The sequence below is a fragment of the Cuculus canorus genome, chromosome 25 (assembly GCF_017976375.1).
Source record: "Cuculus canorus isolate bCucCan1 chromosome 25, bCucCan1.pri, whole genome shotgun sequence".
NCBI lineage: Eukaryota > Metazoa > Chordata > Aves > Cuculiformes > Cuculidae > Cuculus > Cuculus canorus.
Genome location: NC_071425.1, coordinates 4,578,252 through 4,709,561, shown reverse-complemented (window position 1 = coordinate 4,709,561; position 131,310 = coordinate 4,578,252). Strand labels below are relative to the sequence as shown.

Here is a 131,310-nt window from a genome sequence, read left to right as displayed (position 1 = left end):
TCTGTACTCGGCACTGGTGAGACCGCACCTCGAGTACTGTGTTCAGTTCTGGGCCCTCACCACAAGAAGGATGTTGAGGCTCTGGAGTGTGTCCAGAGAAGAGCAACGAAGCTGCTGAGGGGCTGGAGAACAAGGGTTACGAGGAGCGGCTGAGAGAGCTGGGGGTGTTCAGCCTGGAGAAGAGGAGGCTGAGGGGAGACCTTATTGCTCTCTACAACTGCCTGAAAGGAGGTTGTGGAGAGGAGGGAGCTGGGCTCTTCTCCCAAGTGACAGAGGACAGGACAAGGGGGAATGGCCTCAAGCTGCACCAGGGGAGGGTCAGACTGGATATCAGGAAAAGACTTTTCACAGCAAGGGTCATGGGGTGCTGGCAGAGGCTGCCCAGGGAGGGGGGAGTCACAATCCCTGGAGATTCTTAGAAGATGAGTAGATGAGGTGCTCAGGGATGTGGTTTAGTGTCAGATAGGAATGGTTGGACTCGATGATCCAAGAGGTCTTTTCCAACCTGGTGATTCTATGATTCTATGATTTTATCAGAGCTGCCACTGGGTGAGAACTCTTGTCCCGCCAATGAGCTGGGTGAGGCTCTGGGCAATTGTCTCTGACTTTTCTCTCCAAACCAAAAGAGTTCTGCTTTCCAGTGTCTTTGGGGCTTCTTAGCACTCTTGATCTGGGTTTGGTTTGGTTTGTTTTTCGTTTTTCTCTTAATTATTGCTTTAAAAACACCTTTTTAAACTGTTCCCAAGCAAGTTGAGGAGGAGAGCAAACCCCCAGCGGCCACGTTCCCTCCTCCAGGATCCTTTGCTGTCCCACACAAACTGTAGCTTAGGGGAGAGGTGACCTTCGCGAGCTCGGGGAGAAGGGACGAGCCGACAGCGAACGGCGGCAGCCGGGCACGCTCTAGGACCCTGCGGCGCGCCCTGCTCCCCGGCGGGGCGGGGCCTCGGAGCCTCCTGTTCCGCTGATTGGCAGCTCTCTGGGGGCGGGGCCAGCCCGCGAGCTGCAGGCGGGGGCGGGGCGGGTTGACTCGGCCCCTGTGATTGGCGAGGGGCCGGCCCCTCTGATTGGCGGGAGTGGCTGAGTCACTCTGTGATTGGCTGCCCTCAGGGGGCGGGGCGTCTTGGTTCGACTCTGTGATTGGCGGGAGCGGGTTGTCCCGCCCCTCTATTTGTGGAGGGCGGGGCGGCCCCTGTGATTGACAGGTGGGGCGGGAGGGGGGGTTGTCTCGGCCCCTCTGATTGGCTGGCGGGACGGGGCGGGTTGTTCTGGCTCCTGTGATTGGCGGGGGCGGGTTGGCTCGGCCCCTCTGATTGGCGGAGGGCGGGGCGGCCCCTGTGATTGACAAGTGGGGGTGGGAGGGGGTTGTCCCGGCGCCTCCGATTGGCGGAGGCGGGTGGCTCGGCCCTTCTGATTGGCGGACCCTGGTCCATCAGCCCTGTGATTGGTTGGCTTCAGGGGGCGGGGCGAGTTGTTCCCGCCCCTCTGACTGGCTGGGGCGGGCTGCGCCAACCCCTCTGATTGGCGGGCGGGGACGGGGCGGGTTGTCCCGGTCCCTGTGATTGGCATCGGTGGCAGCGGGTGCGCGGCGGCCGCCGAGCGGTTTGTTTTGCTCGCGGCCCGGGGGCGGCGGGGAGCGCCCGGCCCCGCCCGAGCCCCCCGCGCCGCGGCGGGACCGGAGCGCGGCCTCCGCCTCGCAGGAGGAGGGAGGAGGTGGTGGCGGCGGTGAGCCCTCCCCCTCGGCCCGGCCGCCATGGAGCCGCGGCGGTGACAGCCCCGACCCGCAGCGCCGCCGGCCCCGCGCCCGCCGACATGGGTGAGGGCCGCTCGGGGCGTGGAGAACGGGGAGGGGGTGAGACCCGCGGCTGGGCCCGGCTGGGGCCCCTGGGGCCGCTCGCTCTGCTCTGGGCCTCCAGGTCCGGGCTGCGACCCCTGGGCCTGGTGGCTCCGGTTTGAGGTCCCTGAGTCTGGTGGCTCCGGTCTGGGGTTCCCGGGTCTGGTTTGCAGCCTCTGGGTCTGTTTTGCGGGCTCTGGGCCCGGTCTGGGGCCCCTCAGGCCTCTTGCTCTGCTCTGGGCCTCCATGTGCAGACTGCGACCCCCGGATCCGGTGGCTCCGGTTTGCATCCTGAGGGCCCCGTGGCTCCGGTCTGGGGTCCCTGAGTCTGGTGGCTCCAGATTGGGGACCCCGAGTCCAGGCTGCGTCTCACGGATCTGTTTAGCAGTCAGTGGCTGCAGTTTGCGGCCTCAGAGCTCTGTGGCTCTGATCTCGGGCCCTCGAATCCGGTCGCTCCGGTCTGCGGCCCCGGGTTCGGTTTGAGGTCCCTGGGTCTCGTGGCTCCGATCTGCAGGCCCGGATCCGGTTTGCAGTCTCGGGGTGCGGTGGCTCCGGGCTGGAGTCCCCGGGTCTGATTTGTAGCCTCCAGGCCTGCGCTGCGGTCTCTGGGCCCGGTCTGCGACCCCCGGCTCTTGTTTGCAGCCTCAGGGTCCAGTGGCTCCGATCTGTGGCCCCGGGTCTGGTTTGTAGTCTCTAGGTCTGTTCTGCCGTCTCCGGGCCCGGCCTTGGGGCCCCGAATCCGGTCAGTTCGTCCGGTTTGCAGCCCCCGGGTCCAGTGCCTCCGGTTTGCAGCCTCGGGGTCTGATGGCTCCAGTCTGGGGTCCCCGGATCCGGTCGCTCCGGTCTGCGGCCCCAGGTCCGGTTTGCGGCCTCAGGGCCCGGTAGGCTCCGGTTTGAGGTCCCTGGGTTTGGTGGCTCTGGTCTGCAGCCCCGGGTCCGGTTTGCAGCCTTCAGGTTATGTGGCTCTGGTCTGTGATCCCCAGGTCTGATGTGTGGCCTCAGGGTCTGGTGGCTCCGGTCTGGGGTCCCTGGGTCCGGTTGCCCCAGTCTGCAGCCCTGAGTCTGGTTTGCAGCCTCCAAGCCAGGCCTGGGGTTGTAGGTCCATTCTGTGGTCTCTGGGCTCAGTCTGTGACCTCCGGGTCCGATCGCTCCGGTCTGTGATCCCCGGGTCTGATCACTCCAGTGTGCAGCCCTGAAGTCTGGTTTGCCCCCAGGTCTGGTGCTCCGGTCCACGGTCACACTGGGCCATGGGCAGCGCAGGTATCACCGGTGTCCCAGAGGATTCGGCTGAATTATCCCCCTGCTTCGGTACCACTGCCTGCCCACAGGCTTTGATTAAAATTGACCAGAATGAGGAACAGTGGAGCAGTGCAACTGGACAGGGAGTGGAGAGGGGCTTTGTTGCCTCCAGGAATCAGGGTGTTTGTTTTGAGATGGGAATTTATCTGCTTAAACTTAATTGGGAAAAACTCAGGTATTAATTGCATCTCGGGAGTCTATCAAAACAGAGGTTTTCTCTATGAAGCTTCAGTTGGATTCTCATTTGCTGTCTTTAGCCCAAACAGTTTCACACAAAAACAAGCAGAAGAGTTAGGGGAACTCTTTTTCAAGAGTACAACGTTGCTGTTGGAATCTGCTCTGCCTGAATTTGAATGATGAATTCCTTTGGACTGTATAAAGAACTGCTTATGGAGGAGGTTTTGTGTTACCTGGTTCCCCTTTCAGCTTAAAGAGAGGTCTCATGTACTGGAAGGAAAAACTCAATTTCTCTAAACCAGAACTTATTCGTGTTTCCATACTGGCAAGGGAATTACTCTGACTGTCGTAGTGCGGAGCTGCATTGTGCTCTGTGCTTCTGCTGTAACGTTTCTTCCCCACGTTGAGGGTAGTTTTCTAAGGGTGTCCTTCATTGTTTAGCTTGTATGCATAGTTAGTTCTTATATGGTAAATTCATAAACCATTGCAAATGTTGCTCAAAGCAAAAGTAAAGAGGCTTCATTTCCTTTGTACCCTGCTTTGATTTTGTAAATGCAAGAAATATATGCAGATCCATTAGTAGACTTCTCTTTATAAAAGAAGGGGGTAGCATTATTCCCTCTATCTCTTCCCTAAAGGAATCAGCCAGATGGTACATAGGCTTAAAAGAGTTGAGAAGGAAGAAGTTGGATTTCCACAGAAGTGTATTCCAACAGCAGTTCTCTGTAAACATGTGGGTGCAGAATCAAAAAGCACCGTTTCGTAGCCTGCTGTACCATAAAGTTGTACGCTTGTGGTGAAGTCGTGGTGGCTGACAGCTTGTGATGGGAGAGATCTTCGCTAATTGTTAGGCAGTCGTAATCAAATAGTCTAAATAATAATGGATAACAGGCTGTATCACATTGTGCTTATCTTTCGTCTCATTTTTTGTGAATTTGGCTGCAGGATCCGTGGGGTGGTCAGTGTAAGAGCTTGATGTTGCAGCGTGAACAGCGCTGAAGCCCACTGAGGACAGTTCTCTGGCCCTTTGTAGAGGGGCTGTCGCTGGGGGTTATTTCCTGACAGATCGCTCCTCAGCAGCATTTAAAACAAAATACTTGCTCTTAGTAAAATAGCTGTCTATCTGGGAAATAGAGGGGAGAGCGGTCTTTGGGCTGAGGGGTGTGTGGCAGGCCCAGCCGAAATGCTCGCTGCAGGCTCAGCTGCAGCCCAGTCTTTCCCTCGATCTGCTCTTTTTTCCTGCCTGTGTCACTTCCTTCCCTTGGCTCGCACACGCACCCAAGGCCGGGCTCGGAGCTCCCAGCTTTAGCAGGAATGACACCCCCGGTGCGCTGGGCAGGGGGAGCAGGGCCGAACCTACAGGTTAGGACCAGCTTCAATCCCAACCTTTGAGGTTTTAACCTGGAAGAGAGAAGAACAACTCTAAATGTATTTGGTCTGTAGAGAAGCTCTGATTTTTCTTTGAAGTCTGCAAACCAGGTCACTTGTGATGTCCAAAAACCTGCGCAGAAGAGTTTCAGGACCGCTAAGGCTGTGCCAGATACCCGGAGTCTTGTTTATGGCACCATGTGAAGGAGTCAAACTTTTTCAAAGCCTTTTCCAGAGCTTTAGAACAGATCCGGTTTGTCTTCCTGCCTTGTGAAATCCACTCGTTGCCCCTGGATCTGCTGATCCTTTGCTCAGGCAATTGGCTTTGCTGTTGTGGTGGTGGGTAACAAACACACACATACTTGTTCAGTTCTTTTTGAAACAAGCGTGGCATCATGTCTTCTATTATCACGCTATATAAAATAGCATCCTAGTTTATAGGGGTTTATAGACTTCCTGTTTTTACCAACGTGCAGATGCTTTTACTCTGAACTTGGTGATTTTTTTTTCAAAACCATTTCCATTTCTGCCACAGCAAATACACTGACTCGCTCAGACCTGTGTAATAAACCACGTATTAGCTGAAATAAATGCTTTATGTAGAGGAATAGCTTTCTCTGTAAGTAGCAGTTCCCCTTTATCGATGTTATAAAAATCCTTGAGTGTAGCTTTTAAAACATGAAAAGCATTTCCTGGACAACATCTTTCCCGCACAAAGCAGACCTGTGTTTCCCAGACCTTCTGGAGACCTAGCAAAAAGGGTCTCAGTGCGCTTCAAACTGCCTACTTTCCATTTGTAATACCTTTTTCATTGTGTGATAAACACGATGCTGCTGCACGTGCTTCTTTACAGGCAGCCTATGGACATCCTCTGTTTTCATGGAAAGTATGCATGCTTCTTAACATTAAATCCATCACAATGCTGTCCTAAGTGGAAACACTTTTTCCCTACACAAGCTCAGATCAATATTTGACATTAATGTTTTAAAAAGATACAATACTTCTTAGTTTCCTACCTGACCAACGCAGGGATGAATTGCAAAAAGGATATTTTGGCACTAGGGAGGCAATAGCTTTGTGTAAGTCTATTAAAAAATGTATACTCACATAAGATCCAAATTGACCTGAAGTTGTTCCATCTTTAGTAGTAGTTTGTGTGGTAGCCTTTAGTAGTACATTGTGTTCCTTTTTACATGGATGCAAGTAAGATTTCAGCCTTAGCGCTTGTCTGCAGAGGAAAGGAGTTTGCAATGAGGGTGAGATGGCCTGCACAGGATGTTTGCCAGGTGACACCATAAGAGTTTAATGTCTTAGCATAATGTAATTTCTCAAGTTGCCTTCACTAATAAATAATTCCATTGTGTAGCTGAGCCACAGTCTTCATTAAGAGGTGCAGAATTGTTTGGATGTGTGTCCCCTTTGCCCGCTCCCTCGTACAAATGATACTGAAAATCCTCTGACTTTAAATGCAGACTGGACTTTGGGATCCAACACCTCTAACTGCCATCACATTGTAACCAGTGATTTTTATTTTCAAGGCATGTGCCATGCTGTTTAGATGCAAATTCTTATTCTTTGATTGACTTGGTTTCTTGTGATGAGTGCTTCGTTATAAACTGCTTTCATAGCTGGTTTGCTTCTTGCCCAAAGGAACTCTGCCAAGACAAGCTCTTCTTCATCCCCTGGTATCTGGCCAAACCCCAGCTGCACTGTAGTGGAAAACTTGTATCCCAGGTCTTCGCAGTGTGCTTTGGGTGGCAGGCGCTCCGGGGATGTGCCAGTCCGTAGCTTGTAATATTTTGTTGTGCGAAGCTATAGTCTTTGTCTGCTGGGTGACTGAAAGGCTGTGCTTAATATCAAACAAGATTAAAGAATAAGAGTGAGCTGGAAACATTCCAGTGCGGTAAAAGGTTCCAACGTGTAAAGTTGGAAAATAAAAGCCGTGCTGTTGGCTACCTGGAGCTTTAACTCCATACACAACTGTTCTGTCACAGTTTCCTCCCACAAGGGGTTACTTAGTGCTGAGATAGATCCTAGCAGTTATTTCCTTTGGCTGATGTGCTTTTCAAAAAGCAACTTCTTGCTTTGGTTGCATTACTTATACACCTCGCTTCTTTTGCATGCAGCTGGAATTTCAAGGAATCCTCTCCCTTCTCCGCTGCCACAATGTCGTTATTGTCTCATTTGGCTTGTCTTGGACAGCAGAGATTTGGTGGGTTTTGATTTGGGGTTTTTTTTTAAGTAACTTTATTTTCTCTGCTCTGCTTGCCTTTTGTAAGACTTTTACTCCAATTAACACCTTCTGCAAATGCATCTGGAGATTTCTTTCTGTTCCCCTCTATCATCTGGCCTAGGCTTGGTGTTTCTTGTGTTTTAGTAGTGCATAGTAAAGTCTGTGATGGAAGAACCTCTGCTCTGATGTTTAGTACTGCCAGAAATTTAAACCAGACCTTCTGGGCAGAGACTATTGGTTGGACCAAAGTTAACTTTGGTGTGACTTTTGTCCTGATTGGGACTTTAAGATGTTGCCCCTTACTAATACAAATATTCCTCCCCTCTTTTTGCTTCTGAATTTTGGTAGCATTCACTCCCTGTGTGCTTTAGAAGCTGTATGTGTCCCACATCTGTCATCTTCAAGCATTGCGAAAATCGAGTTTGTTATTCAGACATTGATTAATTACAAGCCCAGTTTTCTGCATAAAACATAACTTCAGTGAGAGATACTCATGGACAAATGCGTAACACGAAACAAAGAGTCCCAATGAGCGCCTTTTACAGAGAAAGACAGATGTGAGAGAGTCCATCATTTACAGTACAGCAACTCTTCCCAGGATGACACTTCCAAATGTAAGCCATTATCCATCCCAGCCAGTGCCATGAGTCAGAAACAAATGTGAGCGATGCTGGGTTTTTAAAATCAAGTTTCAGTTCTCTACAAATCACCCTCAAGAAATGTTTATTTCAATTCAAGCACATCAAAGTAACAGATTTGAAGGACTTTGGGAAGAAAGGAAGCACCTAGCATACGGAGCACTGCGCTGTGGTCACTGGGCTGTGAAAGCATTGCTTTACCAGCTCCCATCGCTTCAAAAACTGCCAGTTGTCAAGAAAAAAACCCCAAACTTTACATCCAACACTGGTGCTTGAGTCCAACCAGGCTCTTTTAGAAAGGGCTGGTTCTTTGGGCATGTTCAGGGCTGATCTCATCCCTGCTTCAAACTGCCTGTGTAAATTATGCCTCAGTATCAGGAAGGACTTAGCAGGACATATTTGCTGAGGAAGCAACATGTTATTCCTAAATGAGTTGATATGAATATGAGCCCGCAGCCCAGCAATCCAGTAGGTGCCACCATCCAGGTGAAGGCATCTGATGCTGCTGTGTTACGGTGCTGAGGAGCAGAGCAGCTCTGCAGTTTCCAGTAGAACCAAACTTCCCCAGTCAACCTTCTTTCCCTTTTGCAGTTATCGATTAATTTTGAATCCGCCACAGCCCAGCTACTATGCATTTCTCACCTTTTTTTATCTCTTTGTTTTCTGGGCTTCGCACAAAGTTCTGCTAAATATTACATCTGTCCTCAAAGCTAACAAGCAATGGAGGGACGCTTTAAATTGGTTATGTAAGAAATCTTAGCTTGAGAAAGTAATTTTTAGTCAGTAGTGTGTAATAGAACTATTTCAATATGTGGGTTTTGTGTTCTTGCATTTGCAAGAAGCCTTGAATTGAACCTGCTGCGTTGTACTCAGACAGCAGACAGTGGTCTCAATGCTGTGCAATTTGGATCTGCTTGGTAAATCTTAAAGTCTCCTGAAACAGTTTGAACTTTGTTCTCCCAGCTTGTTTTGGGGGAAGGGAGGAATGCGTTGGGGAAATTGGTGCAAGTGGATTTGCATTCAGAGGTTTTCCAAGATGAGTCTTTGTCCAGATTTTCATTTTTCTTTCTGCTGGCCATGGTTTGTTCTGCTAGCAAGAATGAATTCTAAGTTAACAGGATATAAAATTGGAATGAACAGATTCTTCCTAGGTTTTCCTTGGCAAAAGCACATCAGTTTGCCCTTCCTAAATGACCTGTGATGATCTAGCAAATCTGTCCAAGTTGTACAGTTTGTTGTGAAGCGATTTGAACAGAACCAAGGGCCAGGGATATTTATGCTGAATTTTACTATGGCCGGATCCTTTTGTAACATTGGACAAGTGACTTAAAATTTATCCGCCTGTTTACTACTTGGTGATGTAAGGTTGACTATGAGCTTTTTAGGACTAAATGAAATTAGTATGTATTTGCAAAGATCCTAAAAAGGATTGTCTTTCTGTGAGCCCACGGAATACAAGTGCGGAGGTGTTACGGTTGGTACTCACCCATGCAACTTATTGCTGAAATTCTTGTGCATCGCAGATGAACAAGAGGCCTTGAAATCCATCATGAAGGACCTGGTAGCGCTCCAGATGAGCCGACGTCACAGGCTGACGGGGTATGATACCATGAAGAATAAAGACACCGCTCACTCCAACAAACAGGTAACAGGCATTTAGTGAGTACCTGGAATCACTACCTGGAGGTGGAAGGGACAGAGTAGGTTGGCAGCGGATATGCTGCCTCTGTTCTGGCTGGTGCTTCTGACTCCCAAAGCATCCCAGGTGGACGAGCTGTTCTTTTTTCAGGCTGTGCTGCCAATCTGGTAGCTATTTTATTTACTTCCCTTTACGGCCCAAGGAGGGTACGAGTTTGACAATCTGCAACATCTTGGTATTCTGCCTCCCTCCTACACATGGTTTTGATGTGGTTTGCTCTACGTAGATTAGCTAAAAAGTTTGCCGATTGGTTTTCTGGCTTTGTGATAGTATTACTGTTTCTTTTAAAATGACTTTATTTAATTTTTAAAGAAAAAACACAATGCCAGCAGTCCACCTGTCTTGGGCAGCCCTGCAATAACAAACCAGTGTGCCTCTGCAGTGGAAGAAAAAAAAATTCCGGTAAGAAAACTGGTTTTCTATTTAATATTAGCAATTATAAATTAAAAGCATGTTTTAAAGTCATGTGCAATAACCTTTATAAAAGTCATTTAAGCAGGTAGAGAAGGCCAGAAAAGCTGTTCTTTACTGACTATGTCATAATGTATAGCGGCATAATGCGCTTTTCATTGTAGTGGAAATAATGCTTACATTCAAAGCGGGGAACTGAGAAGCATAGTGATGAAAAGGAAACAAGTATTTCCATTTCTGATGGAAAAGGAGGCTGCTGCAGTTTAGAAGTGCATAAAGCAGCCTGCCGGAGAATGAGCTAATGCTGGTCTCATCTTTGTGTGACTCAGACTGCACATGGATACAGAATGAAGGTCCTGATAAAAGGTGGTTAAACTGAAGTTGATTCAAGAAGAACAATGAAGGAGATTGTCTGAAAGGACTGGCTTTAGCATAGCTGTAATCAACCTGGCTTCAGTGAAAAAGGAACCAGCTCTTTGCAGGTGTCTAAATAGAGGCAGCATCCTTCGCAGGGAGGGTTATTTGGAGTTATCTGTTTCTGTGTCACAGAGTGGAAAGAGAGAACCCTTGGGAATCAGATTTCCCAAAAGAAATACTTTAGTGAAGTGGTTGGGTCAATGCTTTGAAGTTTCTCTAGGTTCAATCTACATTGCTACAGACTTTAGGTTTTTTTAGAGAAAACTATTGCATTGGCTTTCAGGTAGAAAGACGGGATGGAGTAGTATTGCTCAGTGTCTGCTGCATATCATTTGAATGAAATTCTTGAATGCAAAAGCAACAATTTCAGTCAAGAATTCTTTGTTACTTTCTTGAAAAATTATATCAAGTTACTTACAGGCAGACTAATGTTAACCAGGGAACTTGCCTGTAACTCTTTCCAGTTATATCCTTATTACAGACTTAAGCTTTTTGGAGCAGGCTTTAAAGTTCATGTCTGTCTTTTCCTTAAGCTTTGTCTGCTCATACTTGTTCAACTGGGATCTGGGATTTCCTCGAATGTGCTGGACAAATCCGTAGGTGGAATAGTCCAAAATCCTTTTTGAAATCACTTTGAAACATAAATTCAGAGATGCCTTAAATCAGAACCTGTAGTCATTATTTATGATACCGCGTCACAGAACTGGAACGCTTAAACACCAAACTTGGATTTGATTTCTTATTCATCTCTTGGGGCAGTTTGTGAGTTGCTTTTAAAAGTGGTTTATATAGGCAATAGGTTTACTGCTTTCAAAGGAAAAAACACTCTATGTTAAACTCCTCGAGGTTCTCTCTGAAATGTGAACACTAAAATCACTTTTCTTAGACAGATGCAAACGGCTAGCATCTGATCTGTTTGGAAAAATCATCAGGAGACCAATGCCAAATTCCACGCCCCTTCCCTTTGTTACCATTACGTGTTTGAAAGCGTGCAATGCCATCGAGAAAGGTATTTTAGTTTGCTCAGGTACCAGCAGGCTCAGGCACGAAGAGCCCTGAAGATCTTTTAGGGTTGTCTGACTTCAACTAGCGAGACTTTGTCACTGAGCTGTTTTGTCACCTAAAACACATCTTGAGGCCACAAATTTAAACAGAAAAAATTAATTTATTTCAATTTAATCCAAACAGTCCTGTTTTGTTCCCTCAGACTGGGCTGCTTTATATAGCTCTCCTTCCCTGAAAATCCCTATTACAAAGGGATTGTTCCTCCATCCATTATCCCTAAGAAACAACTGTTTCATCAGTACTTGACTGGTGGAGATCCCTTATAGTTCATTATTCCTATACCATTTGTCGCATTTTTCCTTTAGTCTTTAGATAAGTTCTGTAGGATTTGCTTAATTTTGGTGTCATTCTAGAGTAAGCTCTTTCACTCCCCGCATCTGAGAAAACATCTTTGTTAAACCTAGATGTGAAGTACCTGCCTGCAGTTGGTTGTGGCTCTGACTGGGGAGCAGAGTTGTCACGATCGGTTCTGTACCGACAATGCTGTTGCAGGAATCCTGTGTGCTCACAGGGACTGCCTGGGTCCCTTTGAACTGCATTCTTCACCACTAGGCCTGCCAGATACTTCCTCTAGCTAAAGAGCGTTTCCTGGCCACGTTTTTTTGAAGTTCCTAGATGTATGATTGCCTATTGTCTAAGGCTTTCACAGATGGCTTAATCTATTCCAATCGCATAAATTGTGCAGCAGAAATTATGGAGTCTTATCAGAGCAAATTTTTCCCTTTTATTTTTATCTTTGTGACCTAAATTGGGATTTGAACTTTGATCTCCAGAGTTGAAAGTTCAGCGCGTTGACTCTTCCGTGCAACAGACCATCTTTTGAATTTACAGAGAAACGTGCAGGTGGTGCGGTCAGCACTCTGAACCATCGGACAGATATGGATGATGACCCCTTTGCACTTTAAAAGATGACACATCATTATTTGTTTGTCCTTTCATCGTTTGAGTTTCAGGGGCTGCATTTGTGCAAAAGCAGAGGTTTAGTCTGTGTCTTAAGAAAGTAGCACATTCCCTATATTTCTCTCTTTAATTTTATTTTTTTTTGCCTTAGAAGAAAACATGCTTGCTTTGAGAATGAATGCATGAAGAAAATCAGTTGGACTCGATTTCCTAAAATCCTAGAATGGTTTGGGTTGGAAGGGATGTTAAAGCCCATCCAGTTCCTGCCCCGTGCCGTGGCCAGGGACACCTCCCACTGGACCAGGCTGCTCAAGGCCCCGTCCAACCTGAATTTTCAATTTTCAATTTGAGATTTTTGGCATGCAGCATTACAGATGGATTAATTTTCCTTGTAGTTGATGTATGCTTCAGTGTCCTTTAAGTGACAATTAATAAAAATTACAGCTTAGTTTTTATCACTTCCCTTCTTTTTCTCCTTTAGCAATTTCTCCATTCCTTATGGTGCTTATGTCTTCACGTCAGACACTTGTTGTCCACAGTCGTCTTCAGCTTCCATGGAGGAAGTAATTGGACTTATGTTCTAGATTAGCCCTTGGAGGAGTTGATCCCTGCTGCAATCACAAATTGACTTGTTTTGACTTAAAATATCGCTATGACCTGTTTGTGTGCTGTTATGTATGCCAGAGTGTCATTGCAGACTAACCTTTCATTCTTTCTTCTGCAGAATGATGTAAGGATAAAGTTTGAATACAATGGAGAAAGACGGTAAGTCTGTCTTCACTTTTTTTGATTCTTTGCTTAGTAGAATAGTTTAGTTATTAGTAACATTAGGTTAAATGTTTTGTTGGCTTTACTTTCCTTGTTCCTGAATGAAAAACACACACTAAAGGCAACAGCAACCAGATCAGTCATAACTTGGTTATTTTTATGAATTTGTGTGTCATATAACACTTGGATTTATTTTCGTAATACCTATTTGTACGTAATTGCCGTTGTATGTCATCCAGGGGTACCTGAACAGGTTGGAGAAGTGGGGCTGTGAGAACCTCGTGAGGTTCAACAAGGCCAAGTGCAAGATCCTGCTCCTGGGTCAGGGCAATCCCTGATTTGAGTACGCAACGGGGGATGATGTGATTGAGAGCAGCCCTGCAGAGAAGGGCTTTGAGGGTGCTGAGGGACAAGAAGCTTGACATGAGCCGCAACGTGTGCTCGCAGCTCAGAAGGCCAATCACATCCTGGGCTGCATCAAAAGAAGCGTGGCCAGCAGGGCAAGGGAGAGGATTCTGCCCCCTCTGTTCCTCTCCTGGGAGACCCCAGCTGGATTATTGTGTCCAATTCTGGAATTCTCAAATTAAGAATGAGATGGAGCTGTTGGAATAGGTCCAGAGGAGGCTACAAGGATGATCCGAGGGCTGGAGCACCTCCCATCTGAGGACAGGCTGAGAGAGTTGGGGTTGTTCATCCTGTAGAAGAGAAGGCTCCGAGGAGACCTTATAGCGACCTTCCAGGACCTGAAGGGGCTACAAGAAGGCTGGGGAGGGGCTGTTCACAAAGGCTTGTGGGGATAGGACGAGGGGAAATGAGTATAAACTGGAGGGGGGCAAATTTAGGCCTGACATAAGGAAGAATTTCTTCACCATGAGAGCAGTGAGGCCCTGGCCCAGGTTGCCCAGGGAAGCTGTGGCTGCCCCGTCCCTGGAGGGGTTCAAGGCCAGGTTGGATGGGCCTTGGGCAGCCTGAGCCAGTGGGAGGTGTCCCTGCAGGGGGTTGGAACTGGATGATCTTTAAAGTCCCTTCCAGCCCAAACTATTCTATGATTCTGTATTAAAAAAGCTGTCCAGCCTGAAATAAATTCACTGATAGTCTTATTTCAGATATGTTTCCTGTTTCATGTAACTAAAACCAAATGAATCTGATGAATTTAGTGTCATTCTTTTCTAGTTTCTCACTTCCTGATGACCTCTCGCTAGCACTGTCCTGCTGGGACTGAGCAACAGATACAACAAACGGAGTTTTTTGCATTGGCCAAAGAGTTTCCTTGTGATTTCCTCTGATATTTAGTTTTGTCACCCTTTCTTTTATAAAAAACAGATTGAACTATATTAGCATTTTCAGGTTTTGTTGTTCCTGATGGGTAAAATTGCCTACATGTTTCTAAGTAGGTCTCAAAAAGCCTCTTGCCTGCCATGTAATTGAGAGAAGCTCTCAACGCTGTTATGGCTGTGTGAACATACAGAAAGGCTCCAATCTTCTTTGCAGCCTCTTTGAGGATGCTCTTGAGCCCTCGTTGAGGGGGAAAATGGGATCCTAGTGTTAGGTTCCAGTTTCCTTTTTCTGAAGACACTATTTGGATTGTAAGCATGAATTTATATGATACTCTTCACAGATGTCCTGTGGGAATCCTTTGGTTTCTCCCATCCCGGACAGTACTTTCAACATGAAATAGCTCGTGGGTTCATCATAAAATGCTGGTTTAATGTTGCTTGTACCACAGTAGAAGTTGTAGCTAGTGATCCTAACAGCCTGTTACTCGCAAGGGTTACTGGCTGAGCTGCTTAAGCTCCTCCTCAAGTACCTTTGTCAATTTAAAGAATTTTTTGCTAAAACAGAAAAGCAGAGGTGTTCTTTGTTAGTAAAGCAGGCAGTAGAGAATATTTTGTGAAGTCTTCCTCCAAAATGGAACTGTTTCTTCACCAACATCCTATGTGGTGAGTTCTGTTACTAAATCCCTGGCTTTTGGTGCTTGAAGAAAATTTTATGAGTAATCCTATCTGGCATCTCTTGGTGCCTTTGTCAGCCAGATCTTCTCAGCCCTCTGCTGTGTGAAAGGTGTTGTGTGCACCACAACAGAGCCACTGTGTGACATGGCACCATTTCTTGTGATACCATGTTAGGACAAGGTAATTTGGAAGCAAAATCTTGTCACTGCAGTCATATCATTTTGCATGTCTTCTCCCTGAGTGTGTTTAAGATGGCACGGAGCTCAGGGGAGAAGAAAGAGGTTTTTTTTCTGAAGTAACATTAAAATGAAAAGGTTGATTGTGTGTTAGTCTAATTATGCAGTTACGCTTGCCTGAATTCCCCATTCCCAAAGTGGTATGCAGTTACAGACAGCAAGCTTGCACCGAGAATGTAAGTGTGTGTGCTTGGTTTCAGAGGAGCTGCCAGATCTAACCACAAATATTTAAGGTGGTCAGGCAGGAATGGGCTCCTTAAACCCTGCAGTCCATGATTTTGTGTTAGAAGAGCTCACCGAGTTTTTAAACTAATAGAATTTGTGGCACCTGAGAACAACTCTGCTTTTTAATACATCGACTGTAGAATGGGAGCCTTTATAAGGGGCTTCGGCTCGACGGAGAGCTAAATTACATTTGTGTGGTGCCAGAGTACTGTGATTTCATGGATGGGTTTCTTAGTAATATGTAGAAAATGTTATTGTGGGCTCCTTTTTAACAAGGACAATTATTTCTGAAGAGCTGAATGTTGTAGGTCTGGTTGCAAGATGAACCCTTCCTGGGAAAGGGCTAAGGAAGCCAAGTAACACTGCAGCTATTTAAAACAAAAGCTGCCTATCGTGAAAGGATACAGAGTGCTGGCAAAGCAGGCAGGATGGACGTTTTGGAAACTAAACCTTCTATCCAAAGCACAGGTTCAGCACAAACTCCTGTGAGCTTCCCCAGAGGTGATTCAGGGTTTCACTGAGCTCAGAGATTTGCCACTGTGAGCAAGATAGGTCTTGAATTTCTGTGGTTCGTTCAGGTCTTCCTGTTTCTGCCTGATGGCAAAATTGTGAAGTGGTGTTAGTAAGCTTTTTGAGGCAATATTTCAGCTGTGAGTTGTTTAAAGGTGCAGTGGTGGGGTGAGCAGCTATGGAAATGGAGCAGTAGCTTTCAGGAGGATGGTGGCCGTCAGCTGTTTGTTTAACTTGCTCGTTGCGGAGATGCAGTGTGGTCGCGTGGCCCATGGAAGCAGGTGACAAGACGTCTCGTTGCAGGAGCCTGAAGGCAGGAACAACCAACAACCAACAACCTGGGCCTTGTGTGGCAGAGAGATGAAAAGTGGGTTTCTGAGCAGCAGACATCTTTGGTTTGCTAGAATAGTGGGTTGTAAACTATAGCTCAAACTATGGTTTGAATCCTCCAGTTCTTGACCCAGGATATTTTGCTGCCGATTCTTCTGAAGAGGGTGAAATTCATCCTTTTCCACAGCTGTCAAGGTAGCGCTTTCTGAGTACTTGACAGCTTCCTACAGAAGAATGTTCCACCAAAATAAACAGTTCTAGATGCTTTGCTGGAACTCCATATTACTACTTTCTCTAAAGCATTAGAGTTTCTATTCCAAAGTAGCCAAAACAGTAATGAAAACAAAGAAAAGTAGATTGCAATTTTCTGCACGTGCTGCAGGATTCTGCAGGGTTCCCTTAGGACGGCTGTGCCTGTTGCCATTTTGCAACCTTCCAGTACCTGGAAGGGGCTACAAGAAAGCTGGTGAGGGACTGTTCACAAAGGCTTGTACTGATAGGACAAGGGGGAACAGGGATAAACTGGAGAGGGCAGATTTAGACTGGACATAAGGAAGAATTTCTTCACCTTGAGAGTGGTGAGACACTGGCCCAGGTTGCCCAGGGAAGCTGTGGCTGCCCCATCCCTGGAGGGGTTCAAGGCCAGGTTGGATGGGCCTTGGGCAGCAGGAGGGTTGGAACTGAATGATCTTTAAGGTCCCTTCCAACCCAAACTATTCTATGATTCTATGATTTTGGAATTCTTGAGGCCATTTGTGAATGTTTCCTGGCGAGGAAACAGGTGAGCACTAGAACTGAGGTGTCCCAAGGTCTGGGCTCAGGGAGAGTGGTCGGAACCATTGACATCTGTGTCTATTTGATATGTCAGTCGATTGGTGAAGGTGCCCAGAGATGCCTTACATACGGAAATACTCATGAAAGAAGGAGTGAGAGTATGAGACTGACTTGCCTTGTATTCTGTTTTATACAAATATTCTGAATTATTGCAAGTCAACTGTGCCACTGCTGTTACAGCTGAAGCTGTGTTTAAGTTTTGAACTATTAGGTCTCTCTAATTAAAAATAAGCAAATTTTTTAAGTCAAGCAAGCAGTGAGCGACAAACAGTGGCACAGCTACGGTTAGATTTGACTTCAGCTCTTGAGAAAAGCTCCTGCTGTGTTGCAGAGGACTTGAAGGGTAACTGCAGAGACAGTGAAGTGAGCCTGTGATTCAGATGTTTGGAGATGTTTGAGCTGAGCAAGCAGTGAAGCTAATGTGTAGCTAACATCACAGACCACCTTTGGGAAAGAGGGTTTCAGATTCCTTTGCGTCCTCCTGCTGATGCCTTCCCTCTAGAGTTCAGGACTGACATTGCTATGGGAGTGTGTGTCAAAACCTTTTTCAACTGGAATGTGTTTTGGAAATTTTTAAGGAGCGAGTTGTGAGTTCAGATGTTGGAGTACTTAAACCAAATAATTTTTTGTTCTTTGGGCTTTCTGCAGCTTTCAGTTCAGCTCTCACTGAATGCATTTGTTTGCGTTTTGTGCGTGAGGCAGTATTCTTTAAGCCAAAGTGCATAGGAGATTTGTGTCCTGATAAGTGAAGGAAATGTATTTGGTAAAGGATACTTTTTTATCCAGGGACAAAAGGATTCTATTTGAAATCTTCAGTTGAATATTACATTTTGATAAACAATTTGGAAATGGACCAGAGATCAAGAATTCCTTGGTAAAATAATTAATATTAATTCAAATTGGAAAGGTTCACGACCTGCTTGAAGAGGAAAGTAGAACATTCAAATGTGTTTTCAGTGGTTCGGCCATCTAATTTGATTGCGTTGTCAAGTATAATTCTGAATTTAATCAGTGATTCTCTTTCGTTCCAGAATTATCCCATTTGTCCGCCCCGTGCGCTATGAAGACGTGCAACAGAAAGTGAAAACAGTCTTTGGCCAGCCACTGGACCTCCACTACATGAACAACGAGGTACTGAGCCTTGTTATCAGTGCTCAGAACATGGAACACTCTTTCTGGGTGACACCTCCTTTTCTCATCCCAAATTCCTTAAATTTAGTTTTCATTTTTTCCCTATAATATGAACGAGAGTTGAATCACTCTGCTCCAGAGGGAAACATGCTGATACCGACAAAACATCCCACTGACGTGCGTGTTGTACAAACATCAGTACCTTGCTTCCTTGTACCGGTATTGAATCATAGAATAGTTTGGTTTGGAAGGGACTTTAAAGATCATCCAGTTCCAACCCCGCTGCGATGGGCAGGGACACCTCCCACTGGATCAGGTGCTCCAAGCCCCATCCAACCTGGCCTTGAACACCTCCAGGGATGGGGCAGCCACAACTTCTGTGGGCAACCTGGGCCAGGGTCTCCCCACTCTCATGGTGAAGAAATTCTTCATCGTGTCTAGCCTAAATCTGCCCCTCTCCAGTTTATACCCGTTCCCTATCATCCTATCAGTACAAGCCTTTGTGACCAGTCCCTCCCCAGCTTCCTTGTAGTGCCTTTCACGTACTGGAAGGTCGCTATAGGATCTCCTCAGAGCCTTCTTTTCTTCAGGCTGAGAGAGACTCTTGGGAGAATCTTAAAGAAGTAACGAGGGGGAATGGTTTTAAGCTGAAAGAGGGGAGATTTAGATTAGGTATTATAAAGAAATATTTTGCTATGAGAGTGGTGAGGCCCTGGCCCAGGTTGCCCAGAGCGGTGGTGGCTGCCCCATCCCTGGAGGGGTTCAAGGCCAGGTTGGATGGGGCTTGGAGCAACCGGATCGAGTGGGAGGTGTCCCTGCCCAGAGCAGGGGATTGGAACTGGCTTTAAGGTTCCTTCCAACCCAAACTGTTCTATAATCCTATTCCAGCTGTTGAAAGCAGCCATTGCAAAGTAATGCATGTAGTTGGAGGACTGCAGGCAGTCCCAGTGTATTTTCTTCAGCCGCTTGGTAGCAGAGTTGGCATTGATGATTGCGTTTGCCCAGCAGCAGCCATCCAGCCCTTCATAACACATTTACCTCCTACTTGCTGCAGCGCTTCCTTCTTCTTGCCCAGCTGTTGGGTGAATGCGGAGGATTAGAGAGCAGAGGAGGCTCTCTGGTATGAGAGGCTGTGGGTGCTGTCATTGGTAAAAGAAAGTGATGTGGGGAATAGCAGTGATCTCTGAGGAACTTAATAGTCCCTGTTACTAATCTAAAGTGGTTTGTTGGCTTTCTCTTTCTGGATACGCTGGCTATTCCTTGGTTTTTTTGTTGTGGTGTTGCCCTCCCACCATTCGGTACTGCATCCCTAACGAGAGGGATGCAAATCCCCATTTGCCAGTAGGCGTTGGACAGAAACGGAAGGGATTCTTCAGTGTTACTAACATCTACATTTTGAGATGTAAGTGGGCTGTAGAACAGAGGGTGTCTGAGCATAATTTCATTTCAAGTTTTAAATTCTTTGATTCCCGTATGCAAAACCTTAATCTTTATCGTATTAGTCTCAATGAAGCCTGATTTTCACTCGATTGTTAGGTCTGGATTCATAGGCACTCTGAGACAATGTTCTTGTCAGGGAGTTGGGGGACTTGTCTCTGGCTTGTGCTTTGCAAAAATCAAATTCAGGTAGCAATTAATATTTTTGCTGATGGTGGCTTAGAGAAGTCTGTATGGGGTCAGCCATTACTCTGATGGTGTGGGAGGAAAACCTTGTTAAAAAGGACAGTAAGACAGCATTGTAAAGAAAATCAGTGGAATAATTGAGCAATCAGAATCTGATATTACGTTTCTTTTTTTGTACTGGTTGTTTAAATACCAATTGTGGAAGAAGACTTATTAATTCTGGTTTTTTTCTAATGGTTTTTTTTTCCTGCTCTTTATTTTGCAGCTATCTATTCCTTTGAAAAATCAAGATGACCTGGATAAAGCAGTAGATCTCTTAGACCGAAGCTCTAATGTGAAAAGCCTTAGAATATTATTGCTGTCTCAGGACAGAAACCATGTAGGTAACAACTTCTGTGACTGCATCAAAATTAAAGTTTTTACCCTTGTCTCTGAAATGCTGGTAGCCTTATCTGAGAGTAACAGGGATTAGTAAAATCCCTCTTCACAGATGCGAATGCATATGTTTATCCTCTTTGCTTTGGCTTAGCTATAGGTATCTCTTTTTTTTTCCCTCCCCTGGCTTCAGCAGCTGTTCAAGGACTAAACGATTGCAGCTTTTTAGACTGTGACATGAAGGCCATTTTATATCAAGTACCCGATGACTGTATTCAGAAACACATAATGAGTTTGGTTTGTAGAGTACTATTTCACCTTTGATTAATAGCATAGTGTTGAGAGTGCATGTAATTATCTTTAAGAAAGCACAGGTTGTCCTTGCAGACAAGCTATTAGCACTTTTTTTCCTGGGTGAGAAGCCTGAGGACTGCTCCCAGGGGTTTTTCAGTTCTGTAGCCTAATGCATTGAATCCGAACTTACTGTGTAGAAAATAAGTTGCTTTTAGCTAATACCAATGAATTCAGAGCTAAAATTAATTCAGTGTTTAGACTCAATGATCTTAAAGGTCTTTTCCAACCAAAACCATTCTATCATTCTATGAATTTGATTGTGTCTTGGATCGCTTCCCTGTGCCGCACGTGGCCATGGCAGTGAGTGTCAATGTAGTTTGCATTTTCAGTTGAAAAGATGATAATATGAGTCTTTAAGTCAAGCTCCCCAAGCTGCCTGGCTGGGGCAGTGACCTGAGCTGCCAGCTGAAAAGGGTAAAAAGTCAGGTTTCCCTTATTCCTGATCTGTGACTGGAAAACTTTGTTCACTCAACTAATGTCTTTTTTTCAAAATTAAGGTCATAGAGCTTTTCAAGCTGACATTGATAGCTTAGAGATTTTATTTGCAGATTACCAAATTCTCTTAAAGAGTGTAACAGAAAAAGCTGCTCTGTCTTGAAAGCTCTGTTGGTAGCAGCTTGTCAGTCTCGAATGTTCATCCCTATTCAGGTTCTGCAGGCTGTGAGCTCCAGCTCTTAAATAATCACACCTGTAAATCTTGGAGCTGTCAGGAGAACTTAAATATCCTTCTTGCTATTTTTGAATTTGATATTCTGTGTTAATAGAAACACAAAGACCTTCAGGAGTGTTAACAGCCCTTTCCCAAATGACTGGATGCCAAAGCTGGGAAGGTGTAGGAGGGGATGATGCTGTTCCTTGTCGTATGCCCTTTCCTCAAGCGTTTGTTACTGGCTGTTCTGAAGACAATACTTGGCAAGGCGGCCTTTGGTCTGACCTAGCGTAGTCAGACTTTGTTCTGTATTGTCAGGAAACAGTTTGTAAAAGGCGGCCTCAGCTTTTGGTATAACACAGTAAACCAATCCTCTTTTACAGCCCTCTATTAATTTCATTGTCTTCAGACTGCAAATAGATATTAAATGATCCTATTTAAACTTTGTGTAAGGCATCTGCAGCAAATCTCATCCCTGTACCAGCCAGTAGCCGGTACTGTGGCGTTGTCCTTTTATTAGGTGTTTTTTCCTCTTTTGCTCAAAGCAGAAACAAACAGCGAAGTCTTCAGTAAGTGCCACTATTTCCCCCCTCTCCTCCGACTTCCTCTTCAGCTCGGTGTTGCCTGACAGGAGAGCCCTACATGTGATAAAGCAAAAGCCCACAAGTCTGAAGGAGGTTTCTTGGCTGCATGATCTCATCCCACTGAGGGAGCGGGAAGCATTATTTTTCCTGAAGTACAGGATGCAGATTTTGTTTTGGTTGTGCTCTTTTCTTTTTCTGGGGATAGAAAGGTAATGCCGTGACTTTGGCACAAATATGTATATAATCCAAATTAACTTTACAGCAGTAGCTGTGTAACTGTTACTGAGAGCCTGTGTTTGTGAATAGCATTTATATTAATTTTCTTGTGCCTCTTTCTGTGGCTCATTTGTGCTTTCTTTTGTCAAGCAGCTCACTTCTGTTGTCATTCCTTTCTTTGTCTTTGGAAACTAATGGGGAGAACTGATAATGTTGAACACCTAGAGTATTAAAGCCAGACTGTCCACATAAAAGGTGTGACCTCTGCATCTTTTATTCAGCTCCCAAGAATAGAGTTTATGTAATTTAAATTCAACGTGGTAGAGTTTGTCCTTTAAATCAGACTCCCTCCATACTCTGTGCAAGCGTAAGTGCTTATTAAATGAACGAGTATTCAGTACTTTACTTTTTTGATTTTGTGGCCTCACACTTTGCTTACCAGTCACATTCAAATAGTTTTCAGAAGTCAGAGTTAATTTCCACGGGGAATCTTTGCTTCTGTTCGTGTCAATAAAATAAGTTAATAGTAGCTAAATTGTGTCACACACAAGAGGAGGGAGTATTATATCCTCTTGCAAAAGTGGGTACTTCAGAACAAGATGAAAATTTAATTAAAATTGAAGTGTTGAGCACCTGCATTGACATGCACAGGATTGCATTTGCATGGGGGAGGTTGACAGTTCACGATATTCCATATGTTGAGCCCTTAGTGTCCCATCCTCAGGTAACTGGTGTCCTGTTTGGTCCTCTGTTAAGAGGCCATATCCCCTCTATCATCCGTGGAGAGAGCATAGAGGTGTCAGCTGCCTGAAGCTGCAGTCTAGATATTCCCAAGTGGAGGCTGCGGTGAGCTTGCAGTCTCTCGTGGCCGAGCTGTGCGTAACTGCTGCACAAGGAGGGCAATAATTCTGTTGGGCAGCAGCTTGCTGCTCTGAATTGGAAAACCATCCTGCAGTTCCTTTTCCTACAAAGCATGCTGGAGTCATCCCTTCCATCTTTCTCAACGAACTGGGGAGAAGTCCTTTGACTGTAATTAGATCTGTAATTAGATTACGTTTGTGTACGTTCAAGGAAGGGTGAATAAAAGCAACTTAAGCAGCATTTGTCTTGGCATCTCCGAAGTCTTTGTGCTCTTAAGCTCTCTAGAAGTTTTTTTTCCACTTAGTCCAAATTGTCAATTTATGGTTTTAAAAATTGCCGGGAGTCAAATTGCTATCCAACTGCTTCTGAAAGAGTGGAGGGTTTGTAATTTACCTCTGTTGGCCAAGGAGGCTGGTAGAAATTGTAGGTTCTTCCATGGTCTGGTCTCAGAGAGTGACTTGAGCCTCTTCTTGTAGGTTGCTGCTAATGGAAGACAAACATCGAGACTTGTAAACCCTGCATTTCATTTGAGGCCGGAGGGGAGCATACTCTAGTTGTTTGACTCTTGTTTTACATAGCAATTGGGAAGCTTGCTCTCTTACTGCCTTCATTGTTTGTATTCTGTGAAGTTAATAAAACTTCAGACTCTGCAACTGTTTCACAGCTACTTTCCTGCTACTAAACATAATGATATTTTTGAAACTGTGGCCAGACTGCTTGAGCTCCTTAGTCTCATTGTTTATATATATATATTTTTTATTCTTTTTTTTTTTTTTCATTTTACCCAACAGACCAGTTCTTCACCCCATTCTGGACTGCCCAAACAAGTCAGGATTAAAACTTCCCAATCTGTGGGGGATGTGAACACGCCCTATCAGCAGCCAGAACCCAGAAGTAGGCATCTGTCTGTCAGTGAGTATTTTTGCCACTTCTCTTTGTCTTTGTTTTGTGAAAGGTATCTTTTGGGCTCTGGTTTTTACAGTATAGCTTTTATGAAAGCCATGAGAAATTGAAAGGTTATTCTAGGACAAGGCAGTTCATTTTCAAGAGCTCTTAATATGTTTACAATAGAATGTTTCAAAGTTCCTTACTAAGTTGTTGAACAGCTGAGGAGCGGCTAAAGGGGATGTCCTAAAGCCAGATTCGTTGAGGTTAGGAATTTGGAAAGCTTACGTGAGTCCGTTAAGCTTTTTATTTAGATTGGCAATTCCAGTTCATGAAAGCTAGGTTTGATTTTATTTCTTTTCCTCTTGGGCTTTGGAATCTGTCCTCACTCCTGTAATCAAGCATTTTACTAGTAGCAGAGGAATTGCCGCGGCCTATCTAAGGGGATGCCCAGAGAGGTGGTGGCTGCCTCATCCCCGGGAACATTCAAGGTCAGGTTAGATGAGGCTCTGAGCAACCTGATGCAGTGGAAGGTGTCCCTGCTCACTGCAGGGGGGTTGGAACTGGATGACCTTCATGGTCCCTTCCAATCCAAACCAGTCTATGATTTATTGTTCTAACCAGAGCCCTACATACAGAGTTCCCTAATCTTTTGCTCTCGTCATTACCAGGTGAGTAGAGCACAGGGCTGATACCACAGCCACACAAAAGAGAATGAGAAAAGTTGGAGTTATGTGTACCTTTGTCTCATTTCTTTTGTGGTTCTGTTCGCTTCATGAACTCAAGTTTGGTGGAAATGTCCATGTAAGACTCCTGTGGGCTTTATGACTTCTGTCTCTGGTATATTTGTCCGAGTCATCCCAATTTCTCTGTTATAACCCCCCCTATAACTATGCAGTACTATTCAACTCTGTCATTGAAGCAAGCTCAAAGGTGTTAACTTTTCATGTGAAAAACTAAAACCTATGAAACTGTTTCAAAGACTTATGGGTCCCAAAAAAAAATCTTTGGTTTAGAATGTGGCTGATTGGTGTGCAACTTGGAGCACTGGAAGAGCAGGAAGAAAGCGAGCAATTAATAGGCATCTGCAATGTGAAGACTGGAGCCTGAGATGGCATTCAGCGTAAAGGACTTTTCTTTAGAAGTGAGAAAGGCTAAATTTTGCTGGAAACAGAAGCAGAGGATGGCTGGTTACAACAGCTATTTTAGGGCTTGTCAGATCTCATGCTTCAGATGACAGGTGCTGCAAATCACAAGAGCGGTACTAAGAAAGTCAGAGTTGTCTTGTTTCCAAATTCTAAACCAACTCCCTCTGTGAGGAGAGGAGTGCTTCAGTTTAATTAACTGTACACTTGAGGCATAATCATTGCAGGATTTTAGATCAGTATTTGCAATGCAGTAGTAGTGTCAAATAGTAATTCCTATTAAACTAGAACAGTCTCCATATTGAGGGATCTAAACCAGAGTCAGATCTGTGGTATTCTGACCAAAGGTAGCTGGGGGAGAAAGCTCAGCAGAGAAGGACTTGAGAACTAAATCAGTAGTTCTCAATACTAGACTTGTCTAGCAAACCTGTTTGTCTCCTGTCTAGAGTCTGCTGATCCTCTTTTTATACAGTTTGCTCTTAGGAAGCAGCAAACAAACAAAGAAGTGCTGAAAGCTTGTGAAATATGTGACTGAAACTGAGATGAAGTTTTCCCATCTTTCTAGTTTGAAGTTAATATGCATAAAAAGAGTAACATTCCTCAGTCCTATAAAGACTGTTATCTATGCATGTCTAAACACTACATTTCACAGACAAATTCAATGCCGAAAAATATTTTATTTAAAAAAAAACCCTCTTTCTCCTTTATTGGTGTGCTGAGGTACCCAAATAATGACGCCAGAGTTAACAGACTGTACCAAGTATTTGTGGTGGGTAAGCTGTATAGTAAAAAGGGGCCCCTTCTGTATCCCAGTTGTACAGACTCTTTCCTCTTATCCCAGCTTGTGGGCACTTTCTGATAAGCCAGTCTTCCATCAATCAAGAAAACATAGGTTTTGTTTTCTGAACATGTCAAAGTTCCAGACGGTTAGATTATTAAGAGGTCCAGAAGAGTTCCAGTTCTGTCAGAGGTTTGATGGTAATTTGGCAATAGCTCGGCCTTGAATCAGTTCTTTCTTCCTTCTCTTCTCCTATCCTTGATTTGGAAAAGGAATGTACCTCTGTTTCCTAGAATTTCAGGCATAGAGACTTTCCTGTTCGTACCACATCATGCAATGCAAGTGGAAAGCAGCGTTCACCAAAGTTGTTTGCATGCAGGAGATAGATCTGTGTGTTCCCGTCTTCTGAAGTGGACGGGCCTCAAGCCTGCTGTCACCAATTCAGAGGAAGTAAAGATAACTTTTATTTAAAAAAAAAAAAGAAAAAAAAAGTAGCTAAGCAATCTGGCAGCGCTTGTGTTTTTTCCACTCACTTCCTTTGATATACATTGATTTAGTGCTGACTTCCTTTTCCTGCCCAGTGATGGTGGCCTTTTCACAATAGCGTCTGGGCCGATGCCAGCGGGACTTGGGCTCCCTTTGGCCAGCCGTGGCATTGGATCGGAAAGAGTGAAAGTGTGCTCCCGTGACTCCGTGCAGCCCCAAAGCACGCTCTCTTGTTTATCTCCACGCCAGTTGGCTCGTAATGTCACGTGAGCGCGCAGAGCTGCTTGGAAAATCAGGTGGTACCTCTAAGCAATAGGTTATCTCTTTTGCGTGTAATTCACTCTCTCCATGCACTCAAAGCCATGCTGGCATTGATTTTTTTTTAACTCTGCTGTCCTCTGAAAGGTGTGTGCACTAGTTTTCAGTTCACATCTGCCAGTATTTGCCTGCACTCTTTATTACTTCTGTAGAAAATATTTTCCTTGGGAGAGTATTTGCTGATCTTTACCCATCTTTCACAGCACCTGAATACACACAGTTAATTAAAGACAGCATTATGAAGAGCACAGCTTGAGACCTGATCTTAAAATGCTGTCTCTGACTTCATGGGTGACCTCGAGTGGGCTGACTAGACCACAGTGTTTCTTGGAGCTTGCAGTGTGTCTTGGTGGGACCTGCAGGTGGTTAGGTCACTGCAAAAAAGGATTTGGGATCTTCCTGTTTCCGAAGTATCTTCTTTGAGAGCTGCAAGGAAGGGGAGAAGTTTCTCTCTGTTGATAGCACAACAGAAACTCTGTAGGTAATGCTGTTAAGAGATGAGTAAAATGTTTTTCTCATCCTCTGCTCCCTAGATGTGCTCTCTGTCCATCTAGCTATGTCATCTAATTAACAGGAATTGCAGAAGTGGCCTCCATGTGTTTTCACCCAAATTGGTCATACAGTTGCATTTTTCACACAGTAAACCAGAAATTCGGGGGTTATTTACAAAGGTAACAACACTCCCAAGTGCTACTGCAATGGCTCAGTGTCGGTATAATTAGCTCACCTGATGATGACTAGCAGTGCTAGTGCTGTCATTTGGGGTAAATGATACTAGTTTAAGAAGGAAACTTATAATCAAGACAGAAGATTGGTTGTCCTGGCAAGTTTTTTCTTTAGTGGAGATTAGCAGAGAAGTGAAGTTCCTGCCCAAAAGCCCAATTCCTGGAGTCCTCTGCTTTTCCTGAGATACAGAAGTTACGCTTAGAAGGTTGAACAGGAGAGGTTAGAAATAAGTGGCTGCTCTGTTAAGAGTCTCACCAAAAATCTTGTAGCATCTAAATCAACAATATAGTTACTTGTGGAATGATTTACTTTTTCAACCTCCTGGTTCCATTTCTGTCCAGACTGTGAGGTTCACTCGAGTTGCTGTGATCGTTGAGGTCTGGTGTTAGATGTGAATATTTGTATTTTGTGTACAGGTTTGTGCTGTCTCATTTCAGTAAACATAAATACCAAGAATGTCCTCCTTTCTGGCCCAGGTTCCCAGAGCACAGGCCGAAGTTCACCACCTCCTGGGTACGTTCCAGAGAGGCAACAGCGCATTGCTCGGCAGGGTTCCTACACCAGCATAAATAGTGAAGGCGAATTCATCCCGGAAACCAGTGAACAGTGTGTAAGTATAAGCAGTAGTGTGAAAAAAAGTAAGTCCGCCTGTTAAGGAACTCACTGCTGCTCTCCAGGCCCTCTTTTTCATTCCAAAGTATTATAACTTTGGTTGTATTAGCGCCTGTAAGTGCTGCTTTGTTCCTTGAAATTACCCTTCTTGCTTGTGTGTAACTGTGTAAGTTCAAAGTCTTTGTTGGACTGCCAGAAGTAGTTACCACCTTGCTGGGCATTGTCTCTCCAGCTCTGACTGAGCAGTTTTGGTGTGGGTTACATCTGTACGCTCAGGTTTCCCATTAGCAGCTCCATGTGACCTTCTTGCTTATGAAACTGCACTCTCCATTCAAAAAAGTAGGAAGTAAGGCCAGAGGGCGACGTGCAGGTGGAGGCAGCAATGCCCAGCACCAGCAGAGACTCTGCTCCTGATCCCAAGCCAGTTGGGATCAAAATACCACATGAGGCTGAGTTAAACTTTCATTTTCACAGCAGAGCCCCTCACCACCTCAAGCAATGTCTCAAAGTTGGTACATCCTTAACAATTTCTGTGGCAGATAAAGGAAAAATGAATATTCTGAATAGCTTTAGCCTCTCTTCTTCATTTGGATGTCCTCCAAGCAATCAGTAGTGGACTCTCATCCTTTTGCAAAGCCACTTTCAGGCATTAGACTGAACTGAAACTACACACTGGAACAGATTGCCCAGGGAAATTGTGGCTGCCCCATCCCCGGAGGTGTTCAAGGCCAGGTTGGATGGGTCTTGGGCAGCCTGATCCAGTGGGAGGTGTCCCTGAACCGTGACAGGGGTGTGGGACTGGCTGGGCTTCCAACCCAGACCATTCTGTGGTTCTATAAACTGATGTTGCTCTGTGTTTTCTTCTGTGTTGCAGATGCTGGACCCTTTAAGCAGTGCTGAAAACTCGGTGTCAGGAAGCTGTCAATCCTTGGACAGGTCAGCAGACAGGTATAAATGTACAATCTGGTAGGAACTTAAGCGCTCAAATTGAAATGCCAGTTGTACTTATGCAAAAGAGTGTTTTCCATTTCATAGCTTTTATTTGAGAGTAATAGGAACTTACTTCCTACCTGTATCCCAATGTATTTCTTGGAGAGAGTTAACTGTGTGTTAAGGCTGTTTTATTTTCTGGCAAAACCATACATCAACAAATGGGTACTTCAGTAGCTCTAAGTTATAAATTCAGAGTTCTAAAGCATGCTGTCTATTTGCAGTCAGACAACATCTGGCTGCAGGGTATTTAAATATTTTAGACAAGGCTCTACTTGTTCATTTAAAAAAAAAAGAACAACAACCTATTCTAAAACCTCTTCTACAGAAATAGATCATTACACTGGATTCCTGTATCCTGCAGGATATAATATTAATTCCAAAGGTAAATGTGGAGCCCTTCTTTTGATGAAGAGTTTGTCGTAGTCTGATGCTCTAGATCTTTTTCTACCCTTTCTTTGCTGTTGGTGTTGCATGAGGTGTTCGTGGGCATCCGTAGGTCCTATTGACTTGAACAGCAACTGTGGCTTCCCAGCACCTGTAATGTTTGGCTTCCTTGTGTTTTTAAGATTCTTCCAAGCTGATTCCTGTAGGTAGCGTGTGCTTTTATGCCAGGCATTTGAGGTTTGGTTTTGTACCCATTTAATTCCTCTAGTTCATGGAATTAGAAGGAAGCACTTAGTTAACCTGTGTGTATGCCTGCATTCATTTATTTGGGGATGGAGACGTTGCTAAGTGGTTACCTGTCCTTCTTTCCCCTTTGCCTGCCCTAAGTTGAAGGTGGGCAAACAAAAAAGCCTTCCTAGTTACTCCTTGTAGGAGTAGGCGTCATCTGGGGAAGCTGTTGCCTTTTGTGTAGTAGAAAAGGAATCTCATTTGGAAGTCTGAACGCTGCATCAGACTCAGTCCGATTATACTGGTTAACTGAAAAAAAGTGCAATTAAAATGGCTTTGGCACAAAGGGGAGTTTGTGTAAATCTCTTAAGAGATGTTAAAGGCCTTCTGCCAAATGAGAGACTGTACGGCTTGACTGAGGAGCGCTGCTTATGGAGGAGAAGCACAAGGGATCAGCAATAAAGCATCGTTTGTGTTTATGCTCATCTGCTGCTGGTAGAGGGGAAAGCGCACAGAAGCATTCGTGAAAGGAACTCTTACCCCCCAGGGTAAACCTCCTGGGACAGTGATCCCCCTTCTCTGCTGCCCTGTGAGCAACGTGCTGCAAGCTGAACCCTGTTCTGCTCTTCCTCTTGGCCTTGATGTTAACCTTCTGCTTCAGATAACTGAAAGAAATACTGGATCTCAAACGAGAAGCTGCTAAATAAATGGCACAAACTGATCAGAAAGGATGACTGCCCACCCTGGGAAAAGGTGTGGTTAACTGGGGCTTAGCCTGACTTCGGCTTTGCAGATGTAGCATGGAATTATTACAGATTTGAGAGTCACCATCACTGATGTGCAAATACATGAGCTTGTATTAAAAGTCCTCGTAGCTCCAGTAGATAGCAAAACTTATTCTTGCCTTCTTTCTTTACTAGTCCTTCTTTTCGGAAGTCACGGATGTCAAGGGCACAAAGCTTTCCTGATAATAGACAAGAGTTCTCAGGTATGTCAGTGTCCAGTGTAAAGATCATTTGATCCAGACATTTTCTACTGTCTGCTGGCTACCCTCCATGCTTGCTGGGGTTGTATAAATAGAAGAACTGGGGATATGTTGACAGAAAAGCTATGAAGTTATTTATTACTCGCCTCTTCCTAAAAAAACTGCTGTTACAGGAAAATTTCATCATTATACTTCTTGAAGGAGCCTTACTTCTCTCTTTGCATCTCCTTCCAGACCGCGAGAATCAGATCTATGACAAAGCGGGGAAAGGTGGGACTTATCCTCGGCGCTACAACGTCTCCATGCAGCACAAAGACTACAACGATGGTGAGTTGTTTTCAAACCTTTGATTCCAGGCTTGAAAAAGAAGGTGCAGCAAGGGCAATCTCCAGGGGTGAGTGTAACTCCTAATTGAAGAGCCTAGAAGTGCCCTGGTCCTTGCAGTTAGTGCTGGGGTTAACGCTGCTGTGCATGTTGCCACGTTTTCATAGCACCCCATGGTGGCTGTTCACAATTCTTTGTTAGGTTTGCCCTTTCTGGGGGTGTCCAGGCTGATCAGTGACTGTGAGGTTTGAGCAGTGGACGTGGTTATTTGCCATGGTCATATATTGTGGATTCCTCCCTCAGGGATTCATTACGCTTTGCTAATTGACGATTCAAGACTTGCTTCTGGGTCTTTTCAATATACCAATGACTTCAAGAGTCACATCTCTGCTCGTCAGATGGCTTTATGCAAATTAATTTCTCAAAGCTTTATAAGAAGTGCAAGTTATCCTAACCTTCGCTTATGGTTTTTATTTGCTAGTCCAGGCACGTTATTTAGAAAGTCATCCTGTCTGTGCAGTTAGTTGTTAATGAGCCTCACAGGGTATGTGGGAGCCCATAAACCAAATTTTTGCCTTGGAAGGCAAGTTTAGATCCTGCAGTGCTACACTGAGACGGTTACAAAGTGTTCTCTCCCTTCTGCTTTGGGAATGATCCAAAGCCTTACTGAGCTCCAGCAGCATCAGCCCTGAGCTGTTACATTTTTGCATCTTGTCTGTTTGGCACTAGATTCTACTCCATGGGAACAGACCAGAACACATTTCTTCTCTCCTTTCTCTTCATTGCTCAACCTACAGTCATTACCTTCCACTTGTAAGCATGTTGGTTTAAAATTTCACTTTTTTTCCTCCAGGCCGGAGGACATTTCCCCGGATACGGCGTCACCAAGGGAATCTTTTCACCTTGGTTCCTTCAAGTCGTTCCTTAAGCACCAACGGAGAAAACCTGGGCCTGGCGTTGCAGTACCTGGACCCCCGGGGGCGGCTGCGGAGTGCTGACAGCGAAAATGCCCTTGGTGTGCAGGAGAGGAACATTCCCACCAAATGTAAGCAGTCAGCACCCTGGTGGTAATGGGAGAAAGGCCTCCTGAGGTTCTGGGCAAGAAAGGCTTTTAGAGGTGAACTCCAGACCCAGTATGTTACCAGAGCTGGATGTTAACAAGCTATTCAATACCAGATAATTACATGGCTGTGGTTTGAGATCAGTCTGTCTCACCTGTAAGACAGCTCCTCTTTTTCTTCTAAGAATATGTATAGAATCACAGAATGGTTTCAGTTGGAAAAGACCTCTAAAATCATCAAGTCCAACCACTGATCCAGCCCTGCTAAGTCTGTCACCAGACCATGTCCCCAAGTACAATATCTACTTGTCTTTTAACCCCTCCAGGGACAGTGACTGAACCACCTCCATGGACAACCCGTTTCAGTGCTTGACAATGCTTTCAGTAAAGAAATTCCTCCCTATATCCAACCTAAATCTCCCCTGGTGCCTCTTATGGTCATTTGCCCTTGTCCTGTCAGTGGCTACCAGGGAGAAGAGACCAACCCCCACCTCGCTGCAACCTCCTTTCAGGCCATTGTAGAGAGCGATGAAGTCTCCCCTCAGCCTCCTTTTCTGCAGACTAAACAACCCCAGCTCCCTCAGGCATTCCTCGTAAGGCTTGTGCTCTAAATCCTTCACCAGCCTTATTGCCCTTTTCTGGACATGTTCCAGCATCTAAATGTCCTTCTTGTAGTGAGACGCACAAAACTGAACCCAGGGTTCGAGATGCAGCCTCACCATCACTGAGTACAGGGGAAGGATCACTTCCTTAGACCTGCTGGCCACATTATTCCTGATGCAAGCCAGGATGCCTTTGCCTTCTTGGCTGCTTGGGCTACTGCTGGCTCATGTTCAGCCAGCGATCAGTCAATACCCTCAGGTCCTTCTCCTCCAGGCAGTTCTCCAGCCACTCCTCTCCGAGCCTGTGGCATTGTGTGGGGTTGTTGTGGCCCAAGCGCGGGACCTGGTAGTCGTCTTTCCTTTAGAAAGCATCGGAAGTGCAACTAAGAAGTGAAAAAAGCTGCAAGTTGATTGGATCTAGATGATATACAGGGTTCTTAAAGCAGTCAGACAAGCTTGTTTGTCTTCTTGGTATGTTTGTGTTTGTCATCAGGCTTGTGGGTTACAGTTATTTTACTAGGTAAGGTCTGTATTTATTTTATTTGCTCCTCAGCAGAAAGATTTACTTCCATATTATTAGCATCCTGGCATTGTTTTTTGGGCAAACTTTATATATAAAAAAAGAAATGGAGTGTAAATCATTACTGATGAACTTCAGTTATCCCATACAGTAATTTAAGGAGCAGAATGAAGACTTTAATGCGGCAGAGTAAGCAACGCACTAAAACACCAACTGGCACTAAATCTGATTAAATTAGACATAGCAAAGCTGGTCTCTCAGCTCTTCTGTATTTTCACACTGTCCAGATGGCTGGTTCCTGTCTTTGTTTTTAGAGTTTCTTGTTAAAAACGCTATAATTGGATGTATTGCACTGCACAAATCTGGTACTATTGTGTTCAAAGTCAGAGCTAAAGCACTGGTCTTTGAGTAATATGTTTTGGTATTGAGTGCAGTCTGGAAAACTGGACTCGGGTGTTTATCTCTGGGTCAGGAGACTGCTGCTTCTGCCATGGACTTGCCAGTGCAGTAGAACAATGAGAACTCTTAATTCCCTGCTGCCGTAGCCTGCTGGGGTACTGGAGGTGGCTGCTTCAGCTGGTTCTCGTGTATATTTTGGTTGGAGTCTGATTGTTCAACAGGTAAAGAAGATTCTTGCGCTGTGCTCACGCTATGACCCCAACCTTATCGGTTTCTAGTAGGGAATTATGACTTCTAATTTTTCTGCTGTAGAAATAGCCTTGCAGTGAAGTCCTTCCTGCAGGAGAAGGAACCCCAAACTAATCAATGGTTGGCAAAGAACTTGGAATGAATGTCCTTCGCGTTGTCCCAGAAGCTTAACAGTCATTCCCAGCTGGGTGGGATTGATTTAGCAAGGGTGGTTCAGCTCTTCTTCATCTGGTGCATGTAGTAACTAAGAATTGGAAGATGCTGTTTCATTGCTGCCTCATCTTGTGAGACAAGGATGTAGAATCCACACTGCTGATGAAATGAAATTTTATCAACCTCTTTGAATAACTTGTCAAATTAACTATGCAAAATGTTTCGCAGTCCCATGTTAGTGGGATGCCAGTCAGCAGGTCCCGAGAGTCTGAACGGCTGGGTCCTGTTCAGAGTTCTGGCACTAACTCTCTTCTCCTGGAAGAGTGCCTTGTGTCTTCTTCGTCAACTGCAAAGTATCTGTTTTGATCCCCGTATGATGGAGATGGATCTTTGAAAAGATCACCGTATCTTTAAACAGTATACTGAAAAGAGGAATTATTACTGTTCTTTTCTAGCACCGAGCGCTCCAATAAACTGGCGACGAGGAAAACTGCTGGGTCAGGGTGCCTTTGGTCGTGTGTATTTGTGCTATGATGTGGACACGGGCAGAGAGCTTGCAGCAAAGCAGGTCCAGTTTGACCCAGAGAGTCCTGAAACAAGCAAGGTAATTCTCTTTGCAGCTTCTCAAATTCACTATGCAGACTTTGAGATCTTGTAAAGTGCGTATGTCTGTCTGTCCTGAAAAGTTAGTATCTTATTTAGTTTGTATTAGGGTTTCGGATCATGTGGAGAGGAGTAAGAGTCACTTAAAAATTACTTTTCCCTATTATTAACTTCAGCCTGAAACTAAAATCTATTTTCTGGCTTCATTTTTGGCTCTCCCTTCTCAGCTTTTTGGTTTGTTGCCAGGTTCCTTGGGGAATACTAGACTGCCCTGTGTTCCTGGTTAGACATGGATGTGAATGAAACTAAAAAAAAAAAGAGGAGAACTTTTTTCTTATTACCTTTTTTCACACTTGCAAAACCCACTTTTTGGACTTATCTGGTAGGTCCTGTATCGGGTATTATAATTACCAGTTTCGGCTTCTGAATTCTTCCTGTCCTCCCAAAAAACTCAACCGTTGTACGTCAGTTAATCAAGAATGGTAATGTGACAACGTGTTAGGAATAGCGGAGATGGAAAGGGACACCTTGAAATTATTGGTTAACATCCTCTGGGCAGGGAGTTGTGTGCTATGTTCTTTGTTAGTGTTTTAACAATGTACCGGTTTCCCAATACTTTGTGCTGGAATAACTGATCCACAAAGATTTAACTATTCTGATTTTAGATGAGGTATTGGTGCCAAGATAAGGCCTAACTTGGTACGTTCTAAGTTATACCATGTCTCTGTTGAACATCAGACAGTAACTCTGAGCCAAGGAAGAAAAGGCTGGAATACATTTTGAAGGCACTGAAACTCCAAACCTTAAACTGTCACTTGGCCAAGAAGCAACTTCCTCTGGTTCCATGTGTCTCGGCAGCAGCCAGGTCCTTGCTCTTGAAGAGCTGCTTCCTCTCCCAAAGCAAGAGAAGGGAACCTGGCACCTTTGAGTGGCAGGAGTAGAGAAAGTTGAGACTAATCTTGGGTAAACCATCATTTTTCCATAAATGCTTGTTCTCTGGTACCTTTGATGTTCAGCCTGTTCATTCCCTGGCTTCAGCAAGAACCTGATACTTTTCCTGGGCAACAAACATCTCTGATTCAGTCGGAATTTGTTGGATAGCGTTTTTGCCTTTGCACTATGAAACCCTGTTGTCTGTAGCAGAAATAAGGCAGAGAATCATTTTCATGTGCATAGCTGCAGATTCTTTGAAGTAAATAAGAGAGGAAGCCCTTCCTAAGGTTGATTCAAGTAAAATCATCAGTGTAAATCAGAACAGGACTGGGTAACAAAAGAAGTCAACCTCTCTAACAAGTTGAGGTTCCTACAGAAAGGTTCCTAGCAATCCTGTAACTGTGTATTCAGAGCTTTTCATAGTCAAAACGCTCACTGCCTCACCTTAGTGGTGAGAGGCGAGTTATATCACATTTCAATCAACTTGGTTAAAGCCGTTCAGCTGGCGGAATCAAGAAACAAAGCTTTTCTGGTACTAAATCCTAATACAGTGATACCTTTTTTTCCTAACAATCAAAGCTTCTGCACCAGTATTTACCTGCTTATTATGCAGTAAGAATTAGTATGGAGTATTAGTGATGTTTGCCTTTCCCAAGAGGCAGGTGAGCCAATGCCAGGGGTGAGACATCTTCGGCATAGTAGTGGTTTCACCCTTCCAGTGACATGGACAGATTTATTAGGATGGAGTATTTCCTGGGGCTGGAACCTTATTTTCTCCTTCAACCTCCATAGGAAGTGAGTGCCCTGGAGTGTGAAATTCAGCTGCTGAAGAATCTCCAGCACGAACGGATTGTTCAGTATTACGGCTGCTTACGGGATCGAGCAGAGAAGACCTTGACCATCTTCATGGAGTACATGCCAGGGGTAAGAGCTGGCACGAGCAGCAAAGGGGCAGATCATACAGTGAGACAAGTGGTTTTGTTAGTTGGCTCTTGAGCTGTTGTGATTACCCCAACAATGTAATCTACTTTATGCCCTCTGAGGTGTGCCCCTTTTTTATATTGGCTTTATAGCCACCACTTTCTTTTTCTTTATGCCCAAACCACCTCTTTGGGGTTTTTCTTAGTAGCTTGTAATTGAAATATATTCTCTTCATTAGTCACTAACACCAGTTCTTTCCTTAAGACTAAATTTGTTCTAACAGATTACTTTAGAGGACTTGGGCCAACTCATAAATCAGGCTGACTGAATTAGCAGAGCCATGTAGTAAAACAAATCAGCCTAAAACTGACTCTGCGGGACTTTTGACCTGGACCAATCTGCAGAACTATTCCGTTGCTTATCTTCATAAGCAGTTGTACCATCACAGCTCAGAGATGGGGGAGGCAGAGAGAACCTCCTTAGGCTATTTTTGCCGTAAAGCATGTCTTTGCTTTTCTTAAAAGGGGCTTAATAGGGAAAGATGATCTGAGAGCCTCACAAAAAGGCTTTAGAAGAGGCCAGAATTCATTACTGTGCTGGCTGGGTGTATAACACAGTCACAGCTCGTGGGAATTCAGCACAGACCACAAGGTTTGTGGTTTGTCATTTCTTTACCAATCTGTTCTGCTTGGTTTTGGTGCAGGGGTCAGTAAAAGATCAGCTGAAGGCGTATGGTGCTCTCACGGAAAACGTAACTCGGAAATACACGCGTCAGATTCTCGAGGGAGTCTCGTACCTTCACAGCAACATGATTGTGCACAGGGACATAAAGGGTAAGATCAGCTGGTGCTTTATGTATAGGCCACGTGCTACAGGAACTCAGAAAAAGAAACTCAGTGTTGAGAATCCAGTATCCTGGCTGGGGCTTCTGAACATTGAACTTAATTATCTCTTTTTGGTCTTCCATCCCTGTGCAGGCCTTAGAGAAGGTTGTATTCTAGGCTGGGTAAGGGAAGCTGGGATGTTGTCTCTACAGGACTTAAACGCGTGGCAGCAAGGAAGCCTGGAAGTCTATAATTCTTAGAAGCACTCCTCTGTAACTCCTCTTTCTCTCACATCCTGGCAAAATGAGGCCAAGTTGCCACCTGGCTTCCACTGCCCGCCCAAGACACTCTTATTTCCCTGTGGATTGCCTTTCCTCTCTGCTTGGTCAAAGTGCCATTTCTCAGCTGGTAGGTGTACCAGTTGCCATAAGAGCTCCATGCCTGCTCCATGTAGAGCCTCTGGGATTAGTCCTTAATCTTTTTCCCAATATAACTCCATGGAGCCAGCCAGTCTCCTTAAGAGTTAATGTCAACAGACGTGGCAGGCATCACAGACTTTTCTGTGCTCTAGAGGGACCGGGAAGGTTGCTCACTGCAGGAAAAACATCCTCTTGTTCCTGCCTATAAATCTTCATTGCATCCCTTCTAGGCTGGCAAGGGGAAATGAGCTGCTGATTCTTGAATAACACCTTGTGTACTGCTCAAATGGTGCTTTTTCTTTACCAAATGATTTCTTACCTGGTGGGTTATTCACTGGTTTGCACCCATCTGAGCCAAACTGCTAACTTGCCTCCGCGATGACGGATGGGCAAACTGGTTATTCTGAATTCAGTAGTTCCAGTGGGGAAGTGAGTTGATAAAGCTGTCTCCCAGCTCAAGTGTGTTTGATTTGAGGGCCAAAGGATTTCACACAGGTGTGTACCAGATCATGGGAAGGGTTCTTGATCATATTTTGGATGAAGAATTGGCTTTGGTACCTGAGCCTTAGCTTGTGTCCACGTACAAAGTAAGCTCTTAAGTTTGCTTTTTTCCCTGGTGCTTCATGTTCAGAAACTCTGTCCAAGTAAAGTGGAGAAAGTCTTGTTTATTGTAGGCATTCAAAGAGGTTTAATTAGCTACATCTGTTACTCAGCTGACCAAAAAAATAATGGTTATGCTCACCAAAGCAGCATCCCGATAAAATCCTTTTCCACACAGCTCTGTGCTATCCAAGCCATTGGCCTGGGGGCCCTGCATAGGCTGGCTGAGCTGTTTACAGGCGGTGTAACAATGATGGTGCTGACTCAGCTCTCCTTTCCCTTCCCCCTTCACTTCCTTGTGTTTTCCCCTGAAGTTTTTCCCATTTGCAGCCATTAGCAATTGGCTTGTCTACAGCGTGAAATAAAGAAATGATGTTTAGCAGGTCACCTGAGGCTTAATGGGGGGAAGAGCCATACCATGAGCATGGGTATTTCTGGCTTGGAGAGCAGCTCCATAGGCTACGGATCCAACAGCTGCATTGCATGAAAACAGCTGTCTCAATTCTTTGGTTTTTGTCCAGGAGCCAATATTCTTCGTGACTCTGCTGGGAATGTGAAGCTTGGGGACTTTGGGGCCAGCAAACGGCTGCAGACAATCTGTATGTCTGGAACAGGCATCCGCTCTGTCACTGGCACACCATATTGGATGAGCCCGGAGGTGATCAGCGGAGAAGGCTATGGAAGAAAAGCAGACGTATGGTGAGGCTTTAACTTTCTGTCCGTACATTATTTTCCAGTTTTTCTGGAGCACAATAAGACCTATCCATTCTGTCATCCATATATCCAAAATAAGCTTGAAGTTTGAGGTGAACTCAAGGCATGACCTGCTGCTTGCTTTGTAATGTCAACACACAACTGCTCGTTTAGTTTTTCAGGAACAATTTCCACTCATTCCTCCCTCAAACTGATGGCTGATTGTCTGTTTTCTGACTTTTTCTGGTGTGAGGTTTCCATCCTTTTAATATTCCGTAGAAGAGGGAGTGAAGGTTGTTTAGGGAGCGTCCAAATGAGAGGTATGCTTATAACACCGTGGAAATGAAAGGGATAGTATTCAATTATGTTGACAAAGCTTTAAAGGAAAGATGCTCAAACCTGGAATAACACGAAAGATCCAGGTCAGATCAGAGGTGATCTGAAGTATGCATGAATGGAAACTGTAGCCATGCTATTATTGGCATAGCCAAGAAACAGCCTTTATTGGAAGGAAAAAGCAAAATGGTCTCGTGTCAAAACATTAGTTTTGGAGGCCTTAAAAAGGTGAAATTATAAAATTAATCTAAATGACAGCAACCAAAGGTGTGTTTGTGTCTCTGCAGTAGAGCAAAGGCCTACACTGGTTCCAGTAGGAGCAGTGAGCGGAAATATAGCTGAAATTTGTCTCATATACAACGAGTTAAGTTCTGCAGAGTCTCCCACTTGGGATGCTTGAGGAGAGAATGGAGAGCGTGCCCTTCCCCTGGGTTGATGCAGTTGTGGATTTCCTCTTGGTGCTGACATCGGCCCATTCCCCTCAAAGAGTTGCTACAGTTGGCTGGATTCCCGTTCCTACAATCCAAATCATTATTTAGCAGAGGGGGGACAGAATTTTCCAGTGCAGCGTTAGTCCCAGGGTGGATGCATATGGCCGAGAGGCTCAAACACGTAACAAATCCAGCCACCTGGCTTTCCGCCACTGCTGCAGGCCCCTCTCCAGTTTTCTTTTTCCTAAATAGCAGAATATGTGAGCTATTTGTTATTGCTGGAGTGACTTGACATGAAAAACATTCCTGCTGTTTGCTGAATATCTTAAAGAAACCGGATCTGCTTAAACGGTATAAATCAGTCTAAACAATAATATATCCCTGCTTGCTCTTGAGCAAACCCCCGGCACTTCAGCACACATGGTTTGCATTTTCTGTACTCTCTTCTAGTAAGTCTTAAATGGCTGGAAACCAGTGTAGAATTTTCACGTTGGATTTTAAACTTCGTCAAGAAGTCATTTCTTGCATATTCACTGGATTTAATCCCTTTCCTTCCTTGTCTTGGCAGTGGATGCAAGTCTGCCTCTGAAAATGTCTTTGCTTTGCTTTTCACTTCAAAAGAGGGTTTAGTTTAAAGGTAGAAAAGGCAGTTTTGCCTTTCTAATGGAACAGCGTGATCAAAACACAGGACTGGATATTAGAAGTTCACTAACTGCTTTTCCTTAATCTGTGGCCTGGAGGAAGCAATTAATCCTTTTTGAACAACACCCAATCACTGCAGAACTACAGAAACCCTGTGAAAGTATTAGTGTCACGTTTGCTTCAGAAAGGTGGCTCAGCCGTGTCCGTCCCCGTGATCACGTTCCTGCCTTGAAGCAGTCTGCAGAACCCCATCACCTTCCCTGGGAGTTCTGTCTTAACATCATGATCCATCTGCCCTGCCGGCTTTTTATCTTGCTGCCTTCTCAATTTCTAGCTGTTAAGGCTTTAATTATTTTTTAACCGTCTGCTATACTTGACTTCTAATGAAGTGAAGATATTAGGGGATTTTTTCCCCTGTGGGTGTTTTGGAGGCTGTGCACTGAGAAGGAATTTTGCCAAAATGGCTTTTTTAGGTCAACCAGCTCTGATTCACCAGACCTTGATTAAAAAGCATGTTTTTACCTTGCAGCACAGCAAGTGCTTTTGCGATGTAGCAGTACCAGAAGCACCTGAAATACCAGTGAGGTCAAACGGCTCCTTCAGCGACCTGTTGTCCCCTGTTGTTAATGCAAATGTTTACCGAGAGCAGAACTTGAGCAAAGGAGAGCTGGACAGATGGCACTGCTCTGTTCTCGGTGCAGCGAGAAACACGGTAGAAACCAGCCTCTGTGTCTCAGCGCTTTGCTGCTAGCCCGACAGTCAGAAAAGCAGCGACATTGGCATGTCCGGCTCCGAGTCTGTGCACATACGGGCCTTGCTGAGCACAAAGCCATTTTATAGTTCTTTTACAGAGCTGAGCTGTACCTTGACGTTGGCTGCTTGGAAATTCTCTCTCAACACTGTGCATGACTGTCTGCGGCAGTTCTCACTTCTTTTTTTATCTCTCTGTTTTTCCAGGAGTCTCGGTTGTACCGTTGTGGAAATGCTGACAGAGAAACCGCCCTGGGCAGAGTACGAAGCCATGGCTGCCATTTTCAAAATCGCCACCCAACCAACCAACCCCCAGCTCCCCTCTCACATATCAGAACATTGCCGGGACTTTCTAAAGCAGATCTTTGTGGAAGCCAGGCACAGACCTTCTGCTGAAGAGCTGCTCAGACATCACTTTGCACAGCTCCAGTACTGAATTACCTCCCTTGCTAGCAGCTCCTGCTGGGCTCTCCGTGCCCCGTCTGGTCTAGTTGCAACTGCCCGTTGTGGTGCTGCATCTTCAAAATGCCAACTCAGCCGTCCTAGTCCTTTGGGGAAATGATGCCAAGGAACCTAGGGTCTGCTCTTGTGCCTGATACCTTAGTTTGCTGGACTAATGTTTATTCCACCGACAGCTGTCCAAACAGAGCTACATTTTTGCCCTAATTACCTTGATGTGAAATTGCAGCTGGCTGCATGTGTTCTGCAGGCCCAGGAATGGGAATGGAAGTATCTTACTGGTTGGACATAGAAGAAATCTGAACCAAAGTGAGAACTGCAAGAGCTACTACACCTTTCAGAACAGAAACGTGCCACAGCCATCCAAACCAGCTCTCTACGTGTGGGTCACTGTTTTCCAGACTGCTAGGGCTTTAGAGGCATCTGTAGTACATGAATCCAGCAAAAAGCCATGTGTCATTGAGCATGTGCTCGCTCTATAATGATATATTTTTCTTCTTAAGTATTCAGCATCTGAAGGTGTTCAGAAAATATTGATTCAAAAGTATGTGAATAGTGTTATTTTATAATGAAACCCTGGATTTGGGGGTAGGGGTGAGGGAGGTCTTTCTTGCTAAATGTCAGGATAATCAGAAAAGTTTCGGCAGAATGCAATCACTCGAGAGCCTGAGATAAGGGCTCTTCCACTGATGTGAGAAAATCCAGAGCTTGATTTCCAAGGCTTGGTCTGTCCTAGCATTGAGACAGTGCTGGTTAGCGTCCTTATTGCCAACAAATCCGTGCCTCTGCTTCGTCTCCCTGGGACTGCTGGGTCTGAGCAAACCCCTTCTGGGAGGGAATTCTGCGGAACAGCTTTCTGTTGCACCTGTCTTTTTGGCTGGTAGCTTTTTACCGTCCATCAAACCAAAGAGAGTTTTATCTGGTGCCCAGGAGTTTACTTTGGGAAAAGCTTATGCTTTTCTTTGAGGACCTTTTCCTAATGGAAAATTGAGGGTTTTGTGGGGAGAATTTGCTGGACACAAGTTTTACTTGTGTGTGGTGAGTTAGAATCAAGCTCAGCCTTTCAGTGTTTTGTTTTACAGCTGTGCGATTGTTCATTTAAGGTTTCCATAAAATATTAGGGCCCTGTTTAAATCAGCTTTAGTACAAGTTGAGTCAAACCAAACCAGAGAGGATGTTTGTGATGCCATCATATTCCTAAACTTAACCAGAGACCCCATACAGGTACCAGCCAAAGGTTTCCGAGTGATTCCGCCTTTGAAAGCTACCACATCTCCAAGAACTGAGTTTCTGGTGGCTTACTGGCTTCCAGTACAGTATGTTGACTGGGACACTAACAGTTCTCGTTTCACTCCTAAAAGAGCCACAGTTTTTAAGTGCTGGGGATTCATGGAGTAATTATAAATTAACTGTGTGAAATGAAACAAAGGAAAGCAGCTGTTTTATTAGGTAAAATATTGCTTTGTAGAGCTACTTAGAGGGTGTTCTGCTCTTGCGTTGGAGACCTGCTAAGGATGCACGTACCTCCACGCTTCCTCTCCAAAGTAAACTTGAAAATTGCTTTCATAATGTGTTACAATTAAGTTTTTTAATGAATGCTAATAGCAGGATAAGGCAAGTTTTAATGAAACCTCGCTCCTTGAACACACGATAAATACCATGTTGAATTAAAAGAGGGAAAAAAAGCACCCTTAAAAAACCCAAAAAAAACTAAAGCCCTGAAAGGGTTCAACAATCTGAAGTGGTTTTTCTTTGCCAAATTCAGAGCAATGTTCAATCAGTGAAAGCAAACTCATGTTGGCTTTACTTCCAGGCTCTCCTGCACTGCTACAAGGATGCACTGTTTAGGTTGGAGGCACTTAGGGGAATACCTGTTAAGAAAGCCCTTGTTCTGTAATTTATTTAATTGAGAGCACTTCTATTGATCTTTTCTAAGCTTGGAACTTTGACTCCAAATTATCAAGACACGTGGCCTGATTTTTGGCCTGCACTTCACTGTCGCTTGCACCGAAGGGAAGCGAGGGCATGACGCCTCTGCTCTGTTTTAGGGAGTGTTTCACACCACGTTGCTGTGGTGTAAACGGCTGCATGTGCTGCAGAGGAGTGTGAAATCATTCCTGTCCTCTCGAGCACAGAAGTAGGGTGGTCTGCACTCCCGTGGGACCTGGGAGCACTCTTCAAACCTTGCACCTAGCACCTAACTATGCCAAAGATTGGAATCTTTTATTCGTCACGCTTTACCCTGGAAATGTAGAGCAGCAATGGAGAGAGCGGTGATCCCGTGTGCACAGGTTTCTGTCTGCCCTTGGCATACCCTCACTAAATTGAGACCTTCTTCCGTGGCCTTTCCTTGCTAACTCCCACATCTTTCAGGAGAATAGGGCATGAGGAAACGGTGTCACTTTTAATGTTTCAAAGCAACTACATCCTCAGGATCTGTTGTGGCTTTTACCTCATATGTGTCATAGAAGGCTGTTCCAGAGCAGAGCAAAGAGCATCGTGGACTGATGGGCTCAGTCCTTTCCCCACCAGAGCTTCTGGTCTTTCCCATCACCTATGCTGAAATGTGCCTACTCTGTGTATACGCTTGTATTCCAGTCTTTTAGTAATGAAAGTAAATAGGAATTGTACAGTGACAGAGAACACGGGGTGCCAGCTTGGATTTCTTGTATTCCAGTACCTGACCCAATGCCACCCGTTCGGCACAGGAACAAGCCAAAGCATTACTTGTATGTTTGGAGATGCACTTTTATGAATGTAGTTTATATCGCTCTTTTTTAGCTCTTTTTACATCATGTAAACAGTGATGCCTCATAGTTTGTTGTTGGTTTTTTTGTTTTTTTTTTTATTTATATCGTAAAAGATCATATTTGGTGATTTTTATATATATCGACTCGACTGTTACGGGGTAGGGGGGAGGATGGGAAATAAATTTGACGCCTTTATGAATTTAAAAAGGAAAAAAAAGCAGCTGGTTTTGCAGAGAATTTGCTGATGGTTTATAACGAGTTAGAGCCAAGGCAAAATGCGTTCTTTGTTTCCTCACAGCCCTCTTGATTTATGGAAAAGGAAGATCTGAATTCCTAAGTCCACTGCTGTGTTGGGACTGACACTTATACTGCAGTCTCTAATACAGCCCTGGCAGTAAAAAAAGTTTCAAGTGGACACAAATATAATTACACCTCTAACCTGAGTTATATTTGGGTTCTTTATCCTGGCAGAATTGGGGGGGGGGGGAAAAAACTGGGAATAAACTCATCTAGGGGAGAACGAAAGAGGAGCCCCAGGCTAACAATAAGCTATTGTGTCCATTCCAAATGTCATGGTGTGTTCTCTGCTATTCCTTCCAGAGAGGGATATATAGTGAATAATTAGCATTGAGATCCTCGATGGAAGGAGCTGCAGAAATGGAGAATATTCTATTTGGAGAAAAATATCTTCTTAGGAGTCCTGTTATCCTGAAACAATTGAAACTGCGAGCAGGAAGATGCCTGAGATTCCCATTAAAGAGGAACTTGGGGCAATGGGAGATTTGACTGTCCCTGAGCCTGTTAGGAAACAAACTGTTGGCATTTTGGTCTCGGTGTGACGATTCTGTGCATTCCAGGTTATTTGCTTGTTCTCCGGTAAATTTGATCTTTGCCTGTTCTAGTGGCGATGGGTTGCAGCAGGTTGGATTTGTTTCTTTCATAACTTTGGAGTAGTATTCCAAAGGACTTGAAGATGCTTCAAACGGTTCCTGTTACCTTTAATTACCAAAACAAATTGACTGAGAGGGACATTGGTACCTGCTCAAGTGGTGTATGTTATTTCCAAGTGCCAGGAGAGCCAGGATAACCTGTAAAACCTCACTAAAATATAACCCTGCTGTGCGTGCTTGCTCTGATGGGCAAAAGCCAGATGCTTAGAGCTGTACAGTGGGGCTGAATGAGATCCCAGTGCCTGGTGCTGAGCTTAATAGCTGATGGCTGGAAAGGTTTGATGTATTTGAATACATACGGTCCTGGGGTTGTCACCTTTGCGCCTGCCCTTCGAGCTGGGAGTATTCAGGCTGTTCATTTGCTGAAGAAAATAGGTATCCTCTGTGGTTTTATGGTATTGGGGTATCGGTTTTTGAAATGCCAGCCTTGTTCAGGTGCAAATCTCACTGAGCAGCTCTGAATTTCCCAGTTAGAAAAGGTAGATGTGCCTCAGGGCATGCAGAAATGAAGAGAGGGACATTAATGTCCATCAATACCTGTCTGACGTAAACTGCAGAGTAGGGAGAAATGGCTTTAACCTGGATTGTGCAGAAGACCTTGAACCAGTAGTCTATATATACCGACCGGGGGCTTGCAGTGCAAAGCCAGGCCAATGTATCGTTTTATTTACAATAAAATTATCATTTATATGAAAGCCTCTTTTTTTGTGGTTGTTTGCAATACGGCGTCTCTTACTTCCTGTGTAAATGGTGCTGTAAGATAAATTAATAAGACAGTTAACTAGTTTGCCTTCTAACCAAGGATCTTAACTGAATTTTTTTCCTTTCAGGAATTTATTCAGGACAGGGGGAAGTGTCATGTTTGTGAAGTATTGCTGCTTGGATGAGGTAAGTGTGTCCCCTCTACAAGGCTTCCTCTGTGGAAGGTCACATTCATCCATTCTGTCTCTTCAAAGACAGACACTGCATGGCTCTGTCCCTCTTGTTATGTGTAAAAATACCAACATCTTCATTTCACCTTGCAGGAGAGTAGCTGGACTGGTTCACTGGCTCTTTGTGTGGAGATGGTCCTGATGGAGAGCAGGAGCTGAGGTTTGGATTTGGATTTAGCTTTACTCCAGGTCCTGGTCTGTGAATGTTCTTGATTCATCAAGGTCGATTGTCATTAGGTGAAGAAAAGGCAGTTGGTAACGAGACCAGGAAGAGGTGGTGGCTGTGATAATGTCTGATTCCCTGCAGTGTCTTACAGAAATCCCCCGGAATAGCTTGCTAAGGGCGAGACTCCAGCTCTAGCTTGTGAAGCTCAGGCTCCTTGAAAATATACTCTTTCTGAATCATAGAATAGTTTGGGTTGAAAGAGACCTTAAAGATCATCCAGTTCCAACCCCCTGCCATGGGCAGGGACATCCCACTGGCTCAGGCTGCCCAAGGCCCATCCAACCTGGCCTTGAACCCCTCCAGGGATGGGGCAGCCACCACTGCTCTGGGCAACCTGTTCCAGGGCCTCACCGCTCTCATGATGAAGAAATTCTTCTTAATGTCCAGTCTAAATCTCCCCTCTCCAGCTGATACCCATTGCCGCTTGTTCTTTCACCACAAGCCTTTGTGAACAGCCTCTCTCCAGCATTCTTGTAGCCTCTTCAGGTACTGGAAGGTCACTATAAGGTCTCCTCGGAGACTTCTCTTCTCCAGGCTGAACAACCCCAACTCTCTCAGCCTGTCCTCAGATGGGAGGTGCTCCAGCCCTTGGATCATGTTTGTGGACCCCTTCCTGTTCCAACAGCTCCATCTCGTTCTTAAGTTGAGGATTCCAGAACTGGACACAATCCTCCAGATGAGGTCTCCCAAGAGAGGAACAGAGGGGCAGAATTCTCTCCCTCGCCCTGCTGGCCACGCTTCTTGTGATGTAGCCCAGGACACGGTTGGCCTTCTGGGCTGCGAGCGCATATTGCCGGCACGTGTCAAGCTTCTCATCCCTCAGCACCCCAAAGCCCATCTTTACAGGGCTGTTCTCAATCACATCATTCCCCATCGTGTACTGAAAACTGGGATTGCCCTGACCCAAGTGCAGGACCTTGCACTTGGCCTTGTTGAACCTCATGAGGTTCTCCCAGCCCCACTTCTCCAGCCTGTTCAGGTCCCTCTGGATGACATCCCATCCTTCCAGCATGGCAACTACACCCCTCAGCTTGGTGTCACCTGCATACTTGCTGAAGGTGCCCTTGATCTCGCTGTCAATATCATTGATAAAGGTATTGAACAGCACCGGTCCCAGTATAGACCCCTGAGGGACACCACTTGTCACGGATCTCCATTTGGACTTTGAGCCATTGACCGCTACTCTCTGAATACGACCATCCAACCAGTTTCTTATCCAGCGAACAGTCCACCCATCAAATCCGTATCTCTCCAATTTAGAGAGAAGGGTGTTGTGGGGGACCATGTCAAAGGCTTTAAGAAGTCCAGATGGATCGCATCCGTTGGTTTACCCATGTCCACTGCTGCTGTTACCCCATCATAGAAAGCCACTAAGTTGGTCAGACAGGACTTGCCCCTGGTGAAGCCATGCTGGCTGCCATTAATACCTGGAAACAGCTAAAGGTTCCTGAATTGTTTATTCTTTGAAAGTGTCGTCTGGTCATTTTAGAAAGCAAAAATGTGGAGAGGTAAGGCCTCTGGACTTCAGACAAACGTCAGAGACCATGATCTCCCTTCCACAACTGAAGCCTCCCAGCAGAAGGGGAGGAAACTGAGTAGCCTTACGTTGGGATGGGATAAGCTTCACTGGCCCAGAGCAGGGCAAGAGAACGGCGAAGCACATTGCCAAATATTTTCAGCTGTATTTTTTTCCAGCATACTATCTTAGGAAAGGACAGAAATAGTGCCTCTATAAAATTCATCTATGCTACTTGCTGAAATGCTCATTTTTTCCTGGTACCGCTCTGTCTGTTTAGGCAGCTCCTGCTCCTCAGCGTCATAGTCTCATAAGCAGTGGTTTAGTAGCCACCACGGTCCCTGGAGATGCCGGCTTTCCCGGGCCCTGACCACAACCTTCCCTGTGATTGCCTTTTCCCAGGCCATGGTGGGGATAGTTGCTCTGTCAATTAAATACTGAAATATTTGTTCCTGTAAAATATGAACAAATAAGAATAAATGAGTTATGCTGATGCAATAGAAATTTCTGCACATGAAACGAGTACATGCGTGGTGCTGGAATGCTGTTCCAGAACAGATGAGAACCAGACAACTGAAGTTGTTCCAGAACAAGAATTGTTGTGTGGAACCAGAAATAACCACCTCCTGCTGCTTCCTGACACCCTCCTTGTCTGTCTTAGAACCATTACTTGAGGAGGTCCTTCCCAAAGCTGATGCCTTCATTCTCCTTCCCACTCAGTCTGTCCGTTTGCTTTATGAACATGATATCATAGAATAGTTTGGGTTGGAAGAAACCTTAAAGATCATTTAGTTCCAACCTCTCTGCCATGGGCAGGGACACCTCCCACTAAAGCAGGCAGCCCAAGGTCCCGGCCAACCTGGCACATCTTAGGTTCGGATGATGTGTCTTTTCTTCTGGACTACCCTCCCACGCACCACTCACAATATTAAGTAGGTCTATAGTAATTCTGGTTTCTATGAATACAAAGTGTGTGGTCCTGACTTGAATCTCCACCGTGTCCGTAGGTGGTGGTTGAACCAGAGCTGGGAGAGGGAAATGTCCAGAGGTTTGGGTTGAAGGTGGAAACAATCAGCCACAAAACACTGACAAAGCACGAAAGAAATGCAACTCAAAACTTCTACTGCCTTTTTTTATTGCTGGTAATTTGCGTTACGTGCGCATCGTGACTCAGGGGAAGGTGACTTAAGGTACTTTAGCTCTAAAATCCAGTGTTAAACAGTTCTGAAGCAAATATAATTTAAACCCCTTGAAGAGGCTGGCTGTGTTACACTGCTGTGGCTATTTCTATTAGAATAGTAACGTCTAAACTAGGAACAATTCTGGATTTAATATTGCTTGGGTGTGGGTGTATTGCATTATCTCCAGGAAATGCTGGCACGGTTGGCTGCCTTGTCACTTGTTCTTCTGGTGTTGATCTCTGCCTCGCGCTCTGTGCCTTGACCAAAACTAAACATCTGGATGGGATGGATGGATATGGATTCGGTCTGGGGTTTTTTTTTCTGCAAAATAGTTTTTTATTACAGGAATCTGTTGGCTTTGAATTTTCAGGGTCTGTAAAGTGTCCTCTCTTGAGCTGAAACACGGGCTGGAAATGGGAGCAAAAGTTAGTTGTGGGGGGTGTGATATGAATTAAGGTTATTTGTTGCCCCTCAGTCTTAATGTTTCTTCAGTGGCAAGATCAGAAGATTTGGAGGTTTCCAGTCGCAGTGGAGCCAGACTAGCTCTCATCATAAAATCAGACGGATTTTAGCTAAACATTAGGGACAAACAGACAGTGTTTGGGGCATGTGTTTAAAAATCTGTTACAAAAACCTTGCAGTCAGACTTGTTTTAAGCTGGTGTTAAGAAGCGCTGCTTCTTCTGCTGTGCCCTGGGAAAGTGTGCGGTGCATCACCTTTGAAATGTACCCGGTAGATAAGCTAAGCTCAAAGCATTGAAAACGCCCCACATGTGTCACCGCTAGGGTTTCCCCTCTGTGCAGAGCCTGGCGCGTTAATTAGGGAGGCAGGAGTTTGCCGTTCGCTGCTTTGTGTGCAGCAGCCGTTCTGTTGAACACGGCTCTATTGAACATCTCGCTCCCCAACATGAACCTGATGCTCATCAGATCCGCTTCCCTCCCCTGGACTGTGGAGCCTGGGGCAGGTTGCTGCAGCCTATTTTGGTCATGTATAGCCTAGTGCCTGCTCTCAAAACCAGAAAATGCTCATATAGCAGGCTGGAGAGCTCACACATTGTGTGCTTGCACACATAGAATCGTTTGGTTGGAAAAGACCTTTGAGATCATCGAGTCCAACCATCCCTGTCCACTACTAATCCATCCCTGAGCACCTCATCAACCTGTCTTTTAAACCTCTCCAAGGATGGGATCTCCACCACCTCCCTGGGCAGCCTCTGCCAGTGCCTGAGAACCCTTTAAGTGAAGACATTTTTCCTGATGTCCAACCTGCCCTGGGGCAGCCCTGAGGCCATTTCCTCTCGTCCTATTGCCCCGTCACCCGGGAGAAGAGACCAGCACCCACTTCACCCAACATCCACCCACACGCTCCCTCCGTTTGTGCCACACCACCGAGTTTGCTGTGCCCTATGAGAAGGGGTAGGAGGATAGCGAGGAGTGCGACTGTCTTAGAAAATCCCAAATTTCAGTTTTCAGGAGGGAAGGAGAGAAATGTCGTTAATCTTACTTAATGTTCTCTTTTTAACTGAAAGCCCAATATCTAAAAACTAAGGTTTTGCTCCCTCTTCTACCCCAAAATCATTTGCTATCGTTAACGATGCTTTGCATGGGTTTGCCCTGCTGTGCAGAAAGAGAGCAGCCTGCCGAGGTGACGGAATGGGAAGCGAGACCAGCGAGGAACGGGAAGCAAAACCGAGGAGCCTGCTTTCATTTTCTAAGGCAGCCTTGGGAAGGAAGGGGCCACAACCCCACAGCATCACAAGACCCTCGCGGCAGAGCAGCCACCGCTGGGTTTCTGGTTTACAATACTGAATGCTGCCGGGCTGCTCGGGAAGTGGCTTTTGTCATGGTTGAAGTCTGTGTGTTGGGGTGAGGAGGAGTCAGCAGCACCTGCAGACACTTAAAGGACTTGCTTGAAGCCTTGCCGAGATCTCTGTACGCAGCCCCTGCTGTGCTGGCGCTGTGAATCCCCCGGCGGTCCCAACCGAGAAGAGAGGAAAACCTTCTCTTTAAAAATCCCTCAACTAAAAAGGAGAAACGGTTTGTCCACCAGGAGAGCCATCAGGCTCCTGGGGCCATCGAGCGCATCTCTTCCCTGAGATCAGGTGTGAGTGATCAGAAAGAAATTCTTCACAGAAAGAGTCATGGGGCACTGGAACAGCTGCCCAGGGAGGGGGTCGAGTCGCCTTCCCTGGAGGTGTTCAAGGAACGGGTGGATGAAGTGCTGAGGGACATGGTTTAGGGAGTGTTAGGAATGGTTGGACTCGATGATCCAGTGGGTCCTTTCCAACCTGGTGATTCTGTGTGATTCTGTGTGTGAGTGCAGCCAGCTTTGCCGGCAAGGGAGAGCGGTGGAGACGCTGCACGGTGCTTGGTGCCCACCCAGAGCCCCCCAGAGGACTTGCATTGAGGGAGAAGGACTGTGGTGACCTGAGTTAACACCACATCTATATAATATCTGTTCTTCATCTATATAATATCTTCTAATAGCTGTTCTTCCTGGGACTCCTGTGGACTACCCATAGCCATCTTTTTCCCTCTTCAGTCCTTAGGCTCCTGTTTTCATGGCTGTGTCTGGGTTCTCCCAGGCAGGACGTGCTCAGCAGGAGCCAATGCTGGAATAAGGGCTCTTGCTCTGGATTTCGAGGGTTGTTGCTCTGCTGGTGGTTTTTGTGCTGTGTTGGCTCTGAAAAGCTTAGGCATTTGAAAGACATGAGGTTCCTAAATGCTTATTCTTTCAAGCGAGCATGGAGGGAGGAGCTAAATAGTAATTAAACCCAGACTCACCTGCATTCCCTGGAATCGTAGAATCACCAAGTTGGAAAAGACCTGTAGGATCATTGAGTCCAACCATTCCTGTCTGCCACTAAACCATGTCCCTGAGCACCTCGTCTACCCATCTTTGAAACCCCTCCAGGGATGAAACTCCCCCCTCCCTGGGCAGCCTCTGCCAGCGCCCCATCACCCTCGCTGTGAAAAATGTTTTCCTGATGTCCAGTCTGACCCTCCCCTGGCGCAGCTTGAGGCCATTCCCCCTTGTCCTGTCCTCTGTCCCTTGGGAGAAGAGCCCAACTCCCTCCTCTCCACAACCTCCTTTCAGGCAGTTGTAGAGAGCAATAAGGTCTCCCCTCAGCCTCCTCTTCTCCAGGCTGAACACCCCCAGCTCTCTCAGCCGCTCCTCGTAACCCTTGTTCTCCAGCCCCTCACCAGCTTCGTTGCTCTTCTCTGGACACACTCCAGAGCCTCAACATCCTTCTTGTGGTGAGGGGCCCAGAACTGAACACAGTACTCGAGGTGCGGTCTCACCAGTGCTGAGTACAGAGGGAGAATCCCCTCCCTGGCCCTGCTGGTCACACCGTTTCTGATCCAAGCCAAGATGCCATTGGCCTTCTTGGCCACCTGGGCCACTGCTGGCTCCTGGTCAATTGGCTATTAATCAACACCCCCAGGTCCTTCTCCTCTGTGCAGCTCTCCAGCCACTCTTCCCCTGGTCTGGAGCTGCACAGGGTTGCTGTGCCCCATGTTTCACTGCGTTGCACTCTGCAGTCTTGCTGGGCTCGTTCATTTGTATGGACTCTGTTGTCCAAACATCACAGCTCAGCCCATGGAGTTGATCCAAACCAGACCTCGTGTTGCCAGCCCTGCTCTGATGCCCATCCTGCCCCCTGCGCCGCGTGCAGAGCGAATTGAGCCGGCGTCTGCTTGCAGAGGTGGGGCACAATGTTTATGGAAACGGAGGGGGAAGCGAGTAAGTTAATGCGGGACAAAGGGGTGAATCTAATTCACAGGACGGTGAATTCCCTTTGAGGACGGTCTGGGCTCTGTGTGGAAGCTGTCATGCGGTTACAGCTGGGGTGTGCGGCTCACAGGGCAGTGATGCTGGTGTGCGATTTGGAATACTGAGTTCAGCCCCCAAAGGACCAATCTGCCTCAGTCATAACATTACACACACGTACCCAGGAATAGTTTCTTGATCTTGGATGGGCAGAAGGTCTTTCCACGGAAACTGGGCAGTAAGGAGCGAACCTGAGTGCTACTCCCACCTCCCCAGACCCTTCGGAACACAGGACAAGGTAGGGAAGGCTCGGAAACCTTGTATTACAAAAATAAAAGAGCACATGGCGCGGTGTCACAGGTGAAGCTGACTTGCCAGGCTCCAGCGCAGAACGTACCAGTCAAAGGCAAATATAAAAAAGACAGACACTGTGAAACAGTTGCAGGGCAACATCCTTAAGGCTGAACAATCCCAGCTGAACTGAGCTGATGTAAACCAAGGACCCTCCTTATTAGGAGCCCCAGCAAGGCAGGATTGGTGTGGCAGGAGCTGGGAGCTCTGCTGTGACTTATAGACTAGGTAAAGCCCCCAGATCATGTCCTTTTCCATGGTGGAAGCCCTGAAACGTATGAACAGGGCTGGGGTTCCCATAGGGGCAAGTTCTTCTGGTCTTCTGATCTCGTTAGGGAGAGGGGCCTACAGAGAGAGCTTCAAGTACGGGGACTCTACCGCGGTCCTCTCTGCCCCGTCCTTATGGACCACTCTAAGCGTCCTCCAAAGAGGGCTGGGCTGCCTCCCTTCCCTTCCACAGGCTTTTGGTCCCCATTGCTTTACATCAGCTCAGTTAGCCCCCAGCTCAGCGCTGCTCCGTGCCCTCTCTTCTGGGCTCCAGGGAAGCGTGGGCTGGCCCTGCTCACGCCGACTTGGTCCCACTCTCCACTTCCTTGTGCACCCACAGCTCCTTGTGCTGCTTGCGCCCGAAGCCCTCGTCGTAGTTGCCTTTACTCTTGAAGAGCTGCTGGAAGTGGGGCTTGCAGTAGAATTCCCCGTGGAGCGCTGCGTAGCTGCCCAGGCTGCGGAAAGAGGGCAGGGTTAGCTGAGCACGGCGTCTCAGGTGGGGAGCGAGTGAGGCTCGGGGGCACCAGGACACGGCAGGGAGGTGGAGGGAACATGCAGGAGGGGACCCCTGGAAAGGGTCAATTGCTTCCTCCAGCCGGCTCAGGATGTTGGGGCTGCTGCAAACAGCCTCAAAGATCTATAAAGAGGGGGATCCTGCAGGGCAGCTCAGCCTTGGCTCTGTGTAATCCAGGAGGAAGCTCTGGCTAAGCTCTGTGTTACCTTGGGGCTGCTCTTGAGGAGAAAAAACTCTTCTATGCTAAGTGGGTTTAGCTGACACTTGGGGTCAGGTGGACGTATAAGCTGTTATTTTGCTGTAATGAGTGGGCTGGAGATCTCCAGCTGCTCCACAAGAGGAGGAAGGGCTGTGATGGTGGGTGCACTAACTGGAAGGACCTCCCCAACATGCAGCCACGGTGACACCCATCGCCCTCAGCTCGCCGGCCCTGCTCACCTCAGCTTGGTGTGGCAGTGCTTGCAGCAGAAGCAGGCGTTGTGAAAGACGAATTTATCCGCCACCAGCCGCTCCATGGGATAGACAGTTTTCTGGCAGGCAGTGCACATCTCCTTCACTTGTGCCTTCAGACTGAAGGACTGGACAAGGGGAGACCAAAGGGAGAGAGGGTGACGAAGGGATTCTGTACCTGGCTCCCACCACAGCCCTCTTCCCTGACACAGAATCATAGAATGGTTTGGGATGGAAGGGACCTTAAAGATCATCCAGTTCCAACCCCTCTGCCATGGGCAGAGACACTTTCCACTGGATCAAGATGCTCCTTTTGCTGGAGCATTGGTTGGTGTGAAACAGCCCCGTCTCCCCTCACCCTCCCGGATGCTGGGCTGGATTGGTGCTCAGTTCTTAGGCTTTGGGTCCTTCCCCCCTCACCGTGACTCAGTAGGATGGGGTAAAGTTGCAGGTACCTTGGAGCGCTGCACCGTGCTGCCTCCTGAGCTGTTCTTTGCCTCCTAAGGATGGAAGGAGAAGAGAAATGAATATGAAAATGAAAGCCTGGACTGACAAACCTGGCGCTGAGTTGTGCTTGAGGAGAAGCAGTAGAGGATTTGTACAGGCGGCTGAGCTGTAGGACCTTGGGCCATGCCAGCAGCCTCTGCCTGGCTGTCTCCGGCACGCAGTGACCGTCTCTGAACTCACTTGTTCAGAGGCCGTCACCTCCATCAGGTCCTCATGTGTGAGTTTCTTCTTGTGCTGTGGCACTTTTTCCAGAGAGAGGAAAAGGAAGAGAGGAAAATAGAAAAAGAGGAAAAAACATTTACGTCTTGTAGAGAAGGAACTTGCCTAGGGCTGTGGGGGCAGAGCAACCAGCTCACATCCAGCACTGCTCGCTGCCTCAGACACAGGAGCGTGTCCTGGCTTTGCCTTTTCCATGGTCAAGGTAGAGCATAGAATCATAGAATCACCAGGTTGGAAAGGAACCACTGGATCATCGAGTCCAACCATTCCTAACGCTCCCTAAACCATGTCCCTCAGCACTTCATCCACCCGTTCCTTAAACACCTCCAGGGAAGGCGACTCGACCCCCTCCCTGGGCAGCTGTTCCAGTGCCCCATGACTCTTTCCATGAAGAATTTTTTTCTGATATCCAACCTGACCCTCCCCTGGTGGAGCTTGAGGCCATTCCCCCTTGTCCTGTCCCCTGTCACTTGGGAGAAGAGCCCAACACCCTCCTCTCCACAACCTCCTTTCAGGCAGTTGTAGAGAGCAATAAGGTCTCCCCTCAGCCTCCTCTTCTCCAGGCTGAACACCCCCAGCTCTCTCAGCCGCTCCTCGTAACCCTTGTTCTCCAGCCCCTCACCAGCTTCGTTGCTCTTCTCTGGACACACTCCAGAGCCTCAACATCCTTCTTGTGGTGAGGGGTCCAGAACTGAACACAGTACTCGAGGTGTGGTCTCACCAGTGCCGAGTACAGAGGGAGAATCCCCTCCCTGGCCCTGCTGGTCACACCGTGTCTGATCCAAGCCAAGATGCCATTGGCCTTCTTGGCCCCCTGGGCACACTGCTGGCTCATGGTCAGTCGCTGTCAACCATTACCCCCAGGTCCTTCTCCTCCGTGCAGCTCTCCAGCCATTCTTCCCCCAGTCTGTAGCACTGCATAGGGTTATTGTGCCCCAAGTGCAGGACCCGGCATTTGGCCTTGTTAAACCTCATGTCATTGGTCTCGGCCCAGCAGTCCAGCCTGTTCAGATCCCTTTGCAGAGCCTCCCTACCCTCCAGCAGATCCACACTTCCACCCAGCTTAGTGTCATCTGAACTTGCTGAGGGTGCACTCAATGCCTTCATCCAGGTCATTGATAAAGGCATTGAACAGGGTTGGACCCAGTACCGAGCCCTGAGGAACCCCACTTGTGACTGGCCTCCAGCTGGAGTTAACTCCATTGACCACCACTCTCTGGGCCCGGCCATCCAACCAGTGTTCAACCCAGGCAACGCTCTTTTCAGGTGATAACACCCAAGCACAGATCCGAGAGATGTCCCGGTGTAGACGTAGTGGAGCACAGCCCCGTGGTGACAACCCTCCCTCGTTCCCAGCACCCACTGATGAGCAGCTGTGCTAATTGCTGCAGGTCCTAATTGCTGTCCTTGGCCGTGTGTGTGTCTTGGGCCCCATGCTGCCAGCATTACCCCTCAGGAGGAGCGGCAAAGCCAAGGAGCCCTGCTTCTACATCCCTGAGCGGGCAGAGAGGGAGAAAGGGGTTTGCAGAGCCGCTGCAGCACAAGCCCTGTCCGTGACCTGCACCGGCAAATCACTCCTGCTGGTTTATGCATCTATTAAACAGCGGCTCAACTTTGGTGGGAGGTATTCCTCCTGCTCTTTCCTGCCAACACTGACCCCACAGGGCTGGAGAGTGACAATTAACCCTTCTCTTGCTGAAAGTGCACAGGGTTCAAGCAATGCTGCCATTGTGGGGCTTTGCCTGCAGCGGATGTTTTGTTTCTGAGTTCCTCTGCCAGCCCTGTTATCAGCCCTGTTATCAGCCCGTTGATGCTGCGCGGCACAGGAAACGCTTGCGCCGTAAGCGAGATTAGAAAGCCTTCTTGGGTCCCTACAGGCTCTGTGTGAGTGGAGGCCAGAAGGGGCAGTGGGGCACAGTCAGAGTTGTAGACCTGCTTCATGGTGTTCTGCAGCTTGCCGGGGGCGGATGCTGCTCGCACCGCGCAGCTGTGAGAGGAGCAATTGGACAGAGAGATCCAAACACTGAAGTGCCTATACCTTTGCCCCCAGCAGCTCAGAGCAGGGGCTCTGCGCGCTCCCCCATCTGCAGCTGCAACATCTCGTCTCCTCCCAAACCACCTCCCGCTCCTCCTTCTCACTTGCCCTCCCCAAGGTGGTTGTTTGCACAGGCACCCATTGGGTCCCAGGCAGCCACCTGCATGTATTATAACCTGCCTTTACACTCATACCAATGCCCTCTTCTTTCTTTCAAACAGTCAGGGTCAAAGGATTAAACAGGTTTTTAGCAAGCACGGACCATCCAGGACTCCTTACGACAGACAGGCTCACCCTCTGCACTGCTTGTTCCCAAGACCGGGGCAGTTTGACCCCAGAACATCACCCCGCTGCCTCCTTGTCCTTCCTCCTGCTGCTGGTTTAGCTCTGCAGGGTCAGCTCTGCCCAAGCTTTCTACCCCCAGGTTGATCTCCTATCCCCAGGTTGATCTTCTACCCCCAGGTTGATCTCCTACCCCCAGGTTGATCTTCTACCCCCAGGTTGATCTCCTACCCCCAGGTTGATCTTCTACCCCCAGGTTGATCTCCTACCCCCAGGTTGATCTTCTACCCCCAGGCTGATCTTCTACCCCTAGGTTGATCTTCTACCCCTAGGTTGATCTTCTAGCCCCGTTCCTCCTGCTTCGTCCTTGCCCATCATTTCTCCTTTATATTTTTGGAAACAATTTGCTTAAGAGATGCACAGGAAACTCTCACTTCGCTGAGCTGCCTCTTCAGACATTTCCCAGCTGCTCTCGCTGACTGAGGTCAGGGACGCGATTTTCCTCTCCCTCCCACAAGGCTGGAAGAGTAAAGCCAAAGTCAACAGAGGGACAAGGGCAGCGAAGAGGCTCAGGCTGTGTAAAACCAGTTACATCCCTCAGCACTGGTCAAACAACCGCAGGTGTTCTCCTGGGGTTAGGATTTAATATACTGTTTCCAGGCTCCGCTGATCAGAGCTAAGGAAAATGCTGCCTCTTTGGAACTGGAATACATCCGTTCCCAAGGCTACAGGCAATCCACCGTTGCTCGTCACTTCTCGGCAGCCTTCTGGCTCCGATCAGACACACTATCTATTTAATATCTGATATATCCTCCCATGGGGAAGGGCCGTATCCTGTCCCAGCAGGAGATGTTCTTGAGCCTTTCTGTTTTTCCGTCTCCAATCACTCCAATCCTAAGCAGCTCGCATGCTCTCAATTGTGATCACGGAAAGCCATGGAAACACAAACAAACACACAGCACCTCGAGAGGAGAGCGGGGTGAGCAGCTCTGTATGGACCAGAGCCTGGACGCTGGCGTTGCAATGCGCTCAGCAAACAGCACCTTCTGCTGGAACATTCCCGTCCCCGGTTTTGTTGTTTGAGCAGCAGTGACTTGTGCCTTTGATCATCCTGAAATGTCAGGTCCGCAATACGGCTTCTGCACACAACCCTCCATCCCTGAGAACCAAAGCCTGGGTTGAAATTCCCATACAAACCGCAGGGATTGCTACGTACATGAGTTGGGGTTGGGCTGGCAGGTCCCGTGGCCTGGAACATGATTCTTTCCCCTTCTCCGTCTGTTTAATCCTGAGCTTGAAGTTGATGGGCCAATGTTCCCTAGGGAAGTGTCTAAGACAGACGTCTTGCAACACCTGGAAAGGAAATGTCCACATGAGTGTGGCTGGTTTCATCACCCCAAACCCAGCAGCTGCACAGCTCTGCAGGAGCTGCTGCGTGACGGCAGCGTGCTCAAAGCTTCCTCCGTGGGGTCAGGACAGCCTCTTTGGGTGAGGGTTTTCTTCAGGGCTTCAGGGGATCTAGGCACACCAGACCAGTCTGGCAGATAGGAGGTGCAGGTCTGGAATATTACTCAGTTTTAGGAAGCTGGGAGGTGATCTGGGGCGCTGAGTTCAGTAGCTGCAATCTCAGGTGAAGATATTGTGTTGGGATGAGTGAGGGCTGCTGGAAACATGAGCAGAAGGTGATGAGATGTCTTCTGCTCCAAACCCATGTATAGAAGGTGATTGCCAGGCAATGGCCAAAGCTACGACTCCCAGCCAGAGCTGCTGCCCTGCCGAGGCAGCGAAACCCACTCCCAGTGTTTCATTGATGCAGCCACTAAAATACTGGTGTTGCCGGAGCAAGAATTGAGATTTTAGTCTAATTTTAGCCCAGAAAAGCCTTGCTGAACAGAGTGGATCACAGCTCAGCAGAGTCAGTGACAAGGATTTTGTTTTTTCTGGGGAGCTCAAGTTGCTTTTCAGCTGAGACAAGTAAGATGTGGCCTCTGTGTGATGTGCTGAGTACACTGGAGAATGAGTTTGACAGATCTCAGACCAGCTTTAATGCAGCAGAAAAGAAACCCACCAGCATTGCGAATCACCCTTTTTGGTAAAAGTCAGCTGAACAGGCACTGACAGATCCTCAGCGGTTTTTCCCCTTTGCACCTTGCCTTCAAAACACCCGTAAAAGGTCAGGCTTGGTGAGCCCTGTTTTGCACGTGCAAGAGAGAGGTGGGGCATTGAGCAGATGTTGTGGATGGAGGAGCAGAGCCGCGAACAGGAGAGTGAAGGGGTGAGTGTGCAGCTCTGCTGTGATGGGGCTGTGCTGGGGGTTGGCAAACCAGCACCCGCTCCACCCCCTCCTCTTCTCCTGAAACCTCTTGTTCTCATCATGTTGTGATGAGAACATCATAAAATCGTTTGGGTCGTATTGGACCTCAAAGTCTATCCAGTTCCAACCCCCTGCCATGGGCAGGGACACCTCCCACTGGATCCGGTTGCTCCAAGCCCCATCCAACCTGGCCTTGAACCCCTCCAGGGATGGGGCAGCCACCACTGCTCTGGGCAACATTTCTTCCTAAGATCTCCTCTCAATCTCCCCTCTTCCAGCTTAAAACTATCCCCCCTCATCCTGTCCCTGCACTCCCTGATCCAGAGCCCCTCCCCAGCTTTCCTGGAGCCCCTTTCAGTGCTGGAAGCTGCTCTAAGGTCTCCCTGGAGCCTTCTCTTCTCCAGGCTGAACAACCCCAACTCTCTCAGCCTGTCCTCGTTGCAGAGGTGCTCCAGCCCTCAGATCGTCTCTGTGGCCTCTGAACTTCCTTCAACAGATCCATGTCCTTTCTTGCTGCCCAGAGGCCAGCGTAGACCCTGAGAAAGCCCCAGTGCAGGAGATGTAGTGGGCTTGAGGAGATGTCTCCACAATGCCAGTCTCATGGTGACATTTGCAAACATGCCCTGGGTTTGGGGAGCTCTTTGGCTTTCTAAAAAGTCCCAACATCCTGCACTTGGCATCAGTTTTGCATTGTGCCCAGCAAAGCACCCAAAATTAGTGGCTGTTTTCAGAGCTGAGAGACCTTTGCTCCAGGTCCGGAGCAGCGGTGGTTGAGGTGGGCTCCCCGTCACAGGCCCAGGGGACTGGACAGCCCTTGTTGCCAACGTTTTACAGCCTCATCTGAGAATATGGCTCCGATTTTACCTAAATCATTTCCCGTCTCCTCTGCGGTTTGCTTGTTATTTCCTGCTTGCCGAGCGGGGCAGATGGCAGCACGCGGGCGGCTGCTGTACCCGGTGTGTGCTGGGGTTCAGAGCCGTCCGAGAAGCAGCCCCAGCAGCAAAGGCCCAAGCCCACAGCCCCTCCCTGCCCCTGTTCTCTGGAACAGAACCTTCCTTCTCATGTCTTCAGGTGCCAACAGCCCAGTTAGACCCTGACTGGAACCTGAGGAACCCAGAAAACTGAGCATCTCTACGCTACGTACACCTCCAACACGGGTGCACAACCTTTTCACCTGCTTTTCACCTTCTCCCATTTGCCACAATCATCTCTCTACCCCACGGCCTTCTTTCCTCTTCCCTCACAGTTCATCTCCCTCCCCTACCTCAGCCACTTTTTTTGCCTTTGTTCCCTCGGTCCTTCCATCATCCTCCTCTTGCCCTTCCCATACACACGTCCTCCCTGGCTCCTTCCACCTACTATTTATTCCTTTGCTTTCCTTGCCCCCAAGCCTTGTTCCCTTCAAGGCCATCCCACTTATCCAACTCCATGGCTTGATGGTCTCCATCCACTCCCATCTTCAGGTCTCCTTCCTTTCCTTCCCCTTCCAGGACAAGGGGGAATGGCCTCTCGCTGTGCCAGGGGAGGGTCAGACTGGACACCAGGAAAACATTTTTCACAGCGAGGGTCATGGAGCGCTGGCAGAGGCTGCCCAGGGACAGGGTGGAGTCACCATCCCTGGAGAAGTTTAAAAGATGGGTAGATGAGGTGCTCAGGGACATGGGTTGAGTGACAGATGGGAATGATTGGACTCAATGATCGTAGAGGTCTTTTCCAACCTGGTGATTCTATGAATATCCCTCTTCCCCTCCACGCGCGTCCTCTGCTTGTAACCTCCTGCCAACTCCCTCCCAGCCTATGTTTCAAACAAGAGGTCCCATCAGTGTAGCTGCCCTAGAGGCGTGTGAGTAGAAGTTGCTAAACATCCTTCCTGCTGAAGGACAAGGAGGCAAGAGCAGTAATCTCAAAGGGGAAGGGTGTGCTGAAGCGATAAGGGAAACAACAAGTGAAAAACTGCTGGAGGGTTTCTAGGAGGCTCTCAGCCGCTCTCCTTTCTTGCAAGGAGGCCTTAGGCTGCACAGGATGGGATTTGAGCCCAAGGCAGTCAACACAAACCTCCATGAGCAGAGAAGCCCCAGTGGTGCAGGGTTTGCTTAAGGACACGCTGCCACATTGGTGTTGTGAAGTCCTCACAATCTCTAGGACAACCCTCAGCGTGCAGGGGAGGCTCGCGGATTGTCTGAGGAGCACAGAGGGCATCTGTGACAAAGCAGAAAGCCAACTCCGAGTTTCTGCAGTCGATGCTGTAACTAGCCGTAACTGCTAGACCTCTCCAAACCTCTGCTCCTTGAGGCTCTTGGCCAAGAGAAGCCTGAGGACTGCCCCTGTTCTAGTCGCGCAGGCAGCAATTTCAGGTACCTGGCTTAGCAGAAGGAGACAACCCCTTTGCCTCTACGGCCTCCACTCTTCTTGCCTCTGCTGGGACCATCTGGTGGCCAACGTAGACAAAAAAAGCCCCTTTCTCCAAGGGATCTAGGCTTGTGCTGTCTACCCAGGGAGACAGCGCGGCCTCTGAAAGCAGCACTGGTGGCCACGGCATGGTGGATCTCGGTGTGCTCCAGAGACATGCCACCACAGCCGGCAGGATGCTCATGGTTCCCATAGGTCATCACAGGCAGCTGTCTGTCCTGCTCTGGGGGCTCTTTGGGTGATCTCGGCAAGCCGGTGGTAAGCTGAGGAGGACCTTGTGGTTGGAGCTTGTCTGGCATCTATACAGGACATGTGAGAGCAGCTAGAGAGGTCTTTTAGCTGTCTTTTAGCACCAAATAGGAGGCTGTTTGGGGTGAAGAAGGCAACATTCATCCCAGAAGCTCCTTGGTGTCAGACCTTTTGCACAGCAGCCTCTCCCATCCCCTCTCCCCTTCCTGCCTGACCCCGGGGGCAGATGGAGGAGAGTGAACCATCTGGGCTGGTCCTTCAAGGAAACTCCCCAGTCCACCCCACACCGATCTGCCTCTGATGCGTTGTTTTTCCCACAGTGGAGACCCAGGATGGGTGCAGGGAGCCTTTCCTCCTTCTCCTCACCAGTGGGGCTGCCCCGGCTGCCCTCGCTGCCGCCGGCCGGCTCCCAGCGGGCCCCAACCTGGCGCTGCCTAATGGCCTCTCGGAGAGCTGATGGGTTTCCGGCAGAGGAAAGCAGCGTGACTGCGGAGGGCGAGAGGCCCCTCGCTGCCATATGGTTCCCATCAGCAGCTCTGTGAAGTCTGTTTACTGCGGGGATCACTCTCCCATTGCAAGAGGCTTTTCCAAAGGCAAAGTGCAGCGTAGAGGATGCGGGCCCCTTCCTCCTCCATCCTGGGAGGATGAGGAGTATCCCCAGCGGCACGGCAAGGCACGGGCAGGGGCTCAACACCTCGGAGAGGCTGTCGAGCCTCTCCCCAAGGAAATCATGGGCTAAGCCGATTGATGTGGGGGCTGATGTGCAGGATTAGTGCAGCCTACACCCACGGGTGGCCGCTCACCCTCCAGCTCCATCGCCAACTCAGCCCTTGGTCTCTCTCAGCAGGACCTTTGTTCACAAAGGCTTGTGGTGATAGGACGAGGGGTAATGGAGATAAACTGGAGAGGGGCAGATTTAGGCCTGGCATAAGGAAGAATTTCTTCACTATGAGAGTGGGGAGGCACTGGAACAGGTTGCTCAGTGAAGTTGTGGCTGCTCCATCCCTGGAGGTGTTCAAGGCCAGGTTGGATGGGGCTTTGATCAGCCTGGTCCAGTGGGAGGTGTCCCTGCACATGGTAGGGAGATTGGAACTGGATGGGCTTTAAGGTCCCTTCCAACTCAAACTATTCTATGATTCTATGACCATATGGGGAGGAAGTGAAGAGGCACTGGAAGAGCCCGTCTCCTGAGACTAGGAATCACCCAGCTCATTGCATTGCTGTTCCTGCAGCCTTAATGCCTCATGGCCAATCTACACCATGAAACAAAGCATGGTGCAGAGTCAGCATCATATGGGCCAGCACCAAAACCGGGCACAGAGTCACCAGAGAAGGGGGCACAGGGATGTCAGTGCTACTTCAGCTTCCCATGTGTGGAAAGAAACAGTGAGCTGCAGTTTGGAACGGACAATGGAACAACCTGGAGGTCACGGCTCCAGCTTTAGCTATGGAAGACCTCAATTCAGCTGCAGATCTTGGGTCCTTTATAGAATCATAGAACAGTTTGGGTTGGAAGGCACCTCAAAGCCCATCCAGTTCCAACCCCTTGCCGTGGGCAGGGACACTTCCCACTGGATCAGGAGCTCCAAGGCCCATCCAACCTGGCCTTGAACCCCTCCAGGGATGGGGCAGCCACCACTTCCCTGGGCAACCTGGGCCAGGACCTCACCGCTCTCACAGTGAAGAATTTCTTCCTAAGATCTCATCTCAATCTTCATTCATCTCAAAACCATTCCCCATCTTGCTATCCCTGCACTCTCTGATCAAGAACTCCTCCCCAGCTTTCCTGTAGCCCCCCTTTCAGTACTGGAAAGCTGCTCTAAGGTATCCTTGTGTGGCTTCAAGCCAAGCAGTTGACCTCTTGAGTATTTGGGACCCAGGAAAGGTCCCTTCTGGCTTGACGCAGGGTGGAGGACTCCAGGGAGAAGCAGCTGGGTTACTTCTGCAGACATCACTGCTGTGCTCATCGGGTTTCTGGAGAGCAGCCTCATCGTATGGACCCGTTCCTGCGTGCACCCCACAGCACAGAGCTACCTTCCACTGGCCTGCCCCACTAATCCACTTTCCATCCACGTTCTGCGCCCAGGCTGCCTCTTGAAAGGCTGCCAGTGGGCAGGAAATCTGCAGCCGAAATGCTGAGAGATGCTGACAAGGAATAGTTGTGGGGAGGAACAGGGCTGCCTTTGTCAGGGCAACAATGAAGGACCCGCACAAGCGAAGAGGGAGCCCGAGGGAAGCCCCTGCGCATCCGCTCTGCTCTCTCACCTTCATCCCTGCCTTGGCTTGTTCCTCCTGAGGAGGAGGTGCATGGCCTTGCAAGGACCAGGGAGGGCCAAGGAGGACTGGGCTGGTCCCCAGCCTCTGCCTTTCAGCAAGGATGCTGCTGGGATTTGTCCGTTTTCCAGAAGCAGAAACTGAGGCGTGGAGCAGCCCGTTCCTGGGACCATAGCCATGTTTCATGGCATCCGTTAAATATAGAATCATAGAATCACTAGGTTGGAAATGACCTTTGAGATCATCACGTCCAACCGTACCTGCTCACTACTAAATCATATCCATAAGCACTTCATCAGCCCATCTTTTAAAACCCTGCAGGGATGGGGACTCCACCACCTCCCTGGGCAGCCTCTGCCAGCGCCTGAGAACCCTTTCCGTGAAGAAATTTTTCCTAATGTCCAATCCGAACCTGCCGTGGGGCAACTTGAGGCCATTTCCTCTCGTCCTACTGTCTGTCACTTGGGAGAAGAGTCCAGCACGCCCCTCACTGCAGCCTCCGTTCAGATAGTGTAGAAAGTGATGAGGTCTCCCTGCATTTTATCATGGTCTGAAGGGAGTCTGTGCTCCCTGGGGTCTCCTGTATGGCCCAGACAGAGTGGGCAAATACAACAGAAAACCTTCTGGGAGGAGGAGAAGAGCCTCTTTTTCAGGCAGAGACAAGTCCTTCTCAGTAGTGCCAGATGATCGCCAAAAATTCCAGGTTAGGAGGTTCGTGTTGGACATTAGGGAAAAGTGCTTTCCTGGGAGAAAGACTTGGAAGCTTTTCAGCGTGGCACTGATGAAGTGCAAGATAAACCTGGTGCAAACAAGCACAAGAAGCACAGAGTAGTTCATGCTCCTTCCCTTTTCCGTAGGCTCCTCCATAAACCATGCAATACCTCGAAACCTCACCTTCTGGTTTCCTACCTAAATTTATATCCATTTACCGTTACACCAGCATGATGTTCCTAGTTCTTCTCCCACCATTGCATTTGCCTTTCCGAGGGATTCAAAGAGCAATCGGATTCCTTAGCAGTCTTCTTTTTAGCGGGAGAAGCCAATTCCGTTTAATCTGTTCTCTGATGGGTTCTCTGGTCCTCCAACCACCTTGGCTGCAAGTAGATGAGCTGACTCAGATGCAGAACACTGAAAGAGATCTCGGAAGTTCATAGTGTGGTACAAATACTTCTGCAGCACCCCTGAAAACATCTGGCCAGATGTGCTTTTCCTCTGTCACATCTGCCAGAAATCTTAGATGCTCTTTCTTCTTCAGTGCCCTCCACTTGATGTGATCCATCCAGGCTCCCGCGGCTTTGTGTTGCAGCTCCCCAAGTGCCTGCTCCGGTAAAACTCAACTCTAGCCAGTTCTAGGACTCAGTCTCCTCTTCCTGATCTGTTTTTTCTCACCATGGGCAGATCTCCTGACTTCTAAAGGGACTGTAGACAAGTTCAGTCCCTAGATATCTCCTTATGGAGAGGTCCAAAGGTCTTCCATGCATTTTGCTGTCTCTTCCCTAACCTCTTTCCTGTCTCCACCTAAAATAATTATTTCCTTGGCACGTCGTATCAAGTGCTTTCCTTAAATTCAGATTCTTGAGGCCCTGTTGTTTCAGAAGTCACTTATCATATCCAAGGAAGACCCTGAGCCAGCTTGACGTGTCCTGCGGTAAAACCACACTGCAATTTGTTCTGCTTCCCAACAGCGGGTGTTTGATTACTCTTCCAAAGTCTAGTCTAGAAACTCACCTTTATTGTACTCCAATTAATGGACCTGTAATTGCCCTTTCCCCAAGCACAACCTGTAAATGTTATGTTGGCTCATCTCCCCTCGTGGAATATCACCTGTAAAACACTGGACTTTGGACTCGCATTTCTGGTGTGGGTTAGCGCAGGTCTTGAGCAAAGCTCTGAGAAAGCCTGCCAGTCCCTCTGGAGAGCTTCTGCTCTTTCACTGTCTGTGGAGGCAGCAAGAGCAGGAGCGACCCCCCTTTCAGGCTCCCCAAAACACTGCATGACCACTTCTCATCATCCCTGCCTCGACACCACCCCGGTGAGAGCTGCCGTGTCCTCCCTGTTTGCTGTCCAACATAGAATCAGAGCATCACTGAATGGGTTGGGTTGGAAGGGAACTTGAAGCCCATCCAGTTCCACGCCCTGCCATGGGCAGGGACACCTCCCACTGGATCCGGTTGCTCCAAGCCCCATCCAACCTGGCCTTGAACCCCTCCAGGGATGGGGCAGCCACCAGTGCTCTGGGCAACCTGGGCAAGGGCCTGCCCACCCTTATCGTGAATAATTTCTTCCCGATGTCCAATCTCAATCTTCCCCCCTCCAATTTAAAGCCATCCCCCCTCATCCTGTCGCTCCAGGCCCTTGTAAAAAAAGCCCCTTCCCAGGATTCCTGGGGCCTCTTTCAGTCTTGGAAGCTGCTCTAAGGTCTCCTCGGAGCCTTCTCTCCAGGCTGAACAACCTCAACTCTCTCAGCCTGTCTCACATCAGAGGGGCTCCAGCCCTCAAATCATCTCCATGGCCTCCTCTGGACCCGTTCCAACAGTTCCAACAGTTCCTTCTTATGTTGAGGATTCCGGAACTGGACACAAGACTCCCCTCAAATAGAGATAGTGTCAAAAAAAAAAGCCACCAAAAATCACATTCACAGGTTACATGTCTCTAAAGATCATTCTTTTGGAGCTGCACTGCCTGTTTCTGCCTTAACCTCTATCCTTTAGGATCCAAGACGCCACACAGCCCAGAATACGATCTGGTGCTCTGCGAGGCCACGGGATCTGCGTGGAGCAACGAGTGTGGTGGGAAATGGAAGACCTGGAGAGGCACATTGGATATTGCTGAGGCTCCTTGTGTCTGAGAAGCCTCGAGCTGGCCGTAGGGAGAGGCTTACGGGCACACCAGAGGAGTGAGAAATATATCTAAAGTGTGCTTAATATTGATTGTGATAATCCCTTCACGCAGATTTCATGTTTTCCATCCTAGAGCTCTGCTCACTGCTAGGTAAGCTCTGCAACACCCCCAGATGACAGATAAAAATGACTTAACTGGAAAGCGAAAGGTAAACACTTCTTGGGGAACGAGGCAGCTGCCCAACAATGGGCAAGAACCCTGAAAATGCTGCGGGTGGGTGAAAAGGAAAAGGAAACCATCACCATGGAGGACCCGTGGTTGGTCTATTAGCACTGGAACAGGGTGCCCAGGGAAGTTGTGGCTGCCCCATCCCTGGAGGGGTTCAAGGCCAGGTTGGATGGGACTTGGAGCAACCGGATCCAGTGGGAGGTGTCCCTGCCCGTGGCAGGGGGTTGGAACTGCATGGGCTTTGAGGTCCTTTCCAACCCAAACTATTCCATGATTCTGTGATCCAACTGGGTGCTTGTAGGCTCACAAGACTGCCTCGCTGAAGGAAACCAGAAGAGGAACTCCCTTCCCTAATGAGAAGTCTCGTGGGATTTCATTTTTTTTTTTTGACCAAAAAAGGTCAGGAACCTACTTTTGAGCTGAGTGAAAAAGAAGATGCATCCAATCACTTTGCAAAGCCCAAAAGGCTGGTTCTGATAGACCTTCACTCTTCACTGGGAACTTGCTTCTTGCAGGGCTTCCATTTAAAAAGGACGTTAACGCTGAAGCCGTTTTGGACGGGGCTTGACCGGTTGCCCTGCAATTCTTTTGTAATCTACGTTAATAATGGTGCAGATGTGCTCCTCCTGGCTTTAAATACAAGACAGCTCAGCTGGGGCACCAGATGTCTTCCCTGACACCATGTCTTCAGTGGACAAAGCCCAGTTGCCAAGGCATGATCCAGGCTGCTGAATTATCATGCTCTTTCAAAACTGGTGCCCGCTCCACGAACAAAAATAAGCGGAAAATTGATCAAAAATATGATTTACAAGATAGCTTAGCTGGTCTCAAGCGATTCAAGAGGATTAGACAGATCAGACTGTCTCAAAACAGGGTAGTTACAGCACCGGGCTGGGATTCAGGAGCCCTGGGCTTGATTCCCAGCTCAGCTGCTAATTTGGGGGTGACAATGGGCAAATAATTTCATTTTTTCTGTTCCAACCCTCCTCGCCCCCTCAATGACAACAGAGCTGCTCTCCTTTGTGAAGCCCTGGGAGATCCCTGGCTCTTGAGGGTTATGTCAGAGCTCAGGGTATTTGTGTCGTTATTAAATCTCACAGTCGTGCAACAGCCTCCCCGGGGAAGTGATGAAAGACCTGACGCTGGAAAGGTTTAAAGCCAGGCTGGATGAGGCAGTAGGAGACACACCATTGAGAATTAGCAGATATTAACGAACGAGGATAAGGGAGACGGGAGCTAACAGGTTTTTTTTTCCATCTCTGCTCTTTCTGATCAGCTCAATAAAATGGACCTGTGCAGCCCCCCCCCTCCCACCTCGCTCTGGCATATACTGCAGCAGAAAACAAAGAAGGAATTACAGCCCAAGCGTGAGCCCCAAAACACTGCACCTCAAGACTCCCACTGCAGCAAATCCAGCAAACGCAGCCCTCCGCTCGCTCTCCTCCCCGGTGGGTGCAAGCCCCCCCCGGCTCACGCGGGGCACAGGGTTCTCGCCCCTGTCCTCAGCAGCATCGCTCCCCAAAGGGCTCCTGGAGCTCAAACAGCGTCTCCTTGCCCCAGCTTGACCTCAGTGAGGCCACCCGGGGCTAAGAATAGACCCCCTTGTGTTCCCCCAACCCCCCGAATCTGCTCCCTTCAGCCGAGCCTCCCCCCAAAGCTAAGAAGTTCCTGACCCATCTGGGGAGGATCTGCTCCCAGGGGGCTGGTTGGGGGGTGAACCCCCATCTGCCGGGTGCCTCCTGCCCAGCACCGCTGCTTCCCAGGGCTCTTTGCATCCCTCCCTCTTCTCCATCCCTTTCTCCTCGCCTCTGCCTCCCTCCCCACCGCTCAGTCTCGCTTTCTCTCCCCTCCCTGAGCAGAGCCGCAGTTGCCAACAAAGGGTGGGTGAACCCCATCGCTCCCCACATCTCGAAGACCATCGTTTTCTCCCACCGAGCCGCTCGCCTCCTCTCAGCTCTGTTGTTCTCCGCCAGCGATGCCTCACCATATGCCTGGGCTCCTCACGGCGATGCCGAACAGGAGGCTTTCACCCTGCTGGGGTGGCTGGGTGGCCGTGTCCGGCTGTCCCTGACGGCAGGGTGCTCTCGCTCCCCTTCTCCCCGCTGCAGACGCTGGGTTGTGAGAATGAAAGCTGTTTCCTGCGAGCTCCCACGGCCGCCTCGCGAGCCCTTTTATCACTGGGCCGCCACGGTGATTGGCTCTCCCTGGCGTACCGTCTTCCAGCCGCTTGCTCCTTTGTGTGAAGCCAACCTCTAACCCCAAACCTTCCCCAGCCCCTCTCTTTCCGGGCTCCCTCTCCCCGGCCACCCCACGACCCCCACAGCCTCCCCAGCTCCGAGAACTCCCCTCTGTTTTCCAACCCCTCAGTGTAATTGGCTTTTGCTCAGCCTCCTCCCCCCACCCATGTTCTGCGTGTTCGTCGCTCAAGACTTCGGACACAGCCTTGGGCTCTCTCCACGTGGCACTAACCCACTCGTGGAAGGTTTCTTGCGAGCATCCTGGAGGATTCCACCCCTCCAGCGTTGCAAAAGCCAAATTGCGCCCCCCTAATCTCTTTGCAGAGGAAGGGTCGTACCAGGAAGCAGCAGGAAAAGGGGATCCCAGAGCCATCAGCTCCTCACCCCACAGCGGGGGCAAAACGGAGTTGTGATGGTTTCAGAAATCCAGGAGTTACACCACAGGGATTTGATGAGTCGGGCGTGTGAGCGGTGGTGTGGGAGGTGGTCGGTTAGTCTGCCGGGACTGCTCTGGGGTGAGCCAAATCGCTGTTTAGATGAGAAAGGCAGGGGTTCGGAACTGTGTGCCTGAGGGGTGGGAGGCGGAATGGGGCAAAATCACAGAATCACAGAATCAGCAGGTTGGAAAGGACCCATTGGATCATCGAGTCCAACCATTCCTAACACTCCCTAAACCATGTCCCTAAACCAAAATGTTAAGAATAAAGAGGTTAAATATCAGTTAAAACCTGAAGGGAACTCAGAGGTAGTTTGAGATCAGCCAAGGAAGGTGGGATGGCTGTGAGAGGGACTTTGTGGCTCTGAGGACTTCGCCTTAACCTCCCAAACCTCTCCAAAAGAGCCAAAACGTGCAATGGAGTGAAGAGAGAATCATAGAATGGGTTGGAAGGGACCTCAAAGCCCATCCAGTTCCACCCCCTGCCATGGGCAGGGACACCTCCCCCTGGATCCGGTTTGATAATGATGATGCAGGAACAAATATTCTCATCTGGGCTCCTCAACATAGTGTGGTGCAGCTGGAAAGAGCCAAACGCTGGCTGGAAATGGTCCGGAGGCCGAGCTCGGTGCCCAGCCCAGCAGCAAAGGCAGGTGATCCTTGTGTGCAGCACTTGCCCGTAATTCTCCATAAAAAAAAAAAAAATACAATTAAGGAATTTATGATGTTGTTTACTGGCCAAGGAGACGGTGGTGATGTGATTTATCACCTCTGTCACTCTGCATTGCCCAAATAGCATCTGTGATTAAAAGCCTTGCTGCCACCAAGAGCAAATAAAGGAGGAATTTGACTCGAGAGTAAAATCAGTTGTTGCTGAGCAGATCCAGCCCCAGCGATGGGGATGGTCACACGGATCACGCAGCAGGAGACTGGCAGGGCTGCAAAAACCAGCATCCATCTAGGAAGAAAGGTGCCCAAGGCATCATCACGCTGCCCCAAAATGAGGACGGGACCTCATCTGGAGGATTGTGTCCAGTTCTGGAATCCTCAACTTAAGAAGGAGATGGAGCTTTTGGAATGGGTCCAGAGAAGGGCTACAAGGATGATCCGAGGGCTGGAGCACCTTCAATACGAGGACAGGCTGAGAGAGTTGGGGTTGTTCAGCCTGGAGAAGAGAAGGCTCAGAGGAGAACTTATAGCGACCTTCCAGCGCCTGAAGGGGCTACAGGAAAGCTGGAGAGGGACTGTTCACAAAGGCTTGTGGGGATAGGACGAGGGGGAATGGGTATAAACTGGAGAGGGGCAGATTTAGACTGGACATAAGGAGGAATTTCTTCACTATGAGGGTGGTGAGGCCCTGGCCCAGGTTGCCCAGAGCAGTGGTGGCTGCCCCATCCCTGGAGGGGTTCAAGGCCAGGTTGGACGGTCTTTGGGCAGCCTGAGCCAGTGGGAGGTGTCCCTGCCCATGGCAGGGGGTGGAACTGGATGGGCTTTGAGGTCCCTTCCAACTCAAACTATTCTATGATTCTATGTATGAAGGCTGCAGCAAATGAGCCCCACAGAGAACACGGCACTCACTGCCCTGGGCTCTGGGAATAAACACAATGGGAAAGGGTCCCATCTCCAACTCCACCTGCCTCCCTTCCTCACAGTAGCGCCCCACAGGAATGGGATGGGAGCTCATCTTTGGGAGGCAGAGGGTGCCGAGCTGGATCCTGAGCCCATGTCCCATGGGAGCTCCCTGGAGTCTGTTCTGCAGTCGCTGCGGGAAACACTGCAGGTGCCCTTCCCACGCGTGCAGAGGCACACGCGTGCACACACGTGTTTGTGGGCACAGACACACGGGCATGTGTAGATACGCACATACGTGCGCAGGCACACCTGCGTGCACACCTATGCACACACACCTGCACACACGCACACTAACGTGCTCACAGGTGTGCACACACAGGCACACACATGCACGCTAGCGTGCTCACACTCTCGTGTATGCACACACATAGAATCATAGAATCACCGGGTTGGAAAGGACCTCTTGGATCATTGAGTCCAACCATTCCTGTCTGACACTAAACCATGTCCCTGAGCACCTCCTCTGCCCGTCTTCGAAACCCCTCCAGGGATGGTGACTCCCCCCTCCCTGGGCAGCCTCTGGAGCGCCCCATGACCCTCGCTGTGAAAGTCTTTTCCTGATATCCAGTCTGACCCTCCCCTGGTGCAGCTTGAGACCATTCCCCCTTGTCCTGTCCTCTGTCACGGGAGGGGAAGGAGAGGAAGGAGACCTGAAGATGGGAGTGGATGGAGACCATCAAGCCATGGAGTTGGATAAGTGGGATGGCCTTGAAGGGAACAAGGCTTGGGGGCAAGATGGGGAAGGAGCCAGCGGGCTGGCAGACCCGGAGGAGATGGAGGGTCAACAGGGATGGGGAGAGGGAGAGGGGTAGGGAAAGGGATGAAGACGGGGATGAAGATGCTGATATGGAATGGGAATGGGGATTGGGATGGGGATAGCAATAGGGATAGGGACGGGGAATGGGGATGGGGATAGGGATAGGGATAGGGATAGGGATAGGGAATAGGATAGAGATAGGGAATGGGATGGGGATACGGGTGGGGATGGGGATAGAGATAGGGAATGGAGATAGGGGTAGGGATGGGGTGGGAATGGAGATAGGGATGGGGATGGGGTAGGGAGAGGGATAAAGATGGAGATGATGATGACGATAGGGATAGGTATAGGTATAGGGAATAGGGATAGGGGTAGGGATGGGGATGGGGTGGGGATGGGGATAGGGATGGGGATGAGGATGGGGATGGGGTAGGGAGAGGGATAAGGATGGAGATGATGATGACAATAGGGCTAGGGGTAGGGCTAGGGCTAGGGATGAGGATGTGGACAGGGGTAGGGAGAGGGATAAGTATGGAGATGATGATGATGATGATGATGACGATAGGGATAGGGATAGTGATAGGAATAGGAACATGGGATGGGGATGGGAACAGAGATGGGGACGGGGATGAGGATGGGGATGGAGGGGCCGCCACCCTCGCCCTTTCCTGCACTTGAGCCGCTGCCGTGCTCAGAGGCGGGGGAGGCCGGAGCCGAGGGGGGCACAGGGGGCACAGAGGGCACAGCGGGGCCGGTGCAGCAGCCACGGACCCCCGCCCTCCCCGCTGCGGGCACTCAGTCCTCCCGGCCGGCAGGGGGCGCAGCGCGGCGCGGTCGCTCTAGGCGGGTCGGGTGGCACTCTGTGGCGCGGGGTAGTCGCTCTAGGGGTTGCGGACGGCCCTCTGTGGCGCGGGCGGTCCTCGGCGGCACAAGATGGCGGAGGAGGGAGCGGTGTGCAGCTTCGTTTTCAAGAAGCGGGGCCTGGCGGCGGGCAGGGGCCGGCGCAAGCGGCCCAGCAGCGACCAGGAGCGGGGTGAGGGCTCGGCGGGGGCTCACGGAGGGCGCTGAGGGGGCGGCGGGACGTTGCGGCCCCGCGGGGAGGCCAGGAGGGACCCGGGGGGAGGCAGTCCCGCCGCGGCCCCCAGCCCCGACCCCGGGCCGCAGAGCCTGAGCTTGAGCCGCGGTCCCTCCGCCCCCCGCGGGGCTTTTCCCCTCGATAGGAGGAGGAGTTCCTGTTGCAAAAAGTGGAATGTTGTGATTGAAGTTAAAGTGGAGCTCAGTTTCATCTAAGGAATTGTATTTTCTTAAAGTTAGAATGGCCCTCTGACAGCATGGTTTCTTTCTCTGATAGCATATTTTCTTTTAGACATTTTTCCCAGACGCTATTAATTCTTTGGACACGATAACGTCTTGTTATGATGATCTGTGCTGAACAGATGTCTCTTCTGTAACCACCTCTGTTTGCAGTCCCTCCCTTTCTCAAAGGCAAGATCAGACAGAGCTGGCTCCAAAGCTCCAAATTAGCAAGAGTTTTGACTGTTGTGAAGTTTATAATGATACGAGCGGTACTTCCTGTTGCAAAAAGTGGAATATTTTGATTTAAGCTAAAGCAGAGCTCAGTTTCATCTAACTAATGGTATTTTTTGAAAGTTAGAATGTCCCTCTGATAGCATGGTTTCTTTTAGACAGTGTATTTCCCAGACACTGTTCATTCTTTGGAGCTGATAACACCTCGTGTCCAGGATGATCCGAGCTGAGCAGAGGTGTCTTTTTCTGTAATCACCTCTTTTTCCCTGTTTACGATGCAAGGTCAGGCAGAGCTGGCTCCAAAGCTCCAGATTAGCAAGAGTTTTGACTGTTGTGAAGTTCATAATAACATTAAAATTAGACCTTGGAAAGTAATATAAAATGCATAAGATTTCTGGGAAAATTTATACACATGCATGTAAGTAGGAAATCCATTCTGTAACAGCTTTTGTCGCGCTGCAGATGGTTGATGGAGATCAATCCCTTGTGTTGCCCAGGCCTAGTAAAGGATGTTTGCTTTCTGAAACTCCAAATCTTAGAGAGTTTATTTGCTGGCATTTTTTTATCTCGCCCTCAGAGAGCAGTGGTGAGGAGGGCAGCACGGTGGTGCGGAAGGAGCGGCGGCGGGAGATTCCCAACCCCATGATCCAGAAGGTGAGGGAGCCACAGCACCATCTGAGCTGCGTCTGCGTTGCTGTGCCGAGCTTCAGCCAGACGCAGTGTTGGAACTTTCCATCCTTCATAGCTGCTGTCTTCTTGCTCTTCAGACCAGGAGGTGCACAAAGGAGAAGCCCGCGTACGCGCTGAGCAGCAGCGATGATGAGGATCCATCAAAGGAGATCGGAGTCACTTACAAATCAACAAGGTCGGCGGTAAGGATGGGGCAGTGGATGGTGTGAGCTGAGGTGGGACTGGCAGATCCCGCACTTGGTACAGAGAATTTGTCTCTGCAAATGTGGAATCAGCCATTCATAGAATCACAGAGCGGTTTCACTTGGTAGGGACCTCAAAGTCCATCCAGTTCTAATCTCCCACTGGATCTGATTGCTTAAAGCCTTGTACACATCCAGGGGTGGGGCAGCCTCGGCCAGGGCCTCCTCATCCTCACAGAAGAACATTTCTTCCTAAGAGCTCATCTCAGTCTCCCCTCTTTCAGCTTCAAAACATTCCCCCTCGTCCTATCCCTGCACTCCCTGACCAAGAGCCCCTCCTCAGCTTTCCTGGAGCCCCTTTCAGTACTGGAAGCTGCTCTAAAGCCTCCCCAGAACCTTCTCTTCTCCAAGCTGAACAACCCCAACTCTCAGTCTCTCCTTTTTTATCTGTAGATGCAGCTCCTTGTCCCCTCAAGCACCTTATGGTGATTTTATTCTCCTGATACACCCTGTGTTGTCAGGAGGCCATCTAAGGTTGCACTTTCCCTCTTAGAGGTGGGAATTAAAAACCTATGATGCCTCTAGACTTACCCAACTTGGCACAAAATGTTCAGGAGAGGGAGCACTTGATTCAGGTTTGCCCTACTGCTGGGTTATTGTTTTCACTGTTAGACCATCTTCCTTCACAAGGTGGTATAACAGTGCTTCTGTCTTAATCCATGTTGCTAATGATGTGGAAAGAGCCATAGAGAGAGGACACTTTTATTGGGATGGTGGGTGGGGGGTCCACAGTGTCCTGTTAACATCTGGAGTGGAGAGAAATCAGCTGTGGAGGTTTGGGCACAGCTCAGATTCCTCTTCCCACTAGATTTTTCTCTTAACTTACCTCTTGATCCAGTGATATTTCACCCATTAGTAGGAGCCTGGGCAGGATATAAGTAGGATTAAGAGCAGGTATCGACGTGTGTTCCTCTTCAGACCTATTTCTTTATTGTCTGTGCCTCTGCATAAAATAGGAATAATCCCCAATTGTCCCCAGTCACACTTGCAAGGTCAGACCAAGGTCTCCTTGTCACATTAGAGATTAATGTGGATATATCCTTGTGCTTTAATTACCCACCATTTTGGCTGCTGCCAAGGGGGGCAGCATGTTGTTAGCCCTGCTTGCTGTAGGGGAATGGGAGGGGAGCAGGAGGACCTGACAGCTTTGAGGCTCCAGAGCTTTTGGCGCCTAAGTGGTACTTGGTTTTAATCGAGGCTGCCTGTAATTATTCTTCAGTTTCTTCGCAGCTGTTCCTGAAGATCTGATAAAAATTAGGAATAGGTATCTGCTCCGTCCATTAAAGAGGAATGTAAACCATACCAATGTGTTAAAACGGAATGTAAGCCACCCACAGCTGGGTTAAGAGTTCAGACCCAGCATCCTGTGTGTAGGTGGGATGGTCGTGTGATTGAGGTGTTGGACATGGGAGACCTAAATTCAGCTTCCAGCTAAGCTGAGGCTGAGTGCGAAGGAGTAAAGTAAGGACAAGTGTTTTCTGACTCTGCAGGCTAAAACTTGGGAGCGATAGACAATTGGCACTCTGGCCTCTGCAAGCACTAGGCTGGATCCGGCCAGTGAGGGATTCTCCCTGACAGGTGCTAAGGGATGGTGGAAACTGGTGGAAGGGAAAGCTGGCCCTGTCTGGTACTTGCTCTGTGACCAGCCCTTCAGGTAGCCAAGGAGCTCTCTTTGTCTTGTGCAGGTTTTCTTTTTGCTGTTGTCACAAATTCTTCTTGCATTTCAGAAACCTGTTGGCCCAGAAGACATGGGAGCCACAGCAGTGTATGAACTGGACACAGAGAAGGAGAAAGATGCCCAGGCCATCTTCGAGCGCAGTCAGAAAATTCAGGAGGTGAGTCAGCTGTGCTCTGTCAGAGCTAGCATGCTGCAGCAGTAGTACGTGTGCTTCATCCCTTTCTGCACACTGAAGAAGAGTTTGAGTCTCTTCTTCCCTGGAAATTGAGAAGCCAAGAGCATAACCCTTACGAATAGGGCAATTTTCTGGCTTTATTGGCATCTTGGTATTAAGGAAGGAAAGCAGAGCTCAGAAGGGAGTCTGCTGTCAGAGTAGTTAAAGCTAATGTGTGTCATGAAGCTTTCCTGATCCTTAATCACCTTCTTTTTGCTGCCCTAGGAGCTGAGAGGAAAGGAAGATGATAAAATTTACCGTGGTATTAACAACTACCAGAAATATGTGAAACCGAAGGACACGTCAATGGGAAATGCCTCTTCAGGAATGGTCAGGTAGGTTGGGATGAGCCTCAGATGACTGGGACCACAGAGGAGCTCAGGCACCATCCCCAAAGGCATCTGTTGGGGACTTGAACTTTGCTGTTCCTGCTGCTTCTTTCTGTCTAATGAGTCTGGTGTCTGGTTCTGACCAGGCCCCCAGGGGCCTTCTCCACTGCAGCTGCGCAGCCGGCCTGAGCCTTCTCCCACCCTTTCAGAAAAGGACCCATCCGTGCTCCAGAGCACTTGCGGGCCACGGTGCGATGGGACTACCAGCCCGACATCTGTAAGGACTACAAAGAAACTGGGTTCTGTGGCTTTGGAGGTGAGTGAATCTTGCCTGCAGCAGAGCACGTGCCACACCAGGCCTGCAGAGGGGTCTGGTTCAGCTTGTGATCCCATATTTGTGGCGCTAAGGTGTGCGCTTACTCATTTACAGGCACTTGTTTGCAGAGCTGGTGTGAAACACTGTGCCAGAGTTGTTTGATGTGACGTCCTTGTCATTTGTGTCAGCCCTTCTGAAAGCTGGTGGCCTCTAATCAGGGCTTGTAAGAGTCCCAGGAGGGACCCCGGGATGTTCCAGTGACCCACATTCCCAGAAGTATTCTGGCTGCAGAGGGCACATGAGGGATGGGATTTCGTGTTCCTTATCCCACTTCCCATGTGTGTAAATGCTGGAAGTGTTGCTGTGGCACACGGAGCGTGATCCTCACAGCCTGTCAGCTCTGAGAGGGATCCTGTGCCTGCTCCAAGACTTTGGCACTGCCCTGGAGCACAAAAGAAAGCTAGAAAGCAGTCAGGTTTCACCTGCCCCTGAATGAGATGTCCTGAACACCAAACCCCGCACAGCCTGGCTGTTAATTCCTCATCCTTTGTGCTGCTCAGACAGCTGCAAGTTCCTCCACGACCGCTCGGACTACAAACACGGCTGGCAGATCGAACGGGAACTGGATGAAGGCCGGTACGGAGTGAATGGTACGGCACCACACCTCTGCTCTCCCTCTTCCTGGTCTAGTTGGGGAGGGGGCTTTTATCACGCTGTAAATGTGACTTACAGATTTTGGGTTACTAAGAATACAATGGGTTCTTGGCTGTCTCAGACTGCCAAGGCCATGGGTTGAATTAGTATTAGAAAGGACTCGTTATTCCAAAGCTGTGGAACTCCCTGCTGCAGGTAACTGTAGCACCAGTAAGAGCTGAGCAAATCTGCTGCTTTCAGATAACCTCTGGCTGCCACCAGAGGGAATTATTTCCTCTGGCTCTCTGTAAAAGGATAGCGCTGCTGTTGTTTGGGTCTCAGCTGCGAGCTGTGTGGAGCTGGGGAGACGTGACCGTCTCCTGCCCAGGAGCTGGGATGCTCCCATGCTATGTCACGTCATTATTTCTCGCACGCAGTGTCTGTATCTGCAGCCCAAGGCTCATGAGTGTTGCTCACGAACCACTGTGCAATTGAGGGGAAGACAGCAGTTGCCTTTCAGTTGAAGCCAAAGAGTTTGGTGGCAGCTGGAAGAAAACCTCAATATTGGGGGCTGGAGGCTGTCTCTATAGCAGTGAGGAGGTGGGGGGGGAAGGAATTCACTCTTGTGAGATGAGCAACAAGCACGCTGGTTCATTAGACCTAATTATATCTCAGTCCCACATGTGTTACTGACATCAGCAACACCCAGATGCCAGAGCAGACTCAGTCCCACCTACTGTGCTTTCTCTGTATTTAATATCTCATGCCCGACGCATGGGCTGGTCTGGCTGCCTCTGCTCTTGCTCCAGTCAGGTTACCTTTCTCTTTTGCAGATGAGGAAAACTATGAGGTGAGCAGTGATGAGGAGGATATGCCTTTCAAATGCTTCATCTGCAGAAGTTCCTTCAAGAACCCTGTGGTCACCAAGTAGGTGGTGGTTTTGGCATGAGGAGCCAAGTGTCTGCTGTCGATCCTGTTCAGTTATTCACCCACAGGCGGGTGGGTGGAACCTTCTTCTTGTCCGCTGTGGCTCTCTGGTGGGTGGGGAAATCTTCTGCTAACCAGACAATCTCAAAGCTGCCTCTGGAGCATCTCCTTGGAAGAGATTTCAAGGCTTTGTTCTTTGTTGTCCAAGCATCTTTTCTATATCCGTAGATGCTGTCTCATTACATCACCTTTCCCTTTAACCTTGAGATTTTGTTTTCATGCCTTTATTCCTCCCGGACACTGACTGACACGCTGCATGGTGTGAGCACGGCAGCAGGAGGGTGGGGAAGCTGAGAGCTTGGCAAGGCTGAGGGGCAGCTTGGACATCATGCCTGGCCAGCCTGCTCTCATGCTGCTCACCTGCTGTCTGGAAGCACTCCCAATGGCTTTGCCATCACAACAGCAAAGGAATGATGAAACACCTTTCATGGGGAGAGTGATGCAGAGGAAGCTCTGTGTGCAGCTCCCTTTTGCATCCCCGGGGGAGCAGCAGTCAATGATTCTGAATTCCTGGACGCAGCGACTGTGTCTGATGACTTGCAGTGGCCTCTGTGTCTCCATACAGGTGTAGGCACTACTTCTGTGAGAGTTGTGCCCTCCAACACTATCGCAAATCCCAGCGCTGCTACGTCTGCGACAAGCAAACCAATGGAGTCTTCAACCCAGCAAAAGGTACCGGGCACTTGTGGGAGAGAGAGCTTCCAGCGGGAGCATCCGGAGCGGCAAAGGCACCGGCTCCTGGTGAACCTTCTTGGTGTTGGGCCTGGCCCTGAGCTGGAACTCACAGTTCTTGGTTGCTGGCAGAGCTTCCTTTAGTGCCAGGCGATACTCGTGGCCTGGTGGTTCCTTAGGTGCAAAACGAGCGTCTTAGGTTGCCAAAATGGGGAACGTGGGGAGTCGGGTGAGGGTAGGGAAGGTGTGCCATGGGAGCCCATGTTCCTTTCACTGGCTCAGCTTGCCAAGGGAAACAGTGGCTGTGCCCTCCCTGGAGGGGTTCAAGGCCAGGTTGGATGGGGCTTGGAGCAACCGGATCCAGTGGGAGGTGTCCCTGCCCATGGCAGAGGGTGGAACTGGATGGGCTTTGAGGTCCCTTCCAACTCAAACCATTCCATGATTTTCTGATGCCCTGGACTCAGCAAACAGTGGTTGCCCCTCACTAAGCCTTTGTGTAGGCAAGGGATTCTTAGTAGCTGCCCTGGTTCTTGTGGAGATGAGCGTTTCCAGGACGTGGGCACCTGGCTTTGGTGCGGGGCAGCCCCTGCAGCCTCATCCTGCCTGTTCCTGTTTTTCAGAGCTCATGGCAAAACTGGAAAAACACAAAGGGGAGGAGGAGGAGGAAGAGGAGCAGCCGCATTCAGACCACGGAGAGGATCCACAGTAGCAGAGCACCTGGTTTTGTATGTAGCTGAATAAAGCTTTTATGGGGGAACAAACAAGTTCACAGCAGTCGCTTCAGGGCCAGCAGCCTTAGCCAGAGCGTGTGTATCTAACTTGGAGCCACTGAAGTGTGTCCTGTCTGTGTCAGACTCCCTGTTTGTTGCTCTGTGAAGGCACACGCCAGAGCGGGTGAGGCCAGGCTTAAGGGGGGAGCTGTGCCACCACCCGGCTGCCACCAGAGCCCCAGCTAGGCCGTGAGTGCAGCGCCTGGCGATGGAGGGGTTCAGTTACTTCCTAACTCCCAGCTTGGACCAGAGTGCTGCTCTTCCACTCCTGACTTTGCGCTGATCCCACTTGCCTCCTGCGGTTGCATAAGCACAAAGCTATCTCTGAGTTAACTTAAGCCATGATCTTTGAGTGGGGAAAGGCATGAGAAATATTAGCTGGTGTTAAATTCACCTTTCACCCAAAAAATGCAAACTCAGGAAAGCAGGCTGGAGTGCTGCAGTTAGCAGGGATTTATTATAGTGCATTCCCTCCTGTCTTTTCTGCCGGCCTCTTGGTTTCTAGCAGAATTCAAGAGAGGCTTCAAACTTCAGTGGGCAACACTGGTTGGATAGTCCCTTTCCTGCAAGGAAACAGCTGCAGCATCACTAACGCCATCCCGAGGGCTTTGTGCTGTTGTACTGCTTTTTCTTGCTCCCAAGTACCAGCCACGCATACTGTCCAGGCTGTTGGGTGAGGGAGAGGGAGTTTCACAAGCTGTGGGCTTCGTGACGAGCCAGGAAATTAAGATCTACTTCCTGTAATAAAATTAAATCACGAGTCTCGCACTCCCAGAGTGGAAGCAGAGGTGGGTCTGCCCCACCTGTTAACCCGCAGCCCTGCGCTGGGAGCAGGAGTGCGCACTGCTGAAACTGCAGAGCAGTTGTGTGCAGCTTCTTGCTTTTAGCTGAAACAAAGATGGTTTGCAAACACAAAAGCAGCTGCAGCCAGGAGTGCTGCGAGCTGTGAACAGCAACCACCATCTGGGCACGTTCTGCCACTCAGCCCCAGCAGCCTTTTAAGTAAGGAAATGAGTGTAAGCGCACACACAGCCATCCCATGGTGTCATTTGAGATCTGCTCCCATCATTTTGCAGCAACAGCAGCTTAAAAAAAACAACTTCCAAAATATTTTATTTCTTTTTGGCAAAAAAAAAACCAACTAGAGTAACAAACTTCATCTGGGTTTAAGAACAGCTCATGAACACAAGGGCCTGTTGCCAGTACCACTACCCCCATCCACCACACCTCCAGGACTGGGTTCTCTGCTTCATTAAAGAGGAGAAAGACCTCCAGTACCTGTGGTCCTTGGAAGGGTCAAACTAAAAGCCTTAAATATGCTTCCAAAAACCAAATGCCACGGAATGGGAGAGCTGCCACAGCAGCAGGGCAGCTGCCCAGCTGTAAATCCAGAGGAGCCATGGGAGAAGCGAGCTTTTACCTGCCGTTCGTTAGGAAAGGCAAAACAGCAATGGTAATGGAAGGCTTAGGATCAGTTCTGTAAGTGATGCTCAAAGAGGAGATGTGAGCAACAGGATTTCGTATGAAAGTCAACTTGGGTTTTCCTCCATGCCAGGCAAAGTTACTGAAAGCAGCTGCTACAAGCATTACATGCTGTGAAACCGGCCCAGCTAACAGGAGGCTCAGCTGGGGGGGATGGGATAAAAGTAGCCGGTCCATTTCAGGGGCGTACACGCTCACTTTGGGGACCCAGGCAGCTGTGGGAGCAGGGGCTGGAATGCCCAGCCTGCCTGGCATCAAGCAAGAGGAGCTTCTTCCAAAGTTCTCTCCAGAACTGGAAAAGAAGAATCTAGTGCTGTAGAGGAACACCCAATGCAGTGAATGTGTCTGGAACAAAGTCTGGTCACCTCTGATCTCCCATTTTCCATCACAAAGCAGTGACTCCATTTAAGAACACAATCCCAACCTCTAGTTAGCCTGTAATAATAGAACCAGCTCTAAGAGAATGCCCCACACTAAGAGCTGTTCTGCCTCCCCTTAACTCTAAGGCACCCTTAGAAGAGAAAGAACCAAAGAGGGAGGAACGCACAGCCTTCAACTGTGATGTGAGGAAGCCAGTGATTTTTAGAAACACATACTCTATTCAACCCACGCGAGTGATCTACCAGTGCTGAGTGTCAAGCACGGGGGCTCCAGGCACTGCACCATCGGGGATGCTCCACAGTTCCTTGGGGTTGATCCTTTCCCAGCTCCGGTCTGTCCATTTGTTTCCAGGCTACTTCCTAAGTGAAGATGCAGCTGAAGTTCCTTCCCAAGGACCTGTAAACTCTTCTGTAACATTCATCACCTTTTATGAACAGGATCAATGAATTACAATGTCCAGAAAGCTCCTCCAGAACCGGGTATAGTCCCTGTTTTTCTAGAATTCCCAGTCATCCACATCCAGCTGCTCCAGGTTGGACACCAGCCCAAAAATGCCACTGGGGTCCTGGGGACGTGTTCCTTCAAAATTGGTGATTGGGGTGACGGGGCGCAGAAGTTCAGGGAGTGCTTCGGATGCACGGCGCTTGATCTGCACAGAGAAGAGAGAACTCAGCTGCTTCCCCATCACAGATGAGTGAAACAATGTGTAGTTCCAGGCAGACGGGAATAACACAGCATTATCCTCCCTCCCGCTCAGAGACACGCAAGGCTTTGCCACTACATCTCTCGTAACAAGAAAGCACTTTGCGTGCTCCTTCTGAGCAGCCCTTGCGTGCTGTGGTCCCAACGCTCCCCTCAGTGAAGCACCACCAGCTCAGAGCAAGCCCGATAATCACTGCAGGGGGAGGAGAGCCTCTGCCTGCTCCCACACCAGGGCTGGAGCTCGCCAGCCTGACACAGAGCTGTCTGCAATGCAGAAGCCACCTCAGTTTGGTCTCAGGACCAGGTTAGGATGGCCTTGACCCAATGCTTAGTACTGTGGGTGAAAAAATTCTGGCACATGGGACCAGTAGATTTACATACATCCTCTATTCAGATAAGGAAGAGAGAAATTGAGGATCCGGGGAGACCTTAGAGCAGAACAGGGGGAACAGTTTTAAGTTGACAGAAGGGAGGTTTATATAGGATCTTAGGAAGAAATGTTTTCCTGTCATCTGATCGCATTCTGGGCTGTGTGGCATCTTGGATCCTAAAGGATAGAGGTTAAGGCAGAAACAGGCAGTGCAGCTCCAAAAGAATGATCTTTTGAAAGATGTAACCTGTGAATGTGATTTTTGGTGGCTTTTTTTTTTGACACTATTTCTATTTGAGACCCCATGGGGAGTCTTGTGTCCAGTTCCGGAATCCTCAACATAAGAAGGAGGTGGAACTGTTGGAACGGGTCCAGAGGAGGCCATGGAGATGATTTGAGGGCTGGAGCCCCTCTGATGTGAGACAGGCTGAGAGAGTTGAAGTTGTTCAGCCTGGAGAGAAGGCTCCGAGGAGACCTTAGAGCAGCTTCCAGGACTGAAAGGGGCTCCAGGAATCCTGGGAAGGGGCTTTTTTTACAAGGGCCTGGAGCAACAGGATGAGGGGGGATGGCTTTAAATTGGAGGGGAGAAGATTGAGATTGGACATTGGGAAGAAATTATTCACGATAAGGGTGGGGAGGCCCTGGCCCAGGTTGCCCAGAGCAGTGGTGGCTGCCCCATCCCTGGAGGTGTTCAAGGCCAGGTTGGATGGGGCTTGGAGCAACCAGATCCACTGGGAGGTGTCCCTGCCCATGGCAGGGGGTGGAACTGGATGGGCTTTAAGGTCCCTTCCAGACCTAACCATTCCATGATTCTATGAGAACATCCCAGGAGAATCTGAGGATCACCGGGCTGCCCTATAATTAGTCAAATTAACTTAATCCTTTCAGATCACAACAAATTCAGCAACTTAACATTCCCACCCGAAGGTTCAGTGACACAGCAAGACAAAAACTACAGGAAAGCCACTATTCTTTATCTGCAGTTTAAACGAGCCCCTTACCTGCTTGAAAAAGGGATGATTAAGCAGAGTGCCTGCACTTGGCCTGTGGAAGGGAGTTAGAATAAAGTAAGCGCACAAGAAAATGCATCAGTGTTTAAAGTCAGCTAGTGGAAAAAAGGAAATGCCAGGGTCCTTCCTGCCTCTCTCATTTCTCAGCTGCAGGGTTCATTATGTTCACATGATGTTTTATGCAAGCAGTTCAACCTTCTGCCCAAGTTACCTACTTGTGCACCCCAACAAATGGTCAAAGGGAAGTTTCTGAACCGTGTTCTGTGCTAGGGAAGTTTGTCACAGCTACAGACAGCCTCACGCTCACTGCAGAGGAAAATACACTGCAGAGATGGGAACGAAATTCCCATCGTTATTCTCTGCTGGCCAAAGAGCAGACATTCGTAGTGAAGGCAATTGGGTAAATATAGTCTCATAGGGACCAGAAAAACAAGTTGTTCTCTTCCTGACATGTAAAACCACTCTATCCCCCTAAGGAGGCTGCAAAGCAATTCTTCAGGCTGTCTTACAGACAGTGCTCAAAGTGGTCTTGCCCTACACACCCTGACTGCTCTTCTCAATGTTCAGAGCACGTCCTCACTCCACTATGCTTTTGGAAAGAGAACTTCCAACAATCTCTGCTCTCACTGTTTAATCAGCCCTAGAACAATGCAGGTCTGTGAAAGGCAGCTTCCACCTGGCTTTACCTGAAATCGGGGTTCCGCTGGAGGCACTGCTCCACAAAGTTGTGGAAGTAGGTGGAGAAAGTCCGAAGGTAAGGGTGCAGGGCTGGCTCTCCGTTGGCTGCCCTGACACTGCCAACAGCCATGCCCTCGCCCATCCCATAGTTAGCACTTGAACGGGAGGTCTTCATGGTCAGCTCGTCAGCAGGAATTGTGGTGGTGTCTAGCAGGCAGGGAACAGTTCCATTCAGCTTTTCCAAGAGCATCTAGAAAAGAAGGGAAATGAGCAACATCGAAGCAAATAAGATCAGAGAGTTAAGATTTCCCATTGAGGTACACATGGCACCCTTCTGCCTTGACATCCCAGTGCAGGAAAGCAGTTCCCTGTGCCAGGATGAAGGATGAGAAAGCTTTTAAACCTTACCTGAGTAGAAGGCATGTCTTTAAAGGGTACGTGTCCATTCGCCAGTTCACAGGCTGTTATCCCCACGCTGTAAATATCAGATTTTGCATCATAACCCTGGAGATTCTAGATGAAAAGGAAAATCAAAATTAGCCTGGTGAACTTGGAAGTGATTGCATGGGCAATACTCACAAGCTGATATGCAGAACAGCAAATCCAAATGTTTATTTAACTGGAATCAGCCAGCTCGTAGGGATGGCATCCGCCTCAGGGTAACTCGCACCTAATGTATTGCTTTTTTGCCAGTGGGAGAATTTGTAGAGGTACTGACAAGAAAACTATCTAGTCAAACACATCAAATTCTACCAAATCGCCCTGTGTCCACCACAGATCTGTTTCCTCTAACCTCTCCCCTTCCCCTTCCTCGCATTTGTGCACCTTCCTCTGGAAGAAAAATAAAGACAATGCAACACGGGCTTCTTAGCAATCGCCCCTTTTGACAAGAATACAGGCTTCCCTTTTCTAGGGGTCACTGCTTTCAAGGTAAAAAGGAGATAAAAAAATGATAGAGCTCATCAAAAGATAAAAGTAACCCTGTGGCTTTTGTCTTGTGTTCCACCCTACACCCCCTAAACATGCCACAAGAACGCAAAATTAGAGAGATGCTATATACCGCTAAAAACTAGTTTTATTAAACACACCTGCTGCAAGACTTCAGGGCTGAGCCAAGGCAGGACTTTGATGCTGTATTTGGGAAAGTCATGAACAACTTTGAGTCGCTGCCCGTGGTTGATCATACTCAGATTACTTCGCAGGCCAGAGAGGTACACCTTCCCATCCACAGAAATCAGGATATGGCTGGCTTTAACGCTCCTGAAACAAGTGAAAATAGTTAAAAAACTCTGGCGCCAAAGAAGTTCTGTTCCTTACAGCTCTCCCAGGAAGACTTACTGCACGAGGGCACTGCAAAGGATTTCCAAGACCTTCAAAAAAGAAGGAAAACGGCTCGTGGGTTTGTTCAATACCTGTGCACGTAGCCCATGTGGTGGATGTAGTCAAGTGCTTTCAGCACGCCTTGGAGGATATATGCAATAGCCAGTTCACTCATCCCATCCATAAAATGGGTGCAGATTAAATCTTTTGCAGAACCTAAAAAGAAACAAAACACCTCTTAAACAGTTGGAAAAAAAAACCCCAAGGATACTTCACCTTTGAAATTTCATTTCACAGAACACAATGGATAGACAAAGGTCTTTCCTCTCCACCTACCATAGGCCATGAAAGACGTCACTACCCACAGCTCGTTGTCAGCTATGAAAGTTGCTTTGTATGGCACGATGTTAGGGTGGTTGAAGAGCTTGGAAACATGAAGTTCCCCCTAAAATAAAAAAAAAGATATCTTGATTCAGTTTAATAAATGCAGAAATATGAGTACAGCATTGATAAACACTGCTCTTGCTGTCTGTCCTCTCCTAAATATGCATTATGGTATTAGTGGATTCGTGTTACCTGCAGGAATGTGACCATTTCATTTGTGCAGGCCTCCAAGTTCACTCTTCTGACTGTGACGTACTCCCCTGTGGGTTTATACCTGGCCAGGTTCACAACCATCAAGTCTTCAAAGCCTCTGCCTGAAAGAAGAGGCATTAAAGCTTCAGGAATATTTCCAGAACCACACACTTCTGGAGAACTCCTCCAGTTCTTGACCCTTAAATGATCTTTACGCTCATTTACTGCAATTATTTTTGACCTTGCGAAAACGTAATTGTTCCATGAGATACCACCTTCCTGGGCATGCACTCCATCAAGAGAAATCCTCCTAGCCAGCACTATTATCCAGTCTTTCAAGCTCAGAACTGGAACAGAAATAAAACGATGAGGCCACAGCCCCACCAAGGGCAGGGAGAGATTTTGGGCTGCTTCTGCCGACTTTGTACTTCAGTCCCTTATCATTAACGAACCACACGTCTCTTTCAGTTTAAAGCCTTTAGGATTGTTGTCACATCTTTCAATAAAGTGATTTTAAAATCAAAGAGGACAGGCGTCTCATGTCAAAAATAAGCAATCAAGCAAGAAAAAGCCAATAAATCCACCAAAGTTGTTTTCTTTGCCAAGCAGACTCAAACCCTCCAGCCCACCAGCAGTATTACCTATGATAGTGAGCAACTCGTAACAGCTGCTGTCCGGTAGGAAGTTGCTCATGGTGTCCCTTTTGGGGGAAGAAGCTATCGACTCGGAGCTCGCCTCATTTGTCTGGGGAAAGAAAACAAAGTCAGGTCAAAAGTAATAACATCACACACCAGAAAAAACATCTGCGCCTTATATTATCATACACCTCAAAAAAAAAAAATGAGACAGTACTGAGTATAGAAGAGAGAATTTAATTGCTGTTAAAATAATTTTAAATAGTTATTTATCAATTGAAATCCAGGAGATGCCCCATTTCAGAAGATCCAGATATCTGTGTTTCAAAACATGTAACCGTAAGAGGTAGGTTCTTAATTACCATAAGCTAGAATTTCTTTAGGAATATTTGGATAAAGCCAATTATTATTCCCCAGGACAGCTTAAGCACTGCTTCAGAGTAACTACCTTTCTCCCATTAATTACAGATGGCTGTGCCGCCATCCTGTTGCCTGAGTAAAGGCCAAAGAAAGCGTGTTTATAGCCCTTCTCTGCACTGCGGCAGCCGGTGTTTCTGTCTGATGGCTTCTGGCTTTCAGCTGCTCCTCTGAGCTAAGACCAGCGCAGCTGAAGCTGCTTTAGCTGAGCGGTGGAAGCGATGAACCAACTTAGCCTGAGAGATGAAGATCAGACACATACGAAAAGAGAAGCTCCAAATGAAAGCAAAAACTTAACTGCAAAGCATTAGGGCTTAGAGAAGGAAAATAAAAGACCCCACAGTACACAGGGAAGCAGCACTCACAAGCCTGGCAGCCTTTCTTCTCTACAGCTGACATTAAGCTATCTGCTCTGTTCACATACACATAAATCTTCCCAAGCAGGATTTTGCAGAAGACAAACTCTTCTTGCAAGTCTCATTACACCTTCTAACTCCCTCAGATTTCCAAAGTCACAAGGAGAGCATTCTAATGAGGAACCAAATTTATTTGGTGTCTAAGATCAGATTTAGTTATCTCAAATTTCTAGAACATTAACTCCTCCTGACATTTGGAACTCCAGCTCCTTTTTCCACCTCAGCCTTCATCAACTGCGAATGCCCTTTATCAGACCTTTTCTCATGCTACATGAAGCAGAAAAGGTTCATGAATTTTCCTACAGTGACTGCAACTCTTTTTTTCCATCACTCAAAGATGGAAACAATGCAGTGACAGCTATAAAAAAACAAGGAACTCGCTGTTCTGCACTCAGTCCAGGGTAAAGTTAGTGCCAGATGCACAGATGTGAATTCACTGGGTCCAAAGTATACCTTGGGAGTAAACGAACAGTCATGACTCCCAAGTTCCACCTTTTCACCTTGTAAATGACTGATTCTTTTCAGCTGCCTTAAATCACAGCGCAGACCGTAGCAGAGGCAGTGGCCTTCAACACCTTCTCTCACTCCTGCAAGCAGCCCAGTTGCGCGTGCTGCCCAAAGCACCCACCTTGGGAAGAAGCAGCCCTCCCCAAACAGTTCCAGACCTTCCCTAGAAGCAGCACTGTGCAGGGCCACCAAAAACCATAAATAATACTCTGGAAGAGGGGCCATTTGTGCGCTCACCATCCTGGAAGGATCCTTTCAGAGCTGGAGCCTTGTGGTGGTGAATCTTTGCTATTTTTCTTTCATTTCCCTCCTTTCCTTCTTTTTTCCTCGTCCTCACTGTTCCTACCAAGGGTTTGATAAGCCAATTCTGTTTCTATTCCCAAGATTTTTGCCTGGGAGAATAAATATCTGTTAGATCAATTGGTGTTTTTTTCCCCTTAATCAGCCAGAGGGAGTCCCTAAATTTACAGGAGGGACCCAGGGCTCGTGTCCCAGATCAGGATGCAACACACCTGACTTTGCACAGCACACATTTTCTCTCTCTCTCTGCCTACCTTTAAAAAAGGTACATTTAGGAGTTAAAGGGAAAGGCAAAAGTTAATATTTGTGGACAGCGCTATGGTATAATTTCAGCTCAGACAACTCAGCCCTGTTTCAGGATAGCTAATCCCTGAGATCTCCCCAAATCCTTTATTACAGTCATATCACTACACAGTGCTGTTCCTTGGCTGAGAACAGGCAGCAACTTTTCATCCCCCCGACATCAAACTTCTGTTAAAGACACCCATCAATTCTGATCTCAATTGTATCATTCACTGCTTCTTCCAGCAATTTCCCAGTCCTGTCAACAGCAAGACTGCCAGAAGAGACACACAGGCAGATGGAAACCTCTGAAGCAGAAAGGCACCACCAAGGAAATGAAAGCGGGAGGCTCTGATAAGCAGCGTTATGGAGCAATGACAGTGGTGAAACGCTAAGCAATATGTAAGTGGTTTGCTGTATTAAAGTCCACTCCAGATACAGCATAAGCCAACAAAACAAATGCAGAAGATTAAATGAATTTAATCTTATTAATGGTACAGGCCATTTCAACAGTAATGGAAAAACACTGTAAATTCCCATCTTCCAGTAAATCAGGGTCTTCGCTCACCTCTCTACATGTTAGTGACCAGTAACTGAGAGTCAATGCAAAAGGAGCTCTACCAGGAATTTATCAACATCATACAAGAGTTCTTTTTTTTTTTTTAAATAAAAAAGTTAAACTGAAATGTCATTTATGAATTACTGCGAGAAAGCTCCTTGGTGGTTTCACACAGGACAATTTTTGGTGTATGGGCAAAAGCAGCTGCAAAATGAAGTCACATACGACTCGCTTTATGGCATGACATTCATCAAGAGCTTCTTAGCTTGTTGATCTGATTTTAATTTGAGATAAGTTTATGGAAATTAATTGCTGAAAAGCAACTACTGTTACAAATGCCATAAGAAAATCAGTTATGCAATGCTAGCAAGGATCTGCATCGGCCAAATGGTGTTCATTTGAATTAGGAAGCAGGAATGTCATTTTTGTTCTGCTGCCTTTCTGTCTGTCTCCTCATTCCCTCCTTCATTTTCAGCATGAGCAACAAAAATTTTCCTCCCATCACTCTCCCCAAATTATTTACTGTCTGCTGGTAATACTAAGGTTTTATTTAGATGTAAACATCAAAGTCGGCAATATCACTGCAGAGGTGACCAAACCCCAGGTGAAGACTGTAACAAAGACAAAACAGATGCTAATCTCAATTTGCTTCCAGTCCAGTATATGCAAAACGCCTGGCGATTTAAAAAAAGCTGTGAATTTACTTGAGTTTATATAAAATATTCAAGCAAATCTCATATTTTCAGTTTTGTTTGTGCCCATAAATTACAGACAGGGGCACAAAAATCAATTATAAGTGGCTTTAACTGACAGGGCTATAATGAAATCACATTTAATTTGTGTTTGTAATTAGCTTAAACTAGAGCAACACCTGCGCATGGAAAATGTTTCAGTACTGTGTGGGTAGGTGGGAAATCATTCAGACAAATTCATGGTACGCCGTGTTAATCTATAAGCACTGTTCACCATGAACCAGGCAGTTTGCAATCAGGGCCTGCAGAGCAACGTTTTCAACTGCCGCATCTTGGTTGTACGTTTTTGAGTAGATGTTCCTTGTTTGCAAGTGATTTTAGTTTTTAAGAGGCAAAGCTCTGTAAGCGTGCATGGAATCGGCTCTAAAGATGACCAGACAACAACAGGTAAAGTCAATTCAAATCAAAAATTACTTCATGTCTGGTTTTGATGTTGTGGCCTCTGTTGCGGCTGCTCTACAGGGAAGAGAAAGAAAACCAGAATCGATGTGTTCGACTGGGTTTGAATGACCAAGATCAAATCTTTTAGGCCCATTTTTCACTAACCTCTTCCTTTTATTCTACAAGAGAGCTAAAAGAGCTCAGCATCTCTGATCTAAATCATCTCAATAAACGAGACTCTTGGGCAGTTGGGGGAGAGGGGACAATGACACAAGCACAAATCCAAGTTTTGCCTTTTCACCTCTAGTTTCAAAACCACACACCAAAATTTCCACTCCAGGGTGAAACCTGTTTCCACACTTGTAGAGCTAAATATAGAGATGAAATATATAACTAAGATAAAAAGAAAAATCAAACTTCCACAAGGAATAATCTCCATGCAATGAACCACAGCACCACAGCCTGCAAAAGTCACTTACTTTTCTCCGAGAGTCACCCGGAGGCTGCTCTGGAGTAAAGAAATCAATTGTTCACCACATTGTGTTCAACAGATACCCATTAAAAATATAGTTGGAAAACTGAGCTTTTGGATACTAAATATATACAATATTTTTTTTAGACAAAGACATTTAATTCACATGTATGGTCGCAGCACTAAAAATAATCAAACTATACAACAAGGAGGGAATTTAAAAAGATTCAAATAGTGCTACTGTTCACATATTCAACATAGATGTAAACTGCAAGTTGCTTTTAATTATACTTCCAAACACGTTGAAAAATGACATCTCTACTTTGCTTAAATACAGAAGAAACTATCTAAAGTTTATTTCAAGTACTGAAAATTCTTCCACTCCACCTGGAAGTTCAGGATTGAGATATCTTTCCTATCTCTGATTGCTTTCTATGTCACTGATCGGGAATTCTGCATCCTAGTGGGCAACTTTGTTCGTTACGCACGAAGCCAAACAAACCCATCAGCTCTCCTGCAGGTACGCTGGGAAAACTATCATCAGATTCAAAATCCATTTTTACTTGAAACACTAGAATTAAACTTCCCAAACCCCAAATCTATCTTTTGCATAGGAAATAAAAGTTGTGTTATGAAATACAGAACACAGGGTCTGAAAACAGAACTGCAAGAAACCGGTTTCCAACTATTTGATAGATCTTGGACACTTTCATGTTAACTTTACAGGGCTGGCCAGCTTGAATAACCAGATCTGGTGCTACAACCAGATTGATTCATCACTTTTACAGTTAAGATACATATTTACAACCAAATTAACAGACCTTGAGGCTAAAGTAAAACATTTCTAGCAGTGTCATCTAACAAGAGGAAAACTTACCTCCAAAAAGTTCGAACTCTCTTAAGCCCTCAACAATGAACTTTTCAGACACCCACCGCTGAAAGGAAAAATAATCCTCCAGATAATTAGTTTTTCCATCTAGAGACAAGCTTCTTTTTCCCCTTCCCCCACAAAACCCCTGAGAATCCTAATGCCTCAAAGCTTTCTTCTGCAATATTGGAGTTACATCCTTATGTTGGACACAAATATTCTCTTCCTGTGCCACTAGGATGGCACGCACCCATGCAGAGGTGCTCTGGCTTTTCCCGGCCAGCATGCACTTGCAATAACATTAACATAATTTTTGGTCACTCAAACAAGAACCTTTGTACATGCACATACAGCAAAAATAATAAGCATGCTACAACTCCCTTATATAGAAAATAAAAGTTATTTGTTAGGGTTTAATAGGCATAAAAATAGTTTCAGCTATTTATAATGAGGCGATGTCTTAGAGAACTTAAATATTTTGGCTCTTTATCCATTGGTTGAATGCAAAATTAGAAACATAAGTAATTTAAAGCTGTTCTTGTCTTCCAGAATTCATGTTTAAGTTCAGAGCAAGTAGTAGGTTGTGCAAAGAAATGTTTCCACCGCTCTATTCAACTCTGTGATTCAAAGAAAAATATATATATATACACACACACACATAACGGGTGATATAACATGCAATTTTAGGCTTGCAGAGTGTTAGTTGTGGAGTTAACGTTAAATAAACAATCATAAAGACTCCCATGTTAGAACCTGTCTACTTGGTAAAAAAACTGAAGAAACAGTTTAGAATCATAGAACAATTAAGAGTTGGAAGGGACCTTAAAGATCATCTTGTTCCAACGCCCCTGCCACAGGCATGGACATCCCACTAAACCAGGCTGCCCAAGCCCTGATTTAGTTTTTTTGTGGAAGGGAAGCCAGTCCTGGGAAGCACCAACTCATCTTTAGGTGACAATGACTCAGAACTCACATGTAATGTTTTTCTCGCGTGAAACATCCTCACTTAAGGATTAAACAAAACCTCTGTGTTCAGTTTCCCAAGGTGGGTTTGTAAAACCACACAAGAGGCGGTGGACATGGGTGAGGAATAGATCTCCTGAAGAAAGGCAGGAGATAATTGGCATAGCTTCCATTTTCATTAATCACAAAACTGTGCTGGGCCCCTGGCCGTGCACACAGTGGGGCACGGGGAGTGAAGGCTGCAGCGAGGCTTATTTAATGACTCCTTGCCCAGGGATTCCAGCACGATTCTACGGTGCTTCCAAGAGAGCGGCCCCACCACAGAGCCCCGCACAAGCTACCGCACGCAGAAAGGGGTGAAGGCGTTCAACACTCACCCTAATCCGCTCGGGTTTACTTACAAGGAAAGACATGGGACCCGCAATTGTGTGGCACAGGCGGTTTATGAAAGGACAGGCAACCTGCAGGCACAAGAGGAGGTCAGACCTCCCGCTTTCCCCAAACTGGCAGCTCCAGGCCCCTCCTGGTCCCCTCTGGGCACCTCACCGCCTCCCCACAAGGTCGGCAGCCCCAAGCCCATCACTGCTGCCCACCAGGGCCACTCACCCAATCAGGGAATGGTTTGGGTTGGAAGGGACTTAAAGCCATCCAGTTCCAACCCCCTGCCATGGGCAGAGACACCTCCCACTGGCTCTGGGTCCCCAAACTCCAAACACATCACACTGTAATTTCTCATAAGCAATGGAACCCAAGTTCCTCATCCTCTCATCAAGTTGGTTAAACCAGATTGTGTCGAGGTGATTTATCTTTCCTGGTAACCCCCTTCACTTGTGTGCTGCCCTCTCAGGATTGGTTGTTTTTAGTGCTCTGTGTGTTTGAATCATAAAATCATGGAATGGTTCGGGTTGGAAGGGATCTTAAAGCCCATCCAGTTCCACCCCCTGCCATGGGCAGGGACACCTCGCACTGGATCAGGGGCTCCAAGCCCCATCCAACCTGGCCTGGAACCCCTCCAGGGATGGGGCAGCCACCACCGCTCTGGGCAACCTCAGGGCCTCCCCATCCTCAGCGTGAAGAATTTCTTCCTAATAACTGATCTAAATCTTCCCCCTTCCAATTTAAAGCCGTTCCCCCTCATCCCATCACTCCAGGCCCGTGCAAAGAGCCCCTCCCCAGCTTTCCCGGAGCCCCTTTCCGCACTGGAAGCTGCTCTGAGGTCTCCCCGCAGCCTTCTCCTCTCCAGGCCGAACCACCCCCGCTCTCTCACCTCAGTCTCCCCTCCCCAGCCCCTCACCCGCCCTCCGGGCCCTCAGGCCTCTCACCGCTCACCTCCGCTCAACGCCGTGCGTTATGACGTCAGCGCGTCGCCACGTGACCCGGGCGCTCACGTGACGTCAGCGCCGGCGGGAAGCGGCCCGGGCGACGGTTCCGCGCGCGCTGCGACCGCGGAGCGAAGCGTCCGCCTCCCGCGGCGGCCTGAGAGGGGCCGGGGCTGTGCCGAGCGCTAGGAACGGCTTCCCTGTGCGGGAGGGGAGGCCCTGCGACAGGCTGCCCAGAGCAGTGGTGGCTGCCCCATCCCTGGAGGGGTTCCAGGCCAGGTTGGATGGGGCTTGGAGCAACCGCATCCAGTGGGAGGTGTCCCTGCCCACGGCAGGGGGTGGGACTGGGTGGGCTTTGAGGTCCCTTCCAACCCAACCCATTCTATGAAACGCAAATCCAGGCTGGGTGGAGAAGAGAATCGTAGAATCAGGTTGGAAAAGACCTCTTGGATCAGAGTCCAACCATTCCTTTCTGACACTAAACCATGTCCCTGAGCATCGCACCCGCCTGGCTTTGAAACCCCTCCAGGGATGGGGACTCCTCCCCTCCCTGGGCAGCCTCTGGAGCGCCCCATGACCCTTGCTGTGAAAATCTTTTCCTGATATCCAGTCTGACCCTCCCCTGGCACAGCTTGAGGCCATTCCCCCTTGTCCTGTCCTCTGTCACTTGGGAAAAGAGCCCAGCTCCCTCCTCTCCACAACCTCCTTTCAGGGAGTTGTAGAGAGCAATAAGGTCTCCCCTCAGCCTCCTCCAGGATAAACAACTCCAGGTCCCTCAGCAGCCCCTGGAAAATGGATTAGGACCAGCCCTGAAGAGAGGGACTTGTGGTGAGGGGGGGAGAAGCTCAGCGTGAGCTGACAATGGATGCTCACAGCCCTGAAACCAACCCTGTCCTGGGCTGCATCCAGAGCAGTGGGACCAGCAGGGGGGGAAGGGGATCCTGCCTCTCTGCTCCACTCTCACCTGGAGACCTGCATTCGGCTCTAGAGTCCTCAGCACAGGGAGGAAATAGATGTGATGGAGTGAGTCCAGAGGAGGCCACAGAGATGATCCAACAGCTGGAGCACCTCCTGTACTAAAACAGGCTCAGAGAGTTGGGGTTGTTCAGCCTGGAGAAGAGAATGCTCCAGAGACCCCAGAGCAGCTTCTGGTACTGAAAGGGAAAGCTGGGGAGGGACTCCTGATCAGAGAGTGCAGGGATAGGACGAGGGGAACACTTTCATCTGAAAGAGGGGAGATTTAGATATCAGAAATGAATGTTTTGCTGAGGGTGGGGAGGCCCTGGCCCAGGTTGCCCAGAGCAGTGGTGGCTGCCCCATCCCTGGAGGGGTTCAAGGCCAGGTTGGATGGGGCTTGGAGCAACCGGATCCAGTGGGAGGTGTCCTTGCCCATGGCAGGGAGTTGGAACTGGTTTGGCATTGAGGTCCCTTCCAACCCAAACCCTTCCCTGATTCTGGGAGTCCAGCCAAGTACAGTAGGCAGGTGGGGTGTTTCAGTTATATTTTACTCTTCATTAGGTTGTTAATTTGAGTGTTTGTATTACAAAATTAGCTGCCATGGCCCACAAACGTATGGGACTTGAGAAAAGCTGTCTGCTTACGCAAAAGAGCACAAACTAGTATTTCCTTTCAAAGAAACAATACCATATTGATCTTTAAAGCTAAATAGTGCTAAAAATTCACATCATGTACATTAGTTTTGGTTTTAAATAATTTTACCAACCATTATAAAATCAATGTATTTGCATGTATCAGGTTACAGACATTTGCATTAAATCAGTGTGAAGTACCCCATGCCAGAAACAAGAAGTTTAAGCAACTTGCTTTTTCAACTGCAGCTCATTCTTATTGCCTCAGAACCAAGTTTCCACAAAGTATTGAACAAGCAAATGCAAGACATTGCTTCCCCACAAAACTGTTAAAAGTTTTATAAGCAACAATAAAATGACTTCTGGACTGGAAGCATTTATAAAATGCAGAGCGCTCTCAGTTAGCAAAGTGTCTGCGCAGGCGCATTCACTTCATTCTGTTTATATTCAAAAATGTGAAGCAAACATTCAACCAGGTGAAGAGGATACACACCCTCTAAACCGTTTTTACATGCTTGGGGAAACTGGCCATTACAGATACTTCACTGAATCGAGCTTCCGGCTGAGGTGAACCAGGCAGCAGGTGCTGAGATCAGGACAAACGTTTTTGAGGCAAACTCATACAGTTTAAAAATATTCAAAGGAAGCTAGTTGAAGCTGCTAACTCACTGTGCGCTCGCTCCTGATGAAACACCTTGCTGACGTGACAAACTTCACATTGTATTAAGTGCTTGCAGCACTCAAAACCACAAGCACGAAACTGTTCATGTATTCCATTCCCTGGTATTGAACCCATCTATGTTTACAGAGTTGCCAGCCATGCCCATAGGTGACCTAATACTGTTTCAGTCCCTTGTTTGTAAAAAAAGAAAATAAAAATCACTTCTACTGGGCTTAAATCCCTGAAGAATCCATACCATGTATGGAAGGCTCTAAGTTTTGTGCCTTTAGAAGCTTGATGCAAATAAATGCACAGGAATTGTTTATTGTGCGGTTTTCTTCCCCTTCATTTTTTCCCCTTTCCCTCCCAATAACTAAACCCAAAGTTTAAAACCAAAGCATGAATATGTTACCAACGCACGTTAACAGGTTTACAATCTTCTGGTTTGAAGAACAAATGACAAAGAGCATTCAAGAATATTGCAATTTTTTCTTTTAAAGAGACAAGTAGCAAAAATTTATACCACCTGGAGTAAAACTGCCAAGACAAAGCTCTCTACACACACCTGTATGTTGCTGTAATGCTTAAATAACACCAATGCAAGGAACATTTCTCTTAATGGCTACTAGTGTTCAAAGAAGTGCAGGGTTATGGAATTCAGTAGGTCTTCGTACCCTGTGAATTAAAATTCTGCAGGTGGCACTGAGATGCTTTCTTACAATGGAGTCACATAGCTTTCACTTTGATTTGCTTCATCTTCATCTGCTTCTTCTCCAGCTTCTTCTGCTCACGCCGCAAAGCAGCTTCCTGTAGGCAAGGACACAGAGATCTGAATGAACATCGGTGATCTCTTCAAAGAGCAAGCCCATCATTTCAGAAGAACTAACAAGAAAGACCTCCAGACAGGGGTTCATGTCTCCAGCTACGCAACTGGCTCCTCACTGGGGACCTTCACACCTTTCAGAAAGTAAATGCACAAACCCTGAAAGTTGTTTGCTTCCAGTCGGCCGCTGCTGGCATTCCTACAGGCAGCCCTGCAGATATCGCAGGAGAAATCTGACAGTACTTTACAACAATCTGAAATTCCATCTCACCTCCAGCCGACGCTGTTTTTCAGGATCCTCTTCGTTCATGATTCGCTCCTTCTCTGCTCGTTTTTTCTCTTCTCGACGGGACTGGGCAGCCTCCTGCCTTTGCACATGAGTCAGTTTAAGGAAGTTCTCTTCAACACGAGCCCTGTTCTTCTCGGCTTTTTGTTTACCCTTTTGACAGAGAAAAGCAATCACAATTAATTATCCATTATCAGTGAGACTACATCCTGCTTGTCAAATTAGAAACATAAGGCTCCCAATCCTAACATTAAGGATCCAATGGTAACAGTCACAATTTTATACAATATTCAGAAGACAGAAAAATAGACACTGCTTACTTCTCTGTTCAGACGGAACTTCTTTGCTTTGTCAATAGAGTAGATAACCATGCTCATCAGAGGCAGCAAAGATTCCATGTCCTTTGGGGAAGTGTTGCCTGAACCAGGCACTGAAATAGAGAGTTTCTTGTTAATTCAGAGAGGTTGCAAGATTTTTCTATTTGCTACAATGCTCCTTTTTTATTGCTCACACCATTCAAGAAAGAAAGATGTTCTTGTCCTCTTTAGGAAGGACATAGCTAACCAAAAGAGGTGTTCTGCTTTGGACGTCACATTTAGATTGCTCACAGTGGCAGGCACTTTTCCTCCACACAATCCTTCTTAGTATGGAATTAGTAGGGAATGCAAACATAAGGACTGAATTCACTTAGAGCTATGGACTTGAGTTTCAAAGACAACTATGGGCCTTTTCTAGAACAGGAACCACAGGCTGGTTTTATTTTAAACTTGGGTTAACCAAGTAACTCTGTGCAAGCTCAAACTGCAAGGTGTGTGGCTGAAAACCAACCCATCTTCCCATGGTGACCTAACACAACCACCTGCAAAGATAAGAGTATGAGCTAAGATCAATGATAGCAAGATTGCATATCCTCTTATCATGAGGATATGCTGCTTAGTCCCCAGAGTTATGACTGCCTTTTGTTTACTGGTTAATCCATCAGTGATCGCGTTACATGCACTGAAGTAATTTGTCATATGTTATCGTCCATAGATGACAGAAGTTGAGCGTGCAACTCGCACAAATAAATCGCACCACTCCTCCAGATACACAGACACACACCCACCCACCCCAGTTTTCTTACCGTTAAATGTAAACAAAAGTGTCTTTTTTGTTTCGGGCAGTTTTGTAAGCTGACCCTCCCTAGGAGGAAAGAAAAAAAGAGGCTGGAATGAGTGAAGAAAGACAGGCATACAAAACACCAAATGTTGTTAAGGAAAACCTCATTGCAAGAGTCTCTGGTTCTCAAACTACTCGCATAAAATAAACACAATTAAAAGCCTGGCTGTAATCCAAACTTAAGTTTCAAACTATTCAGATTCCTGAAGTTTTTTACTTCATGCAAAAGCATGCAGGGAAAAGGCATTAATGTGAAAACATACTAATGGCACCATCCAATCCGACTGTCAGATGTCATCTTAGTAATGGCATCTGAGCCCTAAGGCAGCCTCGCATATTCTTAATGATGTTCAGCTTTACACAGGTCCTGTCTTTTATACTGCTACAGATCTTATTAAAGTATCAGAAAACAAATATTTTAAACAATTCAAGCCTATGCTGCTCAAAACCCACATTATTCTAAAGTCGGGAAGTCAGACCTGTTTTACAGATCCCCCAAAGCTAAGCAATTTCAGCACAAGGTACACACGCTGCTGTATTATAATTAAATCAAAGTATGTTTCTTATTTTGGAGGGAAGTTTGAAGTTTTGATAAGGATCATTTATTTATATGCCTTTGAGGGTAATAAACCCTTGCAAAAGCCTACATGGCAATTGAGCTATGGTAAATCACACACCACTTGCAACTTCTGATGCAGCAGCTAAAAGCCCCTCAAGATGAGGAAGCTAAGAGAAACAGAAGAGACACTACATCTGCGTATTTCTGCAGCACAGCTGAGAATCAACCTGAACAAGAATACCTGAGCTATGGATTCAACAGCAGAAAGTTCAGCCGTATCAGCTAGTGAAAGGCAAACTGCTTTGATGGTTTCTTTTTAACACCGCAGACTTTGCTTATGCAAAGTTCTCAATGCATTTCAATAACATCCAAGCTACTGCGTTGAGTGCTCCTCCTGCAGTGTGGTTTCTTGGCCCTTAAACTTGTAACACACCACATACTTTTAGTGGAATTACTCAGCTGTGTTCCAGCAGCTATGTACACTGTAGATGCCAGCTGTCATCTGAAATTTGTAGCTGCCCAAACTACAGCACAACCAGCACACAAAAATAAATATTAAGACAATACAGCACCTTGATCTTCTAAACTAATGCAGCTTTTGCAAGCATTGTGAGTGTATTTATTCACTTGTTTCACCTTTGCTACCAATTTCTCTTTATGTGCATTCCAGCAGGCTTCACACTGCAAACAAGTTTTGTCAGTCTCTATTTTGCTTAGTGTTACAATAGCTACTGGGAGGAGAGATCTAGCTTTATACGTACTCTTGCATAAGTTTTGGACCGGAGAACTGGTCCGAGAAATGGACGGACTCAATCTTGTCAGCATAGTGCGTGAGGAAATGTATCATCTAAAAGAGAAACTGGGGTTAGTTATTCCCACCACCGATCCATCTGCAGCCTAGTCATTCCATAGGGGTTTGCCAAAGCGTCCAGACATCACTCAGAAAATTGCTGTGCTCAACGTGCCACAATGACACTGGAATTTAACTGCCAATCTTTTTTAACTTTTGCTGGAAGGGACCTCGATGCATGGAATTACCATGGGCAACTCAGATACTAAATATCTAACTCTCATTTGGGATTTTCCAATTCATTTTAAAATAGATGTCAACTTTGAGGACCTGCAGACACCCTCCTTCACACTGGCTGTTGGACCTAACTTCCACAATTTGAAAGGCAGTTTTAAGCCCGCACTTCACGTTAGACTACCAGCTGCTATGTAAAAGGAATAAAGATGTGAGAATTACATCCTTCTTCTAGCCTGTAAGCTCCCTTTGGGTCTTGATTTCTCTAGATCTCACAGGGCTATCTGGCTCTCCTGTTGTGATGTTTACAGGAGATAATCATTAGAACTTTTTTGCACAGGCTGTAAGTGCCAGGGTTACCATGAGAGAGTTGTACTAATTTATTCAAGATTACCTTAGCGTCCATCATTCCCTCTGTGACCTCTCCCATCTCTGACAAGATGGCAAGCGAATCTGGAAGCCCATATTTTGCACCAGACTTAGGTTTATCACTACAGAATTCGCTCTGTTTAAAAGAGAACAAGTGGAAAGAAAAAATAAACACAAGCTTGTCAGTATCTTATCAGACTGAACTGTTCCAGCACAGTCAGACTCCCTAAAGGTACCTGATAAGGAACAATAAAAATGCAGTCACTCAGTCACCCTGTCTGGCTGGGGACCTTTTGAGCATAAAGCAAAGCAATCAGTATCAATAGTCTCTAAGTTAGTACTTCCCTTCAATAGTTGGTATTGAATAGTCAGTACTAATACTTAGTAGCTCTCTTAAGGGAAAAAGATTAAACAATTGTAATATATCCATGCTGGAATGCTCAAAGTGGATTAAGGCACTTTGCTTACATTGTTTGATAACAGAACAAAAACCGCTGGCATCCTACCAACCACACTTTAGTGCTATTACTTGAGACAAGTTATGACAGAAAAGATATGCAAACCACTGCTTATTATTACTGGATCCTTTGCAAGCTTCAGGGCTCAAACATATAGGAAGTTTTAATTTCAGATCACACAAGAGCAGACGACTTGGACTCAAACTTTCCATATCACCCATCACTAATTAGGTTTACTTCTCACTTATTGAAAAAGTCATTTGTGCAAATTAAAAGAGGTGATGTGACACGTGCGCATGTCCTGACAATACCCTTCAGCATCCTCCTAAACGAGCTGTACACCAGAAGGAAGATGTGAGCTGCTTTCAAATGTCTATTTTCCCTCAGTTCTGACAGCAGCTGGCTATCACTTCAGATGCTTGATGGCACCAGACTTCCATCCAGTCGATGAAAATGCCTTTTCCCCACTTATTCCAACAAATCAGTCACAAGCTTTCAGCTGTTCCCAAGAAAATAAGCAATCTACAGATGAAAGTTCATTACATCTTAGTATTCCCAACATGAACATACATACCAGATCCTGCATCTCCTTCTGAAGCCGTACCAGTGCTTTTCTTGTTCCAACAGCAAACACATAGGTGTCCATATCTTCATCATTCATTGTTACTTTTATTTGCTGTGGGACAGAGTGTTAACAGCCCTGATCAGATTAATACAATATACTCTGCCTTCAGACTCCTGGCCAAACAGACTTATGTCTCCTATGGCTTCAGTGTCCGTCTGACTATTTGCTTCCTAAGAACAAAGACTAAGCAAGGCCACACGCAGCTACGATAAAGGTTGTTGATTTAAAGCTTCTCAGTGTAGCTTAAAGTAGGCAGTTACATTAAGTACTCAATGCAATATTCCAGTAGAACACTGCAGTGTAGTGACAGTGACTGGAACCGCAGAGATCTAAGACTCATTTGCAGCACAGATACCCATCGTTCATGAGCAACTGCCCACATATAAATTAAATATCTTTAATAGATATAAGTAAATAGAAATAGACACACAGAAAGATTTCACAGTGCACACAACTGCTGTTCTTCCAAACGTAACCTCTCTCAGCATTTCTGCAGATAGAGATTCTCCTCATCTCCAAGAGCAAGGGCCAGGCAAAAAGTGATGTTACAGGACATAATAGCAAGGCCAGTGTATACATTCAGCAGCTCTGTTCAGGCAGACTGAACAGACAGAAGAATACTTGTTAAGTATTTGAGATCACAAAACCACTCTTTATCAAGATGAGGTCTTGAAGCACGACAGGCTGTACACAAAACCACTCAAACCCAGAGATAAAACAATTGCCAGTCATTAGCAATCTGCATTTCACAGGCAGAAAAGAAATATGACTGATTCCTTCAGATTGTTTTGACAGTTACTGAATGGGAAGATACAGAATACTGTACAAACACCCAGTGGTTTGTTTGTACGTCAGAATGATCAAAAGCAGCAGAGCAGACCAAAAGAATGCAACAGTTGATCACAGCTCACTGAAAGGGCTGTGAACTTACCACTTGGTCAGACGCCGGCCTCATCATGCGCGCAAGAACATTCAGCAGGTCTTGTCTCTTGAGAAACTACAACCACAAGTTTGTAAACACAGAGAAGATAGCTGAATACAGAGTGCAGCACTTCACTGGCAGATAGCAGTGGGGCTCAAGAAAAAACAGGACCGTTTCAAACAGATATTTTTAACGGAATTATTTAGCTTTGAAGGGCCCTTTGTAAGCCCCCACTGCTCAAAAGCAGGGCCTACTTTCTGCATTAGATGAGATGCTCAGGGCCTTGCTCCCTCAAGTCAGGGGCTGAACCAATGCATGGGGCTGTTCCATCCCAGGTGCAGGACTTTGCCTTTGTTCTGCTTCCTTGGAATTGCTGTTAGACCATTCCTCCAATATGATAAAGTCCCTCTAAATGGCAGCTGGACTCTTCAGCCAACAGTTACCTGTCTAAACTATATTTCTGGTTTCTTTATTCCTTCTGTAAGCATTCACTGTTACCTCCTTTGGTGGCCAGAATATAGGCCTGTACGTATCTTTTAGTCTGACCAGTCTTCCTTCATGTGTGCACATTCAGAATGCTGTATCTGAACACAAGTGAAAGAGTCGAGCTGGGACTCCTTGTTGCTCTCACTGGAATGAAAAAGCCTCTAGAACGGGAAAACTGGTAACAAGCACGACAAACTCCCTCATCCTTACCTTTAACTGGATGAGCATTCCCTCACAGCACACCCTTCCAGAGCACCACAAGTTATATACGTGTTCATTTTCTTGATTTAGTTTCCCAGTGCTTGTAGCTTCCTTATTAATGCCATCGTCCCCTGAAGAAAAGAACAGTGAAAGAGAACTGCACTCCCAAACCCACAAATTTAAACACCAAAGCTCATCATCTGCTCAAGGGCAGGAAGGTTCTACAGAGGGGAGTTATGGGAGCAGCTGAGGGATCTGGGGCTGTTTAGCCTGAAAAAGACAAGGCTGAGGGGAGACTTTATCGCTCTCTGCAGCTCCCAGAAAGGAGGTTGTAGTAACGTGGGGTTGGTCTCTTCTCCCAAGAAAGAAGTGATAGGATTAGAGGAAATGGCCTCAGGTTGCAACAGGGGAGGTTTAGAGTGGATATTAGGAAAAATGTCTTTACTGAAGGAGTGGTGAAGCACTGGCATAAGCTGCCCAGAGCAGGGGTGGAGCCTTTATCCCTGGAGGGGTCAAAAATGTGTAGAAGTGGCACTTCAGGACACGGTTTAGTTGGCATGATGGTGTTGGCCTGATGGCTAAACTACGTGATCTTAGAGGTCTTTTCCAACCTCAATGATTCTATGATTCTACAATCGTGCACCTGCATAGAAAAGCTTAGTCTTCGCCATAGCCTACGTGCCACTCTAAACCCAGCTTTTACTCAAACTAAAAATGCATCCAAAGTCTTACGGAACTCACCAACAAGAGCAAAGTTACTTTCTAGGAGCTCCCTATGAGTATTGAACCACGCATGAGCCAGTCGGTTGTTTTTGTTCTTCCCAATGATGTAATTCATGATGTAAGCCAGAAGACCTGTTACCATGAGGATCTCCATGTAATAGCTCTCCCAGCTGTTTTGAAGGTGAGCAGGGACCTACGGGAAGCGAATTGCAACCATGTCTTATGTACTGAATGAGCAGATTCCACATACACAAACAATTTGGGAAACATAGCATACTGGACGAGCTCCATCTCAAAGACAAGCTTCACAAACTGACAGGGCAGAGCTAAGCCTACATAGTGCATTTGGCTCTACTGGGATGCAGTAAGCATACTAGAAACTACGGATAACAGGATTCCCAAAATATCTGGCCAATACAAACAAAATACTTCTCTTCCAAGTGGGCCTGTGCTAGCCAGTATCCCTCATAAGCAGCCAACAGCCCAGCATTTCAATCCACTGATTATTTGAGCCCGATGCCCTGCCCATCACAGCTTTATCCAACTGTTGTGTAGCTTCTGCTGAAATCTAAAGTGATACCCAACGTCCCACAGTATTTGCAGGATGCCACCAAGAGCCACAGAGTGGGGGGGAGCAACAAGGGAGCCTGCCTGACCGTGCCACCTTCAGAGAACAATTAGCCGTTCTGCTATTACCCAGCAGTCATAAAAGTACCCACACCAGTTAAAAGGGGAATTTGGGCATAATAAAAACACAGGCCTGAAGCACCTGATGTTCTGTAAAAGACTCTGTTGGGAAGCAACAAGGTGATGCATGGTGGACAGAGAGACCAGCTCCGGCTTCAAAAATCACCAGAGGAGTCCACTTCTAATCTGAAATTTTAGCCACAGAAAAGCGAAAAAAAAACCCACACTGTGTTTACTGTAAGCATGTCATTGTTGCAACCTCTTCTTTATGTGCTGACAAAATACCCAAATATGGGTATGGATGTCTGGTTTTGGTCTGGGTTAAACGAAGCTCATCCCTATAGCTCCTCTGCCTCCCCCCTCTTCCCCAGTCATATGGTTAAAAGAAGTTAAGTCATAAAATGCTTTGGTCAAAACCATATTTCAAAAGGTCTGTTTCAATGAAGAATTTCGTGATTGATATTGCTATTACAGTTCTCAGTTTGAATACAGAACACCACCTAGATCCAAGGATGGGAGCTCTAGCAGCTTAAAGCAGAGAGCAACAGACCAAAGGTACCTGCCCTGGAAGTTTTACTATTTATGCTATTTAAACTAGCATAAACCAATGCAGAAGAACATGGAATTGGGAGCTGGCACGCCCGGATCATATTCTGCTGCAATACCCTGTTGCATTATTTTGGGTATTTTTTGTCTCCATGCTTCTTCCCATTTCTGCACTATCTCTTACTAATTAAAATAGCAAACTCTTTAGGACTGATTCTCTCCTATGCATATGTTTGCACATCAATGATGTTATTGGCCTACCACCTTTAAAAAGTAAGTCACAAAACACCAAATAAAAAGCAGATCAACACTTATACCTACATTAACTATTGTTATGGGGTCTTTATTTTTGCTAGGAGATGCGTCTGGTTTCTCTTCATAGCCTTCAAACTCCTCATCATCATATGGTTCACTCTCAGTATCACCTTCCTAAAGGACAAAACCCAAAACAGCATGAAAATCCAAAGCCTGGTAAGCAAAATCCAAACAGATAAGGTGAGAAAGAAAGGTGCAGACATAGTATTAGGAGACACATAGAGGAAGGAGATGAGATATTACCTGTGCATCTGCGTCATCAAAGTCTTCCTGATTCTCATCCTGACCTTCAAGCTCTACAGTGGCTTCTTCTTCATCGTCTTCTGTAGTGATGATCCGCTGAGGAGAATCTGTGACTGCATCTTCATTAACGTCTTCAAATTCAGCAAAGTCATTATCATCGTATTCCATAATGTCATCTCCATCCTCAAAGTCATCATACTTTGCCAAAGAAAAACTCCAGGGGATGAAGAGGACAGCAATAAAAATATGTAAAGTTTTCATTTTCACTGGGGAAAAAAAAAGAATAAACATTGCAAAAAGTCATTATCAATTCTGTTACATTGCACTTCCAGTAACGCCCATTTTCTATAGACGATTTAAAAACACTTTCTACGTCAGACTAGAGAGACAAATCCCTGCCTGATCTGGCCATCATCTACATAAAGAAAGTGAATACTCTTACTAGAAAAAACAACTTTGAGGTCCTAGACTCCCTGGCTGGTGGCAGGAGCAGCTGAGGCAGCAGCAAGTTCACATCTGGCCAAGCTGCTCAGATGAGAAAGTTCTGGAAACAGAGGTGTTCCGCTATAAACTGACTCTTCCAGTAGCATCTCGCAGTCAGTCAGCATTGCCAGCTCATTTCAAAGACCACACACTGCGCCTACAGTCATTACTAATCAGCAATTAGACACAGTCAGATCAATGAACGTGTAGCAACAGCAGTAAACCTTAAAATGCACTTAATTAATTTACTTTAAACAGCAGTGCCCTGATAGCCTCGGGTCCCACAGAATCCCAGCACTATTTCTGTATGGAGACAGAGATCTTTTATTGTAAGGCCTACAAAATAAAAAAAAAAAAGGGCAGGAAAAGGATGGAATTGCACTGGTCTCCAAAACAACACAGTGAACGAGGGCTTAAGACACCAAAGCTCTGCCAGAAACCTGCAGAGGCAGGGATAGTCTGTCCATCTTGGTTTTGCTCTCGGCTTCCTACATCTTTTCTGCTCAATCTCAAAACAGTCCCAGTCTCCCACTTGGGCTGCGGGGACAATCATCAAGCTCGTCCAAACCAGGAGCCTCCAAAGACAGGAATAACTCTACTACTGCGTTTCACAAATAGCTGTGGCGGATTGGCTGCATCAGACTCAGCAGCAAGACTTATTTTCTGCCCTCCCACAACCACATCTGAGTTGGAACTTGAATGTTAATGAGGCCGTTTTCTAAAAAAACTGAAATAGGAACGATTTGTTCCTAAATTAGACCAGCACTCCTCCAAGTACCATCTGCAGGGAACCCACTTCTAGGAATGACAAGGACAGCTAAAATAAGTGCCTTTGACAGACTTCTCATTCCAGCAAACACCTGAACAGAACATGTTCATAGGAACATTCAGCAAGATGGGAAACACAGCAAGGCAGAGCCCAAGAATTCAGCACATAGTGTGGGCACATTATGGTTTTTAATGGGAATTTAAGCAGAAAAACAAGGTGCTGTTTGCACAGGACAGAATTTACATTTGGAGGTTAAAACCACCAGGACAACAGAGCCACCTGCTCAACCAAACCCTAACAGTTTCAGGATGAGAATTTTGAGCCTGCTGCAGTATATTCACTTCCCAACTACACCACTGCTGCACGGAGCCTTAGGCAAACAAACTTCTGCAGCCAATTCCAAAGAGACAGTGGAACAAAGGATGGGTGAAAACTGAGACACGCTCCTAATCCTGCCATCCCTGTGACCGGGCAGAGCAAGCTCCCAGCACAGATAACTCCACCAAGCTGAATGCCCTTTGGCAGGGCCTCTGTGATCCACGTGCCCCACTTTCCCTTAGGAGTGGAGCTGATTCACCACTGCTCTCCCCACTGGCCAGAGAGAAGGCAGAGGTGCTGGGTGCCACTCCCACCCCCCAGCCTGAAGTGGGGGCACACACCACTACCTCCCAGCCAGAAGCACAGACACGCACCCACAAAGAACCCTCAGGGCCACCCACCGCCACCCCTTGGCCCGAGGCATAGTCACCCACTCCCTGCCACCCTCCAGGGGGACTCATCACCACCCCACAGTCCGAGAAGGGGGCACCCATTGCCACCCCTGGGGAAGGGGCACCCACCCACCACCACCTCCAGCCCAAGGGAAGGGGCACCCACCCACCACCCCCTCCAGCCCCAGAGGGAAGGGGCACCCACTCATCCCCCCTCAGCTCCAGGGAAGGGGCATCCTCCCACCACCGCCCCCCAGCCCCGGGGAAGGGCACCCCTCGCCGGTGCTATGCCCTGGATTCCCTCGCTCCCCGCTCCTTCCAGGGACACTGTTCAAGTGTCTCGAGGGCCGAAACAGCTCCCTGCTGCCCCCCCGCCACGGTGCTGGGCCCCAGCGCCTCCAGCCCCAGTGCTTCCAGCCCCTGCCCCACACACCCACTGCCCTCAGGGCCAGGCCTGCTCCCTCCCACCGGTGCCCTGGGGCAGAGGGCAGCCAGTAACGGGGAAAGAGAAGCGGACAACGCTGCCCGGCCGCCCCCGGGCTGCCTCACCTGAGGCCCGGCCTTCCCCCGTGCTCAGCGCCCACCAGCGGCGCAGCCTGCGCGGTTTGCGTAATGCGCGCCGCGCAGCCTCCGCACTTTGCGTAGCTGGGCGCATGCGCGCGGCGCAGTCTCCGAGCTTTGCATAATACACACTGCGCAACCTCCATGGTTTGCGTAAAACGCACTGCGCAGCCTCTGCGCTTTGCGTAGACGGGCGCATGCGCACTGCAGCCGCGCGCGAGTGTGTCGGCCCAGGGGTGAATGCGAACACGCGCGGGCAGCTTCACCCCCAGCCTCACCGCTGAGGAAGCAACCGGGCAGCAGCACCCGCTTTGCGCAGCCCTGAGGTTACTGGAGAGGGCGGCCCGGGGCCGCTCGCGCCTTGCCCGGTTCCACCGCCATTCCTCGCGGTGGCTTCACGTGGCGCAGTGCGCATGCTCCGCGGGGGCGTGGCCTCGACGGGGCCCGTACGTGGGCACGCATGGGGGGTGTTTGCGTGTCGTGACGTATTACGTCATACGTCAGCGCGTCGCGACGTCGCGTCTCCACCCCCTACGCTTCCCCCGCCCCGGTAGCCGGGGGAGCGGCGGCCGCGGGGCCTGAGCGGTGAGTGGAGGGCGCGGGCCGGGAGGAGGAGGAGGAGGAGGAGGAGGAGGGGAAGGGAGAGGAGGCAGGGAGAGAGAGGGTAAGGAGAGAGGGGGCGGCTTCTCCCCTGCGAGCTATTGCCAGCGAGACCGCGGCCTAGAGCGGGCCTGGGCAGCCGCGGCCTGTGCCGCACAAAAGGCCCGCCCCCCCCCCCCCCCCGTACCGCGGGCGAGGAGGGCTGTGAGGGACCCTCGACCAATCAGTCCGTATGGCGGATGAAAAGGGTAGTGAGGAGCCCTTGACCCCCTCGTCCGTACACAGAGTGAGAAGGGCTGTGAGGGACCCCCGAAGTCCTGTCCGTACAGAGAGCGAGAAGGGTTGTGAGGTGTACCCCCGAGTCCTCAGTCCGTACAGCGACCGGGAAGGGCTATGAGGAGCCCTTGACCCCCTGTCCGTACTGTGGGCAGAAAGGGCTGTGAGGGTCCTCCGATCCTCCTGTCTATACCTCAGGCTGGAAGGGCTATGAGGGCCCCTCCAAACAGGCCCCTCCCTGTCCATACAGAGAACGAGAAGGATTGTTTGGGACCCCCGAACCCCTCATCCATACAGCGGGCGGGAAGGGTTGTGAGAAGCCCTGACCCCCCCAATCCGTACAGCGGGCGGGAGGGGCTGTGAAGGACCCCTCCCCAGGGGCAGGATCTATGAGGCGCTGGGCCGCCTGTGTGCAAGGAAGGTAGATTCTGGCAGGTGAGGGTCCCTCTCTCCACCAGCTCTTTGACACCAGTCTTTGGCAGCCACGACAGTTCCCTCTCCCAGGCAACCCACAGAAGGGTCCTTGCCACTGCATTTGCTCACTGGGAACGGCATTCAAAGGAAGCAAAAGCCCCAGCAGCCAGCAGGCTCGCTCTGCATTTTGTACCAAAGGAACCTGTGCGCTCACCAGTGGGCTGCTGGGCAAATGGACCAGATTTGTAGTTCTGCAGCTGCAGGGCACAATAAAAGAATGATTCTTTTTATTTTCTGGGGTAGCAGGAGGGAAAAAAAAAAGTAGCACAGCAAAGAAGAAAATTTAAAGACAGATGTTAGGGAGGTGATTCTCCGCCTCTACTTTGCTCTCATGAGACCTCACCTGGAGTCCTGTGTCCAGTTCTGGAATCCACAACATAAGGACATGGAACTGTTGGAACAGGTCCAAAGGAGGCCATGAAGATAACCCAAGGGCTGGAGCACCTCTGCTATGAGGACAGGCTGAGAGGGTTGAGGTTGTTCAGCTCGGAGAGGAGAAGGCTCTGGGGAGACCTTGGAGCAGCTTCCAGTGCTGAAAAGAGTTCCAGGAAAGCTGGGGAGGGACTTTTTACAAGGACGTGGAGTGGTAGGATGAGGCAGAATGGCTTTAAATTGGAAGAGGGGAGATTTAGATTGGACATTAGGAAAAAATGCTTCACGCTGAGAGTGAGAAGGCCCTGGCCCAGGTTGCCCAGAGCAGTGGTGGCTGCCCCATCCCTGTAGGTGTTCAAAGATGGGTCGGATGGGGCTTGGAGCAGCCGGATCCAGTGGGAGGTGTCCCTGCTCATGTCAGGGGGTTTGGAACTGGATGGGCTTTAAGGTCCCTTCCAACGCAAACCACTCTATGATTGCCGGCTTTGCTACCAGCAGCAGAAGTGCAAAGTTACAGCTTTCATCCATGCCTTGTACGTTCTGATCTCTTACCTACCGCACATCTGCAAGTGTCAGAGCTGCAAGGTGTGTCAGTGCAAGTGAGGAAACAAGGCATCAGAATGTAGCTGCTGCCACAGAAAAATAAACATCGCAGTTTCCTAGTGAGCTCTGATCAAGACCTGAGATATATTGAGCAGTTCTCAGCTAGTGAATATTCTGCACAGGAAGCAGCAGCAGTATTTACTCTCGGATTATTTTCAAGTTGTTTCACTTGGCATTAGATCCTGGTGTCATTGGAGAATTCTCACCAAATGTGAGGGTTCGTTTAGTAATACTTATAGCCTTTGTGCCATCTCATTATAATGGTCTTAAAACTGATAGATATAGTTCTCTTTTTGGCTGCCTTAAAGGTATGACTTACTTGACCATGCAGATGAAATAATTAAATTACTTGGAATGGAAAGTGTGTGTCTCAGTATAACAGTTCAGTCTTCTCTTCACCTAACTTTGGAAACTGAGTTCTGGGCAGGCAGCTTATGTGGAATATTTAAAATATAGTTTGAAAAATGTAGGTTGGAGAACACAGATATGGCTAAAGATGCATTCTTAAGGAGAAGGGGAAGCTGACTTTTGGGCAGAAGCGTGTCTTGTCTCATAAGGGAGAGTTGTGCTGTGTGCTGCTTTGGGCCTGTTTTTCAAGGGAGCGCAGTAGTGTGGGGTTTACAAAGCCGTGAAACACTTGAGGATGGGGTGGATATTACCTACTGAGTTGACTTTTCCTCTCTTGTTCCTCCTGGTGTTCAAAGTTCTGGCCTTGGGTTTGTTTGTCTTAGATTACAAACCAGACAAGACAGACAAAATCTTAAATATGTTCAAGTTGTCACTGAGGGCATGATCTGTTTTGAAAGACTGTGTCTTTGTTTTATTCTTTTTTTTGAATTGCTTATGTCTTCATATTTACAAGAAAAGAACAAAGCCCAGTCCTCTTGGGGAAACAGGCCAAACTGTCCTCAGTCGCGCTTCCACGAGTCTCTTTGTCATGCCTGAAGTAATTCACTTACAAGAAGAACCGTGACAATTATATGTAACTGCCTGAAGCAGAAAGGGGAATAATTTGTCAGTTCTGGTTTTAACAGAGACATCGAGGACATCATGAATTGGAATAAAGGTGGACCTGGTACTAAAAGAGGCTTTGGCTTTGGTGGATTTGCCATAACACCTGGAAAGAAAGAGGAGCCAAAGCTCTCTCAGCAGTCTCATAGTGCTTTTGGAACAGCCGGTTCTTCAGCTACATTTGCGAAATCGGGACCTCCTCAGCTGCCTTCTTTCTACAAAATTGGGTCAAAGCGAGCAAATTTTGATGAAGAGAATGCGTAAGTATGGTTATTTCTTGTCTTTATCTAGCTCTAGATTTTAGTTTTTTAAGGTTTCCAAGATCAGGGATAGTCTCTGTGACGTTTATGAGATCATTTACAAAACCCTGCTCAAGGATAAATCCCATAATGCTGCGTTATGGAGTAATCGAACCCTGGTACAGCAATAGCATCAAGAAAAAATGAGCTAGTAGCATGAAAGAACTTCGATCCCTGCTTTGCTGTAGGCTTTTGCTGTCGCTCAGGACCAATTATTTACCCTTTCTCTTGGTGTCAGTCTCTCATCTTTAAAATCAGAGTAATAATACATCCTTGCCTTTATATTTAAAAGACAGTGAGGTGCTATAGCACCCATGGAGAGCTCCCCTCCTCCCTGAGAACATACTCCAGCTGAGCCTCAGTCAGCTTAGTCTGATTCACGCTCTGGTGTGTTCAGAACTGGAGCCAAGCAGGATCCATTTGGGTGTGTTTTGCACAGGGAAACATTCAACTCCACATTTCCTTACTCACCCTTCTGTTGGCTGCATAAATGTGTTGAATAACAGGGAGGTCAGAAAAGTGTCCTTTATTCAGCGGCTTGAGAGAGCTGCTCAGGAAGATCAGTTTCCAAACATCTATTTGCCCCACCACCACTAAAGCTGAGAGCTTAGTTGTAAGCTAAAAGGCTTACAACACAAATAATTGTAAAGAAATAAGCGTCAAGGTATTTTTCTGTCTCCATACTGTTTTTTAATATCCATCTCTGTCTGGGAAACTCGAATCAACTCAGAAAACATGCAAGACAGCACAATGCTGTAGACTATGTGTTCACTGGGCCGGTGTTCGTTTCCTTTCAGGTACTTTGAGGATGAAGAAGAAGATTCCAGCAATGTTGAATTGCCGTACATTCCTGCAGAGAATTCCCCCACTCGCCAGCAGTTTCATTCCAAATCAGCAGACTCTGACAGCGATGATGATCCTCTGGAGGCATTCATGGCTGAAGTGGAGGCAAGACCCAGCTCATGAAATGTTTATTGATTACGTGGCCGCACTTCTCTCCAGTCAGGGGCACAAATGTCACTCATGGCTTTGGCAGCTATATTCAGAATGTCACTTAGCTTTCGATATTTATGTAAGATACTGTGTTAATTAGATCCCGAGGGTGGATTAGGTAGGGAGGGGATGGATATCATTTACAGTAGCTTAGCTGTTTTGAGCTTGTCAGGGCAATACAACAAAGAGCTTTGTATGTCTCTGAATATGAAATTAAGGTTTTCTGCATTTTTCACCACCTGAATTGTAATTATTTGTATTTATCATGAGCTGTCTCAGCTACAGTTCTCATATTAGTTGGATTCTATCATGGTGTGTTCAAGAGAAACACGGCCAATGTATTCTTTCAACAACATTGCCTGAAAGTTACAGTATATAAATTTCAAAGGTATTAGTAGGATAATTTATTTAACATGATAGGATATGGAACAAAAGAAAGCTTAGTCCAAAAAGTGTTGTCTTTATCGTGTGGTGACATGGTTATCTAGGTATATCTTTCATGTTTCATAATCTTGGGTGTTTTAACATCCTAATTTTATGACCTGCTAGGATCAAGCTGCTCGAGACATGAAGAGACTCGAAGATAAAGACAAAGAAAAAAAGAACGTTAAGTAAGTTGTCTTTTATAATTCCTGTTCCTGCCTGTGTCTTGTATGGTGCTAAAAGAATTCTCATGCATTTTGTTGATGATGATTGTTCTGTAAACAATGCATAAGCAGCATTAACCAGTGCATGATTTTCCCTATCCTGGGTAGAGTTCTGTGCAATAACGATTGAATAATAGGAGGGAAGAATCCGTGGCAGCATCCTACACTAAAATGTAACAACACTGAGAGTTATCTCGCCTGAGAAGCCTTTCCAGGCCACACAAACTGGGGCAGGACATTGTAGTATTATCACATTCTAGATCAGCCAGAGCAGTTTTTGCCTTCCTCGTCCTTTTAGTGATCAGAATGGCTTAGTTTAAAATTGCATTTAAGTGAGGGAAATAACTCGGTGCTGCTGTGCCTGTAGTAATGGAGACTCTTCCTAACTGTAACTAGGTTTTAAGGTATTCCCTATAAAGCTGATATATCAAGTAGCATGTGGCATTTGGGACATAAAATTTGAAGTTTAAAAACCAATTTACGTTTTTGCAACTTATCTATCTGTTTTGACCAGGGAAAATCGTTCTCCTGTTAGTTCTTTATATAAATGTCAGATACTTTGGTAGAACTTGCATTGCACGGGGTTGATCAGATTATACATGGTCCTGAAACAGAGCACCGGATCCAAATCACCACCTGGGGAAGTTCTGAACTGGATTTGCACTTCCTGGCTCACATTCTTCTTCAGTTATGGGACTTCTGTAGCATCGAGACCTTAGACCAGGATGATCTTTGATGTGGCTTCTACTGGGAAGACGGAGTCCTAATCTTTCAGTCTTGTTAATAGAAGTAAACAGAAGTCTTTGCAGGGTCGCTGTTATGGTTGGCACCAAATATGAAAACTCCATGGGTTGGGATTATAAATGTTGCTGAGTTGTTAGTGTTGTGCCTTCCATGAAAGACGGAGCTCAGCACTAATCAAATGAAAATATGGAGCTGAGTATGTGGAACACTTGCAGGGAAGTTTTTTTTCTCCGCTTGTTTTTCCAGGGGTATTCGAGATGACATTGAAGAGGAAGATGACCAAGTGAGTTCGTATGCAGTCTTTCTATTTCCTTTTTTGTTTTTTTTACCTTCCTTCCCCAAATATATAACTACTAGGTACAAACAAAACTCCAGTATCATGCACGGTATCCGGACAATTCAGCAGGAAGCTGTAGTGGTTACCCTGCTGCCTCTACCCTTCTAGGTGTTTCAGTGAAAAAAAGAAAGAATGTTAGGTGACAATTTCATTATTTTTAACTCTGTTTAAGAAGACTTTTTTTCAGTCAATTTGAATTTCAACTTCCTGTATAGGTTTTTCAGTATTTGAGGGTCTCATCAAATTTGAACTTGGCAGAATCAAGTAACATGGAGCACCAGTGAGAGGCTGTTAAACTGTGGAGGCTGTTTGCAGTGAAATTTCGTATCTGTTAAGGGCAAGAATCTGCTCTTTATTTTCAGAGGAGCTCCAGTTCTAATTGAGGTTTATAAGGATCACTCTAACAGAAACAATAAACAGAGAGAAGACTTCATTTCAAAATGTACCTTACTACTGAGTTGTAATTAATAACTACCGTGTTACTCAGTAATGCAGAGTCTGAAAGGGTTGCCTGGCCTCTAGGCTTTTGCTTCTGATCTAGTGAGTGTAGCTGTGCTGAAGTTTGAGTAAAGGTGACTTACACTTGTAGACAGCTGTTGTTCAAGTGTATCATATGTATATTTGCACTTGAGTGATAATTGGCCATGCAAATGAAAAAGCCAGATGGGTATATGCATTTTCTTGTAACTGAACTTGGCTTTAAAAATCTGATCTTAAATATGTGCTGAAAATCAGGTGAGACTGGTGTTTTCTCCATGGGAATGTTTTGGTGTGCCAGTGAGATTCTGTGATACGTACGTATCTGAGCTGTAAGGATGGCATGTTGGCAGTGGTGACAGTGACTTCTAATTTGGGCTCCTGTCGAACAACTCTTCTGAAATAGCTTCTTTCTCATTTGCTGTTGACTCTCTCAATGAAAAATAGATGTATTTTAATTTCTTAGAGTGTAGTTAAGGGAAGTGGTGAAACTGTCTTTGGCATAGTGGATTCCAAACAATGTAAACATCATATGCTTAGTAACATTGTGTTCTTTGTTTAAAGACGTACAGTGTTTGTGCTTTGCTCATGTGATTCATAGATTCTTCCGTTGTTAAGGAATAACGAATCTTGGTAGAAGAAGTTGTTAAGCAGACATGTAGGAGAAGAAGCTTGGTTTTTAAAATCATTTTGTGGTCTGATCTTCATTTGTACTTACTGTCCTTCTGGACATAACTGTTGGTATTTATCAGAAGAACCAGTTATAGTGAACTTTTTTTTTTCTCCTTAATGATGGGTATGAAAGCAAACAGCCATCTAGCATATACATCATTTAAACAAATGTAGGAGTATTTTTGCATCCTATTGTATGTGATTTTACTGATATGTTTTGCTGCAGGAAGCGTATTTTCGCTACATGGCTGAAAACCCCACTGCTGGTGTGGTACAAGAAGAGGAAGAGGATAACCTGGAGTATGATAGTGATGGGAATCCAATTGCACCGTCAAAAAAAATCATTGATCCTCTTCCACCTATTGACCATTCAGAGGTAGGAAGTTTATTCCATTCTCTTGTCTGAGGTGTTTTAGAAAGCAGGAGCTAAGAAGTAGATGGAAATACGGTTTCATCGCTGTACATCTAAGTTACCAGGTACAGTGCTATGTCACTTGATTCATACCAAAGAGCCTTCAAATGACTTCAAATTAAACTAATGTTCTTGCAGATAATTAAGAACTTCTCAAAAACACCCTTTCCCTCCAAAACTAAATGTACAGAGAGAGAATCCCGAGATCCGGAGTAACCAAGTGATTACCCTTGCAGATTGAATATCCACCGTTTGAGAAAAATTTCTATGATGAGCATGAGGAGATCACCAGTCTCACCCCGCAGCAGGTGGTGGAGTTACGGCATAAGCTAAATCTTCGGGTAAGCTAGACACAAAACTGTCCTCCTAGGACCTTCTTACTCCCAGTTCTTTTGGACTGTCGTAGTAGTTTTAATGAAGATTTTCACAGGGAACTCTGGCTTTTGAATATTGAGCCTCTTGGGTACCTTTGGTGACTTTATTTTAGGGGAGCTTGGTTTTCCTCAGCAGTCTTTTGAAATTCTCTGGACTTGTCAAAATAGGCACCCAAGATTGCCAGTTACATGGTTGTGCTTGGACTAAAGAACTAGGAATTGAAACTGGAAATATTATATGCAAGAATTGGTCTTTTGCCATTTGTGACACATTAATGTGCTGCCTTTCTATGATGGGAATTATTTGGGGAAGAAGATCAGTTATACAAGGAAGTAGATGTGGTGTTTAATAGCTTGCGTTGACTAAAAATTCATGTAGGTTTTTATACCTGAGAGTCCTGTTTACAAAACATATCTGGAATTTGCACCTAGCTAGACTTATGTCTATTCAAAAGATAAAAAGCCCTTTTTGTACAGATTGCACTTCGGTTTTCTCTTACCCTTCATGAACAAAGGTATGTTTCTGTTTCTAAGGTCTCTGGTGCTGCTCCTCCGAGGCCTGGCAGTAGTTTCGCTCATTTTGGGTTTGATGAGCAGCTTATGCATCAAATTAGGAAATCTGAGTATACCCAGCCCACTCCTATACAGTGTCAGGTGAGTGTTGTTAATTCTCTAACATCTGAATGGAACTAATAGAACACATGGGAAGGTCCCTACTCTGTGTGAGGGTGTAAGCAATTCTCTTTTGCTAGATAGAAGTGTCAGGACGAGGGGGAATGGCTTTAAATTGGAAGGAGGAAGATCTGGATTAGACATTTGAAAGAGATTCTTCACGGTGATGGTAGTGAGGCACTGGAACAGATTGCCCAAAGAAATTGTGAATGCCCTATCACTGGAAGTGTTCAAGGCCAGGCTGGATGGGGCCTTGAGCAGCTTGGTCTAGTGAAAGGTGTCTCTGCCCATGGCAGCGAGTTGCAAATAGATGGGCTTTGAAGTCACTTCCAACCTGAACCATTCTGGTATTCTAGTCTATGATTCTATGTAGACATTTACCCCGTTTTTTTTCTTATTAAATGACTACTGTAAATACTTCCATATGCTTTTCTTCATCTGTCTTTCAGTGAAGACTACAGAACACGCAGGTGACACCTCTTGCTTTTAGAAACGTTGTATTAGAAGAAGTTGTGTTAACATTAAAAAGATATTAAAAATAACCATAGCAAGTAGCTGAATGAAGAGCCATTCATTGACAACTGTATTTCATGAAACAGCTTACGTTTGAATGTCTTGTAACTAGAAGAGATGTGCAACGAGGCATGTTTTTAATTTCTTAGGGCAGTTAAAATAAACTCCCCATGAGTTGGACTATTTAACTGGTCATTGGAGAGCTGTGCAAGCAAAAGAGATTCTACTGCATATGTGGATTGATTTCCATAAGTAATCAAGGTTTTCAGCAATATGATTATAACCATGCTACTTCATCTGCTTTTCTTGAAGTATAAAAAATGACATGGTGACGCATCCTTGGGATTTTTTTACTGTTTGGAAAAAAATACGTGATTTAGAGGTCTTTGTAGCAGCAGTGGGGATGAACGGAGCACTTCAGCACTCAGAATGGTTACAGAAAGAATAGGTCAGAGAATTTATTTTTAGCATTCTTACAGGTGGACAAGATGCATTTGTGGACATGTAAATATATCCTTGGGATGTTGTCCTGTGCCCCAATGCTGATTTCATATCAGACACCAACAGTCTTAATATGATAATTGCTCCCAGCCCTTTAAACTCATTCAGTTCTGAACTTGGCCACAAAACTGTATCAGCATCGATGTATGTTGCTATGACCCCTCTATAATGCTTTTCTCTTGTTATCTGAGTTTTCATGTAATACGTACCTCAAGAATGTGCTAAGGTAGGCATAAAATCTCTTTATTTTTAGGGTGTTCCAGTTGCGCTAAGTGGCAGAGATATGATTGGGATAGCGAAGACTGGAAGTGGAAAAACAGCAGCCTTCATCTGGCCAATGTTGATTCACATCATGGATCAAAAGGAACTTGAGCCGGGAGATGGTCCCATTGCAGTGATCGTATGCCCAACCAGAGAGCTTTGCCAACAGGTAGGTGAACGGTAAACGTTTCTGTGCCATACAGTGTTCTTATAGAAGATGACAAAATTCTGGGCAGAAATTATCGGAGAACCTCAGTAAACTATAAGAAAAAACTGCTCTGCATTAGTAGCGTGCCTCCAACATGAGCTTACAGTCCTACAGCTTTTGGTTGAAGACAAATCTGATATTACACATTTTTAGAGTGCTCCCGTATTATTCTTCAGTGTTAAGAATACTGTGGATGCATTGCCACAAACTACACGTGTAAAAGGATAAAGCCTGCGGGTTAAATTACGATTGGATGCCTAAATAGGTTTCCCAAATAAATGATTGGATATTATCCACAAATATCAAAGTATTCATCCCTGAGGATTTCTGAATGAATTCACAGAATCACAGAATCACAGAATCACAAGGTTGGAAAGGACCCATTGGATCATCAAGTCCAACCATTCCTAACACTCCCTAAACCATGTCCCTAAGCACTTCATCCACCCGTTCCTTAAACACCTCCAGGGAAGGCGACTCGACCACCTCCCTGGGCAGCTGTTCCAGTGCCCCATGACTCTTACTGTGAAGAATTTTTTTCTGATATCCAACCTGAACCTCCCCTGACGGAGCTTCAGGCCATTCCCTCTTGTCCTGTCCCCTGTCACCTGGGAGAAGAGCCCAGCTCCCTCCTCTCCACAACCTCCTTTCAGGTAGTTGTAGAGAGTAATAAGGTCTCCCCTCAGCCTCCTAAATTATTGGCTGAAAAGTGGACTTCAGGAGCTGGGCTGTATTTCCAAGGTAGGTGTACTTTTTCAGATCTGTCTGACATGATCTCTGATGTGCTTTGTTTCAAATTCTCAGATACATTCAGAATGTAAACGCTTTGGTAAGGCATATAATCTGCGCTCCGTAGCTGTGTATGGAGGAGGGAGTATGTGGGAACAAGCCAAAGCCCTCCAGGAGGGGGCAGAGATCGTCGTCTGCACACCAGTAAGTACCTGTATGCACACAGTGCAATGTTTTGTTGCTTGACTGAAGCTGGGACAGATTTTTAGTACCACTGGTGATGCAGAATTTGTTCTGTGCTCACTGAAATCTAAGTTCTTCACAGGTTATAAAATTTGGAGAGTGAATCTGGTGGGATTACTTTTTTCCCAAGGTAAAATAATAAATAATAGATAGGTTTTCCCAAAGAAGACAGATTAGCAGGCAAGATTGCTTGAATCAGCATCAGTTGTGTGCAGCAGCAGCTTCTGACTGCCGAGCCTTGAATTCATGATGAAAATTCCAAGAATGTCACGAACTTGAGTGCCATCTTCCTGATTCGGTTGTGAGTCCTGTGACAGTAATACTGAATGATTGAAACATTGAATCAGACTGGGTGTTGATGCTGAACCCCTGGTTTAAAGGGGCACTAGTGTCAACTGGCCTTGCTTAGTGCAGAAACTGATTATGAACTGAACAATTAATGGATTGGAGGAAGTTTTATTGTGACTGTTCATGGGGGTACTAGGGAAGAAAACAAAGTATGAAAAGCTCCTTTGCCAAAAAAATGTGGGATTGAGTAGCCAGTTCACATTTAAAATTTACTTATTAAGACAACTGGGGAAATTTGGGATCTCAGCACTGTTAAGCTTGAAAAAAACATCCTAAAATTCAGCTTGTCAGGCATACTTGGTGAGGGTTTTAGGAATCTGTTTCTATGATTTGAATAGTGACACTTCTAGACTGAAGCCTTGATGTTTTCTGTTCTGAATCTCTGGTAAGTGAGGATAAAAAGCAGTTAAGTGCTTGAAGGTTGCATATATTAACATATTTTTAAATACTTTGAAAACATGGTTGTTGTTTGTTTGTTTTTTTTTTAATAGGGTCGTTTGATTGATCATGTGAAAAAGAAAGCTACAAACCTTCAAAGAGTCACCTACCTTGTGTTTGATGAAGCTGACAGAATGTTTGATATGGGTTTTGGTATGTAATGAATAAACGTCACTGGGTTGGAAAGCAGTGGTGTTCAGTTTCCAGCTTCGTAGGACTGTTCATAATTCCTGATGTACTTGCAAAGTCATTAAAGAAATATTTTATAGACAATACAGACACAATCAGAGGTCTGATATCTGTTAGTATAGAGATCAACGACATCCTGTTTGTGTATAAATCCAAACCTCCTGTTTTTTATCTTAGATTTGCTGAATAACTTTTGGGCAAGTCACTTCAGTGCTTTGATTCTGTGGGCACAAACTAGTGGTGTTAAACTTTATTTTATTGGAAGAGGTTTAGTCATTTGAGTCTGGGTGATTATGAATTCAAGAATCATTGGACATAGCAGAGATTTGGCAGTACTGTAATACAACAAATGGAGGGAGACCCTTGTAAGGGTTGGACAGACCTAACTAGGATCATTTCTTATGGAAGTTCTTGCTGAAGGAACTTCCAAAAGTTTCTTTGTACAGCTAAGGAACTTCCATTGTGCAGCAAAGAGCACCTGGAGGTCACAGCAGAATGAAATACTGAGTGAGAGGCACTCATTTACTCTATGGTTATTTGCTCAATAAGGCAAGGAAGTTGAATTTTGAATTATTCTACTAAATAACAAGCATATGATGTTAATCAGAACCTTTTCCCTCTCCTTTCCAGAATATCAGGTCAGATCAATTGCAAGCCATGTACGACCTGACAGACAGAGTAAGTATAAGCGTGTTATGCTTATAGGCCGTGTTATGCTCAAGGTGAGGTTGGATGGGCCTTGGGCAGCCTGATTTAATGGGATGTCCCTGCCCATGGTAGGGGGGTTGAAACTAGATGATCTTTAAGGTCCCTTTCAACCCAGACTATTCTATTATTCTGTTTCCAACTGAACTTCTGAGAGTTAAAGGACTATAGAATCATTTGGTTGGAAAAGATGTTTGAGATTGAGTCCAACCGTACCTGTCTACTATACCATATCACTGAGCACCTCGTATGCCCATCTTTTTAATACCTCCTGGGATGGTGACTCAAACGCTTCCGTGGGCAGCCTGTGCCAGTGCCTGATAAAGGAGGCTGTGCGGTGGGCTGCCGGTTAAGAATCGGGAGCAGAGATAGGATTTTCTGTTCTTGACACAGACGCACTATGAGACTTTTGTAAGAGTTCACTGGTGTTAATTCTCAGTGTGGGAGGAGGCACTTTGTGAGTGTGGTTCAGTGCACACTCATCAGTCTGTAACCCCTCCACAGACCTCACTCGGGGAGAGGATCATTAGCTGAACTAAATATTGATTTGAGACCCTGTCTTCTAAGCTGCCATGAAAGAACTTTCACAGCAGTGACACTTAACTATCCACATTTTTTCAGATGCTGTGAAATACATTTCCACTTTCAGGTATTCTAATAGAACCGATAGAACAGTCTGTCACTTCAGATTGCTGACATCCAGTGCAGCTGCACAGGGCCTCACTCACAAGAGCTGTGCAATGTTAAAGAAAATGTATTTTTCAAGGTCTTCAAATACAGTTTTTCTTTTAGCTCTGTTGTTCAGTGCCACTTTTCGTAAGAAGATAGAGAAATTGGCTCGAGATATTCTGATCGACCCCATTCGAGTTGTGCAGGGAGACATTGGAGAGGTAATTACTTTACATTACTTTGGAGACAGTCGGAGAAATGAACCCTTCTGGTTGTGTTGTCTGAAATTTATGTTAAACAGCAGAAGTCATCTTTCATATTTAAGACTAAATACTTGGTGCTTAACAAAAAATATTAAGGTTTTGGTTTTAGTTTTAATGAGCTTGCTTTCTGCCAACAAATATTCTTGTAGTGGTGGGAGGCTTCATGCAGGAGTGAAACAACATTAATGCAGTGATTTGATTTTTGTTTTTTTTTTTAATTAGGCTGAATCGGTGGGTTTATACTTTTGTTTTATCTCAATATAAATAAATCACAGCTTTAGCAATGAAGAATTTGAAACTGAGACTGTAATGTCTTTCAGCTGCTTTAGGTAGGAATGTTGGTTCTATACTTGCTTGACAGTAGCAGCTGAACTATTAGCAGACCAGGGATTCGATAATAAGCTGATGAAGTGGGCAGATGTAGGCTTGCTGTGGAGAAAATTTGCTTATAATACATGAAAACTGTTGACGAATTTCATGAGACTCCTTCAGAACTTTCTTCTTTTAACCGGTTCTCTGCAATTTTTGTTTGGCTACCTGAAGCCCCTTCTTTCTGGGAAAATTGTTTTTCTTAAACATTGCTTACGAAAAGAAGCAACTTTCCTAGCTCAGTCATAGGTTTGCTGGGTTTTGATCTAAATTATTACTCTATTATGACAGCATCATCCTTGAAATCACTGATATTTACATGTGTAAAAATGAAAGTTTTCAGAGAAGCTTCTGGAGACTGACTGCTATGCGTTCCACTGCACTTTTATTACTTGCAATATACAGTGTACAGGGATCTGTTTAGACCTGCTGTCTTGTGACTCCAAGGACACTGCACAGCTCACAGGGATACTTTCTCTGATCATCATGTGAATAACTTTTACGGATGAGCATCTTCTCCATCTCTGACCATGCTCTTGCACAGTCTATTTTAGATGTTAATGGCATCTGTCCTAAGAGCATTTAAATAGTAAGGTACCCATCTTTAGATCAGCTGGGTGCTAAAATGCATCATGCCAAGGACTGTACTTTGCCTGTCTCGAGTTTATCAAAGAGAAGCTCATTTAACCCCTGCCTTTTCTGCACTGTGAAGATAATCATCAATAGTTAAGACAAGGGAGAAAGAGCTTTAACCTCTGTCAAAGGAGAATTTGGATGCCTCACCTCTTTTTATTCTCACACCTAGTTTAAATCTTCATTTTATTCTCTCATCTGTATGTGTTTGTCATGCCGTCCTTTCTGTCCTGCCTCACTGCTTGTCTTATTTCTCTCCTTAGGCCAATGAAGATGTTACTCAAATTGTGGAGATTTTCCCCTCTGGCCCTAGTAAATGGAACTGGCTGACTCGACGCCTCGTGGAGTTCACATCTTCTGGGAGTGTTCTCCTCTTTGTCACCAAGAAGGCAAATGCAGAAGAGCTGGCCAATAATCTTAAGCAGGAGGATCATAATCTGGGGCTGCTTCATGGTGACATGGACCAGAGTGAGAGGAATAAAGTCATTTCAGAATTTAAGAAAAAAGGCATCCCGATACTGGTAGCTACTGATGTCGCAGGTATGTGATGTTCTAAGAAACAGCCAGTGGCTCGTACGAGTTGTGGATATCAGCAGAAAGGCTAATGCGTGTTAGTGGAAGGTGACAAAGCTGCTGCCTAAACCTGCTGGGTACTGTTTTCCAGATGTTTTTGCCAAGTACATAATTTTAGCAAGGGCTTTTGTTTTTAAAGTCTTTTAAGTACGTTTAGACTACAGCCTGACAGATATTTTTTAATATACAGAAATAAAAAAACCCTCTCTCTTAAGGAAGTAATTGCTATTTGTTAATCACCTGACAAGTTATGCATCCTTAAAGGAAGAGGAAGTGGATGCGTCTGAAGCTTTCTTTAGAACAGCTTTTGTCCCCAGAAGTTTAGTTGAGCCAAGAGTGAATTTTGCTGTCCTTTAATAAAGCTCTCTCTCCTCCTTGGAAAAACAGTAGCTTAAAGAACTGTGATCCATCTCCAGTCCTGTGAATATGAGGATCGTTTAACTTGCACTACTTTTGGAGAGGATATTGCTACGCTTAACATAACTAAAAGTTTTAGCCTGTGTCTTAACTGGGGTCTGTTCCTGTGGAAACTTCTTTCCTGTGCTGGAGCAGAATGAAGTGATTTACTGATATGAATGGGATTGTTTTGAGTTCATTCAGGGTAATAACTCTTAGTGCTGTATTGTTCTTTATTACAGCCCGTGGGTTAGATATTCCTTCCATTAAGACTGTCATCAATTATGATGTGGCTCGGGACATAGATACACACACCCACAGAATCGGTCGTACTGGCAGAGCAGGCGAGAAGGGAGTTGCCTACACTCTGCTGACTCCCAAAGACAGTAACTTCGCTGGTGATCTTGTCAGAAATCTGGAAGGTGCTAATCAACATGTTTCCAAAGAGCTGCTGGATTTAGCAATGCAGGTATGAACAAGCAAAACTTCTTGAGAGGAAGAAGGTTTCTTCCATGATTAGCACAATATCAGGAGCTCAGGGACTTGTTCCTGGCTCTGTCCTGTGTTCGCAGAGACTTTTTGGCCAATTTCCTTTCAGGGAGCTGTAGAGAGCGGTGAAGTCTCCCCTCTGCATCCTCTTCTCCAGGCAAAACAGCCCCAGGTCCCATAGCTGCTCCTGTAAACTTTGTGCTCCAGACCCTTCCCCAGCTCCATTCCCATCTCTAGACTTGCTCCAGCCCCTCAGTGTCTTGTATTGAGGGGCCCAAAACTGAACCCAGGATTTGAGGTGCAGCCTCACCAGTGCTGAGTACAGGGGGACGATCCCTTTCCTACTTCACAAGCTCCCAAATGAATGGCATTAGAGATTGCATTTATTCCTGGATTTATTAAAACACTGCAGTCTGTCACAGTCCATCCCCTTGCAACGGCTGATTTGTTGAGTCTGAAACTCTCTTTATTTTTCTTTTGAAATTCTCAAAATCCCTCTTGTCTGAGCCTCACTACATGCATTTATGAAGCTTCTTATTCCCTGTGTTGAAAAGCACTTGTCCTTCTTTTGCACAGAATCCATGGTTCCGGAAATCACGTTTCAAAGGAGGAAAAGGCAAGAAGCTGAATATCGGTGGTGGTGGTTTAGGATATCGTGAACGTCCTGGTCTAGGGTCAGAAAATTCTGTAAGTAGAGATGCTGAAGAAGTTGTTTACATTTTCTTGAAACTTTTAAACTTAGTACTAATCTTGACTTTAAAAAATCTTCTTAGTACTGGAAGCCTCTGCTTTCAAAGATTTTTCACAGCTCAGAATCTTTCAGAGTTAGTATCAGAAACATCTCAAGTGAAACTCTCCTGTGCTGTTATTCTCTTGTCAAGAGCAGCCTTCTTTAGGGCCAGAGTGATCCAGAAGGTTTGGAGATTCTTCCCGAAATAGACTGTCAATGAATGATAAATACTAATAAATTACTTGAATCAGCCTAGAAATGGCTTTTTTGGCAGCAAAGAAGTCTTGCAGCCTACTAAAGTAGGAAAGCAGCTCATTGTCAGTGTGTATGGGGACAGAGTTGAACTGCAGACGATGTTGAAAAGGCATCATATTCAGCATCTTTTCAAAAGTCACAGCTGTAGCCCTGTTCACGCTGTGTCTTGGCTATGACCTCAGTAAAAACTCTGTTTAATTGCATTTTGCTTCTGCTTGTACTGCCAGGAGCTGGGAAATGTGGTTATACTGGTGACTTAGTTAGTCGCTAAGACTTTTGTGCATCTTTACTTCTCTGTCATCCTCAAGGTCATGGGGCAGACTGTTCTGCTGCTGAGTGCTCTCCAGAAGTTTGTCATCCTCATATGTATTTCCTGAGTGCAGTGTCAAGATAGATTCAGAGAATGGCTGAATTGAAAGTATCTGTGTTGGATAAACCTCTCCAGTTGTCCTTTGTCTTTTTGCTTAGGACCGTGGAAACAACAACAATGTGATGAGCAACTATGAGGCATACAAGCCATCCACTGGGGCAATGGGAGACAGACTTACGGCAATGAAAGCAGCTTTTCAGGTTGGTTTGGTCAGTTGTACTCCAAGTTCTAACTCCAGAGGAAAGGAAATAACATGGTAAAAATGTACTACTGATAATTCAAGGCAATTTGTTTTTCCTTCCTTGAAAATGCAGAAATGCTGTTGATTTCTGGGGAGCTGAGTTTGGTAGTTGTGGCCATGTCTTATCCACTTGGAACACGCGCTTAGCATTGCAATCCAAAGTGGAAAAATTAGTATGCAGGCCGGACTGAACATGGCTGCTCAAAGTTAATTTGCCAGACTTGTTTTGTTTTCTCCTGCCTCTTTGCTCTCTTTCCCTTCTGGATTCTTCTCCTAGACTTGATCCTGTTTAGGTTGCTTAGCAGCAACAGTGTTAATTGCAATCAGAAGAAACAGGGATCAGGGAAACCCTTTCTCTTCTGTGTAAGAATTAATCCCATGATATAGAGGTTCCCTCATTTCCGTGATCTGGTGACAGTTGTCCATTACTAATTCTGTGTTCACCAGCACAGCAGGCATGCAAGCGGTACAAGACTGACTTTTTGTAGGAACTCTTTTTTCCTAGGGGATCCCCAAAAATCGGGGCAGCCTTGTCTGTGCATGATGACTGTGTTTTGTGGTGCAGCGTGGAAGCAAACATGCTCTCTTTTTCTGTCTTTTTTTTGGCAGTCCCAGTATAAGAGCCACTTTGTTGCTGCAAGCTTAAATAATCAAAAGACTGGTAGCTCCGCTGCTGGTGCCAGTGGCTGGACCAGCGCTGGGAGCTTGAACTCGGTACCGACGAGTTCAGCACAGCAAAATGCTGCAAATCCTGACAGCCCCGTTGCAGCCACCGCAGCAGCAAAGGGTGTTCCTGGTTTCACCAGCTCAGGGAATTTGAATAGCGTTCCCACCTTTCCCAGTGTCGGAGTACAGAGCTTCAACAACGCAAATGCCAACTCCAACAACCGAGAAGGCATCGGTGGTGGCAGCACCGGCGTTGCTGGTGGTGGTGGTGGTGGTGGCGGCGGCGGTGGCCGCGGTGGTGGTGGCGGCGGTGGTGGTGGTGGTGTTGGCAGCATCGTCAGAGAACGATACAACGACAACCGGAATAGTCGCCACAATGAGCTCCCGCGCCGCGGAGAGGGCGGTGGTCGCTACAATGATGTGCAACGTCACGGAGAAGGAGTCGGTCGCCACAGTGATGCTTACCGCCACGGAGAGGGCCGACACGGTGACAACCATCGCCACGGGGAAAGCCGGCACTTAGCTGATGTGGGCAGCGGCAATCACAATAATAATGACAGCAGGAATAGCAATGAAGGTAGGAACAACGAGAACAGGAATGGTGAGAACAGGAAGGACGCCAGCAGCCGAGACAACAAGACAGATGGTTTTGCTGTCCCAGAGCCCCCAAAACGTAAGAAGAGCCGATGGGACAGTTAAAAGCTGGTGTTTCACAGCCTGGAGTCTCTGTGGGTAGTGTTGTGTTTTTCCAGAGGATTTCTTGGGACTTTTGGTAACTGGTTGTTGAATGGCTCGGGGAGGAGAAGGAAATTATGCAACTCCCCCGTACAAGTGTGCGCCGGTACATCTGTGGACAAGTCCACTCACAATGTGTACACACAGTGCTTAGTCAAAGAGAAATCATTTTGATAAAGCTCCCTGGGTTCTGCTTTCAAAACATTCAGTGCTCAAGTGACTCTCTGCTGGATTTGAACAGATTTTCTTGACAAGAGAGAAGCCGTTTCACATCCTTGGAACATTAAGAAACTGTTGTCCATAGAAGTATAAAGTAGTCTTTTCTTAACCAGCGTTCACAATTTAAAAACCAGTCAGTCCATCTAGAGATGCTCAGGACCCACCTGTTAAACATTAATCCTTCAGCATGGCGAGTTCTTCCCCAATCTCTTCTTTTTATCTCTTCTCTTATCCTCAAATAATTTGGCCTCTGGGTTGTCCCTTACATCTCTCTGCATCAACTACGAATGTATCAATTTGTGTTGTTGAAGGTGGGATGAAGCAAGTTGATTTTTCTTCCCCTTTTTGTTTCATTTTCTATGAAGCTCTTCAAGGCATCCTTCTCCAGCCCAGCTAACCACAAATTCACATCTAGTGTAGGATGGACTCTCTGGCTTGTTTGTGGTCAGTACGTCAATCCCAATCCTATTGCCCAGGTATTTTATTATTTTAAAGGACCTTTCCTTTCCTAATAACCTTCATCTTGGTGGAAGCCTGCATAGCAAACTTGTCTCTCTCTGCTGTGCCTATGCACCCTCTGTTATGAGAGGGCTGAGTGCTTTCTTCAAATTTAAAACAAAAAAAGGGAAAAAAAAATGTAGATATGCCACAACAAACAAAGGCTGGTGCCCCCGATGACGTGTACGAAAGGAAGAGGCTTCATTCAGAAATTCAGGGACCTGCTGCTCAGAAGCCTTTAGGGAGAACCTGGAAAGTGATTGATGAAGTGAAACAGCTCGAATATGGCCCTGTATTGGACACGTGTAGTTAAAACTGTAAAATCTTGCTTGACCATTTTTAACTCGTCGTGTGTATTATCCAGTTTTTAACTTCTTTTTTTTTTTGTTTTTTTTTTTTTTGCACCATAAAGGTAAGGATAAACTTTTGTTGAAACATGTCGGCACCCACCTCTGTCCTGTTTCTACGGAAAGGAGTATCAGAAACTGTCAGGGTTTTGTGACATTGTGATGTTTTCTTTATCAGCTGTGCATTTACTTTCTGCTTGCTCTAGTAAATGTTTTATTACTGGGACAAAAATATCTAGCATGTGCTTTTTGTTCTCCACTTCTTCCTGTGGCTGATCTGGCGTTGGGATGGAGGTTTGCCTGGCTGGAGGTTTGTCTAAATCCCTTTCTTTCAACAGTAGTTTTGGATGTAGTTAATAAAAGACCTCCTGTACTTTTCCTAGGTGTTAAGGCAAGGATTTTACAGGGCATATGTGGCAGGGGGGTTAGGAGCAAGTGTTGAATTCTCCTTATCGCACTTCAAGTTTATCACTGCGCAATTAAAGATTTGAGTTTCAAACAAACAAAAAAATAGCTCCATCATTTGAAGCTTCCATCTGCTCCCTCCTTTCCTGGGTCTCAGCTCGCTGCCACTGGGAACTGACCCTGTATGTCACAAATGCTTGGGTTTCTCTCTTTCTTTTTAAAGCATCCCTCTGCTGTGTGATAGGATTGCTGAAATTCCTCACCCCCGTCTCAGCTACCGGGAGCCCCTTGAGACTCGAGTGAGTAAATAGCGATCCCTGACAGAGCGCCGTACTGTCAGTTCGCAGGTTCCTGTTAGATACAGAAGAGGGTTGATTCCTTCTCTGCAGAACAAGGTAGCAGTGTGAGCGGCACACCAACTACCTGCAAAGAGAATCTCTCTCCTTGCCGCAGCAGACGGTGGCGCTTGCTTCTAAAGAGACCAAAGCGCAGCTCGCAGCTGAGCAAATTAACTGCAGGAAGCTCAGTTTGTACAATTGGGACCTTGGGATTCTGATCCTGCCTTCATGCCTGCACGCCAGCCACTCCCTCTGCCCCTCATCCCCCAGAGCAGAGACGATGCTGCCACCACCCAGCTGTGCCAAGAGCCCCCTTCCACCTTGTACAGTGCTGTTTTCTAGGGTCAGAAGTGGTCAAAGAATGCGAATCCTCATGCCTGTCCCTGCCCTGACGCCTCTTGGCTGGCTCTCCCTCCAGTGCTTTCTCATCCTTGCGACTCAGTTTATATCCTAGCTTTTCACTGGATGATCTGTGAATATGCAGATATAGTTACCTGTTTTCTCTCACTGTCTGTATCATCAAAATACTGCTTTGAGGGACTGTGTCTTATTGGAGCAGATAGGAAGAAAATTGTTCCATGCTACTATGGGTGTGGTGTTTAATTTTAAGTGGTCATATATACCCCCTTTCCAAACAACATCGTAATTCTCCCCTCCCCTGTGGCCTGAAAAGTTTCCCAAGCACTGGCAGAGGCTGCCCAGGGAGGTGGAGGAGTCCCAATCCCTGGAGGGGTTTAAAAGATGGGTAGAAGAAGTGCTTAGGGATATGATTTAGTAGTGAGCAGGCATGGTTGGGCCTGATGATCTCAAAGGTCTTTTCCAACCTACAGCTTCTATGATTCTGACTGAATTGTTTGGACTGGGCATTGCATGCTCCTCGGGAATGTCTCTTCCCATC

The 131,310-nt window shown here is 46.8% G+C and overlaps 6 protein-coding genes across 13 annotated transcripts; 3 read left to right on the top strand and 3 right to left on the bottom strand.

Annotated features, from left to right (window-relative positions):
• Positions 1 to 1,540: 1,540 nt before the first annotated feature.
• MAP3K3 (mitogen-activated protein kinase kinase kinase 3) lies at positions 1,541 to 45,539 on the top strand. 2 transcript variants are annotated; one of them, XM_054088104.1, is made up of 17 exons: positions 1,541 to 1,813; positions 9,070 to 9,191; positions 9,558 to 9,647; positions 12,763 to 12,803; positions 17,925 to 18,024; positions 19,913 to 20,026; positions 23,478 to 23,598; positions 27,501 to 27,634; positions 28,511 to 28,572; positions 30,162 to 30,229; positions 30,461 to 30,553; positions 31,404 to 31,595; positions 33,989 to 34,137; positions 35,862 to 35,993; positions 36,694 to 36,823; positions 38,355 to 38,532; positions 40,893 to 45,539. In XM_054088104.1, the coding sequence occupies exons 1-17, from the start codon at positions 1,810 to 1,812 to the stop codon at positions 41,119 to 41,121; spliced, it is 1,959 nt and encodes a 652-aa protein (XP_053944079.1). In that variant the 5' UTR covers positions 1,541 to 1,809; the 3' UTR covers positions 41,122 to 45,539. The 2 variants fall into 2 exon arrangements, with proteins under 2 accessions (XP_053944079.1, XP_053944078.1); XM_054088103.1 differs by having other exon boundaries at positions 28,511 to 28,584.
• Positions 45,540 to 52,763: 7,224 nt separating this feature from the next.
• LIMD2 (LIM domain containing 2) lies at positions 52,764 to 69,666 on the bottom strand. 2 transcript variants are annotated; one of them, XM_054088117.1, is made up of 5 exons: positions 69,395 to 69,666; positions 58,312 to 58,448; positions 54,508 to 54,552; positions 54,041 to 54,180; positions 52,765 to 53,543 (listed from the first exon to the last, which is right to left on the bottom strand). In XM_054088117.1, the coding sequence occupies exons 2-5, from the start codon at positions 58,351 to 58,353 to the stop codon at positions 53,384 to 53,386; spliced, it is 387 nt and encodes a 128-aa protein (XP_053944092.1). In that variant the 5' UTR covers positions 58,354 to 58,448; positions 69,395 to 69,666; the 3' UTR covers positions 52,765 to 53,383. The 2 variants fall into 2 exon arrangements, with proteins under 2 accessions (XP_009553661.1, XP_053944092.1); XM_009555366.2 differs by lacking the exon at positions 69,395 to 69,666 and having other exon boundaries at positions 52,764 to 53,543.
• A 3,683-nt stretch (positions 69,667 to 73,349) lies between these two features.
• On the top strand, positions 73,350 to 90,267 carry RNF113A (ring finger protein 113A). Its single transcript, XM_054088113.1, has 11 exons — positions 73,350 to 73,505; positions 74,577 to 74,653; positions 74,767 to 74,871; positions 76,659 to 76,766; positions 77,049 to 77,158; positions 77,362 to 77,468; positions 78,029 to 78,118; positions 78,935 to 79,028; positions 79,654 to 79,760; positions 80,381 to 80,485; positions 89,853 to 90,267. Exons 1-10 carry the CDS (start codon positions 73,406 to 73,408, stop codon positions 80,467 to 80,469), a joined length of 987 nt encoding a protein of 328 aa, XP_053944088.1. The 5' UTR covers positions 73,350 to 73,405; the 3' UTR covers positions 80,470 to 80,485; positions 89,853 to 90,267.
• On the bottom strand, positions 81,617 to 94,973 carry STRADA (STE20 related adaptor alpha). Of its 5 annotated transcripts, none has more exons than XM_054088107.1 (13): positions 94,931 to 94,973; positions 93,979 to 94,062; positions 92,648 to 92,705; positions 91,778 to 91,806; positions 87,691 to 87,793; positions 87,050 to 87,171; positions 86,810 to 86,918; positions 86,566 to 86,689; positions 86,242 to 86,413; positions 85,562 to 85,666; positions 85,162 to 85,403; positions 84,467 to 84,509; positions 81,617 to 83,042 (listed from the first exon to the last, which is right to left on the bottom strand). In XM_054088107.1, the coding sequence occupies exons 2-13, from the start codon at positions 94,012 to 94,014 to the stop codon at positions 82,890 to 82,892; spliced, it is 1,296 nt and encodes a 431-aa protein (XP_053944082.1). In that variant the 5' UTR covers positions 94,015 to 94,062; positions 94,931 to 94,973; the 3' UTR covers positions 81,617 to 82,889. The 5 variants fall into 5 exon arrangements, with proteins under 5 accessions (XP_053944082.1, XP_053944084.1, XP_053944086.1 ...); XM_054088109.1 differs by having other exon boundaries at positions 94,003 to 94,062; positions 94,931 to 94,952; XM_054088111.1 differs by lacking the exon at positions 91,778 to 91,806 and having other exon boundaries at positions 94,003 to 94,062; positions 94,931 to 94,952.
• A 1,424-nt stretch (positions 94,974 to 96,397) lies between these two features.
• Positions 96,398 to 109,332, bottom strand: CCDC47 (coiled-coil domain containing 47). The gene is made up of 13 exons (XM_054088105.1): positions 109,107 to 109,332; positions 106,596 to 106,861; positions 106,359 to 106,466; positions 104,823 to 104,997; positions 104,091 to 104,212; positions 103,404 to 103,469; positions 102,422 to 102,523; positions 101,415 to 101,525; positions 100,758 to 100,843; positions 99,403 to 99,461; positions 98,600 to 98,709; positions 98,265 to 98,432; positions 96,398 to 97,977 (listed from the first exon to the last, which is right to left on the bottom strand). The coding sequence occupies exons 1-13, from the start codon at positions 109,315 to 109,317 to the stop codon at positions 97,897 to 97,899; spliced, it is 1,665 nt and encodes a 554-aa protein (XP_053944080.1). The 5' UTR covers positions 109,318 to 109,332; the 3' UTR covers positions 96,398 to 97,896.
• Positions 109,333 to 109,543: 211 nt separating this feature from the next.
• DDX42 (DEAD-box helicase 42) lies at positions 109,544 to 130,859 on the top strand. Of its 2 annotated transcripts, XM_054088101.1 has the most exons (18): positions 109,544 to 109,703; positions 112,478 to 112,714; positions 113,551 to 113,701; positions 114,296 to 114,357; positions 115,384 to 115,420; positions 116,850 to 116,999; positions 117,272 to 117,376; positions 117,944 to 118,063; positions 119,349 to 119,525; positions 120,369 to 120,497; positions 121,376 to 121,475; positions 122,142 to 122,189; positions 123,009 to 123,106; positions 124,414 to 124,690; positions 125,362 to 125,588; positions 126,185 to 126,295; positions 127,062 to 127,163; positions 127,814 to 130,858. In XM_054088101.1, exons 2-18 carry the CDS (start codon positions 112,494 to 112,496, stop codon positions 128,567 to 128,569), a joined length of 2,871 nt encoding a protein of 956 aa, XP_053944076.1. In that variant the 5' UTR covers positions 109,544 to 109,703; positions 112,478 to 112,493; the 3' UTR covers positions 128,570 to 130,858. The 2 variants fall into 2 exon arrangements, with proteins under 2 accessions (XP_053944076.1, XP_053944077.1); XM_054088102.1 differs by lacking the exons at positions 109,544 to 109,703; positions 112,478 to 112,714; positions 115,384 to 115,420 and having other exon boundaries at positions 113,638 to 113,701; positions 127,814 to 130,859.
• Positions 130,860 to 131,310: the final 451 nt, after the last annotated feature.

What these genes read in the sequence shown, in the direction of transcription:
- MAP3K3 (XM_054088103.1), top strand. An exon ending in TGTCTCAGGACAGAAACCAT is followed by an intron (nt 20,027 to 23,477) that starts GTAGGTAACAAC and finishes TTTACCCAACAG; the next exon opens with ACCAGTTCTTCACCCCATTC. An exon ending in GGAAGAAAAGCAGACGTATG is followed by an intron (nt 38,533 to 40,892) that starts GTGAGGCTTTAA and finishes CTGTTTTTCCAG; the next exon opens with GAGTCTCGGTTGTACCGTTG.
- LIMD2 (XM_054088117.1), bottom strand. Translation starts at nt 58,353, where the DNA reads ATGTTCCAGGCCACGGGACCTGCCAGCCCAACCCCAACTCAT. An exon ending in CCAGCCCAACCCCAACTCAT is followed by an intron (nt 54,553 to 58,311) that starts GTACGTAGCAAT and finishes TTCCATCCTTAG; the next exon opens with GAGGCAAAGAACAGCTCAGG. An exon ending in CACTGCCACACCAAGCTGAG is followed by an intron (nt 53,544 to 54,040) that starts GTGAGCAGGGCC and finishes CTCTTTCCGCAG; the next exon opens with CCTGGGCAGCTACGCAGCGC.
- RNF113A (XM_054088113.1), top strand. Translation starts at nt 73,406, where the DNA reads ATGGCGGAGGAGGGAGCGGTGTGCAGCTTCGTTTTCAAGAAGCGGGGC. An exon ending in CAGCAGCGACCAGGAGCGGG is followed by an intron (nt 73,506 to 74,576) that starts GTGAGGGCTCGG and finishes TCTCGCCCTCAG; the next exon opens with AGAGCAGTGGTGAGGAGGGC. An exon ending in ACAAATCAACAAGGTCGGCG is followed by an intron (nt 74,872 to 76,658) that starts GTAAGGATGGGG and finishes CTTGCATTTCAG; the next exon opens with AAACCTGTTGGCCCAGAAGA.
- STRADA (XM_054088107.1), bottom strand. Translation starts at nt 94,014, where the DNA reads ATGTCTTTCCTTGTAAGTAAACCCGAGCGGATTAGG. An exon ending in AAATGGTCACATTCCTGCAG is followed by an intron (nt 86,919 to 87,049) that starts GTAACACGAATC and finishes TTTTTATTTTAG; the next exon opens with GGGGAACTTCATGTTTCCAA. An exon ending in GCCCTGAAGTCTTGCAGCAG is followed by an intron (nt 85,667 to 86,241) that starts GTGTGTTTAATA and finishes CTTTTCATCTAG; the next exon opens with AATCTCCAGGGTTATGATGC.
- CCDC47 (XM_054088105.1), bottom strand. Translation starts at nt 109,317, where the DNA reads ATGCGCCCGTCTACGCAAAGCGCAGAGGCTGCGCAGTGCGTTTTACGC. An exon ending in GAATGCTCATCCAGTTAAAG is followed by an intron (nt 103,470 to 104,090) that starts GTAAGGATGAGG and finishes TTGTGGTTGTAG; the next exon opens with TTTCTCAAGAGACAAGACCT. An exon ending in ACTTTTGTTTACATTTAACG is followed by an intron (nt 98,710 to 99,402) that starts GTAAGAAAACTG and finishes TCTCTATTTCAG; the next exon opens with TGCCTGGTTCAGGCAACACT.
- DDX42 (XM_054088101.1), top strand. Translation starts at nt 112,494, where the DNA reads ATGAATTGGAATAAAGGTGGACCTGGTACTAAAAGAGGCTTTGGCTTT. An exon ending in AATGTTTGATATGGGTTTTG is followed by an intron (nt 121,476 to 122,141) that starts GTATGTAATGAA and finishes TCTCCTTTCCAG; the next exon opens with AATATCAGGTCAGATCAATT. An exon ending in CAATGAAAGCAGCTTTTCAG is followed by an intron (nt 127,164 to 127,813) that starts GTTGGTTTGGTC and finishes TTTTTTTGGCAG; the next exon opens with TCCCAGTATAAGAGCCACTT.